Below are 121,811 nucleotides of genomic sequence, written 5' to 3'. Positions count from 1 at the left end.
CAGTACCGGCGAGCCTAGACCCCAGCAGGTCCCCGGCCCGGGGGGTGGTCTGCCCGCTGCGCTCTTACGAGCTGCAGGGACCCTCCAGCTTTGCTTGACCGTTCCCTGGGCGCTGATGGGTGTCGGCGTCAGAGTGCTGAGCGAGGCGAGACCCCGGCCCTGCAGCCACAGGGACCTTCCGCCTGCCTCAGTAGTCCTGCTTGAAAGCCCATCCCGGGCTTGGGTGTTGACAGCCTGCCTGGGTGCTGGGGTGTGTGTGTGAACGTGGACCCGGCCTTTGGGCCCCGGAAGGGAAAGGACCTAGCATGTGGGAGGGCAGTGGGGAGCCGGGACGGGTGTGGAGGACGGGGAAGACAAGACGAGTTTCTGGATCTGAAAGCTGATTTGGCTGCTTGGTGGTGAGTGGTCATGGGGACAAGCTGTCAGGTACACTGCCATCGGCCAGGAAGGCATGGGGCCAGACAGGCTCAGCTGTTGGCCTCACCTCTGCTCCCATCTCCAGGGCTCAGCTGTGGGAACATCCCCAGGCTGGCACAGCCCAGTGACACTGGGCCAGGCGGTGGCCAGGCTGTGGGGACTGGCTCGGAGCTCCTCGGGGGCCCCACCAGCTGCAGGCAGGCCCCTCTTAGAGGGAAGGGGCATGACCTGGTGGTCCCACACTCCCTCCTGCTATTGAAGCCCCCGTGCCCTTTGGAGCCATGCCCCTGCCTGGGTACCCTGTTTCCTGGACACAGAGGCCACCCACAGCTTCGGTTGTCAGCCCAGGGTGGATGGACCCTTTGGCGAGGGCCTGTGCGTGGGCTGTGTGAGACGCTGAGGCCTTCACAAGTTTCTGTCCCACTCTCATCTAACCGTCTGAAACCAACGCACAGCTCCTTTCTGGCCCCAAAGATGCCCTGTTCTGTGGGTTTGCACAGACAGATGCAGTGTCCCCAGGCGCCAAGTCAGATTCAGGGAGGTTTTGTTCCCTTCCTCAGGGTCACTGGCTGGCTCCTTCCTTCAGCCCAAGGGTTGGGGCCTGCCCGGGCACATCCTTCACTTGCTGGGCCCTGCGGGGTGCTGTACCTGCTGGCCTGTTTCCTCACCTGCGCAGCCCACGCCTGGGCAGGGCAAGGCCAGACACAATGTAACCACCTGTCTGTTGTTCTCTGGCTGTGGGGCCTGGGGTCCACTCGGGTCCAGATTGCCTCAGCTTCCTCACCTGGGCGGTCGGGGGAGTTGTTTGGGATTGCTGCAGGCCCCAGGGCCCCTACTAAGAAGACTCAGTTTGGGGTCAGACGCCAGAGTGTCCAGCAGGTGGCGCCGCCGGCCCATCTGTTCTACCAGGTTAGTGGTAGAATTTCAGGGGATTAGGGAGTGAGTTTCACCCCAAATTGCAAACCTGGATCAGAACCAAAGATGAGCAGACTGACCGCCTCCGGGGCATCAGTGTAGAGAGAGGGACAGGCCGAGAGGAGGGGTGTGGCTGACCGTGGGTTTCAGAGGGAAGTCCTTGCCTGTCAATCATCTCTGCCTGTCCCCCGGCTGTCAAGCAGCCGGCAACGTGTGCTGCCATCTTCTCGGTTCTGATTCTGGGGTGGGGCCAGGATGAGGGCTCTGGTCAGAGGAGGGGGCATCTGTCCCTTGTCCCCCCTCACCTCTCTTTGGCCGCCCTTCCCTTGCGCCCCGGATGGCAGTGTCTGTGGCTGCGTGTCTTCTGACGAACTCTGGCTCCTCTGGCAGGAGGTGAAGAGCTGTGTGGACTTCGGGGAAGGTGGCCCCCCGCGCTGGCAGAGGTGGCTGACCAGGGTCCAGACCAAGTGTGGGGCCCTGATGTCCACCCCCTGGGCCTGCAGCAAGGAATTGCCCCATTTGTAAATGGGTGAGGCTGAGCCATTTGGACGCTGACGAGGAACATTTCTGGGCTGGCCTCTGACTTCACCCGCTGTGACCTCAGCTGGTCCTTCGTCATGGACAGGGAGCTTTCACGTGCATTCCATCCCCATCCCTGGGCCTCGGTTTTCTTGTCTATGGAATGGGAGATGCTGATGTGATTAGCCGATATTTATCAGGAACCTGCTGTGCCAGTGCACACATCACCTGGATCTTGTCAGAATGCAGGTGTGGGTGGGTGGGTCTGGGGTAAGGTGGAATTCTGCGTTTCTGACCAGCTCTGGGTCGATGCCTACGCTGGTGCACAGACCACCCCGTGAGTAGGAGCCGGGCTCTCAGCACTCACCCCACTGCATTTGTTCACTTTCTCTCAATCTCGTGTGTTGGATTGTCCTGTCTGACGTCCCTCCTCCTCTGGGACACTTGCTCTGGCCCTTCATTGAACCCGGTTCCAGCAGCCGGTGGCCCTGCTGCACACTTCGCTCTCCCGTCTGGTCACCCACCTTCCACCCAGCTCCACCCAGCAGCCTAGTGGGTGAAGCAGTGGTCAGCTGGCCAGCTTGTCTGTGTCCCTCTGCTGGGAGGCCGGCTTCCCCTGGCACGGCCTTCCTGCTTGAGTGGCTGCTGGCACGTGAATGCGCTTGGGAAGATGGTGTCTGGAGAAGGAGAGAGGGAAAAGCAAGCAGGGTCAGCTTGCCAGCCCCTGATTTTAACTGAGGTGGTGTCACTGTGCGACCCCTCCCCGGCCAGCTGGACACTTGGGTGGGGTGCCCCCTGCCTTGGGACTGGAGTGCTGTGCTCCCAGGCAGCGCCTTCACTGGACCCCCTGGGCCCCTGTCCCATCGTGTAAGGAGTAGGGTGCTTCTCATGGTCCAGGGATGGCAGAGGGGCCAGTGAGGCCAAGATGCCAGCCTGGGGGCGAGGGGCTGGGGGACGCAGGAGACTGGGGGATGCAGGGGCACTGGAGAAGGCTGTGTGTCCGGATGCCACACTCCTGGGTGCTGGGCCTGGGGCTCTGACCGGGCAGGTGCCCCGGAGGTATGGAGCAGAGGTGAGCACTGCTGCCTTTTGTGGGGAGCGGCTCCTGTTCTGGGGAGGGGGTGAGCCGTGTGCCGCAGGTCTGGCCCCAGGCATGGGCCAGAGTGGCCCCTTTCTCCCTTTCCCTGCAGCTCCCAGCACGGGGCAAAGGGGCAGGACCGTTAGGGTGTGGCCTCACTGGCAACAAACCTGGAGAACAGGTTTTCCCACCAGCTGCCGGCGGCTCGGAGGCCCAGAGCGCACCTCACTGCATCCACTCAATGGCGGCCCCAGGCCCTGGAGGTATGAGTGGGTGCGGGGTGGGCAGCCAGGGAGGGAAGGTGAACCCTAGCGCAGGCAGGTGGGGGCCCCAGATGGCGCCCCCAGAAGAGAGCCGGGGCTGCACTGTGCTTGGACTCCCGCCAGCCCCGCGGGCAGAGGCCCAGAGCCAAGGGTGGGAAGGCCGGTGGCAGCCTCTACCCGCTGCCCATCAGGGGCTCGTTAGGGGTCAGGACAAGGGGTTGAGTGCAGGGCCTGGACCTGGGGCTTGGGCCGGTCTGGGAAGTGATGTCGGGCGACTCCAGGGCACGGGCAGGTGGCCAGGGGTTCTGTCCGTGGCCAGGGCCAGTGTGCCCTGTGCTGGCCGGAGATAGGGAGGCTGATTCCTGGCAGAATGGTGTGTCTGCCAGGAGCAGAGCCAGCTCTGGGGCTCTGTGAGGGCCTCAAGGGAGCCTGGGGGCTGAGGAGGGAAACACCGTGCATGTGGCAGAGCTAAGAAATCAAAGCTCACAGAGGCTGTGCCTGGTCCAAAGCAGGCACAGGGCAAATCCCAGGTGTATCTGGTTTCACTTCTGTACCCTAATGGCTTTGTCCACTGCTGGGGGTGGGGGAGGGCTCCCCATCTGGGTGGGGCCATCATCCTGGGCTGAGCTGGTTGGTAACTAAGGGCTGGACACTAAGGGCCTAAGAAAGAGGTAATCTAGGAGGGCTTCCTGGAGGAGGGTGCTTTGCACTGGAGAAGGAGAGGGAGGGCTCCATCCAGCCAAGAGGCTAGGATGAGGGGCTATCCTTCCAGCCTCCCATGGGGCTGGAGGGAGGGAGAGAGGGTGGACAAGTCTGGGGCCCCTGTAGGGTGGGGGGGTCCCAGAAGAGTGAGGACCTGTGGGCACCAGGCAAGGCCAGGGAGGGCCTGAGAGGGAGACCTGAGCAGGGCCACCGCTGGGCAGGGGCGGCGAGCGTGGCCAGCACGGGCTGTCCACATGCTCCCTCACTCCTGCCCAGTGGAGCAGCGTGTGTCTGGTGCCAGTGTTTGGATGAGGCTGTGGGGAGCGTGGCTGGCCTGGGAGGGGGTGTTCTGGAGGTTCCCTGGAGATGCCTTCCCACAGTGCCACTCTCCTCGTCACAGCAACCTCCTAATGGGGACCAGGGCTGCTGCCTCTCTGCGGCAGGTGTGCCCTGGGGCAGGTCCTTGCCTCCCACGGGCCTCAGTTTCCTCATCTGCCAAATGGCAGGATAGCGGTACTCACCTCCCTGGGCTGTAAGAGGCCTCAGGACCTATGTGTGCAGTGCTGGCAGGTGTGGGGCCTGGGGGTGTCCTCCTGGCCAGCCCAGGGCTCGCCGTGGCTCCCCCTCCAGGTGGGCCCTTGGGATGTTGAGCGCGTTCAGGATTTGCTGGGGTGGCGAAGGCCTCAGACAGCAGGGGCGTCAAGCGCCTTAGCAGCTGAAGCGTTTCTTCGTGGACTCCGGTGACAAGACCGGGGGCCGGGTCTGGATGGCGTCTCTCGTCTGCTCCCAGCGCCGCAGCCAGTCCCCGGGGGACCTGGGGGGTGAATGAGGAACCTCGAAGTCGGAGCGGCTGTCAGTGGCAGGAATGCGTGTGGCTGGCAGGGCTGGCGGCAGTGCCCCTGGGATCCGCGAGCGCCCGTCCGGGCCGGGCTCCATGCTGCTCTGCTTCAGCCTCCGCACCGGTTCACTTCTGAATCCGCGTTTTGTGAACTTGTCCTGATTCTCAGAGACTGGTAGCGGCCAAGGGCGGCAGCTCCTCACGGCTCCTCCGGCCGCCCCAGGGCGCGCGTGCCGGGAGCCGGAGGGAGGAGACCGGGTCCTTTAGTCTCAGGTTGAGGCTGCGACGCTGCCGCAGGCCCTGGCCATCCTTGTCTTAGCATGAGAGTCGGGAGGCGACCGAGCCTGGGGCTGCATGTGCGCAGGCGGGGGCTCCCCCAGACCGAGTGTGCCTCGGGGCTCCTCCCGGAGCAGTGGTCAGCTGGGGCAGCGAAGTGGGAGGCCGGCAGTCAGGAGCTTCCTGTCCCACTACATGCTCCTTGGTGAACTGAGAGATGGGTGACCTGCCCAAAGGTGCCGCCCAAGGCCAGCGCTCAGGGGGCCTATGAGGTGCCTCCAGTCTTCCCCCGTTGTGTGGGTGGCGGGTTTGACTTGGGCATGTGTGGGGATGTCCGTCCTCGCGGGTCAGCACAGGCCTGCTCCACCGCCTCCTGATGGTGCTGAGCCCTTCACTCCCTGCTCCCAGTCTTCTGCTCCAGCACCTTCATGGGCTCCCCAGCACCTGGAGGATGAAGTCCTAGGTCTGAACCTGGCACTGGAGGCCCCCACGGACAATATGGGCACCATGAAAAGCAGGGACATAAAAGCACGGGATCCCCCGTTAGCTGGACGCTGTCTCCACGCATGGGGACGCCTCCACACCGTCTCTCCAGGACTGCCCTGAGGACCCAGTTGAATATCACCCGAGTTCCCGCCCTGCTTGCGGTGTCCTCACAGGCCCGTCCTGCTGACAGCGTTCATGGTCACCAGGGGTGGGGGTCTTCTGTCTGCTCCCTTGAACGTGAGCCATGCAGTCTGGCACTTGTGATGGGTCCTGTTGTGTCCCCCGTGCCAGGAGGGCACAGAAATGTTCTTGAACAAACAGAGGGAGGAAGGAGTGGCCTCTGTCTCGGTGCTGAGGGCGGGCGGGGACCACGGGCAGCTGCTCCCGGGTGGAGGCCAGCAGGCTCCTTGGAATCTCCTCTCCACCCGTGCTGCCCTCGCACCCCAGGGCCCCCCCCACCCCCTCCCAGGCCTGGGGGTCCCACAGTCGGAGAGCATGAGGCCCTGGCCCCAGAAGGGGCGCGAACGGGCTCCTGGCCGCCCACTCTGCGACCCCCTGGGAATCTGGTGAGCCCTGCTCTCTGGCCCGGCAGGTGGACCGAGCAGCAGCCTGGACCTTCCGAGGAGGAGGCCTGGGAGGCCTGGGAGGCCTCAGGTGAAGGAGGAACTTGGAGGGGAAGGGCTTTAGAAGCCATCTCCTCTTACAGTCCCTGCTGGAGACGGCGCCGCAGGTGCCCTCCCGTGCCGTCCGGCCCTGGGGACAGAGGCTGGGGGCCGTGCCTCCTGGACAGCACAGCCGTGTCCCGCAGCTGATCCACAGGGGTGGGCACGCGCATGGTTCCTCCAGCCCCACTCGGTTCTGGGCACCTGCCCGGGGCTACCAGGGCAGGGCAGGGGTGCTCACCCATGAAGGCAGGGTGGGCCTGGGTGTGACCTCTGGCCCTGTCCCCTGGAAGCCTGGTGGGCAGTGCAGGAAGCCCTCTGAGGGCCAGCCGAGGCTACTCCCAGCGCCTTGATGACGTGGGCACCCGGCGGGAGCGCACAGGGCACAGGGCAGGGAGACAGATGCCAAGGCCGCCCCGGGGCCTCGGGTGGGGCATTTCCCTGCCCAGAGCCTGTTCCTGTCTGTTCAAAAGCAGTGAGTGGCGTCCTGCGGTCTCTGTTTAGGACAGCTGCCCCTGTGCACATGGCCGCAACCTGGCGGCCCCTCTCCTGGCCTGAGGACCCCTCAACTCCCAGTCATTCCCACTCTGCCCACCCTGGGCCTGCACGGCCTCACTGGGGTCATAGCCAAATAGCCCTGGACGCTCCCTGCTGGCCCCTGTTCCCCACGCTCCCACTTCACAGTCAGACGAGCTCCCTCGCCCACCCCCCGGACCCCAAGGCTGCGTGTTATGCTGGGGTCCTCACTGTTCAAGGTCACTGTGTGTGATCCTCGGCCCTTCAGTGCTCCCCATTCCTCATCAGTGGCTCCAAAGTCCTCCCTCTCACTTGTCCCCTCTCGCTGCTCCTGCCAGGGACCTCAGAACTTCTCGAATGATGAGCCATGCGTGCTCTCTCCACATCCTCTCCTCTGCTCTCTCAAACCCCTGGGAACTGCTCTTGTTGGGGTCACAGCACCCCCCACGGCCGGCCCCCAGGCCTGTGGTCCTTGGCCAGCCTCACCTTCCTCAGTGGCCCCGGCCTGCCCACTTCCCGCCCCGCTCGGCCAGCTGCCTGCCCGGGGTCTCACTGGGCATCCTGTTTGCCTGTCGTTGAGTTTCTTGCTGCATGTGAAGAGACGATCAACATCCAGAAGAAAACGGAGGGGCGAGTGGGTGCAGCCTCAGTGGATGAGAGCCATGGATGCGGGCTCAAGGTCGGCAGGCCTTGGATGGCACACATCTACAGCCCCAGCTGCTGGCAGAGAGAGATGGGACTATGATTTGTTGTTGGCTGAGTGCCCACCCGACAGCGGGGTGTGGGGTGCCACAGCTGGTCTCCTCTGGGGGCACGAGGACAGTGAATGAGGATCAGGGACAGGTGCCCCTGGCCACGGAGGTGACAGTCAGCTAAGAAATGCCAGAAATGCCGAGAAATGCTTTCCCTGGGCTCCTCTGTGTTACTCTTTAGAGGAGGACGGGGGCTTCTGTCTCTGGAAGCTTGAGTGGGGCTGAGCCAGCCCTAGGGACCAGATGGGCCTTTCCTGCCACAGGGCCTTTGCACACACTGCCCTGCTGCCTGAAGTGCCCCCTCCAGCAGAGGGCTCCTGCTCACAGCCGAAGCCCAAGCTCAGCCAGGCCCCCTACTCTCCTCTGAGCCCCACAATGGAGCTTTGTGGCAGCTGGGCCTGACTCCCTACTAGCCTGGGTGTTCCTACGGGGTAGGGGGTCAGTGCAGGGACCCCACCTGGCCGCCTGTGGGTCTTTGGTCATTGGTCAGGAGCTCAGTGAGTGCTGGGTTGAGGACACAGGACGCACCCTGTGCCTCCCTCCTCCCAACCCCCTATTCCAAGCCTCGACTTACCTCTCATTCCCAGCCGACCTCTGCCTTTTCCCCAAAGACTGAGGATTCCATTCGGGGCTGTTGGGAGCTGATGTCCGATGGAGGCATCCCAGGCAGGGTCTCTGCTGTCTGTCCTCGGCTCCTGGCGCATTTGATTGATTGTAATCTCCTCCCACCCCCGCCCCTGCCCAGCTCTGCACTGTGACGTGGAGACAAAGCTTGCCAGACTTACTTCAGTTTCCACCTCGTGGGGCAGGCGGAGCACAGAGCTGCCGGTTGGGCCCCAGAGAGCATCTCGGTTGAGAGGATGGGGTTCAGGCAGGAGCACAAGGACCCAGATCTGCCAGCGAAAGGTGGGGGCTTCCTGGGGCCCATATCTCCATTTGTGGGGTGGAAGCCAGTTATTACAGCCTGGCTCCCATGGGGCATGTTCTGGGCACAAGTGTGGAGAAAGAGCCCCTGGGGGTGGGGGGCCCAGAGCACGCAGACGCGGAGGAGCCTGGCCTGCCCACCATACTGTGGATACTGTGCCTGCGATCTCCTGTGGGGGAGGGGGCGCTCTTTGTACCCGGCTTCCCACACGAGGAAACCAAGCTCAGGCAGAGAGTTTCTCCGATACACAGAGGCAGGCTGCAAACTGCGTTCTGACCCAGAGACCCCCACTTCCTTTCATCTCTCCTGCAGGCGTGGGGCACAGAGGGCTGCGGGACCGCGCCTCCATTGATGAGCGCACTGGCTCATGCGTTGCTGCTTGCCGCATGTCCCCTTGGGACGCACTCTCATGCGTGTTCCATGTGCATCTTTTGTTTTTGGTATTTTTCAGAAGGTATGGTGTTGTTGTGATTATTTTTAAGATTGGCCCTGACCTAACATCTGTTGCCAATATTCTTCTTTTTTCTTTTCTTTTTCTCCCCAAAGCCCCCCAGTACATAGTTGTATATTCTAGCTGTAGGTCCGTCTAGTAGAGCTTTGTGAGACGCTGCCTCAGCGTGGCCTGATGGGCAGTGCTGGGTCGGTGTCCAGGATCCGAACCAGCGAAAACCTGGGCTGCTGAAGCGGAGTGCTAACTTAGCCACTCGGCCATGAGGCTGGCCCTGGGTACGATTATTTTTAATAATAGCGGTGTGCAAGCGTTTTGGTCTCTGGACCCCTTTCCATTCCAAACGATTGTCGGGGACCCCAAAGAACTTTTTTCATGAGCGTTCTGTCCAGTGGTGCCAGAGCCACTCAGACCAGCTCACGAGAGCTGGCTGTGAGATCTCCAGTAATTCTGTGAGCTGGTTGTTAAACATAGCCATTATTAAAATCCAATTAAACTACTTAAATTATGTAAAGCACATAAGTTACATAAAAAACAAGGCAACAAACACTATGTGTCTGGTGGAAATCCCAGAGGATGATATGCTGCTGTCGCTGTCTTCCGGACTCCGTGCTCTGTAATCTCACCTTCATAGGTGAAGCTGGCCACGGTGGGCGTGTCTATACTGTGGACGCGGGCACACACCACCCATTAGGTGGTTAGGAAATCTTAACTAGCACACACTTGCTTATCATTTGATATTCACATTAGAAATGAAAACTGATCATTTAAAAATATTTATTGATACAGTCTTACTAAAAAAAATAACACATAATTACATGTTAAATCAAATAACATTTTATGAACAATAACTTTTTCAAAACAAATTCAGTGAGAAGCGTGACATTGTGTTACATTGTTGTGAGTCTCTGTGCCGTCTGGCTTGTGGAGGACAGCTGGATTCTCCTGTCTGCCTCTGCATTCCATCTGTCACAGTGTGTTGTTGTGAGTGAAATATATGAAGAAACCTGCCTCTTCAGATAACTGTGAATTCTTCTTTGAGGCCTCACCAAAACCGAACAGATGACAGCTTCTTAGAGGCCGTCACACTGTGAAAGCCGAAGCTGTATCAATGGCCATTGAGATTCTGATACACCCATTGGTCTGTTTCCCGCTTTGAACGGCTCTTTCCCTGGGCGTGATTTCGAATATCATCTTTGGTCATCTGGAAAACACTGGTTTGCTGAGTTAGGCAGATTTTCCAAACGTCGACACGTTTCACTATACACGTTAGCATCACCGCTGCTCTCCTGAGAAAAAGCCTTTGCGTGTTTGGAAGCCGCCAGACTCACGGCAATGGATACAAGTTCTCCAAAATGCTAATTTCCACTTAATCTTGAATTTTATCATAGGCAACAGATCCTGTCGCTTTGATTTTTAAGTGGCGGTCTTACTGTATTTGTTTTTGAGGAAACCGCTGCCACATGTTATGCAAACGCGTGCCGGCGTGACTGTGGTGTGTCTGCCTGTTGTTCTTTGCAGCACAGACGTGTTCCACCTGGATGCGGCTAGTTGAGCCGACGACTGTGTCGCTGGAGCGCCTCCCTTTGGGAGACCAGCCTGTGCGGCTGCGCTCACTGTGTGCTTCCTGTGTCCTTGCCCAGAATATTAGAAGGATGTGAACCCGGAGTTGGGGTTTAATAAAATTCATCATCTTTACTGCTTTGCTGGGGACATTCTCAGGGAAATGGCTTTTTCTTCATTGAATTCGGAGTGTGTGGTGACATAGAGCACGATAAAATGACCCAGAGCTGTTTGGAGCCACTGCTTTCGTCTCTGCTGCGTGTTACCCGTTGTGCAGATGTTGGTACAGGGAGAAAGGGTATTATCATGAAGATAGTTTAGACCCTAGGGCCCCTGGCAGGTTCTGGGGCGCCCCGGGGTTCCACAGGCCACCCCTTGGGAAGCAGCACATGGTAACGTGGTGTCGGTTGTGTGCCTCATTCTGATCTTTGCTTTCCTCACTTGGCGCTATGCTCTCAGATGCGTCTCTTTCCCACAGGAGACTCTCTCTCTCCTTGCGTGTGTTGTTCCACGTTGCACCTGCCCCCCCGGGGGTCTCCAGCACCCCACCCGACAGGGCTGCCCAGAACATCTTCCCCCGGCCCCTTGGGAGCCTGGAGGGCTTTCACTTCAGAGCAGAGCGGCTGAGCCCCAGGCTACACACACGTACCCTGGCTGGGTGACCTCCACTCTCATCCAGGACTTGAGCCTCGACAGAATGTTGGTTCTGCTCTGTGAAGCCAGCCCCTGGCCCCAGACGCGGCCGCATGGCCCAATCACTCCTCCGCCTCGGGGTCAGGGCTGCTGAGTCTGTTGCCATCACGTGCAGACAGGCCGGCCCTCGTGCTGAGGCTCTGCGCTGGGCTCCAGCTGGCTCGACCGGCTTGGGGGTGGCAGCCGAGCTTGCCCAGCACCAGCCTTCACTCTGCTTCCTCATCCACTAGGTCCAGGTCGGGGGCAGGGGGCTGTGGGCAGCTGGTGTCTCCTGGTAGAGGGTCCAGCTCCAGACTCGCTGGCCACAGGCCTGCTATGACCTGCCTCCCCACCACCAGGATTTCCCCACCTTGGACCCCACTCCCAGCACAGAGACAGTGCTTGAGCGTGGCAGGGATGAAGGAATAGGCAGGATCTGTGTGGGAGGCGCTGGGCAGTGAGGGGCCCCCCTGGAGTGGAGACTCCTCAGGCAGCATTAGTAGGTGGGTGGGGCTGGGATGGGGGACCCTGGCTGCTGGGCCCCGGATGAGGAGGGGGTCAGGGGCAGGCAGGCAGTCCTCTCGATTCCTGAGGATTGTACTGTAGTCAGCCCTTGGGGGCCTCGGACCAGGTGTCCAGCCTGGGGTGGACACCAGGTGGAAACTGGGCAGTGGGTGTAGAAAGAGTCAAGCATTAAGGGAGAACAGGCCAGCTCTCAGAGCAGCCACACCAGCTGGGTTGGTGGGGGCGTCCTACCCTCTCTGGGCCTTAGTTTCTCCCTTAAGAGAGTAAGACGTCTGTGGTCTGGGTGGCCGGTGGGGTCTGCGTGGGAGAGGACGCCCCACCTCAACATCCCCTCTTCCAGAGGCTGGGGCTTCCGCCTCTGCCCATCCCCCGGGGTCTTCCCGAGTGAGGGATGCCAGTGGAGGGCGTGGCGGCTCCCTTCCTGGGCGCTGACGCAGAAGGTGGGAGGCAGGAGGGAGAGGATGTCCGGGAGCAGGCTGGGGCTTGCGGTGGGCCCCTCTGGCACTCCTGCTGCCAGCCAGCCGCTCTGTGGGACACGTTGAGGGGACACCACAAGCATCAGAATGGAAGCTGCTAGCAAGTCCTCCGGGGTAGGAATCCAGCCCCTGAGGGTACACTCGGGCCCTCCCCAAGGGCAAGAACAGCCAGGCCGGCCGGGTGCTGTGGATTGGGGAGGGCCTGCTAAATGGCAGCCGCTTCATCCTCCAGGGGCTTCGAGGGCGTGCAGGTTGGCCATTTCATGGAGGCAGGTCTGCCAGTCTGGGTGTGGACAGCACACCCTGAGAACGTGGGCTTGAGGCTGGGCCGCCCTTTGACCTGTCTGAGCCTGGGCCGCACATTTTGATCAAACAGGGCTGGCTGCTGGGGGGCAGGGGTCAAAGGGGCCTCTCCCCTTGTCCCTATCCACCCGGCTCAGCCTGACCCTGAATGATGCCCCCTATGAGTGGTCACCTGTTCCACTCGTGATTCCCAGGACCTGACTTTGGCGTCTGGGCCAGGGTTTGAGCAGAGGCTGGAGGCCTGCGATGGGAGGTGCCCCTCCTTCACTGGGGCCGGGGCTTCTAGGGGTCGGCCAGTGCGAGGAGGAGCAGGCCTAGCTGGGGTCGGCTCCACAGCACGATCAGCTATGGCACCTCCCATCCACCCCTCCCGACCCAGGCCCCCCGTCTGCTCCCTGCGGCCCCGAAAGCTGTAGGGGCCCAGCATGGGTGGAAGTGAGGGGTACCGTGAGGGCCCGGCATGGTTCGAGGGGATCCTGGGCACCCGTGCTGTGAGGGGACTCAGCTCACCTGGCACGGCGCAGCCGGGCCCACGCCAGCGGCTGACCTCATGGTCCCCCGTGGCCTCGCCTTGGCTTGCAGCGCCGGGCTGTTGCCTAATTAGGTTCGACTATGCCAGCCCAGCCCGAGCCCCACGCCCGGCTGGCGCTCAGCAGACGTGTCTGGACATGGCTCCTGGGCTCCAACCGTGGCAGGAAGCACGGTGCCTGCCCAGGAACCCGGCAGTAGTGGGCCAGGACGGCGGCTGCAGCTGGCAGTGGCCACGCGGGCTGTGTGGCTGAGGGGCTGTGGCAGTCCAGCTACCTCGGGGGAGCCTGGGCCAGGAGACCCCACACCTGCGGGTGAGCCTGGAGCCAGGGCAGCCCGTGAGGGGAGTCCAGGAGAGGAGGCTGGGCCTGTGAAGGGCTGGGGTGGGCACAACCAGGCTGGGGCGGGCGAGGCCTCTGGGGTGGAGGGTGAGCCACGGGTCCTGAGCCTTTGGGCTGCCTAGCATCCACCACCTACACTCTTCTGAGGTACAGGACCCTGGAGAACCCCTGGCTAGACAATTCCAGGCCTGCTACTGATCTTGGAGTGGATGGGCCAGGTGGAGGGCCCGGGGGCTGAAGGGTACCAGGGTGAGGGAGGGACGGACCACCTAGGGGCCCTCCTTCCTGGGGACTGGAGGGAGCCAGAAAGGCCTGGGCTTGAGGAGAGATGTGAGGTGGGGCTGCTCCAAGGAGCCCTTGGGAGAGGAGGTGCCACCAGGAGCCTGAGCCTTCCCACCCCTGGCCGTGCATTCTTCCTACCTGGGTAGAGCCGGCTCAGGGTGTGCCCATGGCCCAGTGTCCATCGAGGCCCAGGCCCTGGGAGCTCTGTCTTGAGCTCTGTCTTGGGCATGTCAGAGGGCTCCAGAGCCCAGCAGCTAAAGCCTCCCACCCCAGCCTCTGCAGTCTCTCTGTGGCCCCCAGGAAGGAGGCTCAGAGGAGGGAGCCAGTGCCAAGGAAGTCTCTGGAAGGAGCTGGCCTGGGGGAGCAAGGAGGAGTTGGATGGATAGAAGGAGGTGGAGAGGAGGGTTCCAAGCAGGAGAGGAGCCTGAGCAGAGGCCAGGCTGGGACTGAGCCTCCGGTGGGGCCACAAGGAGGCCGGGTGGAGCCTGGGGCCCTCTTGGGGGGTGGGGAGAGTGAGGGGCTTGGAGCCCAGCCAAGTGGCCAAGGGGCAGACGGCAGCCTGGGAGGCCAAAGTGGCCTCGATTCACTGCACAAACCAAGTGGTGGTTGGAGGGCCCGAGACCGCGGACCTGGGAGTGACAGCACAGTGGGACCTGAGGGCTGGAGAAAGGGCTGAGGGTCACCCACTGTGCCATAGGCTCCTCCTGTGGCCCCTGGGGCAGTGTAGCCCAGGGCTGGCGGGTGCCTCCAGCACCGTCACAGCAGAAGGGGCTAGCAGTTTCTTAAGACGGTTCCTTTGAACTTCATCAAGCTATGGAAAAAGTCCCAGCATAGAGAAACAATCAGCACTTCGGTGACAAAGCCACTACTATGGCACCCTCTGGCTTTCCCTGGTGCCCACCCAAAGCCTCTGTGTCCTGGGCGGGGGGCCACGGGTCTCCGTCCCACCCCACCCCTTGCACACGGCTCCCCCTGCACCCACCTCAGTGGGATGCTTATTTCTGGGGTGGTGGAGCTGGGCTGCAGTGCAGCATCCTCCTGCCCTCCCACCCCATATTGACCCGGGTGGCTGGACGGGCCTCACCCACACCCCTGCTGCCCCTGTTTCCTCCAGGTGTGTGATGAGTGGCGGACTCCATCCTAGCAGGGCACGCTGGGGGCCCAGGGGACAGTTGGACCTCGGAGGAGCCTTTTTCTGCCTCCCTCGGAAGGCCAGCCTCAGCTGGTAGTCTAGGCTGGTCCCACCTCTTACCTGCTGCTGCCACCACCGAGAGCCTTCGATCCCTCCCTGATGGCTCCCTCGCCCGAGGACCCAGGGCCTGACCTGGAGAGTGGACCACCTTTCCTGAGCATCAACATTCTGCCTGTGGGTGAGTGAGGCCTCCGGGCAGACAGCCATGTGGTTCTGGGTTCGTTTCCCCGTCGAGTGTGATGCCCTGGTCCCACCTGGGAGAAGGGCCTCTGCCAGCTTCTCCAGAACAGGGGCTCTGCTGTGGGCTGGTCGGCGTGTGCCTGCCCCAGTTCAAGGGGAGGCAGAACAAACAGACTTATTAGGAAGATAGCTTTGGGGCTGCAGCTCCCCCTCCAGTTCTGTCCAGCTGGCTCAGACCCATGGGAACCCTGGGCTGACTCAGGGATCGTCAGTGGGTCTTGTGATTGCTGGGCTGTGCATCTTGGAGAGGTGCTTGTCATCTCTGGGTCTGGACCTCTAGGTGCCACTTCTCGATGTCCAGTGGCCTATTGGTGGCAATACTTGTGGCTTCTGGAAGTGAGTTGAGCTGGTTTAGGAGCACGCTTTTTTTCTTTCTCACTCAACTTTAAAAAAGAAGGCACTGTACGATATATCCTGGGAAGTACACAATCTTAGGTGCACAGCGGGATGAGGCCGTACAAAGTGAACTTGCCACGTAACGATCACCTGGACTGGGAAATGGGATGTTCCTGCCTGCCCCTCCGTGGGACTGCCCCCTTGCCCGCCCAGGGGTCCCTGCTATTCTGACTTCTATCACATTCGTTTGCTGTGTCTCGACTCCCAGCATTCAGAATCACACAGGTGTACAGGTGTGCAGGGAGCCTGGCCAAGTGTGAGGGTCCCGGCCTGAGGGAAGGGTGGTGCTGAGTGGGCCCCTGTCCCCGGCAGCACAGGCTCCTCCCCGAGATACCGTCTCCAGGCTCTCTCCTGCTGTGTGATTTGCTCCGTGCTCCGTGGGATAGAATCTGCCGCATGGAACCACTCGGGATGACCCGCTGGCTGGGCCCCGGCTGTCTAGGAGGTGGGGGCTTGCTCTCTTCCAGCTCAGAACACTTGGCTGCTTTCTGTTCTGAGTGCCCAGTGTGATGGGCTGAGCCGAGGCCAACATGGTGTGTGTCTGCCCCTGGGCCTCAGGCCTCAGGCCTGGGCTGAGCTGCCACCTGCTGGCCCTGGGCCTGCCAGCCCCTGACTCGGGAGCCAACATTCTGGGATAAGGTGAGAGCTCAGCCCACCTAGAGAGGGGGTGTGTTAACCCCCGGGGGTGGCCAGCTGACAGCCTGTGGTGCACTGAGGGGACCCAGGGACTGGTGGGGGAAGGCTCACCCCTGCATCTCAGGAATGTTTTCTTCTCAGATGTGTGGTTGGGCCTGGCACCTGGGCACGGTCAGAAGGTCAGGGGTCTCCTGATGTGAAGGTGCTTCTGGGGTCTATCCAGCTGGTGGGAGACCCCAGGAAGCGTGGTTTCAGGTTTGCTGGGCCCTCTGCTGAGCGGCAGCTCTGCCTCTGGCTGCCGGTGTGTGTGGGGGGCAGAGGGTTCCTCTGGCTCCTCCTTGGCAGACGTAGCAACTCTCAGGACCCTGACTCAGCTCTCCTGGGAGGAGGGGGAGGAGACCAGAAAGGGAGGGATGCACGTGTCCAGGGGATCCACGGGCGTGACAGTAGGTCTGCATCTCAGTGGGGTGTGTGTACACGCGTGCAGGTGTGTGCCTGTGGTGTGTGCATGTGTGTGCTCATGCACGTGAACACCTGCTCCTCTGGGGGCCTTGCTGCTGGCTTGACAGCTGTTCCCCAGGGGAGAGCAGTGGTGGAGGTGAGCGTTTGCACGTGTGTGCACGCGTGTGCAGCACAAATCTGAATCCACACCTGGGAGGGTCTGTGAGTGTGCATGTGTGGCGTGCGGGCATGTGTGGGTGTCTGTGCTCTGTGCAGCCCTCCGTGTGCCCGCAGAGCCGGCCCTGGCTTGTTCCTCCCACATTCCCCAGATGTGCCCGGGCGGGTCTCCTCCCCTTGTTGGGAGGTGGCTGCTCAGAGGCACACAGCCCCTGCCCGGCTCGGCCCTGCTTCTCAGCTCAGTCTGGAATGGACACCCAGAGAAAGGGTGGCTGGAACAGGGGAAAGGAGGCTGCTAGGCTCCTCCTTCAGGCCCAGAGTCCCCGAGGCCCCGTCCCCAGGTAGGGCCCTCAGGGGGAGCCTGCAGTTCTGGGTGTGGGGAGGTGCCTGGATCCAGAGGTGACGGTGCCCAGGAAAGGGGGCTCCACCCTCAGACTGCTGCCTGCCCATCCTGTGCTCCCCCTCCCCCAAGTGCTCCCCATCCCCTCCCCGTGCTCCCCGTCCCCTCCATGCCTGGGTTGCTGCTGCTGACATCAGGCCAGGTGCTGTGCTGGGTGCCAGGCCGAGGGCAGGGGTGGGAGCACCTGGTCAGGCCCTGCAGGTCCTTCAAGAAGCTCCCTGAGGCAGCCCCACTGAGCAGTGGGAAGTTTCCCAGCCCAGAGGGCAGGGGAGGCCCTCAGGCCCAGGTGACAGGCTCACGGCCTATGAAGCAGGTCAGTGTGTCCTGATCTGTGTTCCTGGCGGTTGGGAGGCTCCTTGTTTGGGGCTGAAGTATGTCCCAGCTCCTGTGGGCCGCAGCCCTGCCCTGGCTGATGCCTGCTCTGGCCCCCAGCTCTGACCCAGCTGGGTGTGTGGGGTGAGGGTCAGAGCCATGCCAGGAGGTGTGGGCCTGGGCTCTGCTCGGGTGTACTGGCCACTCAGGCTGCAGGACTCGGGTTGGGCAGCTTACCTGGAGCCCAGTGGTATCACCCGGCACCCACTCCATGCCCCCCGCACTGAGACTTGCAGCCACCGCGTCTGCTGTGTCCACAGTAGGGCAGGGGCCCCCTTCTCCAGACAAGGCAGTGAGTATGACCCGGTGTTCCCGTGGCCCCGCAGCTCTCATCTCGGCCTTGGCCCCTCGGCCCAGAGCAGAACCTCTGAGCAGGTCCAGCAAGAGAACCTAGCTTCCAGCTGGGGCTGGGAGGGTGGACAGTGTGGGGCCCTGGCCTGGGGCTGGGGCAGTGGGACAGCACTGGGGATGCGACAGCCCCCACCCCCAGAGTGTGGTTGCTCACGCCAGTCCTCATGTATCCGTGGTAACAGGATTTCATTTACAGCTACTTAATCCCATTCCACAGGCTAGAGGATGGGAGAGAATGCGAAAGAGCTGCTTCTGATGTGATGGAGATGAGGCTGATGTGGGAGGGGCTGGAGGGCTGGGGCTGGCCCCCTGACCAGGTGCCGGCGGGAGCCGGAGGGAGGGGGTGCCAGGCACTTGGGCTTCGAGCCGCACTTGCAGCATTGGGGTGTAGCACCTGGCCTGCCACACCCTGGGCCCCTCCCTGGTCCTGACAGTGCACCCATGGGGCTCAGTAAGTGGCCTGCCTTGTGATGCTGCTGGGGTCATGGATGCCAGATGGGAAGGGTCATAGCTGGGGCAGGGGCCCTGGGGCATCAGGAGTGTCCGCGGCCCCAGGTGGTGTGCACCAAAAGGAGAACTCCAGAGGGCCCCTCGGCAGGAGCTGGGGTGGTGGAGGCAGGCCTGGTGCCGGGGGCTCTCCAGGGGTGCCTGCTGTCTCCGGGGGCTTTCGTGGAGGCTGCTGGGTCACTGAGCCCCCTGGCTGCCCCTGAGAGAGGCAGTTCCTACAGGTCAGATGGGGTGGGGGCTGTGGTGGTGGCAGCTCCTTTCTCTTTTGGGGGCTCCAAGCAGTGGCCTCCTTTTTCCTCCCAGGGCACAGATGGATTGAGGGGGAGAACTCAGGGGGAGCCGCCCCAGCCCTTACCCACTGGGGCCCGTGGCTGGGCTGCGTGTGGCTCCCTACCCACCTGCTCACGTTCTCTGAGGAAGGGGCCATGTCTCCACCTGGGAGGAACTGGAGCTTTGCAACGCCAGGAGAACTTGGTCCAGCCACCCCCACAGTGGCCAGCCGGCTCAGTGAGCTCACAGGTGGGGAGGCTGGTTTGGGCTGCCCCATCCCCACAGCCCCACCCACGATCCCGAGCCAGTGATGCTGAGTAGGGCCCACCTGTCACTGTGCCCCACTCAGCCTGGATCCCAGCCCAGCCAACTGTGTGCTAAGGTGCCAATAGAGCAGCACAGCAATGCTCAGAGACATTCAGTCACTAACTCAAGCTCACACAGCAGGATTTCCACTTCGTTGGTGGGGAGGGGGCCCAGCTCGGGGAGGATCACCAAGGGGACCAGGAGGTTGCCGGGTAGGCAGGACACAGTGCTGGACCCGACTGCCTGAGGTATCAGAGGTGGGAAGGTCTCAGCAGGGTGGACAGTGTGTGTGCACCTGGAGCTGCTCATCTCATGGAGCTGCAGCAGCCGCCCACCTGGGTCTCTGGGCCTCTGAGAGCCGGCAAATCCTCCCTGGTACTCTCTGGGTGGACAGGGCTGGCAGCCAGGATGTTGCTTGGCCAGGGGCTGCTGAGGCACAGCTGGGCTTGGAGCCAAGGTGCAGGCTGGCTCGGACACCCTGGCCAGTGCCCTCCTGCCCCCAAAAAGGCCGGGGAGAATGAGGCCTTGGCCTTCATGCTCTGGGCTGGCTGGAGTGCACAAATGGGTCTGTGTCCTTATTGAGCTGGGGCTGGAGGGGCCATGGAGGCTACAGTCTCTGGGCCATGAGGCTGGGGGAGGGAGCCAGAGTGTGTTCACACAGCCCGGTGGACCCCGGGGGCTTTCCCACTTTAAAGTGTGTTCAGATCCACCACTTCCCCTGGGACATCACACCTGCTCCGTGGCAGTGGCAGTCTCGCTGGTATTTCTTTTTTCCTGACTGTGAAAGCAAGACTTGCAGGGAGGAGATGCTTTGGAAAATACAGAAAAAGCATGAAGAGGAAATGAGATCCGCCTTCGTCACCTGCACCTTTGAGCTCTGTGTGCTCCAGCCCGGCCCCTCCCACCTCATTGCTGTCCTGCTCCCTCCACCAGAAGCCCACCCCTGGGGGCTTGGATTCGCCACAGTTCCCTCCTGTCCTTCGAATTTTCTTCTGGAGCCTGACGTTTAATGGCGGCCTCATGTTCCCGGATGCGGGATGCGACACCGCAGCCATCACCGAGCGTCTGGGAAACTTCTGAGCATTGGCCATTGTAAATCGTGTTGCAGGCAGACTCCTGCGCAGGCACCTCAGCCTCCGGCTGCTTCCTTGCAAGTGACTCTTTCTGACCGCGCGCAGAGTTCTTTGAAGCTCCCGCCTTCAGCTTCCTGCTGAGCAGCCAGAGGAGGGGTCTGGGAGCCTGTGCCAGAGGACAGGGCGCCGTGGTTTTCGCTGCTGCCTTTCCAGAGCCGGCGCTTGTCTGGCACAGGGTCGGAGGCTTTTCTGGAGGAGGCAGGACGCATGGACTCACCTTCAGGCCAATCTACGACTGGGGAAAGTGGCCACAGCTCCCTGGACAGTGGCAGCTTTGGGATCCTTCATTCCCTGGGCACCCCTGGGGGCCTCTGGGCAGGGCCGAGCTCTCCTCATCCAGAGGGTCCTTGTTCTCCATTGTCCAGACTGCAGCCTGGTTTTGGAAAGCAAAATTGAGCCCTGCCTCCAGTAGAGAAATGAGAAGTGAATGAGTCCTAGTCCTGTGAGCCCACAGCTCCCCTCTGCTGCTCACTCTCAGCCTATTGACTCGGTTTAGACAGAGTTCCGTCAGGGGACCCAGAAGGTCAGTCGGCCAGTTTGAATCTCCAGTCTTGGTGGAGCCTGGTGAGGGTCTCTCTTCCAGGAAATGCCCCTCCCAAGCAGGTAGAGACACAGCAGGCCACTGGGTTTCCCTGGCTGATTGTGTCCCCACTCTGGGACCCAGCAGCCCCTTGCCTTGGTGCCATGTGCACTGACACTCTGTGTGGCTGTGGATCCCAGGCAGGCCATGTGGACAAAGCCGTGAGTCGTTTATGTCCTTGGCCATCGACGCTGTGCCTGGACCAACAGGGAGGCCTAAGCCTCCACGGGAGGGGGTCCCAGACGTAGTGTTTTCCCCACGGCCCAAGGCTCGCCACACAGGGGAGGTTTATTCTGAGAAGTGTGGGGCTTCCAGCTCGCAACTCCCCAAGGACCATGAGCCTGGCATGCACCAGAGCTGTGCTGGGCCCCAGGACAGAGACCTGGCTTTCCTGGCAGATGGGGAGGCAGACAGACCCCAGACCATCCTGCTCAGTCTGCAGGGGAGCGGGAAGCCCAGGGTTTGGCCTGAGAAGGGGGTGCGGGCCACTGGGCACCCATCAGGGAGAAGGGAGCTGGGATGAGGTCTGTAGGTTGTCTGCGGCCGGTGCACAGCCAAGGCTGGGTGGGCGCTGCAAGGGTTGGGTGCTGCTTCCTGTAGGGAGGAGACCTGGCCTTGGGGTGTTGCCTCAGTGAGGCCAGGGGAGCATGGGGCCTGATGTCCTGGGCCTGGGACCCCTCTGGGCTGATCAGTGCTGGGGCCTGGCTCTCTGGACACCTTGGTGGCACCGAGCTCAGCAGAAGCTGTTTTGGGTCTCCCTGAGGCTGGCGGGTGAATGGGTGTTTGTAAGGCGGGAGGTGGTGGAGGTGGCAGGTGGCAGTCTGCAGCCCCGTGAGCCTCCCTGCTGTGGGCGGCAGGACCTCCCTGTGTGCGGGGAGGGCGGCAGTGGGAGCAGCCGCTCCCTTGCCCATGGGGCTGAGTGCAAGGTGGCTCTGCACCTGGCCCCAGCTGTGATTCGAGGTCGAAGGCTGCATTTCTGGGGTCCTTTGGGGCCAGGTCCAGGGCTGCAGGAGGCCCAGGCCCAGCCTGGCATGACCCCGACCCTTGGAGGGACTCCTGCTCTGTCCAGTGTTGGGGTACTGGGCTCTCAGTGTCTCTTTTCCTTTGCCAGGAAATGTGAGGGCCCCTCCTCCCTCCATTCCTCCTGGGGGCAGCAGCTCCTGAGCTGCTTGGGAGAAGTGAAGAGGCTGACTAGGGTGGCTGTGCCGTCCGGGCTGGCAGGTGTGGCCCGAGGGCCCAGCTATTTCTGGCTCCCTACTGCTCTGCCCCTGAGGACTGGGGCGCAGGGCAGCCTCCAGGCGCAGCCTGTCCTGAAGCCTGGCAGATGAGGAAGGCAGCGGGGCCAGGCAGGACACACCTTGGGTGGGGAGTGGGCGGAGGGGCAAGAAGTCTAGCGGGGCCCTTCCGCAGGTTCTGCTGGAGGACCACCCTGGAGTTTAGAGCCTCTGGCCTTCCCACCGGGCAGGGCAGCTGGCACACAGCTGGCACTCAATGTATGCTGGCACAGGGCTCTGTGCCAAGGGCAGGCAGGGGAGGGAGCAGTGAGCCCAGACCTGGCCCCTGGGATGGGGGTCTCTGGGGTCTGTTTTCTTGCCAGCTGGCCTCGGGGGTGGGCTTGGGCAGCAGCAAGGCATCACTCTAACCCGCTCGGGGCCCTACTTCTCTGAGAGTGGTCACCTGCTCCAGAGACGGGAGGTCCACTCCCACCCTGGGGGGTCATCTCCATCGCGATGTCCAGCCCTCACTCTTGCCCAAGCTTGCCTGGCACCACCCACGGCCAGCTGGACCACTCTGCCTGAATCTCAAATGTATCACATTCAAAACTGTACTTCAGACCCCCCCACCCTCGCCAGCCTCCCTGTCTGAGCAAAAAGCACCCCCTCCCCCATGGTCTGGAGCCCAAATCCTGCTCCTCAGCGTCTCAGGTTCCCCCCACTTTTCTCCATCTCTATGGAGAAAATGGCCCTCGCCTGTCTGAACCACATTTGTGTCCTGTGCCCCGGCCGGACAGAGGCCTGCAGCCAGCCTGCAGCTTCCCGAAGTAGTGCCCCTCCCTCACCCCGCCCCATCTATCTCAATGATCTTCTGGACCTGACCCGTGAATGCCTCCCCACTTTCGTCTCTAAGGCCCTCTGTGATCTGGCCCCTGGCCCTGCCTCCCTTTCCCCCAGCCCCTCTCCCTCTGCTAAGCGCACGCCCACCGAGCAGAGCTCAGCCCCCCGATCTGAGGACCCCTCCTGCTGTGCCCCCTCCAGGAGCCCGCCCAGTGTCAGCTGTGACAGTTTTTGTAAACCACAGGCGAGTTGGTTTGGTGCTTGTCTCATGCTGGACAGCGGGTGGAGGCCTCTTCTAGGGTAGGGGTCTTGGGCTGGGGTCACACTGAATTCCCAGCCACCTAGCCAGGCGCCCTGGGGGCGTGCCGAGTGTTTGTGAACGGTTACAGGAATGAAGGAGCGAGTGAAGGAATGAGTGAATGAACAAACAATGAGCCTAGCAGACATGGCCCTGTGTTCTGTGAGGAGGCGTGCTGGGATGCTGGTGGGGGGTTGAGGTGCCCACAGGGAGGATGGAGAGGGGGCCGTGCTCCTCCACCCCGTCCCGCCCCTCCCCGGGGCCCAGGAGGGGGCACCTCCGGCCACACCTCACTTGGCCAGGTGAGACCCCTGCCCAGCCCCTCTCTGAGCCCTGAACCCCACCACCAGCCCCACCTCCTCCCTGGCCCACTGGCCGCCACATCCATTTGATTGCGTGCCGTGGCTGCTGACTGCAGGACCCAGACGACTATCTTCGCCCCAGCTGGCCTTGGACCATTCAAGCTGGGAGCAGCCCACCACCTCCTGCCAGCCTCCCACCCTTCCCTATCCCATGGGCATCTCCACTGCAGGTCCCAGGCCTTGAGGGCCCCAGTGGGTTGGCCCTGGGGCAGCTGGGGCACTTGACATGTTCACAGGGCATCAAGCATTTCCACCTCACTTGTCCAGATGTGGGCTGCCCTGCCCAGGGGTCCAGGCTGGCCTTACAGATGGCCATGTCTCTCAGCCCTGACCCAGCTCACACCTAGATGGAGACACCCACCTCCGCTGATGAGAGAGGCCCTTTGGGGGCAGGATACCTGGTCTCCGGGGACCTTGGGCAGCTGCCTTCCTCTCTCTGCACCTCCATTCCCCCCTCAGAGAAAAAGTGGTATCGGGAATCAATGATTCTTAAGGGCCGGCGGTGCCTGTAAAGACCTTCGGTCCACGGCAGACGGCGCTCCCAGCATGCCCACCCTCCCCTGGTCGGCACCACCTGGGCACAGCCAGTGTCCGGGGGTCTTGGGGCAGGTGGATCTGCCCTGCCTGGCTGGGGGCCAGGTCACCCAGCCGTGCTCCTGTGCCCTTGGGAGATGCCTGGCTACCACCCATGCCAGTGCTCGCCAGGTCGGCCCAGGGCTGCCCCAGACTCGGGCTCTGTGTGTGGGAAGCAGGAGCCGGGAGGGCTGAGATCCGACCCTGCACGTTGTCTTGAGTTGTGATCGAGGACGGGACGTCTTAAGACCAGATGCTGGCGAAAAATAAACATGCTTTCTAAATTTAGCAGGCTGAGAATCTCACGTTTACCCAATTAGGCGTATTGATTCTGCATGCGTGTGCTGGCTCGCTCGCAACGCCCGCAGCGCCTCTTGCTGCCTCCACGAGTGTGTCTCTGGGCCTGTGTGTCCTCGCTGGTGACCTCGGGCTGCAGAAGGGCTTCTGAGCTGGGCTCTCGCTGGGGCCACCTGTTACTCCGGAGCTGGGCAAGCTCGCCCACGGGGATAGTCTCTGGGTACACGGGGCTGTGGGCAGCCTGGCTGGACTCCTCTCTGCTGAGGCTGAGCACACACACGCCGGAGGCCACCCGAAGCTGGGCCCAGCTGGTGTGTTTCGGGGAGCCGTGGGCACGTGGCACCCTGCCTGCAGGGATCTCATAGTCCTGCTGGGCAGCACAGACTTGAAACAAGGGCAAAGCCTTTGTGACATCTCGAGTGAAGTTCTGTGGCTCAGACCGTGGGTGCTGCAGAGTCTCAGAGGTGGCGAGTGTGAGGGAAAAGGGAACCAGGGAAGGCTTCCTGGAAGAGGTGCCTTGCTCCAGGCCTTAGAAACCAGGCAGGAGTGAGGGACCAGTGGTTGGGGCGCCCTGGGTGCCAGGCTGTGAGGGTTCTGATGTGTGATGGGAGTATGGAGGCCCTGAGGTTTTGGAGCTGGAACCAACCTGCTCAGGCTGGTGTCCCAGCAGCGTGGGTGGGTGCACTGGAGGGAGGCCTGGATATGGGCCCATCTGGGAGATGTGGGGAAGGAAGAGTGGCCAGCGCAGCTCTCAGCGGGGGTGATGGTGGGCTGGGGGCAGGCTGTCTGCCCTGGCTGCTGAAGTTGCCCCCAGAGGACCTGGCAGTCGTGGTGGGCACATCTACACACCATGCACCACATCAGGTCCCCACGTCAGGCCCCGCCCGCCCGCCTGAGGTCCCTGCTCTCCTTCGGCGTCTTAGAAGTCCCCCACCTGCCTGCACCCCCTGGTTCTCTCAGCTAGTGGTGGGAGGGGTGCTCAGGGCTGTCACTCTGAGGAAAGTTTGGAGGGCCTGGGAACGGGCAAAATGCAGAAGGAAGCCCCCAGCCCCTGCTTGGCCAGGCCCGTGCTGTGATGTCTCTGAAGCCAAGAAGTGTTGGCACCCACTGGTGTGACCATAGAATGTCAGGGAGCCTCTGAGCACAGTCCTGTTCTGGCCCAGGCTTGATGTCTGCCAGCTCCTGAGCACTTTCTGGAGGCTCCTTCCCTCTTACCCATCCTGCGCTGGCCTCAGTTAGCCGCCCTGCACATTTCTGGGTATCTCCATCCTCCATCCTTCTGATGCACGCCCACCTTCTCACTCATCTCGGGGTCCTGGGCTGGCTCATGCTGTCAGGGGTTGGGGTGGGGAGGAGAGAGAGGAGTGAGTGGCCCTACCCTGGCCTGGGCATTAGGTCCTGGTCTGGGAGGTGAGCAGAGAACTTGATGGAGACAGCATTCCAGGAGAGGAAGCCAGGGGAGAGTGCAGCCGAGGGAGCCCGGAAGCAGCCCTTCTTGAGAGGGGAGCACCGAGCTAGGCCCCCTGGAGCCACCGCCATCCTCAGAGGGGGTGTGGCTCTAATGGCTGCCGCCGCAGCTCTGAACGAATCTCTCTGACAGCCCTTCATAGTCATAATGATGGAGTCTTTGCCGCCAGCTTGCGCCGGGTGGGGATGCCTGGTGCTACCTTGAGCAGAGGCTGCCAGAGCTTGCCGGATCTCAGCTCGACAAAGCATCCCTGGAATGCATGCCCGGGCACGGAGCTCTCAGTGCTGGGCACACAGACTGTGCTGCGAGTCAGAGCTCGGCCCTCATCCTGTGGGCCCAGGAAGCCTTGCGAGCTCAGCTGGCCCCAGCAGGTGCCAAGAGGCCATCTCTCGCGGGTCAGCCTTGGCACCGGGAGGCATCCTGCCCTGGGATCTACTGCACAGACGAAGATTCTGCTGTGTGGCTTGGGGAAAGTCAGGAACACCTCTGGGCTGCAGCAACCTGGAAAGATCCTTAGAAACCAGCAGGTCTTATACCTGGGGAAACTGAGGCCCAGAGAGGGGAGGGTTTTGCTGGGGCTAGTTGTGGGTCTGTGGGGAGCCAGCATGTGGGCCCGCGTCTTGTCTCCTGTTGAGTCACTAGACCAGGGCCAGCCGGTGGGAGTCTCGGCTTCTTTGGACACGGGGGCCCAGCTGGACACGTTCTCTTGACCTGTCTGCTCCGCTCCTCCACTGCTGCCCACAGTGCTCTGGCAAGGAGGTCCCATGAAGGAGGGTCTCCAGGGTCCAGGGCCTGTCTCTGTCGCAGCTTTGGGGCCTCTCCAGGACCCAGGGCAGTGGTAGGGAGCAGTGTGCTGGGGCTGGTGGCTGCCCCCGGGCACAGGGCCAGTTTGGGGAGAGGAGGCAGTGGGCCAGCTCCCACTATTGTTCCTGGTCTTTTCCCCAGGCTTGGGGGTCACATTTCCAAGACATCAGCGCTAAGTGACGCCCCCACCCGGGGTTGGCTGCCCCCTGGTGTGAGCTAAGGGATGCCTCCTGCCCAGCCAAGGAGCTCTCCAGGGCTGGGTTGCCACCCTACCTGCACCAGCTCCAGCTCCAGGCTCTTGTGCAGGTTTCTGCACGTGCCACCTTACATCTTGGGGGAGGGGGAGCCCAGGCCCCTCCCTTCAAGCACCAGGGTGGCGGTGGGTGGGAGTGTGTGGGATAATGCCTGGCAAACACCCCTTTCGGCTACACTCAGCCACCTGTCCGGCAAACGCCCAGCCTTGGGATGGAGAAGCGATTCTCGGCCCCGCCCCCTTCCCGGTCCGCAAGCTGGGGCCCTGCGGAGGGAGGAGGAGGGGGAAGTTGGGGGAGCAGGGAGGTCGGGTGCTTCTTTGCGGGGAAAGTACTTTGGCTGCGGCCCGCGCGGGACGGGCCGGCTGGCCCCACTGTGCGCCCGGCTCTGCGCCTCCCGGCTCTGTGCCCTGCGTCCCGCTTTGCCCGCCGCCGAGCCCGCGCCCCCGGCCCCCTCCCGGCGCGGGGCGGGCAGGGGGTGTGGTGCGGGCGGCACGAGTGACAGCGCTCTCCGCGCGTGGTGCCTCCACGGGGCGCAGTGTCAGCGCGCCGAACCCGCCGCGCGCACAGCCCGCCGCGGGCCGCCCCAGCCAGCAGGGCGATGCTGCCCGAGCCCGAGCCGGAGCCCCAGGCCGGCCGCTGACGGCGCCCCCGCCCCGGCCGCCCCCGCCCCCGTCGCCGCCGCCGCCGCGGAGACAATGGACGCGGGAGCCGCCCCGCGGAAGCACAGTAGGTGCCGCGCCTCTCCTGTTGCTGCGCCCGGGTCTTGGCGAACGCGCGGGGGCGCCGCTGCCCTGGGCGGTGGGTCGAGGCGGCATGGGGAGGGGGCGCACGCTGCCCCCTCGCGCCCTGGCTGCCTCGGTCTCCCGGTGGGCCGAGCTGCTTCTGAGGTCCAGACCGGGGAGGGGAGGCCCCGATCTTGGAGGGGGCGGGCAGGGATGTGGGTGCGGGATTGCGCGCGGCAGGCGAGGGGTCCTGGGCTCTCTTGGAGGCCGCAGGTGTGGGCCACCCCCTGCGAACTTTCCTCCCCTGGTTTAGGGTGGATGTCGCAATGGGGCTGTGACCCTGTGCTGAGACGGAGCCCTGCTCAGCTCAGGCCGGGCGCCCGGTCCCCTCGCTGCCTGTGGATGGTGCAACAGGGGCGCAGCCACTTGGGTCTGCTGCGAGGTGCTGGGTGGACCATGCCGCAGCGGGTGGACTTGGCACATCTGCCTGGGCTGCAGGTGCTGCTTCTGGCCTCCAGCCAGCCTCTCCCAGCACTAGCAGGAGGGGCGCAGTGGGCTCTGGTGGGGCAGCCAGGACCCAGCCAGGCTCTGGGATGGCCCCACCCAGGCCCTCTGTAGAGTGCTGGTGGTGGTGGTGGCAAAGCAGTACTTCCTGGGGCTCTGGGCCTGCAGGCAGAGCTATGGGGCATCCTTTAGGGGATGGGGGCACTTCTGGAGCTGGCTGAGGAAAGATGCCAAGGACGTGGGAGGCCTCCCCTCCCCTCCGCTCCTCTCACTTTCCCTCCCCTTTACGCCCACCCTGCCCACTAACCCTTGAGGCAGACAGAGTGACCGCTGACTCCCTGGCTGGCTTTTCTCCCGTGGCCTTCTCCACCCCTCACCCATGGAAAGGTACCTGGTTTGTGTCCTCTCTGTCACTTTATGCCCTGATCCCTGAGAGGGGACACTCAGTTCCCGTGGTGCCTGGGCCATGTGCCCACGTGCTTCTGTCACGGGAGGCCCATTTGTGTCCTGCCAGAGTCCTCTGAGCCCACAATCTCAGTCATACAGCTGCAGCCATGGAGGGGAGTTCAGGTCCCAGGGTCTGGGGGGCAGGTCAGAGATGAGAGGTCATCATATCTCTCCTGGTTGGTGGGGACAGGGGCCGGCCTGCATGTGTCCCCCAGGACTCTGACCCTTGCCTGGGATAAGGGAAGAAATTGGCTCTAAAGACACCGGCAGCCCCCACCCTGTCATATGCCCTCTGCACTGAACCCACAGCCACATCCTCTGCGTGGTCCTACGGGGAGAGTCTGGGGTTCCAGGAAGGGTGGGGGAGACGGGCGTTCAGCAGGTGGAGTGTGTGCCGTCGGCCATGCTTGAAGGGTCTCCACAGCCCCCTTCCCCGAGGTCTGATGCTTGGTGGCCCTGTCCTGGCCTGCACCTGGCCAGAGGCTGTGGCTGCCCCGGGAGGTGAGAGAGTTGACCCTTCGTGGCCTGGAACTTGCATGAACATGTGCCAGGCAGTGTGTGCTGCACCCCAGGCTGCCCAGAGGGTGGGTCTAGTGGCCTTGACATCCTGGACCACGGCCCATCCAGGGTGAATGGTGAGCACGAGGCTGGGTGGGGTTTCCAGGGGGCATGTCTGTCACTAGCCACCAGCAGCGCCGACACAGCTGCTGTTGGCAGAGCCGACATAACTGCTGTTGAGGACAGCTGGGGTCACTGGGAGGACATCCCGCAGGCTGGCAGTGGCCCCTCCTGGGAGTGACCAGGCAGGGACCCTCCTCAGCTGGTGCTTGGGCCAGGCCTGTGGGGTCCCTTAGGTGCCAGAGGGGCTTGTGGGTGGGAGAGACTCCCTGCAGACCCTCCGGGGGAGCCATGGGGGCAGGTGGCCCTGGTTCCCCGAGGCCCTCACTCCCTGCAGCTGAGAGTTCAGGTTACATAATCCCCTGCCCCACACACGGGTTGCGGTAAGTGGCAGCAGCCAGGTTTGACAATACGAGTTGTAATTGGATTTTAATTTTTAATGTCTGCAATAGATGAAGAGCTATGGGCCAATTTGTATATATTCTGTTACTCTGCGCCTAATAGGGCTACTTCATTAGCTGGTAATTGTCGCACCCGCCCTGCCGCCTGCTCCCCGGAAGGGCGGGAGTCTGCCCGAGACCGGCAGGCTGCCTGCCACCTGCTCCAGCAGGGGACAGGGCTAGGGGGTGGGCTGCCAGCAGGCACTCCTGTCACTGTGGGCCAGCCTTCCCCTCTGCCATCCTGCGCCCGTGTCCACTGCAGCCCCCAGGCCCTGTGTGCTGGGGCCCTGCTGCCGGGGGCTTCTGGGAAGGAGTAGCCACCAGGGGCTCAGGCCTCACCCCCACTGAAAAGCCAGCTTCCCTGCGGCTGCCTGCTTTGGGGCCATCACAGGCCCAGCCAGGACTTTTGACCCCAAGGGCCACTAGGCACAGATGGCCCTGGGCCTTCTAGCACCTCCCAGGTGCTGGAGGTGGGTGCGACCCTGGGTGCCCCTCGGGCCTCCTGACGGACCCAGGCTCTGGGCAGAAGCAGGACCTGGGTGTGGATGGCCCCACCCCACCCCCAGCTTGAGGGTCCCAAGAGGCAGGCTGGCTTCGTCTCCCCTGCACTGCCCGCCCTCCGGATTATTCTTAGGTCTGTTGTATAACAGGCCCGCATCCACGGCACGGGGAGGAAGGGCTCCTGGGAGATGTCTCCAGCGGCAGCAGCCAGCCAGCCGGGAGCACAGCTTTTGTCCCTTCTGCCCGCCCAGCACAAAGGACAAAGGACGCTGCTGGCTGCCCAGCCCAGGGAAGAGCTGGTTGGCCCAGGCCGTGAGAGGGGCCTGGGCCAGCGGGCGCTCCTGCACTCGCTCCCTGGGGCTGAGTCTGACTTGGGGCTCCTTCAGCCCCCAGCCCTGTGTGTGTGTGTGTGTGTGTGTGTGTGTGTGTGTGTGTCCTCCTCTGGGGCACAGTGGCCTGGGTGGGGATGTCCACCCGCCCCAGTCCTGTCCCACACGACTCTTCTTCCTGCCTTCTTTCCACCCCTTCTGTGCTCCCAGCAGCCTCTGGGGTGTTGATTCTGGGGTCTCCACCCCCACAGATCAGAGCACACTCCTCACCCCATTTTCTCAGCTCCCACTACGCGTCAGACCACTGTGGGCTGGAGGCTCCAGGAGGGTGGGGCTCCACTGCACACAAGCTGGGGCTGGGGAGTTCTGGGGAGGGCTGACCACTTACAGCCCAGAATTTGTGTGAGGAAGCCGCCAAAGTGCTCGACTCACCTGCAACCTGCAGGATCCACACCCACTTTGTGGCCTCCTCCCCCCGCCCCCCGGACCTGCGGAGACGTGTGTGTCACCTGGTGCTCGTGCATACATGTGCACACACTCTCACTCTTGGGCTTCCCAGGGAAGGGGGTGAGCTGGCTGAGTATCAGGGCTGCCGCCTCCCATCCTGAGACCCTGTGGTGCTCAGAGTGGAGACCAGACCCACACGTGGCCGCTGTTCCCAGGGCCTCTGCTCCAGGCTGGCTGTGCCTGGGGGTTGGAGCCCAGGCCCCGCCCAGAACGGGCCAGGGCTCCGAGGACGCCACCCCAGGGTGGGGACGACTTGAGTGGGCTCCCGATTCTGCCACCAGCCCTGTGTGGCCTTGGACAGGGGACTCGGCCTCCATGACTTCACCTGTGAAATGGGCTAATATAGTGAGTTGTGGGCAGTAGCTGGGAGGGTGGGTGTAGAGTTCTGGCCCAGCCGCCTTTAGTGACCCCTGCTGCCCACCTGTCCCTCCGACCCTGCCCCTGATGCTCCCTGCTCCCCGGAACGTGGACAGTCCCTGCAGAACCGCCAGCCCTCAGCTTCTCCTGCTTCAGAGTGCCAGGGCTGAGTGGTGGCTGCAGGTGGCCTTGATACGTAATCAAGAGGCTGGCCCTGGCCTGGGGCAGCTGCTGGCACGGTGGGCCTCAGTTTCCCTGGGCTCAGCCCCTGGACCCTCATACTCCTTGGGACAGGGTGAGCAAGGCCGCTTCTCCTCACCCAGAGCCTCGGTGGAGCTCAGCCTCCACCAGGGTCTCCTGAGAGGAGTCGGGGAGCCCACGGCACCTGCCCAGCCCGGCCTGCACCCCGAGCTTGTCAGGGACAGCCTGGTGGGGCAGAGGTGCTTCCCTTCCTGTGGCTGAGCTCCGAGGTGTGGGGCAGCGCATGGCGTATTTATGGGGCAGCGCTTCCCGTGAGGGGCCTGGTTCTGCTTTTGAAAAATGCTGATCAGAGGCCTTCAAGTCTCCCTGTGACATTTCAAGAGCTCCCTTCCTTCGTTGGTGACCATTTCAGCACAGGGTGGAGCTAAAAGGTGCTGTGGGCACCTTGTTAACTAATCACGAAATGCTCCACTTTTCCGAGAGCCTCTGATTGCCGCCTCCCTGAGCGGCACAGTGAAGACAGGGCCTTCTGGGACATCTTCCTGCAGCCTTCGGAAAACATCAAAGGAGGTACTTCACCAGCCTGGCGCTGCACAGGACCTCCCACCCCCAGCTCAGCCTGCTGCACCCAGACCTACTGTGTGCTCAGCTTCCCCCCTGGGGACCTGGGCAGCTCGCTAGAGGCCAAGTGTGGGCCTGGGGCCACTGCCTGGGTTCAAATCCCAGCCCTGCCACGTCCTGGGCTGTGGGTTCCTGGGCCAGATGCTGGTCTCTCTGAGCCTCCGTGTCCTCATCTGTACAAAGAGGGTGATGGTGGTTGTGGAGTGAATGATTAACCCGGGGAGGTGAGGAGCGTGCTAGAAGGTGGCGATTTCTCCACGAAGCTGGAGCTTCCTTGCTCACTGTGAGGGGAAATGGGCTCCTGGGAGCGGGACACTTGGAGCCCGTTGCTTGGCCTCCTGGGAGCAGGTCAAGGTGCAGTTTAGGGCAGAGCCTGGGCAGGGGACGCGGATGGGCCTGGCGTTCCAGGACGGAGGCCTCTTGATGGCTCCATGTCACCAAGGGGCCACGGCGCCTCCCAACTCCCCAGATCCCATTGCCTCTAAATTGAGGGCAGGGGGTGGTGGGCAGGCTCTGGGTCCTAACCATGGGGTCTGGGGTCCAGAGCTGTGAGTGCTCAGTGGTCCCTCCCCAACACCTACAGTTGCTTTGGCTGGAGTCGCCAAGGGATGCAGCCTGCAGTGACAGCCCAGGAGCTGTCACTGAGAACATGGCTAATGAAGATGGATCTCAGGGGCCGTACTGGCCCTTGGGAAGCCCAGTTAACCCCTTCTGCGGACCCCACCTCCAGAGTGGCCCCAGCCCCCTGCCCCGGGACCTCTCCTCCAGCCCCGGGAACTGGCCGTGGCCAACCCACAGAGATTCAGCCCCCACGCTCCTGTGGGTTTGTGACGCAGGTGGGCTGGGGTGGCACAGTGGATGGCCCTGACGCTGCCCTGCCCTGAAAGGGTCAGTTGCACTTGGGAGCTGAGAGCAATTCCCCTGGTGACTGTGGCTGAGACCCCTCCCGGGGAGGCTGGCCCCGTTTGAAGGGCAGGGGCCTGTGGCTGTGGGCCTCGGCCTCCTGTGTCCCACTGGCCCTGGCCTGAATGTGCTGTGGGCTCCCTGCCCCCGGCCTTCAGGGGGACTGCCAGGAAGGCGATGATTCAGGCCCGAGCTGTGGGGAGGTGCTGTCATCCGGCACACTGTGCGGAAGTGTCTGTTCACACAAAAAACACGTTCTGAGCCCCGGGATCTTTGTCATCCTTCAGAAATGCCAATGCTGTAAAGCGGGCTTTGTGTTCTGCTGCGGGCACATGGGGGCAGACCGAGCAGGGCCTCTGTTGGGGCACTGCGCCGATGGTCCCTCTGGCAGCACGTGTGGAGGGCGGCCACTGTCCCTCCCACCTTGAGGCTCCCCTTCCGGGAGGGAGAACCCCCAGGGACCCTGTGGGGTCTGGTGTCACTCTGTCTCGCTTCACAGGAGTCGAGGGCAGCACTGTGTCCACCTGGGTTTACAGGAGGAGAGACAAGGCCAGGGGACAGCTGGGCCTGGGCGCTGGACCATGGACGAGGACCTTCAGGGAGCAAACTAGAGGGTCCCAAGGAAATGCTGGGCCTGGGTCCCGCAGGTGGCCCTCTGCCCTATGTTGCTTGCAGAGGAAGTATTTCATCTCACAGGCAGCAGCTGCTGGCCTGGAGCAAACGCTGGGGAGAGGGGCTGCCTGTGGCGGGGGGACGGAGAGCCCTCGATGCTGCTCCCTGCCTGCCCCGTCCCTCCCCGCCTGCCCCTGCCCCCAGCTTGTGGGTCTCTGGGAGCTGCCACTGTGAGCAGGTGCAGGGTCCACACACCCTCCAGAGGGCTGGGGGAGCTTCCTCACAGGTCACTCATCTACCCCCAGCCACCCAGGGGAGAGCAGGTGGGCCTGCAGAGGCACCTAAATAATTCCTGGACAGCGGGGCCGGGGGGCTTGGCCAGGGTTCCCAACCAGAGGCAGGTGCAAGCTTCCCTTCCTGGGAGCCTGGCCGTGGGTCTGGGTCTTGGGAGACCCTGTTATGCATGTTATTTCCAGTCCTGAAGTATTGGCTCTGTCACTGCCCCATTTTCCTGACGAGGACTTTGAGGCTGGGGTGTGGTGACCTGCAGAGGCTCCGGGGGCTGGAGGCAGCGGAGCAGGCCAGGTCCTCGGCTGTCCAGTTAAACAGGAGCATCTGTGCACACAGTAGGCGCTCACTGGGTGCTGGTCCCTCTTTCCCTCATGGAGGGGGTCATGGGGCCAGGGCACACTGACCATGGTATGGAGCCAGGGCCACCCCTCCTCACAGAGGCAGGGCTCCACCCTTGTCCCATCCTCTGTCCACACCCTGTGCCTGAAGTCTGGCCTCCCTGCAGAGGACGGCCATGCCAAAGCGTCCACGTCCCATTGCCGCTTTCCGGGCTCCTTGTGACTGTGGGCAGTGTGGAGCCCCTGACAGCCCCTGGGATGCCCTCTCCCCACTCCAGCAGACCCCTCCTGCGTGTGTGTCCCCTGTGTCCCCCCAGCTGGAGTGAGCTGCTGTGGCTCCCGGTGTCCCCAGGATTGTGGCCAACATTGGAACAGGGCTACAGGAAAAGCCCTTCCTGTGTTCCTCAAGTAGGGACGGGGCAGTGAGGGAGGCCCCCAGCCCCCGGGGAGGGAAGCACCTGAGAGCCCGAGGCTCGGAGACCTCCTCACCCAGCTCCATGCCTGAGCCTCACCAGGGTGCAGGGCGTTGGGACTGCCCAGGCTGGCTCCCCCCTGGGGCCTTCGGGCAGGGACAAGTGGGCAGCCCCTCCCCAAGTCTGGGCGGGTGGATGCTCCCTGAGGAAGGGGCTCTGGGCTCTGCCCCAGGCTGGGGCCAAGGCTGCCTCTGCTGCCCTAGGCTGTCTGCAGGCCGCCTGCAGCAGAGGCAGATCCCGTGACCACAGGAGCCAGTTTCTGAGCAACGCAGTTTCCAGGCCAGGCTGTGGCCCACTTCTCAGGCTGCAGCGGCATTGGCCGCAGCAAGATTCCATAGCAGCAGGTGGCCGCCCGCAGGGCACGGGCCTCTGCTTGCCTTGGTGGGCTTAGGGGTGAGAGAGGGGGTGGGGGGTCTGCTCCCCAAGAACAAAAGCCAGCCTATGGGCAGAGCTGCCTCCTGAGAGACTGAGTGGAGCATCCAAATGCACCTTCCCCGTGGCCTGTCCTCGTCGCCCTTACCTGTTCAGCCCTCCCTCCAGTGACCCATTCAGCCCCGCGTGCTGTGGTATGGCTGCCATCTGGGGGGTGGGCTGCAATGGAGGGGGCTGCTGAGCACCAGCGTCGTTCTGTGGAGGATCTTTGTGTCCAGGGCCTCGGGCCGCCCATTCTCCGGGGGCTGGACCAGCAATGCCCTGTGTGGGCCCAGCCCCTTTATTGGGAAGGGTGGCCTGAGGGCTGAACCAAGCCTTCTTGCCCGGGATCCTGGGGTGTGGGGTCCTATGCGCTCCCCTGTCACATGAGGCCCCTGAGTTTGGGGAGGGGGAGGGTGTGGGCACCAGTGGGCTTTTCCAGGCATTTGTGGGGTCTGGGTGGGCCTCTGTAACATCTGGGCCCCCTGGGCTGTCAGTGGGCGGGAGGCCCACCTCTGAAGGAGAGCTGCTGGACCACGTTTCTCAGGTGCACCACCTGGTGCTGTGGGGAGCAGGGAGCTGCCGTCCTCAGGGCCCTCTGGCGTGAGAGCTGAGGCCAGTGGGCACCTGGAACTGGGCACCAGCTGCTCTGGGTCTGGAGCTGCCAGAGGCCCAGCCGGGGCCTCGTCCGCCTTCCCTGGCCTGGTTGTGCACCCGGCTTGGGAGAGGCCCAGAGCTGGTGGATGGGGACTCCTGCCTCACCCTCAACAGAGCCGGACGACGGGCTGCCGAATAGGCCCACCTCTGCCTCCTTCTGGCGTGGCGGTTCAGGGGCTGTTCCCAGGGTTGGCAGAGGGAGCACAGGAGAGCAGGTAGGGGCTGAGGGTCCCAAGAGAGGGCCAGGTCGGGGGGGAAGGTGGGGGCCTAGGCAGCCCCGCATTCCTGCAGAGGTGAGCTCACCCAGACCCACCCTCTGGGGATGCTGGAGAGGCGGCACTTGTTCCAAGTGGTCACAGGGGCAGGGCTGGGGAGGAGTGGGGTGTCAGACTCTGCCTCAGACGTGGGTGAGAGGCAAAGGGCAGTGGCCTGCAGCCGTGAGCACGCTTTCCAGCCCCGTCCACCCCTCCCCGTCACACTGCCGCCTGGGGCCTCCCATCAGCTTCCAGGGGTGGAGGGCAGGGTCCCCCTCCCTGCCCGTGCCCCCACCTTCACCCTCATACCTGCGAGCAGGGCCGTGGGCGGAGGCGGGCATCCTCGAGGCGGGTTTTGTGTTTGTGTGTGTGTGTTTAGGGTATTTTTAAAGCAACTTGCAGCTGTGTTTGACTCAGTTACATTCTCTGGTAGGAGCTCAGCACGCGGCACATTGTGGGGTTATTTTGGGCCTGGAATTATTGGGAATTATTATATTCTGTGTCTGTAAGGAAACAGCATCATTGCACGGGGGCTCATCAGGCTGAGTTGGGGGGGCTCATCAGGCTGAGTTGGGGGGTCCTCGAGGCACTTTGGGACATGGGCCAAGTGAGGTGGGCGCTTGGGGGGGCTGCAGTTGTGGAAGGCCGTGGCCACCCCCCAAGGCAGGGTGGGCATCTCCCCGGGCTGCCTCATCCTGCCGCCCCACCACCCGTGGGGCTCTGATGGCCTTGCCCAGGGCGTCCTCCCCTTGCCTTGCTTGCAGAGATTGCCAGCTTGAGCTGGACGGCTGAGGAGCTAGGAAAGGACAGGCTCTGGGCCGTGCACACTCCTGGGGGCTTTCTCAGGAGAGCAGACAGACAGAGGGACGGATGGGGACTGACAGAGGCCTAGGGAGAGTTACGCACACCCATGTGAGGCATCAGGGCGCAGTGAGCCTGCTCGCACCCCTCTAGCTGCAGTTGGGGTCACCCAGCCGCCAGAACCAGATCTCGTGTCAGACACAGTACAGGACACGTTCTCCTGGGTTTCCTCCACTTTTTGCCTCCTCTGGCTTCCACCAGGGACAGGAGAACAGGCCTGGGGTGGAGCTGCTGGTCCCTCCCTCCTCGGAAGCCCCTCTCAAGGACACGACACCCGCCCCCCACATCGTGCAGCAAGGCAGACCCACCCCCAGCTGTGCCAGGGACACTCACTGCACATCCCACCTTGGGGCACCTGGCTCCTGTCCTACCTGAGTCTCTCATGCTGCAGCTAGGGTCCCTACCCCTGCAGGATCTGGGGGCATCACATTGGCGGGCACACGACTGCGTGCTTGGCTCTGACCTCCTGTTCTCCCGTCTCATCAAAAAGACCTAAATTGCCCCCTGGCACTCAGCTGTGCCTTAAAAAGCCCCGGGTAGTGACTCAGCTGTCACCACTGGGTGCTGCTCCCGACGATGCACAAGGTCTCTGGGGTGGCTCAGCCTCCTCAAAACCCCCAGGCCAGGTTGGACCCAGGCAGCCTGGAGCAGACAGCCTCTGGTGGTGCCCAGACTGCATTCTCGATGGCTTCCTGGCCCGCAGGGCAGGAGGGAAGATGGAAGGGAGAGTGCTGGGTCACGTTGGGGACTTCCTACACCTCAGGAGGCCCTCCCCACCCTGGCCTCAGTTTCCCCTCCTGGAGCTGGGCCTTCCTCTGACCTCGGTTTGTCCGGGGGTCTTGATGGGAGGAGGGAGGCGCTTCTCCTCCAGCAGGACCCCTATGCCTGGAGCCCACCTGTCCTTGGGGGATTGGCAGGGAGAGGACCCCCTTCCCACCCTGTTCCAGGGCCTGGGGAAAAGGCCTGCACCTGGTCGGCTGAGGGCCAGTCTCAGAGTAGTAAGGTGGGAAGGGACACTGAGATTTGCCGCCATGACGGCGGCACCACGAGGGGGGGCTGCATCTTTGGTTCAGGTCGTCTTTGTCCAGCCTGGGCCCCCAGGACCCCGGCCCCTTGTTAAGGAGCAGGGAGCCGTCCACAGAACCCCTGGGTCTGGGCTCTCCAGGCCTCAGGTGCCCACGTGTGGCTGCAGTGGCGTTGGGGCCTGTGCTGATGGTCACCATGCTGGCCAGCCCTATCCGGGGTGGCCCGGGGTTTGGGGCACTCAGGGCTCCCTCAGGGTGGGCTGAGACATGGGATGCCGCTCTTGGGGGGCCAGCCTGGACTGACCGGCCAATGGCTCCATCCATGGGACAGGAATGAGTTCTGGCCCCGAGTGGCCATTCTGGGCTGGCCTGCCCCTGACTCACTGAGACTCCTGTCCACCCATGCCCTCTCTGGGGTTGAGGGTCTGTCTGGCCATGGGGTGGGACTGCAGGGGACTAGGGGTTTGGGGGACCTATGCTCCTCAGCAGCCCGGTGGGCTGTGATGCAGGGTCACTGTCCCCTCTGCCTCAGTTTCCAGCCCTAACGGCTTCTCTCCAGGGTGCCTGATTCTCCTGGTCACAGTCACCCCGAGTGAACGGGTGGCTCAGATGCTCCCCGGGGAACCAAGATCTGCTGAGACGGGGGTGGCCCCTCCTCCTAGGGGTGTAGCGGGGGCTGAGTCCACTGGAGGGCCTCCCGCCCTTGAGGGGCACGGAGGAACTTCAGGTGGTCAGCGAGGACTCACTGAAAGAGGTGGCTTTCCTCGGAGCAGAAGCTGGAGGGGAGCGATGTACCCAGAGGCTGACAGGCGCTCACCCGCGTCAAGGCGGCACCGGCACCTGCAGGCAGGGCAGGTGGCTCCGGTCCTGCCCTCAGGGGTGCTGGGGCCTGCTCCCTCTACCCTTTTCTCAAACATCCCCAGTGACTCACCCCCACTAGGCTGCCCCTCTTCCTCCTTTTCTTTCTTTTTTTACTCTAAATTAAAAATAAACATTTGCAAGTGTGGCACTTGATGGCTGCTGGGGCCCACGCGATCCACAGGGAGCTGGGGGGAGAGGGCAAGGAGAGGAGCAGGCCAAGGGCACAGCACCTGAGGCTCCCCACGCTGTGTCTGTCCTCAGCTTGACTCGCCCCAGTCTGTGGGTGAAAGCGTGTCAGGGGGACATGTGTGGCAATCACCGTGTGGCAGGGAGCGTGACCTGTTGCCACCCCAGGTCTGTCATCCTCAGGAGCCCAAAAGCAAAGGAAAGATAACTGGTGGGGTCAGGGACCTCAGGGAAGCTGAGACAAGATGCCCAGGACTGCTCGCCTGGGCAGTGCCCCCGGCAGCTGCTTGTATGTTGAGCCCCTGTGCTGTGCGCTGAACTGGGGCGGCTAGGGGGCCTCCCTCCCACCTCCCGCCAGGCTCTGACAATTGCCACCATCTGTGTGGGAGCCCCCTGGTTAAGTAGGATCTCAGGGTCTCTCTCTCATCTTAAAGGAAAATGTGTCTGCCAGGTGCCCTGGCCCTGAGCTCCATGCTTACACCCCAGCCTCCCTAAGCTCATGTTCACACTCTGGCCTCCCTGATCTGTGTGTTCACACCCTGGCCTCTCTGAGCTGTGTGTTCACACCCTGGCCTCCCTGACCTGTGTGTTCACCCCCTGGCCTCCCTGACCTGTGTGTTCACACCCCTGGCCCCCCTGACCTGTGTGTTCACACCCTGGCCTCCCTGATCTGTGTGTTCACACCCTGGCCTCCCTGAGCTGTGTGTTTATACTCTGGGCCTCCCTGACCTGTGTGTTTATGCCCTGGCCTCCCTAAGCTGTGTGTTCACAGCCCTGGCCTCCCTGGGCTCTCTGTTCACACCCCTGGCCTCCCTGGGCTCTGTGTTCATACTCCTGGCCTCCTTGATCTGTATGTCCACACTCCGGGCCTCCCTGAGCTGTACGTGCACACCCCCAGCCTCCCTGAGACACTGCCTCCTACCTGCTAGTTGCTCAACGCATTGCCCAAGTCTTAGGAGGAGCAGAGTCAGAGTTAGAACCCGGCTCTGACTGTGGTGGCTGGGAGGGATGGACAGTCACTCTGAGTCGGGCAGCAGCTGAGACCTCATGGGCAGACCTTGTGCTCTTGGAAGGTGGCACCCTCTGGCGTCTCTTCGCGGGTCAGCAGCCAAATCTCCCTGCAAAGATGGTTTGGGTAGGGGTGTCACCGAGGCAGTGCCCCTGCCCCCCAGCCTGGCTGTCCATGCCGCCTGGGTCTAGATCTGAGGAGGCCACTCAGTAAACGCTTAGCAAGAACAGACTGTGTGCCAGGAGGGCTCTGGGCACCTGGGTTAGCAGTGGGCGGCACAGCTCTGCCCCCAGAGGGCCCCCAGCCCCACTCCCCACGCAGGCACACCCCCTGCAGAGACCCGTCTCCACGCAATGGTCTCTACGTGATGGTCTTGAGGCCAGTTTCGTTCCCCTCGTCAGCCTCTTGTGTCCCAGAGTCTCAGTGGCTTCTAATGTCTGCACTTACGCACCAGCGTTCCTCTGGCGCAAACAGTGATTAAATCAGGGCTGTCGCAGTGCCCGGTGGTGGGGCCGGCCGGCTCCTCACGCTGGGGCTGCCTTTCCCCAGGACTGGGGTGGCACTCAGCTCATTTGGCAGGGTGATACGACACCCAGGGTGTTCCAGGCTGCTTGCTGAGCCGCTGCCTGGCAGCGACCGGCCCCTCTTTGTGGAGTGGGCCCTGAAGCCCCTCCCGGGCGTAGAGGCCCAGTCTGGTCTGGGGTGGAGCTCTGGACGGGCTTCCGGGATGGTTTTGGTTGGTGTGGCCCACTCCATGTGCCAGGAACCTCCTGGAGGCTCCGCCGTGAGCCCTCTGCGGCCTCTCCCAGGGCGGCCTCGCCTTCCCCTGTCACGACACGTTCTCCGCTAGTCTTAGCCTCTCTGACTTGTTCACTCGGTTTTGTTTGGAGACACATGTGCTACCACCAGGATTTTTAAGTGGTTTCCGCTCTGCTGATGATCGCTAAGTAGGTGGTTACCTGAATGTGCGATGGGGGAAATTGAGGAATAATTTATACACAGAATTGCATCGTCGTGGAAGACCCGGGGCAGGCAGCATTTGGAGGACGGTTTCAGGTGAGCACCCTGCGACAGGCTGTCCATCCTTGGCACAGTGATGGGGCAGGTGCTGCGGCCGGGGAGGGTCCCCAGGCAGTACCCTGCTGCTCTCTGTCCTCCGGCTCCTTGGTGCTCTGAGTGTGGGGCCTGAGTTGGGTCCTGGGCAGAGCTTTTCTGTTCACAGTGAGGGCACCCCGGCTGGATGCTCCAGCCCTGTTCCAGCCCCTTCGTGCCCTCAGCCCCCCACCTCCTGCTCTGGGCCCACCCAGAAGATCTCTGCGCTTGGTTGGAGGCCCCCAGCCCTCCAAGGCCCCTGCTCTCCAGTGAAGTGGCCTCATCTTTCCTGGGCTTTGCAAAGGCTGCAATGCTCTGGGGCCCCTCCTCTGCCCACCTCCTGGCTTGACACACAGCAGGTGCTTAATAAACATTGGCTGACATCTGGGGGTGGGGAGCGGGGTGCAGAACAAGTGGGAGGGAGAAAGGCGGGGAAAGATGACATGGGGTACACCCAGGTAGGGGCTGAATGAATGGCCCCCCCTGGCCCGGGATTGGGTCCAAGGCCTGCAGGCCTGGGAGCCTAAGGCAGGGGCTGGTTTGCATGCACATGCTTCTAATTTCAAGGATTTATGCTTCTAATTTCAAGGATTGTTGTGTTTTTAGTCGACGCCATGGCTTCCCATCCCCACGCCCAAGGTGGCACAGAGTTGCAAAGATGGCTGCTTGGGCATGTGGCACACTGCACAGGCCAGCGAGGCTCAAGGGTATGCCCTGGTCCTGGGGGGCTGGTCTGGCCTGCTGTGGGGCTCAGGCTGTGGGAAGGGGTGGGGCCAGGTTGTAGGCAGCTCCCGACAGACCTTGTCTGGGGCATTGGAGGCAGGGTGTCCCTGGGTGGGCTGGGCTGGTGGCTGTGTGGCTGCATTTGCCCTGGAATCTGGCCTGCCTGTCTTGGTGCCAAGCTGGCCGTGGCTCTGCCTGGTTGCCGGCACGCGGCCGCGGAATCTAGGTCAGGCTGGTGCAGAGAGGCAGGGCAGGGCAGCGAAGGCAATGCCTGCTCCCGCGGGCTCTGTCCAATGGGGCTGCCGCAGCTCCGGGCAGGGCCCTGACCAGGTGACCTCGGCCAGGCCTCTCCTGGTGGCGCCCTGACAGGGGCTGCAGGGCTGTCCTGGGGGGAGTGAGGAGAATGAGTGCTGTGGTTGCAGGTTCCACTGTTGGGGTGAGTGCAGTCTGTTTGTGTGGGGAGCCGGCCCCTGCGGCCCTGGCCATGTGTGCATGGCTGCGACCACTGAGGCAGCCTTTGGAAGTTCCTCATCCCACCTGCTGTCTATGGCCTCCACTCCTTGCCAGCCCACCCATCCTCGCCTGAATCACCCCATCCTCCCAGTCTCTCCCCACTGGTCTGTCTATAGTCCAGGGCTCTGGCTGGCTCCCACTTTGCTCTGGGATTGGAGCTGGTTACCACCTCAGGGCCTCAGCTCCCCTCCACCCCAGCAGCCCTTGGGGATGCTCTAGGGACGATGACCACCCTGGCCAGTAGGACTCCACCTCCCCTGCGGCCACCTGCCTCCACGGACCCCAAATCCAACTGTTCTTGCTTGCAGGTGCCCCCTCTTGGAACTCGGCCTGCACTAGCCACGCTGTTCGTGGTGGCACCTCACTGCTGCCCTTCACGCCATCTCACCCCCACAGCCTGTGGTCACTCCGGGCAACTTTGGTCAGGCTGGGGCAGCTCGTGGTCAGGCCAGGGCAGCTGTGGTCACTCTGGGGTGGTCTATGATCAGGCTGGTCTGTGGTCAGGTTGGCTCCCCGTGATCTGTCCTCCTCCCCAGCCAGGCTGTGTGCTCCTCTGTGACCTCAACCCCAGGACCGAGCTCATCACTGGGGGTGACTCCACGTGGGGATCTGGGCTCGGGGAGCAGGGGATCTTTGTATGGGGGCCATGGTGGGGCCCAGACGAGAGGGATGTCCCCTGGCTGGCCCCATGTGCCACTTGCCTCTCCCTCTCCAGCTGCTTCCTGAGGTAGGAGGTTGCTCAGGCCATACCGGTGTGTTGAGTGTGTGTCAAGAGTGGTAGAGTGGGCCCGACTGCTCCCAAGGCCTCCAGAGCGGCTTAATTTCTTGACAGAAGCTGTAACATTTACAGAACTCTTAAACCAGGCAAGAAAGCACACTAAATTGGCATCAATCTTGAATAATTAATAAAACTTCCCAGGTGTGGCTGCCGGGCCGTGTGTCTCTCCCAGTGGTGGGGCTGTCGGGATTGTGTCGTCACCCAAGGGGTCGCCTTTCCGACTTTGAATAGGTGCTCAACACTTTGGAGAGGTGATCGAGAGGTGCCGTGTGAGGCTGGGGTGGGCTGTGGTGCTCACACTCGAGAGGGCACAGAGGCCAATGTGGCCATGGGGGCCGCCCGCCTGCAGGGAGGGCTGTGGGGTTGGCTGCCTGGGGTCAGGGCCTGGGTCCTGGTCTTGGCTCTGCCTCTGCCTGGTTATGAACTCTGGGCAAGATCCCTCTGCCTCACTTTCCCTATTTGAAAAGCAAAGAAGTTAGACCCGGTGGTCTCTGGGGGCCCTTCTAACTCCGGCATTCTGAGGTGGCCTCGGAGGAGCAGAATTGGGGACACGCCAGGGGCCGCTCTGCTGTGCTCCCAGGTCCCCCTGGTGCTGGTGGGTTCACCGCAGAGCCCTGCCTGCGTCTGGACTACGGCCGTGACTGGCAGTTTATTGCAGCAGGTCAGGGGGAGCGTTTCCTCAGAGACTCATGCAGGACAGAAGTCGGAAGCTGGACTCCAAGGTGCTCAGTGGAGGCTCCGAGGGCGTCAGTCTGCTTCACTCCACTGGGGGGAGGCTTCCTGCCCCTGGAGATTGTCCAGCAAAGTGGCCGCTGCCACCCAGCTGTTGGTCAGGGCCCAGGGCTCTTAGGTCCCCTCCTCACACGGCAGCCACTGAAGGGAATATCAACTCGGACCTTTGTTACAAGAAGGCCTGGCCCCAGCTGGGCCCCCACCTACTGCCTGCTGCCCCCTCGCTGCCCTCCAGACCTTCCTCCGTGGCCCCAGCTGGAGGCTCCAGGGTAGGAGGGGTGATGACTCTGTCCCCAGGGACGGGGAAGCCCCTCCCTCGTAACCCGAGGGAAACGGACCTGATCCCGAAGCAGGGGTGCAGGCACGAGGGAGAGCGAGGCGGCAGCTGGGAGGCAGCGCAGGCTGCAGAGGGCACTTTGCAGGGCCTGGGAGGGTATAGGGCTCCAGGGCACGAGACACCCATCCCAGAGGAGGGCTCAGACAGGGGCCCCACGTTCACGCCCCTGTCACCTGATGGCATTTGTTTAATCAGTCCCCTCTTCAAACAAGAAGAAAATTAAACTCCTGGGGGGCCGGCAGGCCCTGCCTCCACGATGTGCATCCCCACCCACCGCCAGCCAGGCCAAATGCTCTCAAAGATGGAATTTTGCTTAAATGCCCAGAAAGGAGATCAGAATCTTAAGCAAATTAACATGTGCGGCGGGCGGCTTTTAATCACCGCCTTTAATCGCAGCCCAGAGCGGAAATCGTCTCCCTGGGCTTCGAGCAGTGGGCAGGGCCGGCGACGCTGATGGATTATTCATTAGAACCTGGACTTGGGTTTCATCCGGCTTCTCCACGGGGAGGGCTCAGGGGCCTTTCCTCCACCCCAGGAGGACTGGCTGGGTCCTCAGAGGGGACCTGTAGCCTGCACGCCCTCTGCGTCATCCTCACTCTCGGGTCTGTCTGCGACTCTGCTTCTACTCTCCCTCCCTCCCTCCTCCCCCCTCGCCCCCCCCCCCCAAGCCGCAGTTTCTCCTCTTAGGAGATTTCGGGGCTGCTGGCCCTTCCACAGAGAGGCCTGCCAGAGCCCCCCTCAGCTTTCCTAGCTCAGCTGTAGGACCCCTCTGGCCATTGGGGTCTCTGCCAGCCCGGTGGACGCAGGCCCAGGGACCCTGACTGCGCTAAGCAAATGTGTGACCAGTGTGGACGCAAGAGAGTCACAGTGTCAGCTCATGAGTGAGGGTCCCCAGAGCCCGGGCGGTGGCCGCTCTGTCCATGTCTCCATGAGTGGTAGTGAAGGGAGGAGAGCTGCCCCTTTAAGGGGGCTGGGCAGTGGGTCCTTGGGGCCTTCCCGGCATCCAGGTGGTAGTGTGACAGCTGATGTGGCTCCCCTCCCCCTCCACACCTGGGGGCCTCACCTGGCAGGAGGTGTCACACCTTGGGGTGGTGGCAGCTCGGAGGGCCCCAAGGAGCCTCAGGTCTCTTGCTGGGGCCTGTCACCTGCCTGCCCATCCCAAACCCGGGCTCCTGCATCCCCATAAGCCTCCCCAGGCCAGCCTGTGGGCTGCAGGTCAGCCCCACCGGACGGGCCTGCAGGCAGAAGCAGCAGCTTTCAAAACAGCACCCGAGGGATGGAAATCTCTTCCGCTGGTCTGGGAAATGTTATTTCCCTCAGATGCTGGATGCAGCAGTTCAAACCAGAACACAGCCCGGGAAGAGGCAGGCGTTGCTGGGCATCAGCTCTGAGTGGGGGCTGCTGGCTGCAGCAGACTCTGCTCCCTGCTTGGCCCCAACAGGACCCTGCCCTTAGGCAGCATGCCCCGGGGGGAGGTGCTGTTCTCCCATAGCCCCAGCAGACCCCACCGTCCCCCAGACCCAAGGGGCTTCTGCAGGACCGTCATCGAGGGACACGTGGGGGGAAGCAGGGAGGGGGCATAGGAGAGATGGGTCTGGGTCTGTCATCAGGGGCTCCTGGATCCCTGTTGTCATCATCCTGCACACACACCCTAAAGCACAAGGGCAGCCAGTGCAATGTCACCCTCGCCACCCCTAAAGCACCCAGCCTTCTTGGGAGACCCTACTGGGGTGGGGTGGCTTGTCCTAGACCCAGCCCACAGGATCTGGAGGGAGGCTGTGTGTAATGATCAGAAGGACCCTGTGGTTGTCGGGGGCTGCCAGCCCATGGAGGACACTGGACTCCTGAGGCGGGGATGTGCAACTACCTCCTCTGGTAGGAGGGCTGGCCTGGAGGGCAGGAGGTCAGGGATGGCTGGGGGGTGGTCCCGGGAGCCCCTGCTGGCGGAGTGGGCACAGCATCGCCCGCCCCCTGCCCCTGCTTCCAGCTTCTCAGCAGCTGCTTTCGACCCCCACCCCGTGCACTGCGGGCTGCGATGGGTTAAGGCAGGCGGGGCTCCCGCGGGAGGGGCGGTCCTGGCGGCGGCGCGGGTAGCGTTGATCGTCGGTCGGTAGGGCATGGGCGCAGCGCGGGAGGTACCCTGGCTCTGCTCGGGTGGGCACGGGCACACTTGGGGCCAGCGCACTGCCCGGCCCCCCTTGGACCACGCTGGTAGCAGTGGAGGTGGCGCCTGAGGGCCATGGAAGAGCCCGGGGGCCCCAGCGGGCTCAGCCGGGACCAAGGTAAGGGGGGCACAAGAAGCTGGAGGAGGAAGGCTGTGACTGTCCCTGCAGGGAGCCCAGGGCGGGTGCTGAGCTGCCATTGGTGACCCACTGACCCTACACAGGCAGTGCTTGACCCCCTCCCCAAGGGGTCTCTTGGTCCACCCCATTCCCCCCAATACCCACGCATTCCCCCATACCCCGCACCATCCTCCCCGGCATCTCCCTGCGAGGGGTGGAGACTTCCCGAAGGACCGTGAGAGGAGGTACCCCTCTCCCCCAGCCGACACAGTCCCCTGAACTCCACCCTGCCCCCAGCAACACCAACCTCAGTGTGGGGGGCTTAGATTAGGGGTGTCCTGGCCTGTGGGACTCTGGGGGCTCACCTGGTCCAACCCCACCTGCCCCTCTCATCTAGGGCAGTCGAGCAGTCCTGAGTGTCGCTCAGCACCATGGACAGGGCAGCGGCCGCCTTTCCCTGAGGGGCCAGCAGTCGTAGCTGAGCCCTGGAGCTTCCAGCCCTGCCACCCAGGGTGGCAGATTTCTTGCTCAGAATGCCATGCTGTCCTGACATGGGGGCCCGGGCACTGCCCTGGGCAGACAGTACCGATCAGCAGGGGTGGCAGGAGCCCTCCGAGGCTGCCCAGGTCTCCCTGGTACCAAGGAGTTTGGGCGCTAGAAGGGGCTGGGTGCCTGGTGTCTGGGCCCATCCTGCAGGGACCTGATGGGGCAGAGCTTCTCCCAGGCAGAGTCTCTGTCTGCTCCCAACGCAACACTTGCTCCGGGCCAGGGCTGGGAAGAGTCAGAGGGGGAAGGAAGCCAGCACCGTGGCTGCAGCAGGAGTGACTTGGGCCAGACACCAGAAGAACTTCCTGAGCAAGGGCTGGGATCCCAAAGAGAGTAGGAACTTGCCTTCTGGTGACTTGTCTGGATCCTGGCTGTTCTGGACCCAGTTTATTCTGCCCTCTGATTGGCGTGGACGCAGGGGAGGGGCTGGGGAGCCTGGGAGAGCATGCATAGGGAGCAGGGGCGTCACTGCTGGGTGGACTGAGGACGGGTCCCTGGTGACGCGTCTGATGAGCTGTGTCACCACCCACCCTATCTGAGCCTCTCGTGGAAGAGCTGGGCAGCCTGGGGTCACCTTCATAGGGTGGCGGTGAGCAGAGTGTGCCTGGCCTGTGTGGCTGCTCCGGGAACGCCTGTTTGCTCCCGCCCTCCCCTCCCCAGCTGAGATGCCCTTTATGAATGGAGGACAGTGTGGCAGGTGTAGATGGGCTGGTGGTGCAGACACTCCTGGCGTGGCTGTGTGCTCGGGCCACCCCCAGGTATACTCACTCCCTGACCCCAGCCCCCACCCCAGTGCGGAGCAGGGCTCCCATGTGGGGGGTGGTCCCTGGGGAGGGCCTGGCCCAGGACGTTCCTGCCTGTCTGGCCTGCAGAGACCTCCATGGAATCAATAGCCCTGGGCCGGCCCAGCCTCAGTCAGAGCCCCTGAGTGCAGGACCTCTGCCTGCTGACCGCACAGGGGCTGGCTGCTGCCATGTGGCCCCAAAGCCGCAGGTCCAGGGAGACGTGACACACCCAGGGTCTGCAGCCAGCGAGGGAAGAGCTCTGTTCTTGGAGGGGAGGGTGGCAGGAGCAGAGTAGCTGCAAGCTCACTGTCTGTGCCCTGTGCTCTGGGCCGAGGGCTCAGCCAGTCTTGAGGGAGGAGATGTGGCACGGCCCTACCTGCTGGGACGCTCCTGCCTGTTGCCCCTCCCGGGGAGAACGGTCTCAAATGTGCAGCTGAGGACGGAGCAGATGGGCTGGAGTCTTGGGTCCGGCCCTCCATCTGCACAGCTAATGGGCTGATGATGACGGTCTTGCTGCTCTTGGCACCTTTCTCCTGGAAAGCCAGTGGACGGGCTGTGTTGGGAAGGGCCCCTCTCCTGGGGCAGGGTGTGTGTGCGGGGGGTGCAGGGGACCTTCTCTGGTGCTGAGGCTGGGGCCCCACGGGGTGGGGGCATCGAGGAGGGGGATGAGTAATCGAAAGTGCTGGTTTCTTCCTGGGACTTTGCTTCCAGCTCGGTGTACGTGGGCTCTGCCGGCTGGACAGACTTCCTATGTGGGAAAGGCCGGTGGGCGTGGGCCTCCCGGGTAAGGGGACGGATGCCCTCCCAGGATGGGGGGGTTTTCTCTGGCTCCTGGGAAGCCGTGGGGAGAGGAAGTCTCCCGCCCGGGCAGCCCCCCACCAGCCAGGGGCAGTGTGCTCTGGAAGACCCAGGGCGGAGCCTCGTGTGCTGGACGGTCAGCCAAAGTGGGGGGGAAGCTGCTCTGAGAGTCCACCTTCTGAAGCAGCACTGGGGGCCCATGGACCCCGTCAGGCTCTGTGTCCCCAGGGCGGGGGAATCAGGTGGGGTGCCTGAGGGCGGCTCCATCAGCAGGCAGGTCCTTAGGAGCCACGATGGAGCCCCTGACTTGGAAACAGTGGCCACACTGCCCTGGGGTCCCCTCAGCCTGCTCAGATCCAGGGTCCACAAACATGCTGCCAGGTGGCTCGGGGGGGGCTCGATTTCACATTGATTGAGAGCCGGCTTGGCCTCACGTCAGCTGAGCTGTTGCTCCCTTTGGAAACTCCCTGGGGTTCAGGCCTCTGTAGTCGACCACAGGCTGGGGTTCGGGTGGCTCCTCCTGAGCTCCCTCCCAGGTCAGCGGCAGTGAGTGTGGGATGGCATGGAGGGGAGCCAGGGTGAGACCCAGAGAGGGCCCACCTGGCCCCACAGGGCAGGAGGCAGGGACAGGCAGCCAGCCCAGTCTCCAGGCAGGAGTAAGGTGGGGGTCATGCGTGAGATGTGGGAAAACTTAGGATGTCAATCCTAGAGGGCCTGGCCCGGTTCGAGAACATCCTCTCCATGCTGTGGCCCCAGGGCTCTCGAGGAAGCTGCCTCCTGCCTCTGAGGTGGCCCTGGCAGGGAGGGGCACCGGGCCTAGGATGGATGCACAGGCTCAGCCTTCTTCTGTTTCCTGTCTCCTCCGTGGCTCTGTGCCCACTCTGCCCGGCGGCAGTCCAGCCCTGCCAGCTGCTGCTCGGCCTCCCCCGCGGCCCGGGTGGGTGGGGGGTGGGGGCAGGGCCGGCTCTGCCAATGCCTCAAGGACCCCTCCCTCGGCGCTGCTGCCCCTTTCTCTCACTGCAGGAGTTTCCTCTCTTCCCCGCAGGCAGGCTGGGCTCCATCTGGTGACTTTTCAGGAAAGTGCCCCCACCCCCTGCGCCAGCACTGTGAGCCTCTCTCTTCCTCTCTAGCTACTCCCTGGGCACTCCCCAGGGCCCTGTCCCTGTCCCCGATGTAGCCGAGTCCCTGCCTCCAGGAAGCTTGGCTCTCCCAGCCTCTGCTCAGTGAGTGCGCGGGAAGTGAGTGCTGGAGCCCGATGGGAGTCCCGGCATGTGACCTGGGAGCACTTGCAGGAGCAGGAGGCCTCGGACGCTATTAATAGCGGCCTTTCCCACAGGACTGTTGAAAGTGATTAATGCACCACCTTGGCTGCGCTGGGACTGGGACCGCGGGAGTGGCTGGGGGCTGGGACGGACCCTGGCTGAGGCTGGGACTGGCCCTGCCCGGGTTCGAGGAGCCCTGGGCTCTGCTGAGCAGGCAGAGGAAGGCCAGATGTCCAGATCCTGCCTTGCTGAAGGCCCCAGGCCCCAGTGGCACTCGGCAGGTTGCGTCACAGCGTGGGGGCCCACTGCACGGGAAGGGGCTTCTCCAGGGGGAGGATTCTAGGTGCTGGACACCCCCAGCCTCAAAGAACGTTCCATCCACTCATGCCCACTGCCACAGGGGCTGGGACAGCTGTGGATGGCTGTGACCGTCACAAAGGCTTCTGACCCGTCACTGCCTGTTGGGTGACTTCCAGAAAGGTCTTGCTGGGCCTCCCTTGGGCCAATCCTGCAGGAGCTTAGGCCGTGAGTTGGGGATGGGCCAGGCTGCAGCCGTCCTTGCCCAGAGCCCAAGTGCTCAGGGGCCTCTGTGCGTAGGTGGGAGGTGCAGGCTCAGGGCTGGTCAGTTGGTGTGGTGGACAGGCATGGCTGGCCACCAGAGACTGTTGCCACCCTCTAGGATACTAACCATCCCTGGTTCCCTGGGGTCTGAGTGCACAGGCCAGGAAAGGGCAGGGTGGCCAGAAGCAGCCAAGAGGGAGAGCAAAGTCTGGCCGGCCCGCCCCCCAGGCTCCTCTGGCCCTCCTTGCTGCCGAGCTGGGTGATGCTGGGCGATGTTGTGGGGCCAGGTCCCCGCCCACGAAGCTCTCATTGCTCCTGCTGGAAGCCAGAGCTGGCTGCCTGGTGGAGAGGGCCGCAGGAAGGGAAGAGCACATCCTGGTGGGTGGAGCCTCTGGTGTGGACCTTTCTCCCCTGCCTAGTCCCCCGCCCTCCTCCAGGCCTGTCTGAGGGCAGCCCCAGGTCTTGCTGACCTGGCCAAACGACCCCCAGGCTCCACTGCCCTTGCGTGATCCTCCAGTTAGCCCTGGCTCCCATGACCCCCGGGCACCGGGCACAGCAACTCCGGGACCCTGGCTCGGGGGGGGGCCTGAGGAAGCCGACTCACACTCCCTGATAACATAAAAATAGTTAGAAGACGCCCAGACGTGGGGACGAGCTGCTTCTCAGACGTTGAAATAATCTCCGCCATATGTGTGTGGGCCCATCCCTCCCTCCTCTGGGGCGCTGGCCAGGGGCCGGGCTGGTCCCCCGTGGTTGCGCCGAGCCCGGCGCGGTGGCTGAGGTAGGGCAGCCTCTACCTCCTTCCTCTTCTCTGCCCAAGCACTGTCTGAGCACCTACCCTACGCTGGGCTCGCCGCAGCAGAGCTGAGATGCAGCGTGGAGAGGAGGGACCCCGGGGCTGCTGGGGAGGCAGGCAGGGGCTGAGGAGGTAGAGGATATAGGGGGCTGTGGCAGGGCCAGGGCCAGAGGAGCCTCGGGGCGCCCTGTCCCACTGCTGCTGACTGTTCTAAGTAAAGTGGACATGGGAAGGGCCCCCTTGAAGTTCCCCCAAAAAGGCAAAGACGTGTTGGAGGAGGAGGAGGCTGGAGGCAGACGAGAAGGGTCAGGCTGCAGGGAGTCCGGGGCCGGCAGCCCGCAGACAGGGGGGGGATGTGCGCCTAAGCCTGGCCCGCACCTGTCTGCTCATGAAGGGGCACTGGTGAATAGGGCATGTGCGAACCTCACTTTGGGGAGGGGGCCCGGCGGCATCTCCAGGGTCTGCCTGTGTGTGTGCGCGGGAAGCCTGTGGGTGTAACTTGTGGGTTTTGTTGGAGGGTTAAATTGATTTTCCAGCTCCCCCCGGGGAGAGGTGGAGATGCTGACTGCCGCTGGCCTCTTGTTGCCGTGTTAGGACAAGATCGATCTCTGCCGCAGAAACAAAATTAAACCAACGTTTCCCGGCTTCCGACAGCGAGCGCGCTTCCTCTTTGGAGAAGCTGCTACCTGAGTCCTGTGGCCACCACTGTCCTCTACGGGGCGTGGGGAATGAGGATCGAGGGGCTGGGGGCGCCTTCTGACAGATAGGGGTACTGAGGTGCGGAGATGGGTGAAAGCTGCCTGAGGACTCTGCTTCCTGGCACCTGCCAGGCTGGGCCATCTGGGTCAGCGGTTCAGACACTGTGCAGGGGCCGAGCCGAGCAGGGTCATAGGCATATCCCCTCTGGGGTGTCCATCTGGGGTCGAGGGCACTGCAGGCCCTGCAGCCCACAGAGCTCTCCCTGTGCCCTCTCCCCACCTCAGGAGGTGGCCCTGCTCGCTGCGTCTGTGCTGGGCACGTCGGTGTGCCCGGCTCCTCTAGGACCTCAGCTAGAGGTGTTAGCACTGGCTGGAGGTGGCTGAGCCCTGGACAGCTGGGCAGCAACAGCAAAGCTGGTGATAGCCGTGCCAGGCATTGGCTTCATGCCACCTCCCAGAGCTGGCTTGGTGGCCTTGGCACTGGGGGTCCAGCCTGTGCTCACTAACACCAGAGTGCCTGCTGTAGGCCAGTCCTGGCCAGTGAGGGACAGAACAGGACCGGACTGCCGAGGTTCCTGCCCTGGAGCACCCTGGCTCACATGGTGTGCAGGTGAATGCGAGTGGACCTGCCAGGCAGCCTCGAGGCTGCCACAAGGAGCCTTGAAGGAATAACTGGGTCACAAGGATCAGGGAAATGAGGGTGCCTGAGGGCTCGGAGGGGGCCCCCAGGGTGTGTGGGTGGGTGCAAGGAGGAGGGGTTGGGAGCAGCGTTTGGGGGCCAGGCACCCCTCTCCCGGAGAGCCCTCCTGCCCCTTCCAGACCAGGGCCTCAGGCCCCCAGCTGTTCTGGCCTGGGGGCGTGGGGTGGGCTCTGTAAGGGTAGCCTTCTGCATAGCCTGTCGGTCAGGTGTGGGACTTGTGAGGGCCCGGAGGCCAGGGGTGGCTGCTCCCTCCCACCTGAGCCCCTGCAGAGCTGGTGGCTGCAGCTGGCTCAGCAGCTGCATCAGGTGTTCGGACTCAAGGTGGGGGAGGAGCAGGGAGCAGGGTGGCCACCTGACCGAGGTATGGACCAGGGTTGGGGCCTGGGGCCTTGTTCGTCAGCCTTCCCTGGGGACTCAGGACTGCTGGTGCCTGACCAGGGGCAGGCAGGGTGAGAGTGGGGCCTGGGCAGTGAGAGGAGTGTACCGGGTGGGGGTAGGCTGGTCTACCTGTGGGGGTGGGTGAACCCGGCCCAGGTGTGAAAGGTGCCCCAGGGGCCCATTTGTGACCCCACTAAGGAACTGGGGAGGGGCCGGGCCCTTCTCTGGCCAGGTGTTGGCCAGTTCTGCTCTCAGGCAGCACCTGGCGGGGGTTCTCAGGTCCCAGAACCTAGGCCCAAGTGTGACTCTGAGGGAGTGGAGGGTGGGGCCGGTTCGGGTGACCACATGTGGACAAGGGGTTCTGGCTGGCATTGCCTACCTGGCACCTTTGGGGAGCTAATAGGGGGTGGCAGGCAGGGTGCCACCCACTCTGTGCTGGTCTGCTGACCTTCCCCTTTGCCGAGGCCCAGGGCTGTCCACAGCTGCACCAGAAGTAGGGGTGCGAGCTGGGGGACGGTGGGAAGGGAGGGGCCCCTTGCGTCCTGGTTTAGGAGGCTGAGCCGGCTGGGTTTGGGGCCTGTCATGTGTTCAAACCCAGCTTGGCAGTCACCTGGGGCCCTTGCATGCATCCAGAATGCTCAGCTGCACTGTGGGGGTGACATGGCCACCCCCAGAGCTGGACACTCCTCCACAGTGTCCTGTGGCCCTGGGGTGCCCTGGCTTTGCGTGGCGGCTGCAGTTCTGCAGCCACCTGTGTCACGCAGTGTCGGAGGCGGGGAAGGGGTCACCCAGGTCCTCTGGGCAGTAGAGGGGTCTCGCCGGCAGAGCCCTGCATCAGGCCAGATTAGCCAGACCTTCGTCTGCCTGGCCAGGGGAGGATTATAGCCCGGGTAGTGGAGGAGGACTCAGAGTCTGGGTGCAGGGGCCGGGCCCACACAGTCTGTGTCCCTCCCAGGAGTCCTGCCCAGGCAGATGGAGCCTCCACACGCCCTGGCTGATCAGCTGGTGGCTGAGAGCCCAAGGGCACGACCCAAGGATGGCAGGGGCAGGCCCGCTCGGGGGCCTTGGCGGGGGTGGGCAGGAGGTGAGAGCACCACCGCCCAGACTGAGGCCAGGTGAGGGAGAGAAAAGAGCAGGTGTGACCAGGTGTAACCTGGGTTCGAGGAGCTGCGGGCTTTGGGCAGCAGGGAATGGCCCAGTGTTGTGGAGGGACGACTGATGGAATGGGGGGCAGTGACCACAGCAGGCGAGGTGGTGGGGAGCGTCACCGGGCCCAGGACACCAGGTGTGGACCACTGGGCCTCGTCCAGGCTGATCCCTTGGGCCTGCCCTCTGGTCCAGATGCTCCCCGGCTTTCTGGTTCCCCTCCTCTCGGACCCTCGGTGCAGACAGCAGATGGCGATGCTGTCAGGGCTCCAGCAGCCCTGTCTTCCTGGGGATGCCTGGGACTCGTCCCCTTTCCCACTCCAGAGGCTGAGGGCTCCCTGGTCCGATTCCACGCAGAACTGCCTCCAGCAAGGGATGAGTCAGTGCCTCTTTGGCAAACGGCTCTGGCATTTGGCTTTGAGTCGATTACTTTGGATCCGGCCGGGTGTTCCCTGGTTCTCTGTGGTCAGCCCAGGACCAGGATGTGCGTCGCTATCTCCTCGGGGCCTGTCACCTCCCACCCTTGCCAACCTTAGACACAGCAGCTATTCCAGCCTGCCCAGCCTCTGGCTTTCCTGTCCTTGGCTCTGTGGCCCGGGCCCGGCTCCTCCCCTCTGTGCCCAGGAGGGAAGGGTGGCTGCCCCTGTCTCAGCACAGCCCAGGAGTGGTGGGATTTATGGCGATGAGGACAGGGGGCTTTTGTGGGCAGCCCAGCCCTGCCACAGGCTGCCCCTAACACAGGGACCTATGCTGTCCCTGCCGTGCCTGGGCAGGGGACACAGGTGGGCTAGGGGCTCCTGGGTCCAGTGGCAGGAGCACCCTGGGGTCCTCAGGACCAGACCCCAGTCCTCACCGCAGCTGTGACTCTGGGGTGGGATTCTGCCCCTTGGCCTCGGGCCACCCCTTGGCGAGGCTGACCTGCCCTGGCCCAGTGGCCCCTGGACTGCGAGAGGCGGCCGTGCCATCTTCCCTGTCTCTCCTGCTTACCTGCTCCTGCTCACAGTGCACTCAGCTCCTCTGGGCTTGGCTGCCCTTGTCCAGGCCGTAGCTGGTATGGCCTTGACTGGGCCTTGTGTCCGGTCAGCAGGCAGGCAGGTCCTTCCTGGGCCTGGGCCTCCTCCCCCAGGCCAGGTCCATCATGAGGAGGGCAGTGGCCCAGGCCAGCCCAGTGTCCGGGGACAGAAAGCAGCAATGAATGCACCCAGGCAATGGGCCGCCTCCACCCGGAAAGGTCAGGCTGGGGGCTGGTGCCTGGGGACTGCAGTTGCACAGCCAGGGGCCTGGAACTGGACGAGGGAGACAGGGAATGCTAGGCCCAGGCTCGGGGGACCTGCACCCTCCAGCCGGTGCTGGGAGTCACAGCAGAAGGGGGCCCCATGTGCCCCAGTCCTTCCTGAGCCAGACCTGGCAGGCAGCCTTGCTCCAGCTTGGCTCATGGTCTCCAGCCCACAGAGGGCTAGGCACTAGGGGACAAGAGGCTGCGGCTTCTGTCCCACTTCCAGGCTCCCCAGGACGGTAGGAATCTACTCAGACCTCCCCGTGAGTACGAGAGGTGTGGGCTTGTCCTGGGGCTCAGGCTGGGGTGGAGAATGGGCAGCAGCCTTGGACGTCCAGCACGGGGAGGATGGTGGGGAGACCGCTTCCTGCAGGGCCTGAGGGTGCACCCTGGGGGTGGTCTCATGGGGGACCACTCGTCTGTCCTGGGGGCTGGTGGCCTGGCCAGTCCCCTCCTGGGCCCCAGCTGGGAGTTTCCTTGGCCTAAATCCTCTGGCCAGCTGGGCTGGATGCAGGCTGGGATTAGGGCAGGGGATTGCGCAGGCGATGGGCAGTGCGGGCAGAGGCGCTGCGGCTCCCCCACCCCCAGACCCTGCGACGCTGCTTCTTCGGGGACCCCTCCGTGGCCTGGCGGGTGGGTGGGTTGGCCTGGGGGCCATCTGGGACAGCAGGTGATCGTTGGGCCAATGCCAGAGGTGTCTGGGAGCAGCCCTGCAGGGGCCTCAGGGGTCTCTGAGGGGGAGGAAGACGGAGAGAAGAGAAAGGGGCCCGTTGGAGCCCTGTGCTGCCTGTACTGCCTGACCTGCTGCTGAGGCAGAGCGGGGGCACCCGCCTTCTCTGGGCTCTGTGAGCCCACACCTGGCCGTCGGATCTGGGCATGTCCATTCCCTGGCCATCTACCCCCAGCCGGACGAAGGGAACGGTAGCCTGCCTGTTGGAAGCCCTCCTCTGGGTCGGAGGGAGTGTGGCCGCATCCCCGAGGTGGCAGCTTGGCTCACTAGGTAAGGGGGCAGGCCTGCCTGGCCATCAGGGGCCTCCGTGGCCAGAGCCCCGCCCAGCCATGGGGGCCGGAATGGGGTGGGGGTGCTCCTGGGGATGTGAACAGCCTGGGGGCTCCCACCCTACCCCTGTGCAACCCTGTAACCTCCCACACCCTTGGGTCTCCCTCTGGGGGTCGTGGTGCTCCAGCAGCCTCTTCTGGTCTGCCTGCCTCTCTGAACACCGCCTCGGGGCCTGGAGGCTGAACCTCAGACGGGCAGCAGGGAAGGTGAGGGTGCGTGAGTCAGGGGCAGGGAGGGGCTGGGGCCCTGGTGCACGTCCTTGCTGGGCGCTCAGACAGTTCCGAAGCTTTCACCAAGGGGTCCTGGCACTTTGAGGGGTGGCAGCACCTTCAGCCCAGGGCGGTGGGGCCGGCATGTGGGGCCAACACAACGGCCCTTGGATGCAGGCGGGGTGCACCTCTCTGCTGAGAGACGTGGGCATGGGGAGGACGAAGCCTGCCGGGTGGGGATGGGAATGTGGAGTGTCTGTCTTTGGGGGGCCAGCCCACAGGAGGCCCCATTCAGGGCTGTCTACCCAACCCGGTCTCTGGTTCAGCTGCCAGACGGGGCCTGGTCCAGGAATCCTGTTCTAGGCCTCTGGGGCCTGGCCCTGTCACCATCTCCTGCCTCACCCCTCCCACCTGTTACCTGCATCCCAGCAGCCCCACCTGTGCCCTCACCTCCCCTGTCCCCTGTGGAGCCCAGCCTCCCCGTGTGCCCTCCCCCGGCACATGCGCTCAGGGTCAGAGAATGGCTTCCTCCAAGAAGTCCTCACTGGCTGGTCCCCTTGGGCTGGCGCTGCCCATGGGCCTCCACAAACCACCTGAGGGTCCCTCACTGTCTGGACCGCGTGGGGTTTAATGACTTGGCACTTCAGTGGATGGCCCTTTTGGGTCCTGGGCTTTTTGTAAGCAGGTGTGAGGGGCCCAAGAGGGGCCAGGACTACGCTAGCCTGGACCTCTGGAGCCTGCAGCCTCCCCAACCCAGGGAGCTGCTGTCCTGGCCGGCACCCCCCTCCCCTGGGACCTGGAAGACATGTAAAAGCTGGAGACAGGTGGCCAGGTGGACAGAGGAGGGGAGGGGAGGACAGAGGGGGTGGGAAGAGGCAGGTGGACCCTGTGGAGGGAAGAGTTTGGGTTCTGGAGCTCAGATCTGGCCCTGCACCATCCCAGGTCTGCTCCCTAGCACTCGCAGAGTCTCCCTCCGTGGTCTCCAGGGGCAGATGTGCGTGGTGCCATCCTTATTGCTTGTAGGAGGGCTACTTTCCTGAAGATGCCACAGAAAGGGGGTGCAGGTGCTCCGGAGCAAGACCGTCTGCTCTCAGGAGTTGCCTATGGCTGGGCCAGCAGCCAAGCCAGATGTCGTCGGGGCTGCCGCCTGCCTGCTGCCCACTGGGGCCCACCCCATGCCTGGCACAGAGGCTTGCTGCACAGCAGCTCAGCCACCACGCACCTCTGTCTTCTCCTGTGTCATAGCCCTTGGGGCAGGTCATGGTGGCCGCTGGGTCTGGTCCAGGTGGTGGAGGCTGGGATGGGCAGGCAGCCAGATGGGAGCAGAGTTAGGGAGGAACAGGGTTCGGTCTGGGACCTTGCCTGGGCCTCAGGCTCCAGGACCACAAGGAGGGTGGCTGGGCAGAATCGGTTTGTTTCTCTGCGTGAACTCTGGCCCTTGAGCAGGGTCCCAGATTGAATGTGTGATCCAGGCCGGCACCTAGAGGTTGCAGGCAGCCCTGGGGGTCTGAGTTCAGCCCCCTGGTGGGTAAGCAGATGGTGGATGGGTGGTCTCTGCACCCCCTTGATCACGTGGAGGGGGGTGTGGGGCTGGGCTTCGGTGAGCGGTGGGGCTGCCGCAGCGCTCACCGGCGCCCTGTCTGTCTGTCTCTGTGTTGGTCATCCATCTGTGTGACGGGGTCTGTGGATGTCCAGTGGAGCGATGTATGAGTGCCATGCAGGCAGGGACGCAGATGGTGAAGCTCCGTGGCAGCTCCAAGGGTCTGGTCCGCTTCTACTTCCTGGACGAGCACCGCTCCTGCATCCGCTGGCGGCCCTCGCGCAAGAACGAGAAGGCCAAGAGTGAGTGGGGCAGCCTGGGGGAGGGGCCAGGGCCCCAGACCAGCACTCGGGGCGCAGGGACCCCTCCCAGAGCAGCCGCTGGACAGCGTGTGAGCTGCCAGACCCTGAGACCGGCAAGTCTCCAGGTGGCTCCAGGCATGCCGCATGGGCGCAGTCGGCCGTGGGGTTCTGCGGTAACCTCTGGGTGCAGGGTGGGGTGGGGGCAGGGCCCCATGCCCTTCAGGGCCCAGACTCTACCATGGCCTGGCAGAGCCCTCTGGGACTGAGTGGAGACTGAGTGGCCCCAGGGCCCGGTCCTGTGCTTGATGCTGGGATGGGCTGAGAGGCAAAGGACCTTCAGTCCCACTGGGGAGATAAGACCTGCTGCAGAGAGAGAGCACGCGGGCCATGCTGTGGGTAGGGCTTTTATGCCAAGGGTTGGCCCAGGCTGCCTGGGGCGTGAGCGGCTGACGTGGGGATGTGAAGGCTACAGGGATGCCTGGAGTGAGGAGGGTCCTGAGCTGGAAGCATTGTGCAGGGGACACATGGGATGGGATCGATCTCTGAGTGGGGCACTGCAGGGACTGGACTAGGGGTCCTGGGGGTCAAGAAGGGACACAGAGTCCTCATGGGCAGGGAGAGGGGTGCTACTACCCCTCCTCTGGTTTGCCCGCGGGAGAGACCCAGGTGTGCCAGAGCAGGTTGCCTCAGCCCTGTGGTTGCCAAGGGCACTGCCACTGCCACGGGGCTCAGGAGAGAGCCACGCTGCAGAGCTCCCTGGGAGGGCCTCCTGGAGGAGGGGGAGTGGAGCCCCTGTGCTGTCAGGAGTTCCTGCTCTGTGCCAGGCACTGTTCCCCATGCTGGGCATCCTGTGGGAACTTGGCTGACTAGAAGCTGGCCTTCGAGTGTGAGGTGGGCAACATCACCTTATGATAGGGCAACCACGTGCTGAGTGACAAGAAAAATACAGAAGCTGGTGATAGAGGAGAGTGGGTGGAAGGGGATCACAGAGGCCTCTCTGGAGAAGGGGTGATTGGGCAGAAACCTGCAGGCTAGGACTCGGGGAGACCCAGTTGGGTGTTTAGAGCTGACTGTGGCCCTGGAGGGGTCCCCAGGAGGGAGGGACACACCTGCATTCTCGCAGGGAGCTGGAGAAGGCAGGTGGGATAGGCCCCTAGGTGGGTGGGCTCTGCATGCCTGGGGGAGGTGGGGGGCAGAGGGTAGAGGAGCAAGGCCATCCCTCACTGCAGAGGATGGAGAAGCCCCACTGTTACTGCACTGGACGTGAGGCCTCCCAGAAGGGTGCAGAGCCTGGCACGTTGAGCAGCCCGAGGCAGTGCCGGTGGCATTGGGAGGCAGTGAGGACTGGTGTGAGTGCGGGTGGCGGGCCCCGGCTGTGCCGAGCCGAGGGTACCTGGCTCTCGGAGGGATGCTGGCCACCTGTGCCCTGAATGTCTGCGAGGGGGCCGTGCCATGTGCATGAGAACAGACCCTGAAGATGCCCTCGGAGCTCACTGACGCGTGGTAATTCAGCTTTTGCACGGAGGCTCCCCGGAGCCCTGGGTGCTGCGGTCAGTAATGAAATCCTTGATGGAGCCTGAGCCAGCGCTTGCTAGGCAGACCCCACTGCACCCTGGTCCCCCACCTGCTGGTGCCAGGGCTTATTACGGAGACGGCAATTACCTTCTCAGAATGGGGAGATGTGCTGGCCGGAGCCTGACAGGTGGAATTGGCTTGTCCAGGCTGCCTCACTCTGCAGCCTTGGCCAGATGCAGAGGCCAGAGCCCAGGGCTGCTAACTGGGGGAGGTGGCCCTCTCCCTCTTGGTGGGAGTGTGCCTTTCTTACACCCAGATGAAGGGGGCGGCAGGGTCAGGGTCAGAGCAGAGCGTGGAGGGGCGGGCTCCCCTCCCGAGCACACTTGGATTTTCCTTCTTCCACCCTGAGAGTCCCTTGAAACGCACCCCCACCCCCGCCTCAGATGGGAAGGGAACCCCGAAAGGGCACCGGCCTTGCTGCTCAGGGCTGAGTGGGGCAGCGTCCACCAGGGTGGAGCCGTTGCTGTGAGCCCCTCCAGGCTGTGGAGGGGGACACCTGGCCCTGGGGGGACTGTGACTGGTACACCCCCTACCCTGCCCCTGCCCGCAGTCTCCATCGACTCCATCCAGGAGGTGAGCGAGGGCCGGCAGTCAGAGATCTTCCAGCGATACCCTGATGGCAGCTTCGACCCCAACTGCTGCTTCAGCATCTACCACGGCAGCCACCGAGAGTCGCTGGACCTGGTCTCCCCCAGCAGTGACGAGGCGCGCATCTGGGTCACTGGCCTGCGCTACCTCATGGCTGGCATCAGTGACGAGGACAGCCTGGCCCGCCGCCAGCGCACTAGGGACCAATATCCTTGGGCTCGGGGGGCAGACCCCAGGGGTGGGTCCTTCCACTGTCCACCCTGGGTGGAGCTCCCCTGCCCCTGGCTGGGTGTTTGGGTAAGGAGAGGACGGCCGGGGCACTCGGGCTGGGGTCCCCCGACTCCTTCCTGCCCTGGGTGAGGGACAGGCCTGGGTGGCTCTGCTGGACCCACGTTGGCCCCTAACTCGACCCCAAAGTGGCTGAAGCAGACTTTCGCCGAGGCGGACAAGAACGGCGACGGCAGTCTGAGCCTGGGCGAGGTCCTGCAGCTGCTGCACAAGCTGAACGTGAGCCTGCCTCGGCACAGGGTGAAGCAGATGTTCAAGGTGAGGGTCGGGGCACGAGCCGGCAGGGACGGCACCCCTGGGCCTGTGCACGGGGTCTGCCAGATGCCTCCAGGTGCTGCCTCTTTGCAGCTGTGCCGATATCACTGCAGTAGCTCCCGGGGCCTCTCCAGGCAGGTGGACTGGGCATTTGAGGTGGGTGCCAGGTGAGAGAGGGCACCACCCAAAGGGGGCTTCCCCCTTTCCCACTCTTCCCCATGACTCCCCAGCCTTAATGGGGCCCTCTGGCCCTGGTGGGGTCCCTGGTAAGGTCCCGGGCACCGGCATACCCGTCTTTTGGGCAGCATCTCTGATTACCTACCCTGTGCGGCCTCCGGGCGGCCAGCCACCCTGGTGTTACAATTTATGAAAATGCATCCTTCAGCTGAGTGGTGGCCTTTATTGTCTGTAATTAGTTTTTCTCTTTCCAGAACCCCTGCTGGGCAGGGGAGAGGAACATGGTGTCAGCAGGTCCTGATTTGGGGCGGGGAGGGGTGAGCAGGCAAACCTGGCCCTTGGGCCTCATGGTCTTGCTGCAGCATGCAAAGAGGGTTCTGTGAGCTTGAACCAGGCTCCACACCCCAACACACACATGCACACACACACACACACACAGGTGACCGCTCCACCAGGCATGGCCCCGGGCAGCTCCCGCCTGTGTTTCATGATAGACGGGTGGTCGTGCTCGGCTGGAGCGAGTGGAACCAGCTGGCTCAGAGTGCTTGGGTCTGTGTGTGAATGAGGGGGCCAGCAGGATGCTCCCAGACTGCTGGCTGAGGACTGGGGGCCTCACAGGGCCCCTCCTGCAGGCCCCGGCGGGGCTGGGCCTGCCTGGGCAGCGAGGAGCTGGCAGACAGCTCAGGCCTGCGGATCAGCCCCCAACCTGCTCCCTGCCTGCCCGCCTCCAGGGGCAGCTCTGGGGTCATCTGGCCCTTCTGGAATGGTGAGCCTGTGCCAGGGGCCAGGCAATAGTCTGGTTTAGGGCATGGGGTCCAGATTGGTCTCCGAGGCAGGAGGAGAGATGAGCGCCCCTCATAGAATGGGGTGGGAGTGCCCGCAGGCTCCTGGGGCAGAAGGTCCCAACTCCTGCTTGAACAGGCTTCTTGCCAGGACCTTGGGGGAAGTCCATGCCCACCTGCCCCTCCTGTAAGGATGATGGGCCTCTCCCACAAGGGGCCCCCTGACAAGCCCTGTGACCAGCCCCAGATTACCTCAAGGAAGCCTTGGGCAGTGGGGAGAGACCCTGCAGCCTGAGGCCAAGGTGGGGCAGGCTCCAGGCTGGCTCTGGAGAGAAGTGAGCAGGGGGCTGTTGGCCTGGAGCTGTGGACCCCAGACCCTGGGGAGCTCAGACCCAAGCAGCCACTGTCCACGGTGTTTGGGCCAGCAGAGACGGCTCTGGGCCTTGAGCTCCTGGGCCTCCCTGCCCTGCACAGCTGCCCAGGGGAGGGCCGACCTCCAACCAGGCAGAGGAGCCCTGATAATTAGCATCAATTTGGTTGTGGAGAAATCTCAATATTATTTCCACCACCTGGAATTGTCTAATCAAGAGAGAGATATGTGTAGTGGGTAAAGAGTGGTTTGAACATAATTTCATTAAGTCTAAGATGACAGTGGAATGTAGGCCAGTCCCAGCGTGGCCCTTGGGCCTCATCGCCTAATAAGCACCCTGGGCCAATGCAGAGGCCTGGCTCAGCAGAGGGGTCCAGCGGGCGTGTGTTCAGCGGCAGCTGTTTCCATTTGTGGAAGGAAAAGCAGGTGCTCGACTGCCTTGGGAGGCGGCGCTGGGGCTGGGGCTGGGGGTCAGATCCATCCTTTGGGTCTCCTGAGAGCCCCGTCATCATAAAGTGTTGCATTCGGGTGGTGAGCAGGCAGCTACCTGGCCCTGGACTCCTGGTTATGGCACCCAGCACAGAGCCTGGTGGAGGCCAGATCACCCTGTGGGCTGGACACTTGACAGCTTGGGCATCTCTGCCCAGCTCCAGCCACACCCCCTGGGAGGGCTACCAGCCAGGCTTGGTCCCGAGGACCTTTTGACCTGCAACACATGCCCTGGCTCGGTCTGTCCAGCCAGCTCTCAGAAGCAGGGCTACCCTCTGAGACAGCACCAGACACACCAGGGTCACTTCATCTGGCACCTGCTGGGCCCGCATGCCAAGCTAGTCCCCTCCCAGCCTTGGCATGGGTGCTCGGGTCCTGGAGGGAGATGCTGGGGCCCTGCTGGGTGCCCATCTCAATGCCAAACCACAGTGCCCAGGGAAGGCAGCAGCCAGGAGTACTGTCAGGGCCCGGCCTTCCTGGGAGCCCTACTCTCCCTGGGGATGGGGATGTAGGAGAGGCTGTGGCCCCCTGGCTCACTGGTGATGCTTCTGGTTCAGAGGGGGCCTTAGGGACCTGGCACCCACCTCTAGCCACCCCAGATTGTGTGGCCATGTGAGAAACACTATCCAGGTGGCTGGTAGGTCTGGCTAGCGGTGCTATCCATGGTGCTGACCTGGTGTCTGTTCCTGTCAGCCCGTCACCTCCAAGCAGGTTGTGCTCACGTCACACTCCCACCCCACTGGACTAAAAACCTGTCTTGAGTACTCAGAATCTTGAGCATCACCTCCCACAGATCCTTTCTTGCCCAACCCCAGGGACCCCACGGCCTTGTAGCACCTCAGACTTCCTCTAGGCAGCCTGGCCTCCAGTCACTGGCTACCCTTGTCCTCTAGGTCTGTCCCCGGCGTTGGCCCTCAGCATCCCCAGGGTCTGACACCTCAGGAGATGCTCCCTGAGCCAGTGGACTCATGAAGGATTTCATGGGCTCATTGGGGTCATAGTGGCTTTGCCCCTGAGGGTTCCTGAGAGTGTTATGTGAACTGCTCTGTCTGCAAAGAAGGACAGTGGCCAAGACCAAGGTCCTCTCGTCTCTGCTGTGGAGTGGGAGCCAGGATGCTGCTGTACCTCCCGAGGCTCTTCTGAGAAATGGGCAGCGACTGTAATTACAGGCTCATAGCTCGGGGTGGGCATTAACTCCAGAGGGGGCTATCGACTGCAGTGTGGGGTATGCTTGACTCCATGTGTGGGGTATCAGCTCCCAGGGTGGAGTGTTGACTCCAGGGTGAGGTATCGGCTACCCGAGTCAGGTGTTGCCTCCCAGTGTGGGATATTGGCTCCCAGTTTGGAGTGTTGACTCACGGTGTGGGATGTTGTCTCCCAGGGTGGGGTGTTGTCTCCCAGGGAGGGGTGTTGACTCCTGGTGTGGGGTGTTAGCTCACAGGGTGGGGTGTTGACTCCCAGGGAAGGATGTTGAATCCAGGGTGAGGTGTTGGCTCCCAGGGTAGGGTGTTGACTCCCAAGAAGGGGTGTTGACTTCAAGGGTGGGGTGTTGGCTCCCGTGGTGGGGTGTTGACTCCCAGGGAGGGGTGTTGACTCCCAGAGTGGGGTGTTGACTCCAGGGTGGGGTGTTGGCTCCCAGGGTGGGGTATTGACTCCCAGAGAGTGGTATGGACTCCCATGGTGGGGTGTTGACTCCCAAGGAGGGGTGTTGACTCCCAGGGTGGAGTGTTGCCTCCAGGATGGGGTGTTGGCTACCAGGGTGGGGTGTTGACTCCCAGAGAGAGGTGTTGACTCCCAGGGAGGGGTATTGACTCCCATGGTGGAGTGTTGACTCCCAGGGAGGGGCGTTGACTCCCATGGTGGGGTGTTGACTCCCAGGCTGGGGTGTTGACTCCCAGAGAGGGATGTTGAATCCTAGGTTGGGCGTTGACTCTAGGGTGAGGTGTTGGCTCCAATGTGGGGTGTTGAATCCTAGGTTGGGCGTTGACTCCAGGGTGAGGTGTTGGGTCCAAAGTAGGGTGTTGGCTCCCAGGGTGGAGTATTGACTCCCAGGGTGGGATATTGACTCCCAGGGAGGGGTGTTGACTCCCAGTATAGGGTGTTGGCTCCAATGTGGGGTGTTGACTCCAGGGTGGGGTGTTGACTCCAGTGTAGAATGTTGGCTTCAGAGTGGGGTGTTGGCTCCTAGTTCAGGGTGTTGGCTCCAGTGTAGGGTGTTGACTCTCAGTGTGGGGTGACTATGCCAGGTTCAGCTGTAGGATGACCTTGAAAGGCTTGGACTAGGGGAAGGTTGGATTAGATCTGTGGTAAATAGTCACTCAGTGGCTTCTTGGTGGGAGAGTCAGAGGGGGAGCCCAGTGAAGATGCTGCCCGAGGGTCCTGGGGAGCAATCATGGACCATGACATGGGTAGTGGCATTGGAAGGAGGAGTATGGATTTGTGATTCATGGTTGACTGAGGCATGGGGGTGGGCCTGGAGGACCCCTCATGGATGTGGCTCAGGGTAGGATGTGGGGGGACCCAGAGGCCTGTGTTACAGGAAGCGGACACGGATGACCAGCAGGGGACACTGGGCTTTGAGGAGTTCTGTGCCTTCTATAAGATGATGTCCACCCGCCGGGACCTCTACCTGCTCATGCTGACCTACAGCAACCACAAGGACCATCTGGAAGTTGCTGACCTCCAGCGCTTCTTGGAGGTGGAGCAGAAGGTGAGGGCAACCTGGCAGGAGTGTCGGTCCTGGCCGATGTGGCCTTACTTCAGCTTCCCAGGGCATTTGAGCCTGTTCCCAGTATGGCTGAGAGCTTGGAGAAGGATGGGCCATGGCTTGCATTTGAGGTCCCCATACCTGCCTCCACTTAGTGGACCGGCTTCGGTTCCCGTCACGGGCCATGCCAGTATATTCCAGGGTGTGTCCCGTGAGGGCCGCATAGTGGGTGAAGAGGGTTTGCGCTTTCTCCTCTATGGGCCTTGGAGCAGCTCAGCCCTGACTGCAGACACCCAGAGCTTCCAGAGGGGAGCTCGCCCTTGACCATGGCACCAACTGCATCATGGGGTGTCTCCTGGGTCTAGGGTTCCATGGTGCACCCCTCCCACCTGTCCCAGCCATGTGAATCTGGCTGGCTCGTGCCCCCAGAGCTCTGGGCCCATTGCCACTTCCATTCACCCATATGTCAGCAGATGCCCAGATCCCTCTGGGTGCCAGTGGGGTACGCCTGCCTACTTCTCTCCACCACGGGCAGTCCTATTCATCCCAAGAGGCTGAGTGTTCCCTGGGCATGGTCTTGCTGGGGGCCCCAGCGTCCAGAGGCTCAGGGGTCTGGACCCCTGGTGTCCAGCCCAGACAGGGGCTGGGCGCTGCCTGCTCTGGTGGGCAGGAGGCTGGGAAGTCCATGGTAGGAGAGGGGAAGGCCAGCATCTCCCAAGGAGAGAGTGCCTCCATGGGGGGCTTAGACAGCATGTGGCCCCACCCTCAGGGTTGGCGGGAGGCAGCCATGAGGACCAGTTCCCAGGCCTGTACCATCCTGGGACCCTTGTGGATATGCTTTTGGGCAGAGAGTGGAGAGGGGCAGCCTCCGGGCTCCAGCATCCTTGCCCTTATGGGGCCAGACCCCCTGGCCTGGGGACAGCTCAGGGCCCTCTGTTCCACCCTGCGTTGTGTGCAGTTAGCTTCACAGTGATGGGCCACAGGCAGCCTCCCCTGAGCAGGGCTGCAGGCTGGGTGGTGACTGCAGGACCCAGGCTGGGTCTATGGGGTCTTTGCCCAGGATCTCCCACCTCTGCAGTCCTGGGTCCCATCTGCGCTCTGTCCCACAAGGCTGCCCCAAACCCAGGGTGTAACTTAGGGGCCTGCCCCTGGGCTGTGCTCCTGGGATCGCTCCCCAATGCTGTCACACAGTCTGCCAAGACTCTGTCCTTGTGACAGCCCATCTACCTCCTCTCCAATTCTGGGGTCTTGCTCAGGCCAGAGTGGCTAGAACCAGTATGGCTGGATCCCACTGCTCTGGGAGACTCACTCTCAGTCAGCCACTGTGAGCAGGATTGGAATGAGGCTGTGGGCCCTCTGTCCTCGCTGCTGGAATGCGTGGGGACAGAGGGCAGGAATGTGGCCTGGCTTGGGATGGGAAGAACTGACCCGTTACTCCCTGACCTTTGCCCCAAGCAAGTTCTTGAGAACTCTCCGTATAGTCTGGGGCCAAAGCCGTCCACCAGGCAGGCAACTTGAGCCCTAGCCTGGCCCTTGGACTCTGGGCCTCCCAAGATTCATAGCGGCTCTGGTCAGTGACCTCATTTGCCCCCTTTCCCCTCCCCCCTATGCCCACCTCCCACTGGTTCCTGGAAGACCCACTGGCAGGCCTGCCACCGGGGGCTCCTGGCCTGGGCTGCACTGGAGGGCCCTGGGAGGTCACTCAGCCTCCACCCCATGGGGCCGCCTTGGGCTCGGCTGTGGGACACAGCTTTCCTGCGAGGGACTTGGGTAGACAGAGCAGGAAGCAGGTGAAGAGGAGGCTCCCTTGACTCGGGCTCCTCCAAGGTGGGACGTGGGGCCTGTGCCTTCTCACATGTGGCCCTCGCTCCCTGCCAGCCTGTCCTGGTCCACAGCTCTGGGGACCCCTAACATGGCAGAGGGGGTGGCCCAGCTGATGAGACCAAAGGCCCCTCCCCTGCTTCCAGGATGCTCAATCAGAGCCAGCTCTTCCAAAGCCATGTGACCACCCTGTGGTCCACTGGCCACTGAGTGTCCCAAGTCACATGACATGGAGGGTGGCCAGTGAGCTCCTCAGCGGGAAAAGCACACTGCAGGGGCCAGGGCCTCACCCCTGCTGTGGTCAGCCCCACACGGCAACTGGAGATGGGCTGGGAGGTGGTGGCACTGGGGGTGGAGGACGAGCGGCTGCCAAGGCTAGCTCAGGCCAGCAATGGGCTAGCCTAGGCTTATGCCCCTGCTCTGGCCTAGATGACGGGTGTGACACTCGAGAGCTGCCAGGACATCATCGAGCAGTTTGAGCCCTGCCCAGAAAACAAGCGAAAAGGCGTGCTGGGCATTGACGGTGAGTGGGCACCCCTTGGTCCGGCTGTCCTTGGAGGCCGAGGGGATGCTGATGGGCAGCCTGTGAACCTGGATGGGTGTCCTGAGCAGGTTGCTCCACATTCCGCATGGTGTGCGGGGCGGGTGGTCCTGAGAGGAGCTCAGTGGTGGGGCCAGCACTCGGGGGCTGAGTCCCCACCCCATGCTCCCCCTGCAGGCTTCACCAACTACACGCGGAGCCCGGCTGGTGACATCTTCAACCCGGAGCACCACGGTGTGCACCAGGACATGACGCGGCCGCTCAGCCACTATTTCATCACCTCGTCCCACAACACCTACCTCGTGGGCGACCAGCTCATGTCCCAGTCGCGAGTGGACATGTACGCCTGGGTCCTGCAGGCCGGCTGCCGCTGCGTGGAGGGTGAGCGGTGGGGGCTCCGGGACCCTGCGCCCCCTCAGCCCATGGGGGGCGGCCTTGAGGAGCCCTGTGCGGTCTCTGCCCTCTGCCCAGGCCGGGGCTGGAGAAGGGCTCTCCTGGTGTTAATCACTGAGCAGGACGTCCTCCTTCTGGTGGAGTCTCTGGGCTGCAGGTCTCTGGGCTTTGGTGGCCAAGCCCTCGGAACTGACCGGGGCCAGCCTTTCCACAGTGGACTGCTGGGACGGGCCTGACGGGGAGCCCATTGTGCACCACGGCTACACTCTGACCTCCAAGATCCTCTTCAAAGACGTCATTGAAACCATCAACAAATACGCCTTCGTCAAGAATGAGTGAGTGGCCGGGACTCGGGGGCTGGCCCGGGGAGCGGTTGGGGCAGGGGCTCAAGGGGGTCCTCCTGCCTCTCTCCCACATTGTTTCTGGGGGACAGTGGTAGTAGTGGCTGAGGGGCTTGTTTCGGGGTCTCTCCTTGAGGATGAGGGGCGGGGAGGGAGTGGAGCCGCAGCTCTTGGGAGAGGGAACGCAGTGGGGACGGGAGCGACAGCATGACGGGCCGGGGCTGGAGAGGGCGTGTGTGCAAGCAGCCCTTGTCCACGTACGCTTGGTGGCAGCCCATAGTGGCAACCACCTGCAGCAGTGGCTCTGGCGGCAGTCACCCCCAAGAAGCCACTCTGTGTCCAGACTCAATTTGCTGTCACTCAGACTGTGGCTGCAGACGCCAGTGAGCAAAGTCCAATTTAGTTTCTGGAAATAGAAGCCCGCCTCCCCTCACTGTTAAGTTCCCTTCAAGTCTTGGCCGACGAGCCTCGCAGGCGAGGAAGCGGCTAATTGAACGAAGGAAGGGAGGAGAAACAAGATTGATTTAGGAAATAGAAGTAGCAGGGCCCTGGGGGGGGGGGGGGGTAGCTGGCCTGGGCTCAGTTTCCAGGCCCGGGAGGGAGTAGAAGTGAGGGAGGGGCCTCTGCAGGGCGGCCTGGCCTCTGGAATTGCAGGTGAGAGGCTGTCTCAGGGTGGTGGTCTGGGACACACAGGTCTCCTGTAGATGCCGAGGGGCCAGGGACCTGCTGGGGTCTCAGGACAGGCTTGCACGTCACATGACAGCATAATCTTCACAGGCACAGGGTTCTCCCCAGGCCCTGAGCTCCAGGCTTCAGTCCCTTGCAGGAGAAATGGGGGATGAATTCCTTTGTCTCGAGCCCTGCTTGCCCTCCACGCACCACGGGACTTGCCCCTCTCTTGCTCTGGTTCATGACCTCTAACTCTGGGTCACCCACATTTTCTAAAAGGATCACGTTGCCTTTTGGAAAAGATCCAAGTAAAATGTGCAAATAGTTAAAAAAAATAAATAAGCAACTGAAGAACTTAAATGAAAAGCCCCGTGCTGCACACAGGTGGTAACGCTGTCCCGCCAGACGGTGTGTGCCAGGGCTCTGTCTCCTTCTTTATGGGCCAATGTTGGACTCCAGGGCCGTCCACAGGATGGTGGCTCCCGTGTCTAGGTCAATGGGACTGTCTCTCGCACAGTGTACGCGTCACATCACATTGCATCTCAGTTTGGTCCACATCGTCTTTAAACCATGACCTGCTGGCTTGCTCGAATCTTTCCTTTTGTTTTCCTGGAGTTTCTAATCACCTTTGTTTTTTTTATTGGGAGAAATACATGCCCTCTTCACCCGTTCCTAAGATCTCCCAGTCCTTTCCCACCCTCTCAGTTGCTTTTCAAAGTCATTGGTGAGCCCCCTCCCAAACTGGCCGGCAGCTCCATCTATCCGAGGCTCCCGGTGAAGACCCCTCCTCATTCAGTGGTGCAGGTGACCTGGGGGTCCTACATAGGTGGGGTCTAGCCCTTCCCTGGCCTTGCCCTTCTCCCCCCACCTTGGGGCCACAGGTACCCAGTGATCCTGTCCATCGAGAACCACTGCAGTGTCATCCAGCAGAAGAAGATGGCCCAGTATCTGATCGACATCCTTGGGGACAAGCTGGACTTGTCCTCAGTGAGCAGCGAGGATGCCTCCATGCTGCCCTCTCCGCAGATGCTCAAGGGCAAGATTCTGGTGAAGGTGAGCCCCTGCCTGCCGTCCTGGGCCAGCATCGTGCTGGGCCTCTGACCTCTGACGTGGGACCAGGTAAGGGGCAGGGCCCTGCTCCAGACAGGCTGGGGCTCTGCACCAATTATGGCAGATTTGAGGAGTCAGGGCAGGCCCTGACACTGACATGGCCTCAGTCTCTGCATGGTGGCCACTCAATCTGTGGACCTCCACGTGCACAGCCAGGCATTTCTCTCCCAAGCTGCTGCAAGGAGGTGTTAGGTGGCCCCTGCCCCATGGCCTGAGACCCACAAGCTAGCTTGAGAACGGACCCTCCCTTTCCCGCTGGTCCTGCAGGCACTGGCCTCCCAGTACATCCTGCAGGGCCCCTCCGTGGTCTTCCTCCTCCCCCAGGGCAAGAAGCTCCCAGCCAACATCAGCGAGGATGCTGAGGAGGGTGAGGTGTCTGATGAGGACAGCGCCGACGAGATCGACGACGACTGCAAGCTTCTCAATGGGGATGTGAGTGGGGCTGTGGGGAGGGGGGTTCTCCTTGGGAGGGGGCGCTGCAGCCCTGAGGAGCAGGGGCATCGCTGTGCTGTAGGAGAGAGGGACATCAGGCAGGTGCCGAGGGTGGTTTGCAAAGCCACCAGGCTGCTGCGCACATGTTCAGCCTGGGGCCAGTGGGGCCCCCTCCCTGCTCCTCCACACAGGACACAAACCCTGAGTTCCCAGCTAGCGGCCTGTCACTTCTCCATTGCGGCAGCCCGCTTGGCTTGGGGCTGAGGGCTGCACGGGGAGGTTGAGGAGTCAAGAAGGGCCGGGTACCGCCGGGCTGGGGGCCTCTAATTCGCATCTTCTCTCCCCTGGGTACTGCTCCAAGCCGCTGCTGTGAGGCAGAGAAGGCATTATTTCTCCCCACATTATTTCTCCCTGCGGGGCCATCAGCTAGGAGAATAACGGTGCAGGAGCCTCCTGGCCATGCTGCTAATTGTTTTAGAAAGCCCCGAGGCAGCGGGGTTCCTTCTGCTTTGGGGCCAGTGCATAGCTCCATCGGCCCAAGGTGACCATAAACCCACGTTCTGTGATGTGTACCTTGCACCCACTCCAACCTGGGCCAGGGACTCCCAGACACCCAAGGCCCGGGCCCTGCCCTGGATGTGTCCAAAATCATTATGGCCACACTTGGGGCTGCCCAGGGCGGGGAGGGTACCTGAAGGCCACCCTGACCAGCCCCTGGCACCAGCCAGGCAGTCTGTCCCCGTCCCTGCCCATCCCTGTGAGGCGCATGGTGGCGGGTGGTGGGATCCCAGATCCTGAGCTGCTGAGTGTCTCTTGGAGCCCAGAGAGGCCTCCAGGTGTCCTGACCTCCTCCTCCAAGGCCCACTGGGCTGGGCGCCCGGTGAGCTGTCTGCTGGGTTCTCATGGGCAGCATCGTGCAGCTGAAGGAAGCAGGCATGGGAATCAGATGGGCCTGGGTTCAGGGCTGCTCATCACTCTTTGTGACCCTGGGGCAAATCGCATGCCTGCCGTGTGCCTCAGGAGCGGGCAGGTGGGCACGGGGACAAAGCCATGCCGTGGGAGTGAATGTGCGGCTGGTGCTGCGAGTGAGAGGCAGAGATGGGGCAGGGCTGGCCCTGGCTCCCAGCAGGCCTCTGGGCCCCACCCAAGACCCCAAGGGCTGCTGCCACTGCTGCCTCAGGACTGGGGACAGATGCCAAGTGGCCATCTGGGTCTTGCAGGCCTCCAGCAATCGGAAGCGCGTGGAAAACATTGCGAAGAGGAAACTGGATTCCCTAATCAAGGAGTCGAAGATTCGGGACTGTGAGGACCCGAACAACTTCACCGTGTCCACACTGGCCCCGACTGGGAAACTTGGGCACAAGGCAGCGGGCAAAAAGGTGAGAGCCCTGAGGCTAATGGGGTCAGCCTGGGGTCAGCCTAGGGTCAGGCGAGGGGCCCGGAGCATACCGTCTGTGCATGCCTGTGCACGTGTGTGCACACATAGACCTGAACCTGTGCACACATGAACCAGTGCACATGCACACACCTGCAAACATGAACCTCTGCACACATAAACCGGTGCACACACAAAGCTGTGCACACACGCACACCTGCACACATGAACCAGTGCACACATGTACACTTGCATACACAGAACATGTGCACACGTGCTCACCACTGCCTGCTGGCCCCACTGCCTGCTGGCGTGGCTCCACCCCGGGTGCTGGGCATTTTGATTCTCATTGTGAGGTGCCCGCAGCCTTCACTGTGTTGCAGGGCAGATAGCCAGGGGTGGGGGTGTCCCCGTTTGTGTGGCTGACAGCCACAGCCTGTCCCCTGAGACCTGTGGGCAGACCCCCAGCCCACCCCCTCCACTCTGTCTGCAGGCAGGAGAGGGCGGGTAGCCCCTCAGGGACCTGCAGCTCCTGGCAGATGGGGACTTGAGCATTGCCCTGGGGCTGGAGGCCAGGGCCCCCTTACTGAGGGCTCTTGTGAGGAACAGGGAGGGGCACACAGGGTTCAGAGCTGAGCCCCCCACAGCCTCATGGGGAAGCCCGGCTGAGCTCTGGGCAGTAACCCTGTGGAGAGAACGGGGTGGGGGCTGCCATGGCAGACGAGAAGCGTGTGGGGGTGGCCAGGCTTAGTCAGTGACGCTGACTGGTTGCGGTGCTTCCTGGAGAGGGGTCAGCAAACCTTGAAGGACAGTTGTATCAGCTGAGTGGCCTGAAGGCTGGAGGATCCCGTGGGGCTGTAGTGGGCTGGGCAGCTGGCCTCGGGGCCGGGTTGGGGGTGCCGTTGGCCCTGCAGACACAGTTTTGCAGGTGAACAGGGCTGGGCGGGTGGGTGGTGGGGACTGTGTCCTCTGTTTTTGGAGAGCCCTGCCCTGCCCATCACCCCGCACCACACTGGCTTTGCCACTGTCCGAGCTCTGGCAGAGGGTGGGAAGGTGGCTCCTCCCTGGCTGGGGTTGGCGGGGGCACCCCCAAGACAGTATTTTTAGATGTGTTTATGTCCCTCCCATGGGGAGCACAGTGCAGTTGGCAGCACCAGAAACTCAGGGGTCACTTTCCATGCAGGGGCTCCCACAGGCCCCTTGCTGACAGGTGGTCGGTTATTTTCGGTCCTGAGAGGTCTAGGCAGTGAGGACGTGGAGCCTCTGCAGCTCTGGCAGGCGGCAGGTGTGGCACTGGCCAGCCTGGCAGGGTTGCCGTGAAGTCCTTGCTTTCTCGTGGCCGGGCAGCACCTGGGACACACCCAGGGCACTCAGGAGGGCAGCCTGGCCCTGGGGACCTCGTGTCTAGTGGCCTTCTGCGTGAGGGGGAGCAGGCACTGAAGGAGGGCTTCCTGGAGGGGGAGGAGCTCTGCCTGAGCTGCCAGGCACTGGGGTTGGGGGGATCGGAGAATCCTGCTGGCACCAGCAGCACCAGGCCCTCCCCTGCTGGATGTGGGCATGGGGATGAGGGGCGCAGAGCCACAGAAATCTCTGAGGGGGGGTCCAGGCAGAGGAGGGAGCGTCTGGGCAGTGGGGTCAGGGACAGCCCCCTGATGTGCCTTTCTGCCCCCTCTGTGGAGGGCCTGAGGCTGTAACCCCCTTACCCTGGGCCCAGCAAGTTTCTCTGTGGGAGAGGGCAGGGGGCGTGCGGTGTGGCAGGAGTGGCTACCTGGAGGGGAAGAAGCGGATGGGCAAGGAAGGGCACCCTCACCTGCAGCGGTAGGTACAACTCCAGAGGGCGCTGGTGATGGCCAAGGTCAGGCCTGGTCCTCTGCGGAGGACCCAGCCCCCCAGCCCCCGGTGTGGCCGGGGCTGGAGCTTGGTCAGGCAGGGCCTGTGGGCGCCGCTCTGTACGAGCTGTGCCTGCTCCTCCTCCTGCCATCCAGGCCTCCTCCCACGTGGAGCCCCCTGCGGGCTCTGAGCTGTGTCCCGACGGCGGGAGGGGCCCACCGGGGGCCTCCACTGCCCACAGCCCCCCGAGGGTGGTTGGAGTTCCAGTCGGAGTGGTCTGCCTTGCCAAGCTCGGGGTGCACGGGGACATGCAGAGGGTGACAGTGGACTCTGGCCATGGCCACAGACACTTCAGGACCCTGGGCCAGTGTGCGCCTGCCTTGGTTGTGCCCAGTTTTATAGGCGCTTTTGTGCGGCGTTTCAGGCGATGTTTAAAGAGCTGTGAAGCGTGTTGGCCTCAACTAGCTCTGAGCTCCGTGAACACAGCTCCCAGCGCCTCTGCCAGCAGCCGCGGAATCTTTAATAAATTAGGAGGAAAGCAGCTGGTGTTGCTGAGGCCGGAGAGACAGAGAAACATCTCTAAAAGCACTTTGGGACTTAGACGGTCCTGAGCGCCAGGGTCACTGCGGATCTGCGATTCTCTGGCGGCCTGCCAACCGGATGTGCATGTGGAGGGTCAGCAGGCCACTCGGCTGCTCTGGGGGAGGGCAGACCCAGGCTGGAGGCAGGAGCCGGAGGGGTGCCCGTCCCGACTCCCCACGAGGGCAGAGGAGGGGAGCGGGGCGCAGATGTGGGCCAAGAGGCTCCTGGAGCCAGGAGCGGGCAGGGCCAGGGGAGTGGCTGGAGCTCGGGCAGCTGCCCAGAGCCTCCAGACATTACCAGGTGGGGTCTGCGGTCACTGCTCTGTCTCCCAGCATGTGAGCCGAGATGGTGTCCAGGTGGCTGAGACCGAGGGGCAGGCACCCTCAGCCCCATGGCGGTCGGATGCTCACAGTGGGTTCTTTGAGGCAGCTCTGGAGCATGGGATCCCCTCCCCTTTGCCCACGGGGCGGACGCTGATGGTCCACCATACCCCACCAGGCGGAGCGGGCCTGGAGTCCCCAGGTCGAGCTCTAGGCTGCCTCAGCCAGGCAACCAGAATCCATACCTGAAGGGCCTCGCCCGTCTCCTGGATGAGAGGCTGTCGGCCAGGCTGGGGCGTGGGTGGAGGAGGTGTGTCTGTGCAGGGGCATCCACAGGGGTGCACATGCAGAAGTGCACATGGGGCCGTATGCAGAGTGTGCAGGGGTGTGTGACACGTGTCTCCTCTGGGTGAAGCCCCTCTCTAACACGGACCCTCAGCCAAAGGTGCACGGCTGCAGCGTGCCTGACAGAAGCCAGCCCCGGTTCCAGACGGGAACGAGGCATGGGATGGGGGCCCTGCACAGGCTGAGCAGCAGGGCAGGTTCGGGGCGTCTGTGGAAGGGGCTAGGCGGTGAGTGGTGGCGGCTGCAGCGTGCTCAGGGACACAGGCTCAGACTCCCAGTGGCTCCCGGGCTGTGAGGGAGCCTCCGGGATGGATGAGAGGTTTGTGCCTCGGCCCCAGAGGACGGGCCTCGGTGCTGCCAGAATCAGGCCTGGGGGGGCCCTTGAGCAGGGGAGCCCCAGATGTGCGTCTTCTATAAATGGCTGCGAGGGAGGCTCAGCCCTGTGGCTTCGGGGGACCCCGGGGCTGGACAGCAAACAGCCGGCAGCTCTGGTGGTACTCGTCTAATTAGCCAGTCCCTTTGCTGCTGCAAGAAGCAGGCCAGGACACCAGAGCTGCAGGGCTCCTCGTAAAGGATTACATAAGCATGGCTGAGGAATGTTCCAGGTAGACAAACAGCATTTATAATGCAGTCACTGTCCCTGGGAAAAAACCCCTCAGAACTGGGAACTTAATGAGTTTAAAACAACACAGCCTGAGGAGGTGAGATGGGTGGGCGAGCGAACATTTCCGTCAGTGCCGCTGGCCGCTGGTCTCCGGCCTCTGCTCCAGGGCTGCGGCCTCTGTGCTCCAGGTGGGCTGGAGACTGTGCCTCCCACCACACCTGGGGCAGCAGCCGGCCTGGCCTGGCTCCCCGCCTCCTCCAGGCCCCGCTCAGTTCTCCCTCTTCCAGGAAGGCCTGGTATCCCCCTGCCTGGTTCGAGGCTGGGCTTACCCTGTCCCTTCTGTCTGTCCTTCCTCCAGGCTGAGGAGGACTTGGAGTCTGGAGAGGACGCCGGAACCAGCAGACGCAACAGCCGGCTCCTCATGAGCAGCTTCTCCAAGCGCAAGGTCCAGTGGGGCCCCTGGTGGGAGGGCCCTGCCTGAGCCCACCGTGCTCCTGCCACATGTGCCCCAGCTGTCCCTGTGCCAGCCAGGGTGAGGCGTCTCCTTGAGCCCCCAGGGCCCCTGGCCAGTCTCCCAGAACCCCCTGTCGAGTTCCTGGCTGCATCATCCTGCTGCAGGTGCTCGGGTCCGGGGCCCTGGTCAACGGCCCACACTGGCCAATGCCCTGAGCTCAGGTCCCCTGGGGCCAGGCCGAGCAGGGCCCTACAAAGGATGGGGCATCCCTGGCCGGGCAGTGTGGACGCCAGGAACCCAGAATGGCAGGCCCACCTTCTGCACCCTCCCGGCCTCTGCAGACGGCCTGGCCAGGCTTGGGACTCCATGGGTCCTGACTCTGCCCTCCTTCTGCACAGAAAAAGAGCAGCAAGCTGAAGACGGCGGCCAGCGTGGAGGAGGGGGACGAGGACCTGGACTCCTCAGGCAGCCAGGGCCGAGGGTCAGTGCCCTGCCTGCATCCATGGCCCTGGAAGAGACAATGGCAGCGGGCAGGGCTGAGGCTGTTGTCTTGACAACAGCGGGAATCAGATGCAGGCCTGGTGGCGGCTCAGGGACAGTGCAGTGGGGTGTGGACCCTGGAGTGGAGGGGCCGGACTGGCCAGCCCGGATCCTGTGCTGGTTTCCGTGGTGCCCGTCACGGTCTGAGAAGCTTTCTTTGGTGGGCTCAGTGCCTGCCCCCTCCCCCAGGGTCACCTCTCAGTGTGTCTGCTGCAAGTCCTGGACCCTCCTGGAACACGGGGGTGTAGCGGGTGTAGCGGACTCCTGATGGACGTTCTGCATGAATCAGTGATCCTGGCTGAGCCCTGGAGCCCACCTCTCGGACTGGGGCTCCCAGGCTGGCCTGAGTGGAGAGGGGTGCCAACTCCAGGGTCCTGACCCTGCCCCCCCTTCCCTGCAGGGCGACCCGGCAGAAGAAGACCATGAAGCTGTCACGGGCCCTCTCGGACCTGGTGAAGTACACCAAGTCCGTGGGCATCCACGACGTGGAGACGGAGGGTGAGGGGTGGCCGGGGCTGGGAGGCACCCAGGAGGGCCGGGCTCTGACCCCGGTGCCCCTGACGCAGGCCGGTCTGCGCCCGTAGTGGCGTCCAGCTGGCAGGTGTCGTCCTTCAGTGAGACCAAGGCCCAGCAGATCCTGCAGCAGAAGCCGGCGCAGTACCTGCGCTTCAACCAGCACCAGCTGTCCCGCATCTACCCCTCTTCCTACCGCGTCGACTCCAGCAACTACAACCCGCAGCCCTTCTGGAATGCCGGCTGCCAGATGGGTGGGTTCCCCGGAGCCGCGCGTCTGCTGGCCGGGATGATGAGGAGGGGGCGACCCAGTGCTCCGCAGCGGCCGTGCCTGGTTCTCTCGCCTGTGGCTTCTGAGAACCTCTGCCAGCTTCCCCAGGCTGGGCCTGGGGTCGGGTCCTTAGGAGCCCAGGGCCGGGTGGGAAGCAGATGCTGGTCCGCCTGTGAGCTCCTCAGTGTGCGTGGGGGGCCGGCTGCGTGGGCTCCGGGGGACGTTCCGCCAAGATGCATGGCCCCCGTTGTGCACAGCTGTGAGTCCAGGGCCAGCGCCGGGCTCCCGGGCAGCTGCGCAGGGTCAGCAGGCACTGACAGGCCCCCTCACGTCCTTCCTGCAGTCGCCCTGAACTACCAGTCGGAGGGGCGCATGCTGCAGCTGAACCGGGCCAAGTTCAGTGCCAACGGCAGCTGTGGCTACGTGCTCAAACCCCAGTGCATGTGCCAGGGTGAGGCCCCGGGGAACAAGTGACGCGGGCTGGGTTGCACTAGGATTGCAGGGGGCCATCTGCAGGTCACGCTGGGATGCAGTGAAAGACCCCTACTCTGCCACGAATCTGGAGGGGTGACTTAGGGAGCCCCTCCGCTCACCCTGGTCCCCCATGAGGGTCAGCGGCAGGGCCTGTCTGAGGAGACCCAGTGCTGCCCTCCCCACGCAGAGGCCCAAGGAGCTGGGGTCTGGGCTGGGGGGTCTCCGGGCGCTCCCTCCTCCCTTCCCAGACACCTCGGTCTTCTCCCCGACTCGCTGACAAGGACTGTGGCCTTCTTCCTGCTTTAACCCGAGTCCCTGCCCCTTGCTCCTGGCTTGCGCTGTGCACCTTGTATCTGCGCTCAGGCCCTCGAGTTGTCAGCCTGCGCAAGCCCCTGGCTGCCCTGCCGCTGCCTCCCCTCCCCTGACCCCACTGTGCTTCCAGGGGCCTAGGCAGGACCACCCCACCGTGCTCCCGGCACTGACCCCCCACCCAGAGGCGGCACGGCCTTGCAGTTGTGCTGAGCCCTCTGGGTTCACCTATGGGAGGGGATGAGCTGTGCCCACATCACAAGGTGGTCACCAAGGTGACCAGCATAGAGGCCTCCGCTGCCCCTTGGGCTGGAATGCCACACCTCCCCTTCCACCTCCTGGGCCTGGGGCTCCAGTCCAGTAATTGGGGGTGGGGCAGGGTGTACTGTGCAGCTGGTGCTCGTGCCGGTGAGGGTGGGGGGCCTTGCCCTGCCTGGCTCAGCCTTGTGCGCGGCCCCCTCAGGCATCTTCAACCCCAACTCCGAGGACCCCCTGCCTGGGCAGCTCAAGAAGCAGCTGGTGCTGCGGATCATCAGCGGGCAGCAGCTCCCCAAGCCACGAGACTCGATGCTGGGGGACCGGGGGGAGGTAGGAGTGGGGCCTGTGTGTGACGGGCGGGGCTGGAGCTGGCCTGGGCCCTGGTGCCACCCCTGCCCTCTGTGCCAGATCATCGACCCCTTCGTGGAGGTGGAAGTGATTGGGCTCCCCGTGGACTGCAACAAGGAGCAGACCCGTGTGGTGGACGACAATGGTGAGGCCACATGCCCCCACCTGGTGGCCTGTGCCCCAAGACCCCGTCATGCTCCCACACTGGCAATGTCAGCCTGACCAGGAAGGGAAGGGGGCCAGGGCCACCTCCTGTGACCCAGGTAACCCTCCAGGCTGCCCCCTTGGCTGGCAGCCCAGTGATGGCCACCCAGCCTCCAGGCGTTGCTCCCCTTGACTTGGCAGCCAGCCCAGGAGGAGGCACCAGGAGAGGGTGGTGGGCCTAGGTGGCCTCCATGCTGGAGCCCTGTGAGATTGGGCTGGGGTGGGAGGTGACACCTCCTCTTGGTGGCCTCCAGGATTCAACCCCATGTGGGAGGAAACCCTGGTGTTCACAGTGCACATGCCAGAGATCGCATTGGTGCGCTTCCTCGTCTGGGACCACGACCCCATCGGGCGTGACTTCATTGGCCAGAGGACACTGGCTTTCAGCAGCATGATGCCAGGTGGGCAGGGGACAGAGGGTAGAGTACTAGGACGGTGTCCTTTGTAGAGAGAAATGTCCCCCGTACAGGCCAGCATCCCCCATAGAGACCAGGGTCCCCCATAGAGACCAGCGTCTTCCACAGGCCAGCGTCCCTGTAGAGACCAGTGTCCCCCACAGGCCAGCATCCCCAATAGAGACCAGGGTCCCCCATAGAGACCAGCGTCTTCCACAGGCCAGCGTCCCTGTAGAGACCAGTGTCCCCCACAGGCCAGCATCCCCCATAGAGACCAGGGTCCCCCATAGAAACCAGCATCTTCCACAGGCCAGTGTCCCCCATAGAGACTAGGGTCCCCCATAGAGACCAGTGTCCCCCACAGGCCAGCTGAGGGCTCCAGGACAGGGTGGAGCTCAGCTTCCTCCTGCAAGGTAGCTTCTGCCACAGGTGGGCCTGGGGGACACAGAAGGAGCTGAGGAGGGCATGTGCAGCCACAGCTGCTTTGTGGATGAGGTAGGGGAGGGGAGCTCAGGCTGCAGAGCCCCCCAGCCCCCTGGAAGAGGCTGAGGTCCCTGCAGGGTGGAGCAATACCAGCAGGCTTCCTGGAGGAGGTGGAGTCCTCAGGAGCCGGCTCACTGGTTGTATTTAGGGCCTTGGGCCTTTAAGTAGAGTGTGGGGGCAGGGTGAGCCGTGACCCTGGCTATTTCAGGCTACCGGCACGTGTACCTGGAGGGGATGGAGGAGGCCTCCATCTTTGTCCACGTGGCTGTCAGTGACATCAGTGGTAAGGTGAGTGCCACTTGCAGGGCACCTGCCGTCAGGAAGGGGCGTGCCAGCCCCACTCCCAGCCCCGCCCCAGCACTGACCCCTGGGCCAGCTCCTGACCCCAGGGCCCTGGGGCCTAGTGGTCACCTCACTGGGCCTGTGTCTGCACCTGCGCCCCAGCACTTCTGGCCCGCTGCAGGATGGGGTCTTGCTCTACTGTCCCAGCCTGCAGAGCCCAGGGCCCAGGCAGGCAGGCCCACGGCGGTCAGTCAGGCACACACGGGGGGCCTGCGAGGTCCCAGCACTAACCATCTCTCTCCTGCCACGCTCTACGGGCCTGAGGTGCGGGCCGGATACAGCTCTCCGCCTCCCGTCTGTCTGTCTGTTGTGTCTGCCTGTCTCCGCGGGCTCCGCGCCCCCGCCGTCCATGTCTCACAGTCTTCACTCTGTCTCTTTGGTCTTGCAGTGTCTTCTCTGTGTCCAAAGTCTACTTTTAGAAGCACAGCCCTGTTAGGGGCTCGAAGGTACCCCAGCGCGGGGCGGTACTGCCCGCCCCACCTGCATGCTCAGGCTGCCCCGTTAGCGTCCGTGAATCCCGGTAGCATTTTGGAGACTGTCAGCTCATGTGACATGGGTGGTGATGGGGCTCCTGGGTCCCTCGGGCCATCCTCAGCCACAGAGCAGCATTTACGAAGCAGATCCAGGACTTCACCAGCTGCCCGGGCCCGGCCCCCCGCAGGGTCCGGTCCTCTAGCTGAGAGCTCCCAGGGCCCTGGCCCCCTGCCTGCCCTCCCTCCCTCCCTCCCTCCTCACCCCGCCCCCCATGTATTCCTCTGACTCTGTCTGTGCCCACAGATGTCGAGGGTCGGGGGTGGGGAGGTCCCAGTGACCAGGAGCTCCGAGCTTGAATCCTGGACCTTCTTCTAAATGACTTTCCAGCCAATTGGACCAAATTGTTCTGGATTTGGGGTCTTGAATCAGGAAGCTGATTCAAGTGCTGGCCACTTTAATGCCTCTGCCCGGAAGTGCCCCAGTGCCATTGGGGAGCAGTGGCTGTTATCAGGGTCTCTGCATGTGAGGACCTCTCTGGCCTCCGAACACTGAAGATGCAGCTGCCGGCCTCTCCAGCATTGACCCAGGCACTTGCCAGCCAGTCCCGGGGACCCCAGCTGCCCTCCTCAGACAGGGAGGCTGCAGGGAGAGGTCCTATAGGACAGCCCTGGGCCAGCCGGGGTTCGGGGGCGCTGCACTGGCGTGGGCCCTGCCCTTGGTGCCATTGAGCAGAGAGCACGGCAAGGCTGGGAATGGTTGCCTGGCAGGAGTCTGGGAAGGCTTCCTGGGAGAGGCAGCGCCTCCAGGGCAGCGGGCTGGGCAGGGGCATGGGAGAGCAGCCCGCTGGCCTGCGCCTGGCTGTGCTTGCTTCCTCGGCCTGCAGCGCCTGAAGGCGGGGCCCACGTGAGCCGGTTGTGCCTGTTCCCATCTGGTTCTCACTCCATCTTTCTTTCCACACCAGCACCACCCTGCGGGCCCTCTAGCTGAGAGCCAGGTGCCGTGGGGCCTGTGAGGGGTACAGGGTGTGGTGGGTGCAGGGTCCAGGGTTTGAAGTCTCTGCTTGGGAGAACCTGGTGGGGGCCTCCTCCCCCCGCTCTCACTGGGCCCACTTGCCCTGAGACCTGCAGACCCTCTGCCAGCGCCGACTCACTCCACCCCAGTGCAGGCAGGGCGCATTCCTAGCCTGTGCCGAGGCCATAGCAGACTGTCGCTATCCCTGGTAGAGGTGCCCTGGACCCTGAGTGGCCCAAGCCAGACATGCCTGCCAGTGCCCTCGACAAGCTGCTCCCTTGGGCTGCAGCAGGCTCAGCCAGGCCGCCACCTGCCGGAGCGCGGTTGGATGGGGCTGAGTGGCCCCCATCCCTCTGGCCTGGCCGCCAGCTATGTGGGCTCCTTCTCTTGCAGGTCAAGCAGGCTCTGGGCTTAAAAGGCCTGTTCCTCCGAGGCCCAAAGCCCGGCTCCCTGGACAGTCATGCTGCTGGACGGCCTCTGCCCCGGCCCTCCGTTAGCCAGCGGCTCCTGCGGCGCACGGCCAGCGCCCCGACCAAGAGCCAGAAGCCCACCCATAAGGCCTTCCCGGAGCTGGTCCTGGGCACACAGGACATGGGCTCCGAGGGGGAGGCACGCGACGTGGCGCCCCCCAGCCCTGGCCCCGCTCCGGAGGCCCTGGCTGGGGAGGAGCCCGGCAGCCGCACCCTCCGAGGTAAGGCACCGGCAGAGAAGAGGCCGGCGCAGGGGCAGCCCCTGCGTGCCCCCGAGGGCCCCGGGCCTGCTGGGATGGCCGCCACCTGCATGAAGTGTGTGGTGGGCTCCTGTGCCGGTGAGGATGCCGAGGCCTTGCGGATGGGGCGGCCTCCCAGCCCAGGGCCTGCGGGCGGGCACGCGGCCATCAGCCAACAGCCCCGCGCCCGGGCGGACTCGCTGGGGGCCCCCCACACTGCCGTGGGGAGAAGCAGAGGGGCCCCCAGGGGCCCCAGGGCCCAGCGGCAGGGTCTGGGCGGCAGCGGCTCCGTGTCCTCGGACTCCAGCACCCCGGGCAGCCCCGAGGTGGCCCCCTGCTGGCCCGAGGGTGCCCGCAGGCAGGCGGGGGCCCTACAGAGGGAGATGAATGCCTTGTTCGTTCAAAAGCTGGAGGAGATTAGGAGTAAATCCCCCATGTTCTCCACGGGTAAGACCAGAAGCTCCTCCCTGGCATTCCCCAGGTGTCCCCGACGTGGCCCCATTGGCATGGCCTGGGCCAGGCGTCCCCGCTGCCTGCGCTTCCGTGTGCACACCGCCCACCGCCCTGTGTGCTCCTGCATTTCCCTTGCTCCCTCGGCTTGTTCCGCAGGCCCTGCAGCCCTGGCGTCCCCAGCTGAGCACGGCTGCCACCTGGGCCTCTTGTTCTCTGCGGCCCCCCTCCACCTCCCAGGGGCCCAGGCAGAGAGAGCAGGTCTGGCTGCAGCCGCCCTCACCCTGGAGCCCCGACCCCACGGTGGGGATGAGGAAGCGAGTCTAGTCAGTGGCCCTGACGGCCAGGCCATGCCTGCTGAGGCCGCAGCCCCAAGCGTGGCCTCCAGAAACTGGCCCCCGTGCCCGAGCCAGGCCTCCTTCCTTGGCCTGACCAGCTGCTCCCGACACCCTTCCTGGGACCTGGGGGCAGTTTCCAGTCCCCCCCAACCTCCCTCCAGGGCCAGGCTGCTCCGCAGTCGGCACTCAGGGCCCTGACGCCGGGGCCTCAGTTTGCAGAGTGCCCGCTGGAGCAGACTGCACATGCCCCTCAGCCCTGGGAGGTCATTTATGGCTGAATGGCACTCAGCAGCCCTGCCCCGGAAGCCCCTGCCTGGCTTGGTTGTGACAGGCAACTGCTGGAGGCCACCTTGTCACAGGGAGCAGACTCCAGCCTGGGGAGGGAGGGGTGGGAACTGAGCCCTCCTCCTGCTGCCTCCCTGCACTCCGCCAGCCTTGCTGTCCGTCTGTCCATCTGCCAGCCCCACCCCTAGCTGACCACCCTGTTCTCCTTTCTGTCCCACGCTGCCTCTGTAGTTAGGAACTGAGAGCAGCCGAGTGCCAGGTAACAAACGGGGCAGCCCCCAGAGGAGCCAGGCTTGGCCTGCCAGCGGGGCCACGGGGGTCCCACCTTTGGGCACAGGGCCTGTCTGCTGCCCGGCCCAGCAGCAGTGGAGCGGAGGGCTGGGGGGGAGGCAGCTGTGTGTGCATGGAGGGTCTTGCCGCTGGGGTCCTCTGGGCACAGGGGCCACAGGGACACTGCCCAACACGCTCCTCTCCCTCTTCCCCGCAGACACCTGCCCCTTCTCCTCGCAGAGGTCGGTCTCCTCCCTGTGCAGCCTGGAAACCATTGCCGAGGAGCCAGTCCTGTGCCCTGGCCCTCCAGCCCTGGTGGCTGCCCCCCCCGGCCCCTGCCCCGGGGGGCCCCAGTTCTCTGTAGGGCCTGGTGCCAAAGCAGTGAGCCCCCCGGCTGCGGCTCTGGGAGCCTCCATGCTCCTCCAGCTCAGGACTGGGAGCCACAGGGACACTGAGCTGCCCCCTGAAAGTAGGCAGCAGGCGTGCAACGGCGGGGTCCCCAGTGGAGCGTGCGAGGGGGCCCCCAGCAGCCAGATGGACAGCAGGGGTCACCCCCGGGCCCTGGGCCATCTGCCCCCGGTCAGAAGGGCCAAGAGTGAGGGGCAGGTACCCCTGGAGCCCCTGGGTGGACGGCGGCCCCTGGCCGGGACCTCTCCTGCCGTGTACTCAGATGCCACAGGCAGCGACCGGCTATGGCAGCGGCTGGAGCCAGGCAGCCACCGAGACAGCGTGTCCTCATCCTCTAGCATGTCATCCAGCGACACGGTCATCGACCTCTCCCTGCCGGGCCTGGGCCTGGGCCGTGAGGGCCTTGCAGGAATCCCGGCCGGACGCCTGCCCCTGCGGCCCTGCTCGGCCTCTGCCGTCCACCTAGACCTGCCTGCTGTGACCAAGAGCAAATCCAACCCCAACCTGCGGGCTGCGGGCCAGCTGCCTGCGGTGCCAGATGAGCTGCGGCCCCGCCCCCTGGCCCCACGGCCGCCCTGGGGCTGCCTCCCCGTGGCGGGCCTCCAGGACTGCCCCGTGGCCGCCAAGTCCAAGAGCCTGGGGGACCTGACGGCCGATGACTTTGCCCCGCGAGTTGAGAGCCTGGGCCGCAGCCTGGGCCGCCACCTGGGCCCAGCCCGCAATGGGCCGGCGGGGCAGGCGGAGCGGCAGGACGCCCTGACAGAGCAGCTGCGTTGGCTCACGGGATTCCAGCAGGCTGGCGACATCACGTCGCCCACCAGCCTGGGCCCAGCCGGGGAGGGGGCGGTGGGGGGCCCCAGCTTCCTGCGGCGCTCCTCCTCCCGCAGCCAGAGCCGCGTGCGCGCCATCGCCAGCCGCGCCCGCCAGGCCCAGGAGCGGCAGCAGCGGCTGCAGGCCCGGCGGACACCCCCGGAGGAGGAGCGGGGCACCCCCGAGGGCGCCTGCTCCGTAGGCCAAGAGGGCTGTGGGGACATGCTGGCCCCCTCCAAGGGCCCCATGGACCAGCCACCAGGTGGCGCCACCACTGGGCCCCTGCTCAGACTCTGACCGAGCGTCTGCGGTGGATGTCAGCTGCCTCCCCTGGGCCCGTGGCGGGCGGGCAGGGTCCAGTGTTTGCTCAGGGCCTGTGAGCTCGTCCCCAAAGCTGCCCGGCCTGTCCTGGGCGTGGCCGTGTGCCCCTCTGCCCCTGCCCCTGGCCCTGCTCCCAGGAGGAGGGGCGCCCGCCCCGGGGCTGGGCCGTCTTCACCACGGTGAAGATGTGGAGAGAGACTTACATTTCTGGAGACAAAGCTTCCACAACATGAAATGGTGCCGAGGCCTCTCCCCTCCCCTGGTTGTAGCCGCGTGGGGTGCGGGGTGCGCGGCTCCGGGGATGCTTGTGACGAGCCGCCCCGGCCGTCTGCCTCGTTCTGCACAAACCCCGCTCTGTAAGGGGCGTCTAGGCTCTTTGTACACTCCTGAGCACGCCTCCAATAAACACATCCATGCTCACTTTGTGTGGGGCCACCCATCTCCTCTGCAGCCATGCACCAAGGGCTCCTGGCCAGTGTCTGGCAAGACCGGAGGACGCTCCCCGACCTCTGCCCTCGGGGGCTCAGCTGGACTGGCTCCCCAGGACAGGGGCTACAAGGCCCCAGCATGCAGCCCCTGCTCCCTCACTCTCTCCCAGCTCCACTCTTCGGGGGCAGATCTTAGCCCTCGGCAGGGGCCCCAGGCCAGAGGACCCCGAGCTGTGGGGGCTGCCTGCCCTGAGGTCTCAAGGCACATGGTTCCAGGACTGCCCCTTCCTTAAAGAAGCTGGGGTGCTGGCCGGGCTGCAAGGGCGTCTGTGCCAGGGCCTGTCCTCTGCGTCCCCTACTGCCCTGGGCATCTGGCCTCTTGGGAGCCACCTGGGATGTCAGGGGCCACCCCAAGGAGCTGTGTGACAGGTGGTTCTCTGGGTGCCGCAGGTGGAGGGCTTGGGACGGCCCACCCTGTGGCTCGGGGTGGGGAGGCCTCAGGCCTCTCCACAGGACAAGCCCTGTTTGAGCACAGGGACCCTTGGAAGTGGGGGCGGGGCACGGGCTGGACGGCAGGGTGTTGGTAGCGGGGTTGCTCTGGGGGCACTCTCCCTTGCTGGTCACTCCGTAGGCCCCAGGGACCTGCGCCGGTCACTTGCTCAAACTCAACAAAAGCTTGGGTGGGGGGTGTCCCAGGACCCACCGGGCCCTCCTCCCTCCTGGGGTCTGGGGAGCTGGTGTGTGGGGGCAGCTGTGGCCCAACCCTGGAAGGGGCACCAAGGCAGGGTCTTCAGGGGCCGCACTGGGCCTTCCGGGCTCCTGCAACCTCGAGTGCAATGAAGGGGGCAGCCGAGCGCTGGGGCTCCAGGGGCGCTGCCCCGCCTCTCGGGAGAAACAGGGTGGGCCCTGTCCAGGCCGGGATGGGCGCTGCCCCATCATGAGGTGCCTCCCAGGGCTGCTCTCAGCTCCAGGAGGCCCAGAGCCTCCTGCCCCAGGGAAGGGGCACGATCCATCCCAGGAGGCTCACCTGGGGGCAGGTGTTCGGGAGCTTGTGCCCCTCACTGTGCGGCCCCACAGGCTCCCCCAGCCTCTGTCCAGCCAGCTCTCAGGCTGGTGTGGCCGCTCCTGAGGGCCAGGCCTAGGGAGATGGGAGGACCTGCCAGGCATCATGACTCCAGGCTGGGCTGGGCTCTGGCTGGACCTCTTGAGCCCCCTGGGCATCAGGGCCAGGCCCTCCTGCAGGGGGGACCCCAGACTGGCCAGGCCAGCACCGCTCCAGCCCCAGGGAGCAGAGGGCAGAGGGCAGCCTGCCTGGGCTGAGGAGGCACCAGGGACGGCTGTACAAAGGCGGTCACAGGTCGCTGAGTGGTGCAGGCTGCAGGCTGGGGGCGCCGGGCCGGACTACACTGGGGTCAAGGCTGGGCACCCTCGTGGAGGCGAAGATCACAGGGACCCACCATGCACAGGGCCGCCTGCCCTGGGCCCTCAAACCACTGTGCCCCTGCTGCCCTCTGGTGGCTGCCTGTGGTGCGGCCAGGCCCGGGCTCTGCCAACAGAGCGGCCGCTTTGGGGTCGGTGAGGGAGCACCTGCAGGCAGGGCTGGGGGTGCAACGGAGTGGGGGCGAGACAGGTGCACCACGTGGGGCCTTGGAACATGCAGGACTGGTCTCTCGCCCTCCAAGCCTGGCTCCCAGGCCTCGTTCCCTGTGACACTGGAGTCAGTGCGGGTCCGAGACGGCCCAGCAGGACAGCACATGCACGGGGGTCTTGGTGAAACGAGGGTAGGAGAAAGGGGAACAGGCTCGGCCCCTGCAGGCGACGCCGGGCTGGCCTTGCCCTCGCCGCCACCCCCGCCCCAGCCCTTGCGTTTCTGGATTCTCCAGAGGTGAGGGGGCCTGCTGGGCCTCTTCAGGGCTCAGGAGCTGCTCTGCTGTGCCAAATTGCAGCCCTGCTCCCCAGCATGAGGCCACAGTGCAGGGACCCCAGCCTGCCCACCGGGTCATGGCTCCTCACTCCTAGGTCTTCACGTTGCTCAGCAACCAACGTCGCAGGCTTGCAGCTCACGCCCAGGCGCGGTCTGCAGGAACCCGGTGCCCACGGCTCAAGGCTGCACCCTGAAGAATGCATCCAGCTGGGGGGAGCTGGGACCGTGCGGAGCCCCTCACCCGCCCATGTCACAGGGAGGGATCTGGACCCCGGCTCAAGGCCACAGAGACAGAGACCCATGTGGTCTGATTGCTGAGCAGGACTGCACGGCAGCCATCAACCTGAGGGCCCTCGAGCCCTCGGCTCCTCTCTGTGGCTCAAGTCAGCAGTGCTGCCCAGTGCCTGCTGTCCCTGCTGAGTGCAGGGGGCCGGGCTCTTCCAGATAGGCTGGTGGACGTCCTCTCAGGGCCAGGGCAGGGGCAGGCACAGCTGCGGGAAGCCACACGATGGGGCAGTGGCAGCAGCTCACGGGCCAGGGCGGACCCGAGGGTTCTAGAAGTAACTGAAGGGAAGACCCTCTCTCGGCTTCCCCAGAGGACGGGTCAGCAGGGCCTGCCTGGACGCGCCCAGATGCAGCAAGGCCTCCAGGTGGGCCGCCTGCTCAGAGACTGCACTGCGAAGGTGCAGACGCCGCCGCGCAGGCTACAGATTCCATCGGGGCGAGGCCTGCGTCTCCGCCACAGCTATCTGTATATATTTATATAGATATTTATATAGATATATAAAAGATTATTTAACAGCTAAATACATTCCAACGTGAGTGTCTCACGGGACGAGAGCTGCGTCCCCACCATGAACACGGCAGTGTGAACACCGACTCAGGGCCTCGAGCGCCGTGTCCACAGCTGGGTGCGCCCGCTCCGAGTCACAGAAGCACAATATAAATATTCGGATTTGAATGCAGTTTCCCTGTTGTAGTCGAAATACATTCCTGACGAGTGACGAGAACAGTTCAGCAGGGCGGCGCCTCACTCGGCCGGGACCTCGTACTTGAAGATGACGCTGAAGAGCCGGCCGCCCAGACGCTCGGCCAGCCAGGAGTTCTTGATGACGGCCAGCTTGAGGCTCTCACAGCGCAGGCTCGCGTAGTAGTTGGTGTGGACGGCCCGGCCCATGCCCTCGATGACCACCAGGTCTGCACCGCGCTCCCGCACCAGCATGGCCAGCCCCTTGTCCAGGCGGCTTTGGGGAGGAAGGGGGCAGTGAGGCGGGCGTGGGTGGCAGGGCCTCACGCCCCGCACTGAGCTGCACCCGGGGTAGACGCCACACCCTGCCTCCCACCAAGGGCAGTGACAGCAAGAATGCCGGAGACCCCAACACTCGACACGCTGGCCTGTGAGCTCTAACTCCTGCCAGACTCGAACACAGTGGCTGTCTTCCTGGGCCGGGGACCCGGCGGGGCTGCGCCTCGGTCGCCAGGAGATGGTCCACTTGAAAAGTGGGCCTTGAGGACGCTTTTCTATTGTGGACTTTCAATGACCTTACTCCTTTTTACAGGTTTTTATCCTCCTCCCTTGCTGGTTAATCGTGGGCCTGGAGGTAGGACAAAGCCCACAGTCCACACTGGACAATCCCCGCCAACACACAGAGCCGCCTTGGCACTGCTGTCCACGGCTGGCTCCAGAAGGCGGGCTTCTTCTATGTTCTAGAAGCCTCAGGGCACAAAGCACTAAGATGATAAACTAGTTATCTAAGGATGACTATGGGGAGACAGCCCCCCGCCATCCACAGGTGGGACACACGGTGCCTGGAGCCCCACTTTTGGCCTCTGAGCCAGGCAGCCACGGGGGTGTGTGCTCCTCCGGCCCACCTGACCCAGACCAGCCTGCAGTGGGGCTGATGGGGTCCTGAGCCCACCCGAGGAAAGAAGACAGCCCAGACTCCGCCACAGGGCTATGGTCAGCGCTGCTGACTTCTGCCACCGTGCACGTGCACAGAGGACCCAGGGGTGACCCGGGGGACCAGGGATGGAGGTGCTGCAGGGTACCTGAGGTCCAGGCACGGGGAGCTGGAACCCGTCTGCATCAGCAGGAGCCTCTCTTCTCTGAGTGCTGAGCTGCCGGACACAAGGCACCAGCGCCCATGAGGCTTGCCCCGGGAACCGCCCCCAGCGCGCCACCCACCTCTCCGCGTCCCTGGCCCCGCACAGCTTACTGGATAACAGGGTCCATGGCCGCAATGCGCTCAGCCACGATGAGGGACTCGCTGTAGGTCACGTCGTTCAAGGCGGGTCCTGAGTTGCACGCCAGGATGACCTGTAGGACGCCCCAGGCTCTTTAGGGACCTCAGCGCCGCCCAGCACCCCACCAGCCTGTGCTCGCCTGCCCACTCAGGGCTGCCGGCTGAGGTGCACGCCCCTGGCGACCTCTTGCTGCTCGGCGGCCTCCGGAAGGGGTGGCCCTGGGTCAGAATGAAGATGGCCCTGGCACGCTGGGGTCAGGTGGGGGCGTCACCTCCTCCCCGTGTGCCGCCTCTTGCCCACACCTACCTGCCGCGCACAAGGAGCCTGGGGCAAGGGTCCCACCGCGCGGCCTCACCACTCACCTCCGTCCCTCTAGAGAGAAGCTCCCTGACAAAGGGGAAGACTCCCAAAATGACGTCTACTCCACTGTTATCTGCGAAAATTAAGGCACATTTGTGAGGGGGCCCCTGCAAGACAAAACCAGACGTGCAGTTGGGAACAGGCATGTCCACGCGCTCCGCACACCGCCACGCGCCACGCTCCTGGGGCTGGGCTGAGGCTGCTGGCCCCACGGGTGCTGGGGTGCTGGGGACACGGGGGCGGCTGGCCTGCGCTTTGTCCAGAACCGCTGAGGTCAGCTGACCCAGTCAACGGTCCCCACAGGAGCCAGGCTCGGGGCAGGGGCGGCCACAGAGACCCGCAGCTGGGGGAGTGAGCCTCCGGGGCCCCTGGCACACGGCGTGGGGCAGCCCCCACCACTCCCTGCGCCCCTCCCATCCTGGGGCCTGCCCGGGCCCCCGCCTCCCAGGCCTCAAGTGCACGTGGCAGAGGCGGCTGGGCAGCTCAGGTACCTTCAGTCTCTGAAGCCACTTGCTGTAGGAGTCCACGAGCCAGGGCCGCTCTGCAAAACATGGGGATGAGTCAGCTGCACCCCTGGTGGGCAGCGCCCCCATCGCCTGTCCCCTTCTCCTGGCAGCCAGTCCTCACCCACCCCCAGCTCTGCCCTCCTTGCTGCTTCCTCCCCCGCCGGGGTCCGAGTCCCCGAATGAGGGGCCAGCCCTGGGCCCTACCTTGCAGCTTCCTCTTCGCCTCCTCAAACCCAAACTGGGGGTCGGATTCGAGGACACTGCGTGAGGAAGAAGAAAAAAATGATAAAACACCTCAAATCTCAGCCATGGTCGTCCATTGTGGATCCTGAATGATGCGTTTTCCAGATTGGGCAAGCACACTGCTATTGACGGCAGTCGAGGTGTCCCCACCGCCATGGCCGGTCCCCACATGGCTGTCACGGTCAGTCCCTTCATGGCTGTCACGGTCGGTCCCCGCGTGGCTGTCACGGTCGGTCCCTTCATGGCTGTCACGGTCGGTCCCCGCGTGGCTGTCACGGTAGATCCCCGCATGGCTGTCACGGTCGGTCCCCACATGGCTGTCACGGTCAGTCCCTGCCGCCATGGCCAGAAGCTCTGCGCCCCGAGCAGTGATGGTGAGGGGTAGGCAGCACGTTTCCCCAGGTGAGCAACAGCACGAGCTCGAGAACACGGATGGGGCCTGGGGACGTCCTCTGTCCCTGGGAGCCACGAGCAGGGCTCCTGGGTCAGCGCTGGCCACCAGCCTCATCTGGCACATGCCTGCTGTGCCGCCTAAAGGCACAGCCAGTGACAAGGGTGGGGAGGGAGGCGGACAGCTCTCCTCAGTGTCCGTGTCCGAAAGTGCACTGGGGGTGGACCCAGCGAGGGCCAGGGGAAGGGGACACCAGGTGGGAAACAGCACTGAGCAGAGGGAGGGGCCCTGCTCTGCGGCGGCAGCCACCTGTGAGGCCCGGGGCCTGGGAACGCGGCTTCCTCAGGGGTGAGAGCAAACGACTTAAGTGGCTTCTTCAGGAATTAAGGCAACGCCACGTTCTGAGGGCGCCCCGCCTGGGAGGCCCAGGACAGGATGCTTAGCGCTCCTGGGACACGCACGTCTCACACCACGGAACCTGCTGAGCTCCTCGGGGACGCACCCTTGTTATCTCAAACATGAGGATCGTTTGACTCCCACTCTGTGGTAGCCACGAATTCAGATTTTTAACATTGAAAACGTCAGCCCCGCACCTGCCCCTGTGCCTGGGCAGCAAGGCCGGGTCCCAGCGCTGCCAGGGCGGCACGGCCAGCAGGCTGCCACATTCACTCGAGAGGCTGAACGGCCCAGCAGAATGCCAAGAAGCACCAAGCCCACAGGGACCCCCAGTCTCCCCACTGCCACCTCCACCTGGGCCAAGCTGGGCCGGCCAAGGCCCGGGGCCAGGCCAGAGCCACACATGGCCATGGGGGTGAAGGGGTAGGGATGAGGCCACACAAAGTGGCTGTGCAGACAGCAAGCACCTACTCAGAGACAGCTTTCGCTCCCCAGTCGAAGACGTTGCCGGCCAGCAGCCCTTTGACCAGGGCCAGCTGCCGCTCCTCCCAGCCCAGCGCATCCAGGGAGCGGATCACCCTCTGGAAACACTTCAGCGCCACGCCGTTTTCCCGCTGCTTCACCTGTGGGCAGACAGGAGACACGGTCACGAGAGCGGATGTGGCCTTGCCTCCCCCAGCGCCGCAGCAGAGCAGAGGAAGGGAGCCCGCTGGGGATGCGCGGAGCAGGTCACCAACTGTGAAGCCACTCTACGGGGACAGAGGCTCACAGCCACGCCACAGCAAGACTTTAATAAACCAAGATGGAGTCACAAACACTGCTGATTCAGAACTGTGCCAGCCAGAAGCGCGCGTCTAAACCGTGTGCCTAGAAGGACGAGGCTCAGTAGGGCTTCGTCCCAGCGAGACAGCGCGGTGCGTGAGGGCAGGGCAGAGGGGGCCAGGGCGGGGGACCTGGACCCCTGCAGGTGCCCGCTGCCCGGACTGTGAAACCTTGGCACCCGGATGGCCCCATCCCCAGACGCCCCCATCTGTGGGGAAGGGAGGGGAGATGGGAAGCAGTGTGCCGACCCCGCCCGCTGCTCTCGGGCACGGGGGCTCCTGGTCAGCACAGCTGAGGAGGGTGGTGCCTCTCGGCCACCTGCCAGGCTCTGGCGAGCTCATCACACTGCAGGAGCAGGAGTGACGTCCACAAAGACCAACTCTGAAGCTCCGGGCCGACCTCAGAGGCCAGGAAGAGGGCGGGGGCCTCCACGTGGTGGCCCAAAGCTCCAGAGATGCAGAGAAACGCACCCTCAGGAGGCTGGCAGCCCTTCGGCCGGCATGGAGGCAGCCTGTCCCAAAGGCTCCACGACCCGGTCCTGGTGCCCACCCGTTCTCCTTTCTCCTGCCACACACCCAGCATTCTAACTGGCCGCTGGTTAGAGCCCCCAGGATCCTTCTCTGCTCTGGGGGGGCCCCCACGCAGCCTCTGACCCACAGCTCTACAACAGGCATGGCCAACCCACGGGCTGCCTGGCGCTCTTGGGAGACAGACCTGCCAGGGCAGCCCCAAGAAACAGCCTGTCGCCAGCGCTGGGGGTCGGGGCAGCCCCCACATCCTCGCTCTCCATATCACTATAGAAGGCACACTCACCTTGGAGTAGGGGTCTGGGAAGCTGAACTCATTCAAACAGTGCTCCCTCGTGTCCAAAAGGCTGCGCACGGTCAGGGTCCCGTAAGCACTGCGGACAGAGCCGGGACAGGGAGGCTGAGCATGTCGGAGAGCTGAGCACGCTGCCCGCTCGCCGCCCCTGCCCCCAGGGGCATCCTCATGGCGTTAGGCACCGACCGAGAAGTGATGCAGCCTGAGTGGGCCCGCCCGGCCCTGCTGCGTGTCCCTGAAAGTGTGCGCTGCGGTAGGCAGGCAGAGCCCCATGGGATGCTGGGAGCAGTCACTGGGAACCCCGGCCTTCGGGTAAACCCACAATCCCCCGCAGAGGCTGCCCCTGGGGGCCGCGCACACCAGGCTCCCTGCCCACAAGGACCAGGCCTCTGGCCAGCTCACAGGGCCGGTTTCATGCCAGCCACGTGCTGGGAGAGGCTGGACACTTACAACGGCTGGTGTCGCAGCGTCTGCAGCTTGTTCCAGTACTTCTGGCGGAACTTCTCCGCCCTCTCAGCTGCGTCCACAGAGCCTGGCTGGCTGGCCACAGCACGTTTCACCACCTACCGAGGAGGACAGGGCGGTCAGCCTGCTCCTCTGCCAGGGCCATGCTCACAGCAGTGCCCCAAACACACGAGCAGCAGGCTCGGCAGGAGCTGCTGGCGACAGGCTTGTCTGCCCGGCACACCAGTCTGCCAGGGCTTAGTCCTGCGAGTGGGGACGGCAGTCACCACTGGCCCCAGCCCACATCCCCTGACACGAGCCCCGAGTCCTGCTCGCCACCAGCTCCCACCCTGCCGCAGGGACAGGCGGTTCTGAATCATCCTCCGAGCACACGTGGGGTCCAGGGCAGGGAGGGACCCCTCACTCTGAGGGACGTTATGAAGGAACACATGTTCCCTCGGGGTGCTGACAGCCCCAAGCCTGGTGTCCAGGGGCCACCCTGACTCCACACAGATCACTGCTTTTTGAAGAAACACAGTAACGGGCAGTTGCTTGACACACTCCTAAGAAACGTGCCTCGTTGGCCCGATGGATGCCAGGCGCTGTGTTTCCACCAGCCTCCCAACTCAAACGTGCCCGAACAGCTCCGGGAAAATGCCCACCCTCCTTCACCATGCCTCTCCTTTGCCCCTGGGAACCCACGGTGGCCAGAAACAGTTTCCAAACCACCCGCCGCCGCTCCGGGGGCGCCCGCCCACCCACCGAGCCCTCACCCCATCCAGCGCCTCCTCGAAGCAGCTGAGCCAGTACTTGCGAGCCAGGGCATCGTCCGTGAGGTCCACGGTGTCGGGCACGTAGGATGACGGGTCCAGAAGGAGCGGCAGATTCACCAACGGCCTCTCCAGCCGGTCCATTTCCAGCAAGTCAAACTGGGAGGACAAGAAGTTGGTAGACACGTCAGCTGCGTTTTTCTGCAAGATGCAAAAACCTTCAATGAGGTCTAGAGCTGGCTCCTCCGTGAGAAGAGGGGTGAGGGGGCTGCTGCTGCGGCACATGGACTAGCCGCCCCTCCCGTCTCCGCACCCCGCCCTCCCACCTGCCGTCCTCTCTCAGCCCGCGGCGTGCCCTCCATTTGTCCAGTGGCCTGAGCCAAACCTCCCGGGGTCCCGAGTCTGCTCACAGCCCCAAGGTCACCTCCTGCGTGTGATGCCTTCCTCCCTCCCGTCCGTGGGGCCTCCTCCCGGTGGCTCCCACCTCACCTCTTTGTCTCCCTGTTACAGGGAAGCCAGGGCGGGAGCTCCCACACCACTGCCCCTCGCAGCTCCTGCACTGTCTGCACCCTCCTTCTCCTCACTCGCGACCCCCAGGTACCCTGGCCACTTTTCTGGTCCTCGTTACTCCTGCTCAGGGCTCCGTAGGCGCTGCCCTCACTCACTGCCCCGTGGGCTCTTGCCCCACGCCTCCTGCCCAGGGTCAGTTCCACGGCAGGAGCACGGTGAGCCCATGGGGGCAGGCAAACCCTCCTGCCCTGTACATACCAGCTCCTTTTTCTCCAGAGCATGTCTGCTGATTGCACACCCAGGGTCGGAAACCACTGGCCCCAGTGACGATCAGCGAGGCCAGGCCACCTCACAGGCCAGGTTCCTGACCTGCAACCTGGGGCTGTCAGGCTCAGGTGCCCACTGGGCATGCAAGTATTTTTTTGAACAAATGGTCGCTCTCCCAGCTGGCTTTTTACACTCCACTCGGGAGAGTGGAGCTGATGCGTGTGCTCGCCCCTGGATCTCAGGTTAAGATGGTGCTGGGGAGCGCTCTGGGGCCAGGACACGCGAGTGAGCTCGTGCTTCCTATGGGACCTCCCCCTGCACTTCAGATAATGACCCGCCAAGTCACCACACACCTGGAACTTGGCCCTTCTCTGCTGGGACCACTTCTGACTAGCAAACTAGTGGGGTGAGAAGCAGGCTGCCCTGAGCGGGGAGGGTCTGCACAAGAAGCTCCCTCCCATGAGGGAGAAGCTGGCTTCCAGAACACACCCAGGAGACGGTGAACTCAGCGTGCAGACAGCTGACACATGTTCACGCAGATGAAGAAGGGTGAGGGTGGTTTCCCCAGCAACTAGCTCCACGAGCCTCCTGCCCAGCAGGGTACCCCCTGCTCCGCTGACACAGCCGAGTTCCAACCCCAGCTTTTCCCACGTGCTGCCTACGGAAACTCAGGGACACCCGGCCCCTGCACTTGGTCTCCATGCCTGGCTCGCGACGACCCAGCACAACAGGTGCGTGAGGCCCTGTGCGCACAAATTCGCCACAAATGCCGCCGGGCCGCCCCGTCGTGGGGATGAGAGCTCCGTGTGGCGCTGCAGCACTGAGGTAGGGTCTCTGCCCACGAGTACACTGAGTGTGATAGCCGTGGGGCAGGCCTCTGCACTGCCCCTGGACAAACGTTCTGACCAGCCCCAGGCGTGGGGCCCTGCCTGCGGCTCACAGGTGCCCGCCCCGGCAGAGCCAGCTGCCCACACCCGGATGGTGCTGCACACGGGGTCCTTCTCCCCAGGGGCTTGATTAGATCAGGCCCATTCCTGCAGTGTTTACACTCACTTCTGAGAGAATCTGCGTCCACCACTGAAAAGCAGCTTTCCATCAGAAACGCCAGCAGGCAGTCTGGAAGGCAGCAGGCAGACTCATGGGCCCAGACCGGCCCCCCGAGCTTGCCCAGCTGGTTCTTCAAACGGGCGCAGTCCTGATAACTGCTCACTGAGGTCAAGCCACTTGGGGCCTCTTGTTAATAAGCCTGCGACAGCCCACCACCTCCACCAGGCGGGGCTTGGCATAATGTCCTGTGTGTGGCGGATGCTGCTCCCACCTGGAAGACCCTCTCTATGCCAGCTCAGCAGGACAGGGGAGCCCCCTATCCAGGCACGGTAGCCTTACCCCAAGTGAGGATTGAGGAACGGGTCGGAACCTTGTGAGGAGAGCAGACTTTGTACTCCCTGAAACACCAGGCTGAGCACGGGGCCTGAGGGAAGGGGCTACGTCGGTTCCTGAGACTCTGGGTTTTAACCCTAATTCTGCTATGCATGGCCAGGGCGCGGGGGAAAAAGCCGTTTGCTCCTTGACCTTTGTCCTTCCTGCAGACACGAGAGGCACTGCATGGCCTCTAAGGCTTGGCAGAATGTTTGGAAAACGTGAAACACTCAACAAAGGCAGGAGAGCAAGCTGCAAACGTCTGTCTTCGGCCTCAAAGTCTGTGGTTAGATTAAAATCGAGTCTGCACCAGGAGAAGGGGCCTTTGAGCCAGGTCACAGCGCTGTGGTGGCTTTCCTCAGGGACCCTGAAGACACCCCAGTGGCGGGCAGCTCCCGTAGACCCCAGAGACAGCCCAGACCCCATACTCACGGCGCCGCCCCTGGTCCGCTGAGACGGGCAGGGCTCTGGGGGCGAACTCCTCAGCCCGGAGCTGCCTGCGTAGTTCTCGCCCCAGCTGTACTGGTTGGGGTCTGCAGAACGAGAAACCAGGCATTAGCCTCGGGGGCACTGGGCTGCGCTCAGAAGGTGGCACGGCCAACCTCAGGATGGCCCGACCGCGTCTGGAAAGGGGCAAGCCGCTGAGGGCCCCCACAAGACCAAGGGAGCTAGGGTTGTTCTGTGTCAGTGAGTTATTTCTCACGAGCATTGAAACCTCCTAAGATGGCCACTTAGACCTTCTGCAGCTTCTCAAAGATTTCTCTAATTTCTCTCAAGTCCAAAACCAGACTTAAGAACATATGAAGGATGGCCCAGCCTGCTCTGACAGGCGCCCCCCAGCAGCCTGCCCTGGGCTCCCAGGCTGTCTCGTCTGCAACTCCTTCCCGTGTCCTCTGCAAAGGAAGAGACCGAGCTCGGCTGATAGCAACGAGGCAGGAGCGGGAGGGGGCGAGGTCACAAGCCTGTGGCCCCTGCACGGAGCCCCTGCACTCTCGAGGACCCCCTTGGGTTGATCGCGTCATATGCAAACCCACGCGAGTCACTTTCCACCAGCCCCTCAGGAGAATCACAGCAAAGACTCCGCCGCTCCCCGCACTGCCAGGGAGGGGCCAGCGCAGGTCCCCACGTCCCCATCACAGCCCCGACTCAGAACGGGGAAAGTGGAGGTGGAGAGCTTCACCGACTGCAACGTAAGCCCCCGCTCTCGGGGCTCATTGCAGCTGCACTCCCCCACCGCCCCCACCCCCCACAGCACACTCTACTCACTGTCTTGTTCGGCTCCTTTTAGAAACGCTCCGATGGCTCCCAGGTAGCCTTCGTGTCTCAAGAACAGTGCCTGGACTTCCCCCTGCCACGGCAAAACCCCGCCTGAAGCAGCCTCACCGCACGCACAGCAAACCCTCGCAGCTTCTGATCAACCCAGCGCAGCCAGGCCTCCCTGCTCACAGCGGAGCCTCGCCGAAAGGCCCACAGCACGCCCGCCAATGGGGCCACGTTCAGACGTGGAATTTAAGAGCCAGTCACTTGGAGAAATCTGAGGGTGAATAACTCCTTTCACAAAATTAATCCCCGCCCAGTTCACCCTGTCAGCCAGGTTCCCTGGGCCCAGCCTGGAGCGGCCTGCAGCACGACAGATGACGCAAAGCTCATCTGAAGCTCTCGACAGCTGGAGATGGTCCCTGGAAGGCTCACCATTGATGACACGCCCAAACTCAGAGACGGCCACAGCGCCCCAAGTATAGGACGCCAGGAACTAGGAAGAAGGAAGACGCAGGGGCTGGGAATGGCCAGGTAGTGGGCGTCCAGCTCCTTGGCTGTCTGCCTTTGGGCCCCCTCACCCTTGGGTCTGCTAGTTATTTTTTGAGGAAGATTGTCGCTGAGCTAACATCTGTGTCCATCTTCCTCTGTTTTGTATGTGGGACGCTGCCACAGTATGGCTGATGAGCAACATGTAGGCCTGCGCCCAGGATAGGAACTGGCAAACCCCCGGCCACCGAAGTGGAGTGTGTGAACCCAGCTCCTATGCCACAGGGCCAGCCCCCAGCCTGCTAGTTTTGAAGACACTGAGGGTTCATGCTGGAGCGCCCAGGAAAAGCGATGTGCGGGGTGGGGCAGGGGGAGGAGGTGGAGCTTCCGGTACCTTGGAGAAGAAGTTAATGCTGTAGGTGATGGTGCGCATGGTGACGGGGTGGCCCCGGATGAAGAAGCCGCCGAAGTAGACCCTGTCCAAGCAGTGGAGCCTCGCATAGAGGCAGGCGAGCTGCCCGATGTCATTGCTGATCATGTGCAGCAGGCTCTTGGCCATGTCCTCCTTGGAGAACTCTGGGAGAGGGAATGGGGACAGAGCGCTACTAGGCAAGAAGACCCGGTGTGCGACGTGTGGGCGCCGGCGACCAGAGAGCGCGAGCGACAGAGGGAGAGGTACCTCTGTCGGCGGTGGCCGACTTCCCGAAGCTACTGGCGATGAGGTTGCCGCTCAGCCCCAGGGTCTCATGGGCCCCGCCATAGATGTCCTGCACCAGCATGTCCACATTGGTGTGATGGCCCTTGGAGGCCAGATGCAGCAGCTCATCAAACTTCTGTGGGGACAGAGCAGACGGAAGCAGGTGAGGTGCTGGGAGCTGGTGGAACCCCTGCAGCCCCGGAAACTAAGCTGGGAGAGGAGGCAAGCACTGCGTCGGCTGGGCGTGGAAGGCCCCCTCTCAGCATGGAGGGCCAGGAGAGGCAAGCAGGACTCTGTGGACCACCCACCCAGGCGATGCTCTAGACACTGGACGCCCGTCCTCCAGAAACCCAGGAAACAGAGTCGGTACAAAGCCTAAGATGAAGCCGCTGTCATGACAATCCAGCCAGCTGCAAGCCTCAGGTCCCACAGCCACCAGCCCTTCCCTGAAAGGGACTGAGGAGCAGAACTTTATGCAGAGCCAGAAGCATCTTCCTGCAACTGCCAGAATACCTTTGTTTTGGTGAGCAGCGCCCCGAGCCCCCAGAAGGTGCCACCTCCAATGGAGCTGCCGCCAATCCACTCGAATCTGTCCTCGGTCTCCACCTGGGAGCAGAATGAGGGCAGGTGCATGAGCAAGTGGGCCCTTAGCCACCACCCAGCAGCTTTTAGGGATGCAGTGGTTCAGGGGTGTCCCCAGACATGGGTGACAATGCTCTTGAAGGCTGAGCCTGGGCAGGCTTGGCAGGGGCTGATGCTGGAAGTAGGGACCCCGCCTTCCCAATGACAGCCTGCGCTGGGCACTCTGCATGTGGCCTTGTGCCCGTGGAGGTGGGAGCCCAGCAAGGCCTGTGTCACATCTGTCTGTGGCCCTGTGCCTGGCCCCAGCACACAGCAAGTGCTCAGCAAACCACTGCTGAACCATCACTCACTCATTCTACGAAGCCAAGCCTCACCTTCACAATAGAGACTCCAGAACCGATATTGACAAGAAGATATGGGAAGATGTTGGGGTGATTTGTCTGAAATCGGAACTCAGGGTCGGAATCTTTCTGATACACGAAGGCCTCGTGCGGGATGTTCTTTAACACAAAGTTGCACCCCTTTATCAAGCAAGTCATCACGTCTTCCTTGTCAACTCTGCAAGGGAAGGAGCCTGGCCACTGAAAACAGCACGGGCCGCAGGGAGGGCCCGCAGCACGGCACAGCTGCCAGGCTCATCTGGCAGCAGGGTCTCTCCTGGAAACACTGCTCCCGGCCTGGCCAGGCTCAGCTTGTAACTCTGACGCATACGCGTGGCTCTCAAAAACAGCAACTGACAGAGCAACTCGTAAATCACCATCCCCTCTGTACCGAATCTCTGGGGATGGGCCACCATCACCGAGCCAGCCGGATGCACCTGCAGCCCTGCTCTCTGCTGGCACGGACGGCCGCCTCGGCGCCCCCTGCAGGGCTGCTGCCCTTGCAAACCTCCCCAGCAGGAGCAGGCAGACTCCTCCTTGGGGCTCCTTTACCTTCTTCCACTTGGAGCCTCTAGCCACGCGCCCCGCCCACTGTCCTCAGTCTCGCACGCCTTCCTGAGGTTGGGCCACCAGAGGCCTCCTGCCAGCCCACCCAGAGCTTAGCCCCAGGCCCACAGCCCCCCAACCTGTGCCCAAAGTCTTGTGGTCGTGGGGTCTTAGAAACCCCCAGAGCAGGGTGGAGCGGGTGCAGGAGCCGGGTCTACTCCGGCCACCACATCAGAGCCCGACCCTGAGATCTGAGGCCAGCGGGCCCTGCGGTCGCCACTCACTTCAGCCGCAGCTTCTCTTCGATGAGGTCCTTGAACTTGTATGCCCCGCCCCCGGTCGCCTGAATGACCTTGGTCTCGGTGTTGACGAGGTGGTCCTTGATGAAGTCCAGGCAGGCTTCTATGTAGGTGTTCTCGAACTTGACGAAGTGCAGCCGGGCGGTCACCTCCTCCTGCACCGAGATCTCATAGGGCGGCTCGTGGTCTTGCTCGGCGTCCTGGGGATAAAGTCAGGGAGCTGGCGAGTGCAGGCTGCATGGGGGGGTGGGTGGGACACAACGAGATGGGCCCCTGGGCCCCCACCCAGCAGTGCTGACGAGCTCCGTCAACCCTGAAATCCGAGGGACTCTTGATGCCAATGCCGGGGAGGGTGGAGGCAGAGCATGGGGCGGGCAGGGCCTCGGGGCTGGGTGGGAACGTGCTGCCCAAGGAGCACGGGCAGGTGGGGGAAGGAGAACTGGGCTGGGAGGCAGGGAGGAGCATCAGCACTAGAAGCTTCCAGGAAGCTACGCGGACGTGGGCGAGCAGCAGAGGACGGCACACGGAAACTGAGACCTGCGCCAGAGCCAAGACGCAGACGGAGACGGAGACCCAGTGTGGCGCCTCCAGCTGCCCCGGGCTCCCCACAGCTGCCACCCGCGGCGCAGGAGGCTCACCTTGCCCGAGTGGTCGAAGGACCTCACTTTGGCGACTTTGTGCTGCACGGTGGAGTAGTAGGCCAGCTTGGTCAGCGAGCCGCCTGCAGGGCGACACACACGGCGAATTCAGGTGTGGGGAAGGGACCCGGCGGCATGCCGCCCATGCACTCTCCTCTGCCAGACTTGGGTCCTGCGCACGAGGCACCTGGCGCCCCTGGAACTTCAAAGCCATGCGAGGCCCCAGGCAGAGGAAGGGAGCTGACTTGGGTGCCAAACATTCTGCTCCCTTTGAAACAGTCTGCTCCTCCTCAGGTCCCGGCCCACTCTGGGCTGGAGACCGTCCACTGCCCTGGGACACCAAGCCCCGGAGGAGAAAGGAAGCCACCCGGTGTCCAGGCGACCTCGAAACAGGGAAATTCTGTTTCAAGCTCTCATCTTGAAAAGGACCCAGAGGAAAAGCTGACACAGCCACCGTTTTCACTGAAAAGCACACACTTGACTTGGTGGAAACAAGTGGGGACGGCAACAAAAGCAGCGTTTTCCCAGAGCGGACAGACGGGGGAACCAGCCAGAGAGCAGCAGCCTGCCCTCTGGGCTCTGGGCCGGGAGGCAGCTGAGGCCTCGGGGCCAGGGGAGGCCACGCGGAGGGTGGAAGGCCCCCTGTGGCAGAGAAGCTTGACGCCCCCGGGGACGTCACAGAGACGAGGAGCAGGAAGTAGGGCCTTTACCTGCCTACAGCAGACGGGGCGAGGGAGACAGCTCCGGGCTCACTTGTGCGTCGGGGGCAGCTGCGAGGCTGCAGGCGCTCACAGCCGTGGAAGCCCACGAACGACAGGAGGGAGGCCAGGCACGAGGCTCGGCCCCACAAAAGGACCATGAACCAAACTGCGTTTCTTGTGGGGCCCAAAAAACTAAGGCCGAAATCCCTCATTATGAGAAGAAGGCTAAAAATATTTTCCAATGGTTATTTTGTGACAAAATACCAAGGGAAAGTCATACATTGCTTAACGACGGGGACACGTCCCGAGAAATGGGTCGTTGGGCGATGTCCTCCTTGTGCGAGCATCATGGAGCGGACTTACAGAAACCAGGAGGGCACAACGCACACAACCTGGACTCTACGTGCTACTCTTAGGGCCACTGTCACAGGGGAGGTCCACTGTCGACTGAAACGTCCTAGGCGGCGTGTGACTGTACGTGAGGAACACTCCAGTCAGAACACAGGTTTGCAAACACCCAGGCATCCGAGGGGCAAAGCTCTTCCAAGTAAGAAAGGTCAAACCACCATTTCTGCGATCAGTCACAGCCTGTCCTGCCCAGGCCGTCTGCCAGGCAGTGGGGACAGATCTACGGGACATCCTGCGACCCACCCTCATGGGGCCGCGGAGGGGCCCAGGCGTGGTGTGTAAACCCTGCCATCACAGGCTTCCTCCCGTCCCCGGCCCTGAGCTTAAGAGGCGGCCCTGGGCTGTGAGCCTCCTTATCCAAGGCCCCTACGCCCCATCCGGCCTGGCCCAGAGCATCCTTCTCTAAAATGCTTCCTGTCAATTCACCTTGTGAATAAACTGTTTCCTAAAAAGACAGGCAATGCAAAGGGATGAAGACACATTTTGAAAGACTTGTCAAAAGTCGCTATAAACCAACTCCTGGGTCACGGAAGTCATTTCAGATTGTGTTACGTTGACCTTAAATCACAGCTCAAACCTAAGGGCTGGGGTTTGTAGGGGATGGCGGGCCAAGCCCCAGCACTGCCAGGACTCATCTCCCTACCCCCAGGAGGGAACAGACAGGGTCTGGGTGTGAGTGGGGACGTGCGGAGCAGGGCCATCAGTCTGAAGCCAAATGAGCTCAGAGCAGAGTGGCGGGAGCCTGCGGAGGGCAGAGCTCGCCTGTTCTCAGGATCCCCCGGAATTAGAGTGAATGCCAACCTGGCTCCTGGCACCGGGCTCCGCATCTCACACCTGACAAGCGCAGTGACCAGGCTGGGGACCGTGCACAGCCCTGAGCTCTCAGGTCCAGCCCATTCTCCACCCAGACTCACGACATCCCTGACTGATGGGGGCCCTGCCCATGTCCTGCCTTCAGCGCCTGAGCCAAGGCCTTCCGGTTCATCCAGGTCCACAGGGGCCAGGCATGGGCTGTCCTCCCTGCCACCCCCTTGGCCTGTCCTTCCACTCCGGGCCCCAAGGAGGGCAGGACACCCCAGTGCACATGACTGCCCTGTGGCCCCTTCTGCTTCACCTGAGGGACCCTCCCCATTGCCTGGTAGAAACGTGAAGTCACGTCAGCTTCAAGTACAAGTTGACAAACAAAATGTCCCTGATGCTTCCAAAGCGAGGAGTCCACCCAGCTGACATGGGTGTCCCATCCGGGAGAGGAGAGGACTTGCCAAGGGCACAGGGCAGCTGAGCCTCCCTGGATCGAGAGGCTGGGGTGAAGGAAGAGGAAACGGGAGAAGTCTGTTTTCAAAGCAAACTGTTGACAAGCACTGGCTCAGTGGATGCCTGGCTCGAGGACCCCCACCTCGAGCTGTGACCTCCCACCAGGGGCACATCATTTGAGGAACCAGAGACATGGGACCCAGACCCAACGGAAACTTCAAAGACAGGAAATAAATATCAACACTAAAAATATCCCTCTGCCTGTCCTTCTGCCAGGGAACCCCACCTGGGCTTGACCCCTGAGGACAGGCCACGCCAGGGGCCCCAGAGCCAGGACATTCCTTCCTCTGTGGCTACAAGCTGGCCCCTGGGGGCCACAGAGAACCCCCGAGTGAAGCCCCGGGGCAGTCAATCTTCAGCTGTGCTTCAGAAACATTGTTGACTTGTTCCCGCGGAGCACAGCCCCCAAGCGTAAGGGCAGCAGAACAAAGCCCGGAACCTCAGCACACACGCCTGACTACACGGCTGGCGCACCCACGGCACGGCAGGACACAGAGGACGGGCGGGGTGGGCCCTGAGGGCCTGACTCAGCCTCTGGAGAGGCCCGGGTGTGTGTGACCCCCAAGCTGCACCTTCCAGTCGGCACTGAGTTCTATCAGTTCCCTCAGGCCGCTCCCCTGCCCATCCCCTGCCTCGCCTGGCACTGGCTTCCCGCCGGCGCTCAGCCTCCAGGCATCTCACGCCTGCAGCCAGGCCATTCCCCCAGAGCACTGCCCCTCTCAGCACACCAGGGCTTGCAAGGTGGGAACTGAGGACCCAGGCCACGTTCCCACTCACTGCTCTGCACGTCCCTGGAGGACACTCTCCCCAAAGCCTGGGACTCAGAAACTCCCAAAAACAGCGGGGCGGCGAACGCCTGAAATGCAAACAGCTCCAAGGGGACGCCCCCACTTCTCCGGGGAAGAGGAGCACGGTGGTCCCTTCCAGCATTTGCAGAGCAGCTACAGTGGATCAGGTGTCCTGCGGGTGCTGGGACCAGAGAGGAGATGCTGCCCCGCCTTGTGTGGTGCTTAACCGACTACACTGGGCTGCGGAGAGGCACAGGCAACTCAGGCTGAAGCCAAGATTGGGGTGGAGAGGGAGAGAAGTGTGAAGCTGCTCGGGCTTACTCAGGGGGCCTCACCCAGAGCAGCCGCTCCCAGGAAGCCCTCCGTCCTGATACCGGCAGAAAGAAGGGCAGTGGCCGAGGGTTGCCCAGCTTCCAGGCCCGCCTCGCTGGCGGCTTACCAGCCGGTGGCCTCAGACAAGTTGGTCCACCTCTCTGAGCCTTGTGTCCTCACCTGTGAAGGCGGGGTGCTGGGGTGCCGGGCGGCCGTGCGGGAGAACGGTCTAGCACCAGGCCTGCTACGCGGTCAGGGCTCTGGGCACCGGCATCAAAGGAGCGGTGGGCCGAGAGGGACAACCCGGCAGCGAGGGAGGGAGCGCGAGGCAGCCACCCGCCCTCCGGCGCGTGGCGGGAGGGGCAGAGGCAGGGCGAGTGCGGGCCCTTGGGGGCTCCCTGTAGGCCGCGGGAGGCCCGGGGGCTTGACCAGAGGCCGGCGGAGGTCTCGAGGTCCACGTCCAGGCCGTCGAAACTCCGCCAAACCTCCACCGTCCAAGAGCAGGGCCTGCAGAGGCCGGGCTTCGGGCTGGGCCCGGTGGCCGCCTGCGCTCCGGCCCCTGCGCAGCGCTCAGGGCGGCCCACCCAGGCTTCCCGCGGCCAGAGCTGCAACTGCCTCCCGTCCTCGTCCCGACCCCAGACACCGGGGCCAGATCTCCCGCCGGTCGGGGCAACCACCCCTCTGCGCCCGGGATGCGGCCCCACCCGGCTGAAGACCCTCTGGAGTCCGACGACCGCCGGGCCTCTCCCGGCGGGACTACGATGCCCAGCATGCTCCGCTCCGGTCGCGCAGCACCTTCCGGTAGCTGTAGTCCGGCCGCCACGGCGAGCCTGCGCGCCGACGGCCCGCGGACTACAAGGCCCGACGGGCGGTGCGCCGGCGGCCGCGGACTACAAGGCCCGAAAGGCTGTGCGCGCCGGGGCCCGCGGCCCGCCCTTCGTCCTTGCCACCGCCCCCGGCCCGCCGGCCCGCCGCCCACGCCCGGCCCGCGCCAGCTGCGTGCCGCCCTGCTCCCCGCGCCGCCCGCGGCTACCTATGTCTATGGCAAAACGCTTGGCGTTCTCCAGGTTGCGGAAGATCTCGTCGGGGGGCAGCGTGATGCTCTTGTCCAGGCTGTCCCCGCTGCTCCCGCTGCCGCTCGCTCCACACTCCGCCATTTTGAATGTGCCCGGCCAGCCTCATCAGCCATGGAGATATATGCGCATATATTTGACTGCTAAACGCCCCCCCGCATAGATTATGCTAATGAGCGCCCGGCCGTCCCGCCCCCTCCGCGGTCGCCGCCGCTCGAGGGCCGACTCGGCTGGCCCGGCGCGGGTCCCCGAGGCCGGGCCGGAAGGGAGCCAGGCACAGACCGTCTGGACTGTCGTCGTCCTCGTTGTTCTTTCGCTGAGCTGGCCAGATGCTGGCCTCGTGTGCTCCTGGCACCTGCACGCGAAGGCGCATGTGACCCACCAGCCCGGTTCTTCAGGGACGCAGGACTGTCGGTGCCATAAGTCCTATGCAAACTGGGGGCGTCAGGGACCCTCGGGGTGGGAGATGCACCTGCAGCTGGGGAGGATGTGCGCTTTGATGGCGCGTTCTGAAGAAATTACAGGGGAAAGCAGGGGAGCCTCCCTCGAGGAGGCCACCTGTTCGCAAGATGGGGAATCTATGGGAGTTTGCAGGAAACAAGCTGAGAAAGCTTCTGAAGCTGGAGTGGGGACACAAGTGGTGGTGGGGACAGATTGCAGGGCCAGTCTCTAGGAAGCCCCCGCTGGTGTGGAGAGCCTTGAGGGATGTGTCTCCCTCGGAGGCACTGGGCGCTTTGGGAGAGCCCAGTGTTGGAAGCAGAGGATCCCTAAGGTGGCTTTGGCACCTGCCTCCCAAGTGACCCTGGGCCTGTTACTTTGTGTCTCCGGACCTCAGCCTCCGTCTGGGTATGCCACCAGCTGCCTGGCAGGGCCCCCAGGAGCACAGGCCTGTGGAGCAGCACAGACTCAGAGCTCCAGGGGCACTTCAGGGGAGGGGGCTGGTGGGTCAGTGCATCAAGCAAGGCTTCAGGGCGGAGGCAGCCTTGAGAGTGTCTTACAAGAGGGTGGGTGTGCTGCTCTGGGTGGGGAGGCCTGGGGTGGAAGAGTGCAGAGGGACTGCCCCTGGGGGGGTGTGGACCTTAAGCATGGAGGACCCTGGGCAGTGGGACGCCCATGGGCCAGCCTGGCCAGGAGACACAACCCACCCCGCTCATTGATGTGCCTGCCGCTGTTGCAGTAAATGTGTGGGTTAGAGAAGGAGCCTCCCTGTGCCCTGCTCACACTCCCACGGACTCAGCAGGGACCCCAGAGGCCCCTGGCAGCACCGGGCTGGCCTGGAGGGGGCGCCTATGGACATTTCTTGCGGAGTGGGCAGAAAGGAATGGAAGGCAAAGGGGAGAGAGGTGCTGAGCAGGAAGGAGGGAGGGCCGGCTGGGACCCACGTCTCTGAAAATACGTGAATGCCTTCTGGTCCCACGTCCAGCTCCTTCAGTCCCCACAGGGTGGAGTTCGCCCCTTGAGGAGCCTGGGTGCCTCTAATTTCCCACAGCATGCCTAAAAATAGGTGCCCTTTCTGAGGCAAGGGACTGCCCTTGGCAGGTTCATCACCAGCACTGTCTGTTTCGGCCCCGGAGCGTGGGCAGCCTGCAGGGAGGGCCAGGCAGCCACCTGTGGGCTAGCCAAGCAGGTGCCCGGGGAGCTTGTCCAGGGACAGGGGCTGCCAGCCGTTTGGGGAGGACCCGAGTGGGGGCAAACATCTTCTGTGTGTTTGGCCCAGCTGAACCCCTTTTACTGTATCAAGAGCCCCACCGCAGGATGTGGCCTTTGTGTACCTCTGGGCTGGACGGAGCTGGAAGATCCTGGAGCCACCACTTTGCCCCCACCCCCACCTGCAGGGAGCCAGTGAGAGGCCTGGGGCGGAAACTCAGCTTTCCTACCATATCCCTTCCTGCTGCCACAGGGGCTGACACCTTCTGCAAGGCCCACTCTCCTTCTGGCTGCCTCCCCGCTGCCTCCCTGCCTCTCCTCTGCCAGGACCCTGCCCTTCTTCCTGTGTCCGGAGGGTCCCTGGCCTGGACACCTTCCACCCGCGTTTGTGTCCCATGATAGTGCCCACTCCCCTTCACTCCTGCAGACATGCTGCCTTGGTGGCTGCAAAAGACACGTGTGAGGCACGAAAGACCAACCACGGAGGGCTGAATAATCAGATTTTATTAGAAGTCTGCAGAGCAGTCCCATAGGCTCCCACGTGACCAAGTTCAAATCCTGAGTACAAAGTCAAGCCCACGTGCACCCGCCCACACAGAGGAATCCTTTGAGGACTGCATGGACATCCCCCTCCCCAGACAGCCCATGGTGAGCCCCATCCCAACAGCCAGTCACACGCAGGGGCTTTGCGGCCAGGCTGTGTGGTCCTCTGCGCCTGCAGGCTGACACTCTTTCCTATGAGGATACACCTTGAGTTCCGCCTTCACAAAAGGCAAATGTGCCCACGGCACGCCCGCCCGCCAGGCCCCTGGCCCCGCAGCAACAGGCCCCGAACGTCGTCTACACGCTAGGACGCGAGCCCCCGCGTCTACGAATATCATAGAACCCCAGACCAGCGGCGGGGGCTTCCCAGAAGCCACTTGCTGAAATGCAAACACAGAACGACCCCATGGGGTCAGACACTTGGCAAGACATGGCCCCCAATTGTCCTAAATGACAAGGACTCTGTGCGCACATTCTCTGAGAATGACTCTCCTGCTGGCCAGCCAGCCCGGAGAGTGGCCTTCCGAAGAAGGGGCCGCCCAAGCCCCGGGCGGGACAGACGGATGGGAAGGCTCTCGCCCACGCGCCAGAGGAACGGGCTGGCTCTCTGGCCGTCGGGGCGCCACCTGCAGGTCCTGCCGGGTCACCAGGGCCGCCAGAGGCCGCAGGCCGGCTGGCGCGCGGCGGCGGCGGGCTTGGCCGGGGTGAGCGCGGGCGCGGGCGCGGCGCCCGGCGCCTTGGGCTCCTTGGCGGGCGGGGCGGGCGCGGCCGGGGGTCGCTGGAAGTGGTAGAGCAGCTTCATCTGCGTGTCGCTGGCCGCGTGCAGCGTGAGGAACTGCACGGCCTCCTGCAGGCACCACGAGTAGCCCTCGCTGTAGTCCTGGTGCAGGCTCTTGGGGCCGGCGGCGGCGGCGAAGGCTGCGGGGAGACCGGGCGGCGGTGAGCGGTGAGCGGGGGCGGGGGCGGGGGCGGGGGCCGGGCCGGGGCCAGGGCTCACCTTTGCTGTGCTTCAGGTAGCTGACGGCCATCTCCAGGATGTCGGCCTTCTCCAGCTTGGAGTTGGGCTGGTGCCGCGCAAACTCCTGCTCCAGCAGCAGCTTCAGCTGCTCGATGCTGCTGTTGATGCGGTCACGGCGCATCTTCTCCACCACCGGCTTCCGCAGCTGCGGGAGGAGGGGCGTCAGGAGGGCCGGGAGGGCGCAGGGGCCGCGGGGGCCGCGCGCTGGGCGGGCGGGCTGCGAACTTACTCGGTTTTTCTCTTTGGGGCTGAGCAGCTCCACGCTCACGGTGCTGGGGGCCATGCCTGGCGCGGAGAGAGGCGAGTCGGCGACAAGGGAGGGAGGGAGGGAGGGACGGGCGGGCGGGCCAGGCGCGTCCCGACCGGCGGACCCCGGCCCCTATATAGGCGCGGGCGGCGGGCTGGCGCCTGGGGCCCGGGCGCCGCGGCCGTTCCCACACTCGGCGGCCAATGGCGCGCGGGCCGCACAAAGGCGCCGGCCCATTAGCGCACGCTAAATTGCCTGTGAATTGGCGCGGGCACAATGGGTGCTCCCCGAGGAGCAGGTGGGCCGCGCGGCACAATGTCCGGGCTGTGGGAACGCGCTCGCCCTCATTAGCATCCCGGGGGCTGATGCTGGGAGCCCCGCGCCTCAATATGCTGCCTTTTCCCAGGCCGCGGGGACCAGGGGGGGCAGGAAGGAGCGGCGCCCCTCCCCTCCCCGTCTCTCCCCTCTCCCCCCTCCTCCCCAGCGACTCCCTGCTGCTGGCTGGCGAGGCCACAAGCGCAGATAAGAGAACGGCTTTAGGATGAACCAGGGCGGTGGCTTCCAGCGGGTTGGATAGCTTCCTGACAGGGACCTGCTGCCCTCCAGGACAGGAACAGAGGAGGCCACACTTCTGAACAGGAGCCTCCATCTCCCTGTGCACAGGTGGAAGATGGAAGAGGGGCCCACGCTCTTAGGATCAGACCTACTGGCCTATGTGGCAAGTCCCCAGGCTGTCACCTGGGAGACCTGACTTCTCCGGAGCTAGAAAATGGGCTGCCATGCCACCCTGGCCAGGCCTTGGTAGCTTCAGGGAGCCAGGGTACATGAAATGCCCAGCATGGAGCCTGGCACCTAGGCGGTACCCCCAGGAGCCACTGCACCCCATCCTCTGGGGAGCATCTTACCAGGCAGTAACATCTGGGGTGCTCTGAACTAGCAGGTGCCCTTCAGGGCCCCACCCCAACCCACCCCATCCCATCTGGCTAAGAGTCCAGCCATGGCCTCCACAGAACACGGGAGGGCACGTGGCTCCAGGCATGCCTGATGCGAGAGTGTGGTCACTGCTTATGTGTGACAGTGTGTGTATGTGGGAGCCATGGCCGCATGCCGCCCTCTGCACAGCCTGGTGGACGCTTGTAGGGTTTGCTTTCTTTGGGCATTTTGCTGAGGTTGGGAGGAAGGGTGCCAGGTGGCAGACATGAGGCTCAGAGCAGGGCAGGCCTGGAGCCCTCAGAAATGCTGTGCCAGCTCACACTGGCCCCTGGGGCCCCACTGGTACCTGGCCAGCCCAGCTGAGGGCCAGCGGCTGCTTTGGGGTGGCCAGCCTCACACTGGGCCCTTAGTGGAAGGCCTGCTGGGAGCCCCCTCCGCTCAGACTGTCGCCTCCCTCTCATTATCTGCAGCCAGGAATGCAGTTGTCCTGCAGAGCCTGAGGGAGGGGGTGGGGCAGGGGCTGCCTCCTAGGGGCAGGGCAGGACCCAGCCAGGTCCAAGGAGAAGGCGGGGCCTCCGCCTAGGGAGCCAGCGGCTGGCATCAGGGCACTTCAGCCAGAGGTTAAATCCAGCGGCACAGTTGCTGGACAGCAGCCCGTCCGAGTGTGGCTGGGAATTGCTGGCCACCCCCCGCCCCCCCCCCCCCCCCCCCCGGTCTTGGCACAGCTAGACCTGCTCCAGAAGTCCCCAGCACAAGGAGCCTTTGGTTACCCAGCAAGGGGCCCATCCAGGGAGCAGGCAGGACGGTGTCAGGACAGCTACAGCAGGCTTGCCTTGGAGCCAGCACAGGAGGGCCCCACTGACCAGCTGGTCACCCATTGGGGTGGTTAGGCTGGGGGGCTCCCAGGTGGAACTTCAGGTGACTTTCGAGGGGGAGGGAAGGCAGCTGGTATTTACCCTCTGGTGCCTGCTCCTCTTGCCACCACCCCCCCTCCACCTCTCCTGAAGGGGACACAGAGCCCAGGCTGGCTGTGGGAGGCAGGTGGCATTGAGGGCTGGGGAAGCCTCACTGTGAGCTGTGGCTCCTCTCTGAGCAGGTGGGACTCTACCACAGACATGTGGCCCTTGTTTGATGCAAAACGGCAGAGGGCACCTGGGCAAGCTGGAGATGGGCACCCAGAGGCCAGGGCCTGCCTCTCTGCTCCACAGCTGGGCACTGACAGTGGCTGGTGCTGTCGACGTGGGCTGGCAGGTCCCACAGGCTGCAAGTGGGACCCAGTGATGCTCGGTGGAGCATTTTTCCAGCCTAAGTAGTGCTTGTGCTGGATGGCCGGCACATTTTTGTGTGTCCCTTGCCGGCTAATGGGCTCCTGGGAGGTGGGCTGGGTGGGGAGGGCGGGATGACCTAGTTCTCTGTGTCCCCATAGCCCGGAACCTGCCAGCCTGGGTTCCAGCACTGAGGAGGTGCTTAGCCAAGGGCTGAGAGAATGCAGGGACAAGGGACAAGTGCCAGGCCCACCCTGGCCCTGGCCACAGCCTCCACCGTCGGGAAACAGGCTCCAGCCCACTCGCACCCTGACCACCTGGCAGCTGGCAATGGGGGCCTCAGAGTTTTGCCCAAAAGTGAGGGCAGTGCCCAGGCCTGGTCCCCCCCGCCCCCAAGCTTTGTGGGGGCAGTTGGCTGGGGCTTGTGTCCTGCCCCAGTCCCCTCCCCCAAGCCAGCTCTTGGCCCAAATGAGACACGTGCCGGGAGACGAGGTTCAGCCCCACCCCACCCCAACTGCCTGCCCACCCGCAGTGGGCCAGGGTGGCCTGCCTGAGGAGGGGAGGGTGGCCGGTGGGCTGTGGGGGCTGCCCCTTCCCTCCCCCCGCCCTGGCCCCGAGCAGCTTTGATCCAGTGTTCCGTTGTGGGAAATATGAAATGAATGGTGCTGAATCCCAGCCGGCCGGATGAAAGGCTCGCTCCCTCCCCGAGTGCGGGCCAGATGGCAGCTCGGGCGGCCTCGGAGGCACACGCCTGGCCTTTGTGGGCCGTTTAACACTGTGAATGGGGCCAAAGTGTGGGAAAGTCGCTGGGCTCCTGGCTCACACCATCCGAGGTGAGCGGCCCTCCCGGCCTGGGGGAGGGGGCTGTGGGGGAGGAGGGGAGGGGAGGGCTGAAGGCCTGGAATGTGGCAGGGTCTGATCCTCCACCTTGGCTGCCCCCAGCAGCTGGGCCCTTTGAAGAGGAGGGAGAGTTTGTCGGGGGCCCCCCACCATGGAGAGCTCAGTCAGCCTGAGGGGCAGCTAGTTGGGGTGGGGTGGGGTGTCTGGAATTGGAGAGATCCCCCTGGAAACAGCCATTGAGGCGAGGTGCCTTGCTGTGGACGTGGCGAGCTCCAGGCAAAACTCACTAGTTGGGCATGATTGTGCTAGAATTCAGGAATTGAGGACCGTGACCCATTCTGAATAACCCACACTCCCCACGCCACCTCCTCCCAGGCTGACTGCAGAGCAGGGGGTGCCATAGGGGGCGCGGGACCTTTGCTCCTGCTGCCAAAGGAGGGCTTCCTGTTGGGAATGCAAATGGCGTGGCTGCCGTGGAAGACTGTGAAGGTTCCTCAAAAATGAAAAACAGAACTACCGCGTGGCCCAGCAGTCCCACTTCTGGGTACATACCGGGAAGCAGGCTCTCGAAGGGACACTTGCACACGCATGTTCACAGCAGCATTGTCCACAAGAGCCGAAAGGTGGAAGCAACCCAAGTGTCCATCATCAGATAGAGGATAAGCACAACGTGGTCCCTCCAGACAACGGAATATTTTTACCCTTAAAAAGGAAGGAAATTCTGACACCTGCTACAACATCGATGGACCTTGAGAACATGATGCTGAGTGAAATAGGCCAGTCCCAAAAAGACAAATGCTGTGTGATTCCACTCGTACGAGGCCCCTGGAGGGGTCAAATCCATACAGACAGAAAGTGGAATGGTGGGTGCTGGGGCTGGGGGAGGGGGTGTTGGATGAGGACAGAGTTTTAGTTTGGGAAGATGAAAAGACGTACGGCAATGCATGGTGGTGAAGTTTCCACAGCAATGTGAATGTGCTTAATGCCACTGAGCTGTGCACTTAAAAACGGTTAGGATGGTAAATTTCAGGTTGTGTGTGTTTGACCACAATTAAGAAAGAAGGAGGAGTTCTTGGAGAAGAGCCACAGACGCCCTCCGCCCCACCCCCACCCCCACCCCAGGCGGCCGCAGCTTCTAACCGCTATTGGCCCTGGGACCTCCCAGCACCCTGCAGGCAGGACTGATCTGGAGGGAACACTGCCATGCCCATCCTGCCTCTGCCCCCTGGGATGAGATTCCCTGGAGCAGGATTGCGCTGTTCACAGGGTGCTATGAAGCGCCAGGCTGCCCCTCTTCCAGGTGTTCCTAGTCCCAAAAGGGTTTCCAGCATGGGGTGTGAGGAGCAGGCAGGCTGGGGAGGGTCAGGAGCGAGGCTGGCCTTCTGGGAAAGGAGGGACAGGAACAACCCACAGTGCCTCCCCCATGTCCAGGGCCACCACATCGGCCCCAGGCTGAGCATGGCACAGCCAAAGCCTGGTGCCCCGTGGAGTTCTGTGCAATGGCACTCAATCTGCACATCCAAACACGGCCCTGTGTCCGCTCCTATGGCTCTCGACAGAACTCCAGGCCATCCTTCCATCACCAGCTGGTGCACCTGCCATGGCCTCTGAGAGAGACCCAGGGCTGCAAGGAGGCGCCCCCAGCTGTTTTCCTGGGAGTGAAGGAACAAGTCGGCTTGGTGCCGCTCAGGGAATCCACTCCCAGCTCGCCAGGACCCGGGTGCACCGAGGGGTGGTCTGGCTGCCTGGAGGGGAGTGGGCTTCTAGTGGCTGTTGAGTCTGCCTGGGGGTCAGGAGGGGGCAGAGGTCTCTCCTTGAGGATCCAGGCAGGAGCTGGGTGGGGGTAAGAGTCCCCAGTTTTTGAGCATCTCCTAAGCACCAGGCAGGGAAGGAGCACTCTGACATCTCAGAACAGCCCCGCGAGGGGAGCGTCCCTGTCCCTGCTTTACAGATGAGGACCCAGAGCTTAAACGACTTGCCCGAGGTCGCTGTGCTCTGGGACAGCTGACACGATGCTGAGTCAACATTTCTGAGCGTTTACTGCAGACTAGGCAGGGCTGAGGGCTTTAGTGTATTTACCAGTGTAGACTGGACGGCAGAGGCGGGAACTAGCCGCTATTTGTAGCCCCTCCTCCCCCAGCAGAGCCAACAGGCACGGAGAGGTTGCTGAGGCCCGGGGACCGCTGGTCGGAGCTGGGATTCGAACCTGCGGAGCCGGCCTTTTCTCCTTCCGTAGCCTCGGAGGGAGGCGGGATGGTGCGCGGGGAGGGGCGCAGAGCCGGGCGAGGCCGCCCCTCCTGTGAGCGGAGCGTGCCGCGGAGACGGGCACCCTGGGAGGACCGGGCACCTTGGAGGGGGGTTCGAACCCCCGGCACCGGGAGCGGGCGCATCGATGGGCCGGGCTGCGCCGCAGATGGCGGGCGGCTCGGGATCGCGGACAAAGCGTGAGGTTCTGAGGCGGCCGCGAGGCACGCGCACCTTTGTCCCGCGCAGGCGCGAGCGCCGAGTGTGGGAACTGCCGGCTGCGCGGGACACTCAGTGGGGGCTCAGCGGGGGGCGTTTGGGGGGCGGGGCGCGGCCCCACCGCGAGGCCGGGAGGAAACTTCCACCCCTCCACTCCCTAGCCCCCTTGGCCTTAGCTCCCTGCAACCCCCACAACCAGCCAAAGCCCAAGTACAGAGACGCGGCTCTTGCTCTTGCCTCCCTCCCCACTGCGGGGGCTTCCCCTCCCTGGGGTGGTCTACCCCCGACACCCCTGGGCTGGGGGAGGACTCAGGCCTGGCCCTGCCCTGGTTGGGGGGTCGAGGGGGCCTGGAAGAGGTCTGAAATTGGGGCTAGGAGATGGCTCTGAGGTGCGTAGCTCCCGCCTACCATGGAGTTGCATCAAGACAGGACACCCACCTGACACTGGCAGAAAGGTGGAGGGAGACCCCCCAGATGCCAGCAGTTTCGGGGGCATGAATTTGGTGAGTTTTTCTCATGTCTGTATTTTGCTGATTTTTTTGAACGGGCATCTTCTACTTGTGTAATTTCTGAAAGGCTCCTGCATGGGCCCCAGGGAGTGTGAACGCGTCTGGGGGCGACTTGAGGCACTGATGCTTTCAGAAGAACACTGGAGTCGGGGGCATAAAGGGACAGGCAGGGGTGCCAAGGGAGAACTTCCTAGAGGAGGTGAGGTCTGAAGGGGGCCTTGAAGGGAGAGTGGGTGTGTCCCAGGTGAGGAATTCCAGGAAGCTTTATCCAGGTAAAGAGAATGGGGAGATCTGTGCCTGGGGTGAGCTGAAGCTGGGACCGGAGTCTGGGGAAGAGGCTCACCTGTGTGTGTGCCCTGGGCTCTGGAAATAAAGGGCCTGGCTCTGGCCCCCGGCCCCTCAGCTCGGCCCTCTTCCCTTGGCAGACCAGTGTGGACGCACATTGGCTGTCCTCGGCCGGGTCAGTCCTTCCCAGCCCTGCCCTGCCGTCCAGCTGTAAGAGGCCCTGATTGGACGAGCGCTGGGCTGGGCTGAGTGCTTCCCTCACTGTCTGGGGGTCAGTGCTCTGTCCAGTGCCACACCGTGGCTCGTCCAGGCCTCCAGAGCGCTCAGAGACGGGAAGGCTCGCCTGTGCTCCCCGGGTGAGGAAACCGAGGTGCTGAGGGGCGCAGTACTCCCCACAGGCCCAGCCCTCCACCACCTGGCCCGGCACGGACCTTGGCCCAGGGTCACATGGCTGGTCAGTCAGCAGCAGAGCGAGAAGGGGCCTGGAGGTCCAGGGTGGGCTGGGGAGGGGGCCTTCTTCCCTGCTGGGCCCTCAGTGCTCAGGACTAGCCCCACCTCCCCAGGGGTGTGCTGGACCTAGGAGTGGGGCTTAGGGCGTCTGGAGTTCAGCAATGAGGGGGGTGCTTACACACAGATGGAACTTGAGGGCCCCAGGAAAGGCAGACGGGGGTCAGCTGCCTTCTCCTGCCCCCCAGCCTGCTGTCTCCACGATGGAGGCCAGGCTGCAGAGAGGCGGCCCCCGCCTGCTCCCCAGGGCAGCTGGGCTTCCAGAAATAGCTTCTCAGCCAGGTCTGGGGTGCTGCTGGGTGGTTGTTCCTGGAGGCAGACTGCCCTTAGCCCCTTGGGACACCCAAGCCCCAGGACAGAATGCAGGCTGCAGGGGGCGACTTGGGGAGGGGTCTGCCATCCTGTCCCACATCCCGGGTCTGGAGTGACTTCCTCTGTCAGGCAGTGGTGGGTGGTGTGCCAGGGCATGGGGCATCTTACCATCCAAGTTGGGATACCCATCCACCCCTGGAGGCTGGGGCTGCCCCTGGTTTACACTGTGCTACAGGAAAGCTGGCATGTCCCGACCACCTACTGTGCGCAGAGAGCTGGGGAGGGGCTTCGCATCTGCACAGCAACTCTGGGATTTAAGGACAATTATCATTAGGCCCATTGCTCAGAGGAGCAGAATGAGGCTTCAAAATGGGAAGGGAGGGGCCGGCCCCGTGCCCGAGCGGTTAAGTTCGCCTGCGTCCACCTCAGCAGCCCAGGGTTTCACTGGTTTGGATCCTGGGTGCGGACATGGCACCGCTCATCAGGCCATGCTGGGGCAGCATCCCACATGCCATAACCAGAGGCACTCACAACTAGAATATACAGCTATGTACTGGGGGGCTTTGGGGAGAAGAATTAAAAAAAAGAAGATTGGCAGCAGATGTTAGCTCAGGTGCCATTTTTTAGAAAAAAAGGAGGGGGACTGGCCCAAGGCCACAAAGTTTAGTCAGACAACTGGGGGTCCCTCCAGCTCCCTCTTCCCCACGGGTCCCAGGGAGTGGAGGCTTGTGAGGTGAGTCAGGGGTGGGGCAGCTTGCCCCCTGCACACTCCTCCTCTCTACCCACCCCCATTAGCTCCTGCCTCGGTTTCTCCTCAAGCACCCTAAAGCCCCAGATCTACCTGCCCAGCCTGTCCCTGGGGGTCAGCCTTGCAGCTTCTGTCTTGCAGCAGCTCCCCAAGTTCTGAGTTCTCCAGGCTGGGAACCCGGGGACCTGCTGAGACCACCTCCCTGGAGCCTCTGCTTCCCCATCAAAGAGGGGCGATTTTTTCAGACCTGCCTCTCATTTCCAGGGGCACCGTTGAGGGCCACAAACAATGCACACGATGGTGCCTCACTGTGCTTGGCTGGGTGGGACCAAGACGCCCTTCCCGAGGTCAGTCAAACTCTGCAGCCAGCTCCCATGGTTTCTGGGGTCTGCGCTGCCCCCACCTGTGTAGATACAGACTTTCCTCCCTGCAGACAGTCTCCCTGTGGCATTTCAGTGGTGCGCTGGGGTGCAGAGCTGGGGAGCAGGGCTGGGGCGCAGAGCAGGGGAGCAGGGCTGGGGCGCAGAGCAGGGGAGCAGGGCTGGGGCGCAGAGCTGGGGAGCAAGGCTGGGGCACAGAGCAGGGGAGCAGGGCTGGGGCGCAGAGCTGGGGAGCAGGGCTGGGGCGCAGAGCAGGGGAGCAGGGCTGGGGCGCAGAGCAGGGGAGCAGGGCTGGGTCGCAGAGCAGGGGAGCAGGGCTGGGGCGCAGAGCAGGGGAGCAGGGCTGGGGCGCAGAGCAGGGGAGCAGGGCTGGGGCGCAGAGCTGGGGAGCAAGGCTGGGGCACAGAGCAGGGGAGCAGGGCTGGGGCGCAGAGCTGGGGAGCAGGGCTGGGGCGCAGAGCAGGGGAGCAGGGCTGGGTCGCAGAGCAGGGGAGCAGGGCTGGGTCGCAGAGCAGGGGAGCAGGGCTGGGGCGCAGAGCAGGGGAGCAGGGCTGGGGCGCAGAGCAGGGGAGCAGGGCTGGGTCGCAGAGCAGGGGAGCAGGGCTGGGGCGCAGAGCAGGGGAGCAGGGCTGGGGCGCAAAGCAGGGGAGCAGGGCTGGGGCGCAGAGCTGGGGAGCAAGGCTGGGGCACAGAGCAGGGGAGCAGGGCTGGGGCGCAGAGCTGGGGAGCAGGGCTGGGGCGCAGAGCAGGGGAGCAGGGCTGGGTCGCAGAGCAGGGGAGCAGGGCTGGGGCGCAGAGCTGGGGAGCAGGGCTGGGGCGCAGAGCTGGGTCGCAGGGCTGGGTCGCAGAGCAGGGGAGCAGGGCTGGGTCGCAGAGCAGGGGAGCAGGGCTGGGGCGCAGAGCTGGGGAGCAGGGCTGGGCGCAGGGCGGGGGCCCAGAGCAGGGGAGCAGGGCTGGGGAACAAGGCTGGGGAGCAAGGCTGGGTGCAGGGCTGGGGAGCAGGGCTGGGGAGCAGCTCGGCCCTTGTAGGTTCCTCCCTGAGTGTGTTCATCATGGGGAGGCCCAGAGGGCAGGCAATGGGGGGGGGCCAGGCTCTGCCCTTGGCTTTCTGTCGAAGGTATGCCGGTCCTTTCTGTGCCTCAGTTTACCTGTATAGGATGGGCTTTTTCTGCCAAGACCACCCGATGGAGAGACTGGCCACAGGTTGCTGGAGGTGACTAAGGGTGGCCAAAGGGGGACTGGAGAGTTACTAAGAAAAGCATAGTGTTCACCCTACTTGGGCCCCTTGGCCCCCACCCAGGAGCCCCCATTGCTGGGGCTGACGCCCGGGGCTGCCTGAAATTCTCATCCAAAATATGGGCAGTACACTGAGTCAGGGCCACCAAGTTAGGGGACAGGGCCGTCATGCACCCCTGTCCATGCACCAACTTCTCCTTCTGCAACGGGGAGCCGTGGGGGCTCTGAGCTGGGAAGCATGCTCAGGAAGGGCTGTATGTGAGTGCCCGTGGGGCGGGCCTGGGCTGGGGCCACAGATGTGCATTTCAGAGGCCCGCTGGGCTGGGGTCTAGGCCACTAAGGGGCAGGTCGCAAACCTGCTGACTCGGTCAGATTCCATGATTCCGGGGGACTCGGACCCTTCCTCAGAAGCTGCCCTTGGACGGCCGCCCAGCGTTGACTTCCAGCCTCACCTCTTACTCACAGGAGACCTGGGGCAAGATGGCATCCCCACCTGGAGGGGGTGGTGATTCTGGCCTCGGCCCCGCCTTCTCTCATCTGACCAAGGCCAGGCTCCACCCTGGGACCTGACAGTGGGGGTGGGCGGGGTATCCATCAATCTGGGGTCTCCTGTCCTCCATGAGGGTGTCGCCCATAGACTGCAGCCCCCAAGGTCCCCGAGCCAGACTTGGGGACCCCAGATGTTGCGGACCAAAGCAGGCCCACGTTCCCAAATGAGCTGCATTCCAGACCTGGAGTGGCCCTGGCAAAGACCCCAGGTTCAACCAGCCCCAGCCTCCTGGGCCTCAGTTCCCCCAGTGTAGAGCCAGGGCTAGGGCGGTGGCCACCGGGGCAGGCAGAGGTGGGCGGTGGGGAAGCGCGGCCCTGGAGGAGGGGCCGGGGGCAGGGCCAGGTCGCCGTCCCAAGCTGGTTAAACCCCGTGGTGTCAGAGAGCGGCCGTTCCCAATCTCTGAAAGGCAGACAAGCCCTTTATTGCTCTATTATGACGCAGAGCCAGATGGTCTTTTGGGAGTTGCCCCCCCTCACCCCCCGCGGCTGCCCTAATTCATTCAGAGGCAGACCCGGCACTAATGCCCCAGGCCCAGGCACGCTTCCATGGCCGCCGCCGCAGCGTGGGAACCGCCGGTCAGCACGAACCCACAGCCCGCGCCTGGCCACATCCGCCATCCCTGCCGCCATCCCTGCGAACGCCGAGGGCCTGGCTGTGCGTGGGGGGCGGGAGGACTCCCAGCAGACCCCCCGAGGGTGTCTCCCCACTGTGTGACCCAGGACAGGGCACTTAACTCTATCCATGCCTCAGTTTCCTTATCTGTAAAACGGGGATGACGGTAGTGCCCACCTGCTAGCTTTTAGGGGATCAAACATGTTGATGTCAGGTGCTTAGAACAGGGGCGAGCTCAGCCCCTCCACCTTGTGCCTTCCCAAGAATGGTTTTTGTGGTTTGTTTGTTTGTTTGTTTTTTTAAAGATTTTATTTTTTCCTTTTTCTCCCCAAAGCTCTCCGGTACATAGTTGTATATTCTTCGTTGTGGGTCCTTCTAGTTGTGGCATGTGGGACGCTGCCTCAGCGTGGTTTGATGAGCAGTGCCATGTCCGCGCCCAGGATTCGAACCGACGAAACACTGGGCCGCCTGCAGCGGAGCGTGCGAACTTAACCACTTGGCCATGGGGCCAGCCCCCCAAGAATGGTTTTTACATTTTTAAATAGTTGAAAAGACATCCGAAAAAGAAAAATATTTTGTGACACGTGAAAATGAGATGAAATTCAAATTTCAGTTCAGCATCCATAAATATGATTTTACTGGAACGCAGCCAGGCGCCTTCCTTTCCTCTTGAAGAGGAGTGCTTTCCTGATAGGCGGAAGATGGTGCAGAGACGGAGAAGGTGGAGCAGAGACAGCCCAAGATCCTAACATGCTGACTGTGGGGCTCTTCCCAGAAAAGGTTTGTCCCCCCTAGTGTGGAATGGCACCTGCCACCTGCGCTGGGTGGAACTGCCACCCTGTTAGCAGCATTAATTGCCGTCCTTACCACCACCCAGGGGGCTTGCCCCTCCCACCCTTCTCGTTTTGGGGGCTGGTGTGGGAGCGCCACTCAGGAGCGGCCACCTTGCTGAGGCCGACGTCCCCACGCTGGCTGTACAGTTGAGCAAACCAGGCCCAGTGTGTCCCCAGGGCCAGGCTGCCGGCTGGGGGCAGAGGCCAGACTGAACCCTGGGTTAGGGCGGATGGGGCGGCTCTCCAGCCGTGCAGGAAGGACCGGAGGGTTCCTGGATCTGTTCCCACTCTGGTCATTCAGGGCCCCCCATCCCCACTTGTATTTCCTCCCTTGCCCTCCACACCATTGGGG

The 121,811-nt window shown here is 63.4% G+C and overlaps 3 protein-coding genes across 6 annotated transcripts; 1 reads left to right on the top strand and 2 right to left on the bottom strand.

Moving 5' to 3' along the window:
• Nucleotides 1-27,004: 27,004 nt before the first annotated feature.
• PLCH2 (phospholipase C eta 2) lies at nucleotides 27,005-85,916 on the top strand. The gene is made up of 22 exons (XM_070511295.1): nucleotides 27,005-27,324; nucleotides 58,094-58,240; nucleotides 60,366-60,609; nucleotides 60,820-60,949; nucleotides 65,304-65,474; nucleotides 67,722-67,815; nucleotides 68,011-68,214; nucleotides 68,441-68,561; nucleotides 70,118-70,289; nucleotides 70,671-70,778; nucleotides 71,999-72,157; nucleotides 76,193-76,279; nucleotides 76,687-76,769; nucleotides 77,229-77,326; nucleotides 77,413-77,595; nucleotides 77,956-78,063; nucleotides 78,859-78,983; nucleotides 79,062-79,146; nucleotides 79,460-79,606; nucleotides 80,292-80,371; nucleotides 82,304-82,601; nucleotides 84,180-85,916. Exons 1-22 carry the CDS (start codon nucleotides 27,294-27,296, stop codon nucleotides 85,475-85,477), a joined length of 4,173 nt encoding a protein of 1,390 aa, XP_070367396.1. The 5' UTR covers nucleotides 27,005-27,293; the 3' UTR covers nucleotides 85,478-85,916.
• Nucleotides 85,917-88,603: 2,687 nt separating this feature from the next.
• PANK4 (pantothenate kinase 4 (inactive)) lies at nucleotides 88,604-106,651 on the bottom strand. Of its 4 annotated transcripts, none has more exons than XR_006527379.2 (19): nucleotides 106,492-106,651; nucleotides 101,936-102,018; nucleotides 101,283-101,497; nucleotides 100,447-100,630; nucleotides 100,004-100,096; nucleotides 99,473-99,626; nucleotides 99,188-99,369; nucleotides 98,314-98,395; nucleotides 97,480-97,580; nucleotides 94,855-95,052; nucleotides 94,088-94,200; nucleotides 93,629-93,716; nucleotides 92,465-92,616; nucleotides 91,168-91,223; nucleotides 90,949-90,998; nucleotides 90,460-90,530; nucleotides 90,070-90,170; nucleotides 89,903-89,971; nucleotides 88,604-89,097 (listed from the first exon to the last, which is right to left on the bottom strand). XR_006527379.2 is itself a non-coding variant. In XM_044769509.2 (19 exons), exons 1-19 carry the CDS (start codon nucleotides 106,613-106,615, stop codon nucleotides 88,884-88,886), a joined length of 2,364 nt encoding a protein of 787 aa, XP_044625444.1. In that variant the 5' UTR covers nucleotides 106,616-106,651; the 3' UTR covers nucleotides 88,604-88,883. The 4 variants fall into 4 exon arrangements, 3 of the variants coding, with proteins under 3 accessions (XP_044625444.1, XP_044625445.1, XP_070367394.1); XM_044769509.2 differs by having other exon boundaries at nucleotides 90,460-90,564; XM_044769510.2 differs by having other exon boundaries at nucleotides 90,460-90,564; nucleotides 94,855-95,010.
• A 2,566-nt stretch (nucleotides 106,652-109,217) lies between these two features.
• Nucleotides 109,218-110,149, bottom strand: HES5 (hes family bHLH transcription factor 5). The gene is made up of 3 exons (XM_044769323.2): nucleotides 109,969-110,149; nucleotides 109,719-109,884; nucleotides 109,218-109,639 (listed from the first exon to the last, which is right to left on the bottom strand). Exons 1-3 carry the CDS (start codon nucleotides 110,020-110,022, stop codon nucleotides 109,365-109,367), a joined length of 495 nt encoding a protein of 164 aa, XP_044625258.1. The 5' UTR covers nucleotides 110,023-110,149; the 3' UTR covers nucleotides 109,218-109,364.
• Between the last annotated feature and the right edge of the window lie 11,662 nt (nucleotides 110,150-121,811).

This window comes from Equus asinus, chromosome 5, assembly GCF_041296235.1.
Source record: "Equus asinus isolate D_3611 breed Donkey chromosome 5, EquAss-T2T_v2, whole genome shotgun sequence".
NCBI classification, from domain to species: domain Eukaryota; kingdom Metazoa; phylum Chordata; class Mammalia; order Perissodactyla; family Equidae; genus Equus; species Equus asinus.
This window is presented reverse-complemented; position numbering and strand designations above follow the sequence as displayed.

Bases quoted from the DNA above. Each gene is read 5' to 3' on its own strand.
- HES5 (XM_044769323.2), bottom strand. From the start codon at position 110,022: ATGGCCCCCAGCACCGTGAGCGTGGAGCTGCTCAGCCCCAAAGAGAAA. The intron at 109,885-109,968 runs GTAAGTTCGCAG...CTCCTCCCGCAG, and splicing joins GCCCCAAAGAGAAAAACCGA to CTGCGGAAGCCGGTGGTGGA. The intron at 109,640-109,718 runs GTGAGCCCTGGC...GTCTCCCCGCAG, and splicing joins CTACCTGAAGCACAGCAAAG to CCTTCGCCGCCGCCGCCGGC.
- PLCH2 (XM_070511295.1), top strand. From the start codon at position 27,294: ATGGACGCGGGAGCCGCCCCGCGGAAGCACA. The intron at 70,779-71,998 runs GTGAGTGGGGCT...TGGGTCTTGCAG, and splicing joins GCAAGCTTCTCAATGGGGAT to GCCTCCAGCAATCGGAAGCG. The intron at 77,327-77,412 runs GTGAGGGGTGGC...CTGCGCCCGTAG, and splicing joins CCACGACGTGGAGACGGAGG to TGGCGTCCAGCTGGCAGGTG.
- PANK4 (XM_044769509.2), bottom strand. From the start codon at position 106,615: ATGGCGGAGTGTGGAGCGAGCGGCAGCGGGAGCAGCGGGGACAGCCTG. The intron at 102,019-106,491 runs GTAGCCGCGGGC...GTCGCCCTGCAG, and splicing joins GCGTTTTGCCATAGACATAG to GCGGCTCGCTGACCAAGCTG. The intron at 101,498-101,935 runs GTGAGCCTCCTG...CTTTATCCCCAG, and splicing joins CCTTCGACCACTCGGGCAAG to GACGCCGAGCAAGACCACGA.